The 134027-nt window shown below is 44.6% G+C and overlaps 1 protein-coding gene across 2 annotated transcripts; it reads right to left on the minus strand.

Moving 5' to 3' along the window:
* Positions 1 to 28595: 28595 nt before the first annotated feature.
* LOC115462830 (ubiquitin-associated protein 1-like) lies at positions 28596 to 112752 on the minus strand. 2 transcript variants are annotated; one of them, XM_030192859.1, is made up of 7 exons: positions 112613 to 112752; positions 86194 to 86234; positions 84597 to 84721; positions 64745 to 65683; positions 46755 to 46955; positions 33011 to 33112; positions 28596 to 29716 (listed from the first exon to the last, which is right to left on the minus strand). In XM_030192859.1, the coding sequence occupies exons 2-7, from the start codon at positions 86225 to 86227 to the stop codon at positions 29576 to 29578; spliced, it is 1542 nt and encodes a 513-aa protein (XP_030048719.1). In that variant the 5' UTR covers positions 86228 to 86234; positions 112613 to 112752; the 3' UTR covers positions 28596 to 29575. The 2 variants fall into 2 exon arrangements, with proteins under 2 accessions (XP_030048719.1, XP_030048720.1); XM_030192860.1 differs by lacking the exon at positions 28596 to 29716 and adding an exon at positions 29723 to 29841.
* Positions 112753 to 134027: the final 21275 nt, after the last annotated feature.

The following is a 134027-nucleotide window of genomic DNA, read 5'->3' on the forward strand; positions in this document are numbered from 1 at the left end:
TTTTTTTTTTGCCTCAGGTACAAAAAATACCTGTATAAGCCACAATGAGCCTGCCAAAAAGTAAAATGAAAAAAAAAAAGAGATTTATCCGAAGACCTGAAGAAAACACGAAGCCCTAACGAACTCGTGTCTCCTCAGAACGGAAAAGAAAAAACTGAGGGGCGTGTCGCTCGGCGAGCGGGAACAGGTGTGCGCACATGGCAGTACGATCGCTCGCGCGACGGAAAGCCATAAAGAGATTTTGAGATTTTGCTTTAAAATCCCCGGGGCCGACGTGGCGTCACCCACTTGTGAGAATATCAGCCTGCTGTCTTGGAGAACAACACAGTTACAACAGGCTTAAAAACCCATTGTTTTATCACAGTCGAATCTTATAAGATATAGGATTCTAGTTCAAAATTTGTCCATAACCAAATCTTAATTATTTAAGGTAGTTAGAGCTGCATTAGGATTAGATAATATTTTCTAAATTGGGGCATACATGATTCATAACAAAGGTAGTAGGAGTAGTGGGTATGATGGCACTTCCAACCATGAAACACAGGGGTAGGGGTAACATATGGCTCCAGAAAAAGGACACATTGATCCAGTCCGGATTTTGCTTCCATTGAAAGCAATGTAAGTAAAACCCGGACTAGCTCTATCTGTCCTCCTTTTTCTGGAGCATATGTAACCTACACAGGAGCTTGAATCCAAAATAAGGAGTTTTATTGTATCATTTGCACCACTAAGGCCAACATGGTGCTGTGTTTTGGCGTTCCACCTGCACCAGGAGTCCTGCATGAACATATACATGCTTATATTATACGAGTAAAAAAAGCCCCGTTTCTGATGCAAATGAACGGGGGCTAGCAAGGTTTTCTTCTGTGTGCATGTGGGAGTGTGTGTGTTCCTGCCCTCTCTCCCCTCCCCCCTCTGAGACTTCATTGTTACAGAGAGAGCGATTTGATTTCCTGCTTTGCTGTTTCCTTCACTGTTTGTGTTAGAGGAGAGCGAGGGTGGGGCAGACACTCATGGGGGAACCGGATATCTCTCCCCCTTCACACTTCCGGCTGGAGGCTTCATAGAACGTGGTGTTGCCTTTATATATAGAGATACATTACTGGTATTAAGTAGGGCTGCACATCGAGTTAAAAATTTTAATCGCACACAGGAGTAAATTCTCAAAGCTGACACATTTCAATTACTAAATTACAAATAAAATAATTATCCTCGCCTTTGTTGTCTGGTGATTTATATTTCTAATATCTTGTTCACCATCTCTGGTTTCTGCTTCCTTGTGCTCTGAATGCTTTCTTGAACCCCGTCCTATCTATTCCCTTTGTTTTTTTCTTCCTTGGCCTTCACTTCCTGCCCTATATCCATCTTTCACATTAATTTTTCTTCCTCCTCCTCAAATCTGTCTAGTTTTTTTTATCTCTCGCTTCTTCCATGGACACCATCCAGCTTATTTTCGAAAGAGATCGCCGGCCATCTTCCGACACAAATCAGAAGATGGCTGGCGATCTCCTGAAGCCAGCCAAATCAGTATAATTGAAAGCGGATTTTGGCCGGCTTCAACTGCTTTCCGTCGCGGAGGCGGCCAAACTATCAAGGGGGTGTGTGGTAGCGTAGCGAATGGCGGGACGGGGGCGGAACGGAGGGCATGCTTTGAGACTGGCCACTTCGCCCGATAATGGAAAAAAGACGGGCATCCCCTGGCGAGAATTGGTCCCGCTTTATTTGGTCCCTTTTTTCAGGTCCAAGTCCCAAAAAAGTGCCCCGAACTGACCAGATGACCACTGGAGGGAATCGGGATCACCTTCCCTGACTCCCCCAGTGGTCACTAATCCCCCTCCCACCCTCAAAAAAACAACTTTAAAAACTTTTTTTGCCAGCCTCAAATGTCATACTCAGGTCCATCGCAGCAGTATGCAGGTCCCTGGAGCAGTTTTAGTGGGTGCAGTGGACTTAAGGCAGGCGGACCCAGGCCCATTCCCCCCTTCCTGTTACACTTGTGGTGGTAAATGGGAGCCCTCCAAACCCCACTGTACCCACATGTAGGTGCCCCCCTTCACCCATAAGGACTTTGGTAATGGTGTAGAATTGTGGGGAGTGGGTTTTGGGGGGGGGGGAGTTGGGGGGCTGAGCACCCAAGGTAAGGGAGCTATGCACCTGGGAGCTTTTTTTTTTTTTTTTTTTTAATTTTAGAAGTGCCCCCTAGGGTGCCCGGTTGGTGTCCTGGCATGTGAGGGGGACCAGTGCACTACAAATGCTGGCCCCTCCCACGACCAAATGCCTTGGATTTGGCCGGGTTTGAGATCGCCAGCCTCGGTTTCCATTATGGGCAAAAACCGAGGCCGGCCATCTCTGACATTTGGGCGGCCCCAACCGTATTATCAAAAAAAAGATGGCTGGCCATCTTTTTCGAAAATACGGTTGGCCCTGCCCCTTCACGGCACCATCCTCAGAGATGGCTGCCCTTAGAGATGGGCGTCTCCGTTCAAAAATGCCCCTCCATATCTTCCTGTCTCGTTCTCTTCCCTTCTTCTTTTCTCCATGGGCACCATGTCTTCCCATCTTCCTCCCCTCCATAGGTACCATTGCCACCTCCTCCTCCCTACCCTCCCCTCCATAGGCACTACCTCTTTCTCTCCCTCAATCCCATGGGCACCATTTCTCTTCTCCTCCATTCCATGGGCACCATCTCCCTTCTTTGTTTTTTTCCATTCCCTATATCTACCATCCATCCCTCTCAAGCAAGCACACCCCCCTCCACACAGTCCGCATCTATCCCTCTCAAGCCCCCCCCCCCCAGGGGTCTGCATCTCTCTCAAACACATCCCCCGCTCCCATGGTCCGCATCTCTCTCTCTCTCTTCCTCCTGACACCTCTTCCCCACCCCCATATGGTCTGCATTCTCTCACTCTGCTTCTACCTGCTCCTCTTGGTCCACTGACCTTGCCTTTAACGCTGAAGGCATGTTACTTCTCTCATCTGCCCAAGCCTCTCTGTAGTGTCCTGCCCGAAAACAGGAAGTTCAGTCAGAAGAGGAGTGAGAGAACATGGGCCACCTCTTCTGGATCCCAGTGCTGCTATCCAGAGCCTCTCCTGTCTTGCGCTGGTCCAGAAGTACCATGGGCTCATGCCTCCGTGGTCACTTCGGGTCGCAGGTGCATGCCCCTTCTTCCTCCACACTTTCCTAGCAAGGTCGACCCAACAACCGGTCCCTGTAGTTCAGGTGAGCCCTAGTTTTGTTTGTTGTTTTTTTTTGTTTTGTTTTTTTATGCTGGATGGTTGCAGGTGGGGGAGAGAGACCTGCCGTTAACATACGTTAAAATTTTTAATGCACATTAAACATTTAACGCGGTAATCGCATTATTAACATGTTAATCACATTATTAACGCATTAAATGTGCAGCCCTAGTATAAAATTGACTTGTTTAGAATATTACATAAAATATATTGTGACAAGGCTACATCCCCGATGTATAGAGTGAAGCAGCAGAACCATGAACTACATATCCCAGAATGCATTTCCAGTCCTAGCAGTGAGATCCCAGGGGATAGGCAAGCTGGCCATATACCGTCTCTGACCACAAGAGGGAGGGTGAATGAAGGAGCCAGTTCCCGGGACCAGCAATCTGTATATCATGCTGCCCACCTGTAATAGGGAGGAGTGGGCTGAGAAGCAGGAGGAGGATTGGATGGAAGAGGGAATTAATCAGCCTGAGCAGGGGAAGGAAGAAAACGGAATGGGAGCTTGAGGGCTGAGGAAGGCAGCCTCTAAAGGTTTGGAACCTACATGGTTTTGGGAATTTATTTTGGTTTAAACCCTGCTTAAGTAGAGAAGCCTGGTTTTTTTTGGGAAAACCCTGAGTGGTGGGGGAATTACTTAACCTGTTTTGAAACCTGATTATTGTGAGCCTCTGAAGTTGGAAGGCTTGTTTCTGAAGGAGGGCTGCCTGGTGGGAAGAGGGGTTCAGTTCAGGAGGAGAGGAGCAGTGCAGGCTGAAAATCCTTGGGCAAGACAGGTCCCTAAAGAACTGAAGCAAGCTGAAATACCTTGGGTGGAAGGAAGTCCCAAAAGTATTGAACCTCCTGAAAGTAAAGGCTGCTTCGTGATTAACACTGTCTTGAGGGAAATCCTGCTTGTGGGACAAGTACTATTTGTTTGCTACTGACTGAGACCACAAAAGCAGGGATTTCCAAAGGACTAATGCATTCCCCTCCGGGAAGGGGGCAAAGTCTTTGTGTAATTGGTTGATGTACTAAGCAAGGCAGAACAGCCCTGCCTGAGAAGCAAGTCTCTACTCTGGAGTGAAGTTTTGTTTATGAATCTGGAAAAAAGGAATGTTTTTGAAGTATTTCCTGGTGGCAGTTTTGTGAAGTTCTGGCTATTCAGGGGAGGCAGCTTCCTCCCCCATACTGGAGCAGCGGGCCCGTTTACAATATATAAAATAATAAATGTTGAGTCTTAGTGGTGCAATTGATACAAAAACTCCTTATTTTTAGATCAAGCCTCCTGTGTTTCGTGGTTGGAAGTGGCATCATACAACCTACACCCTTTGTGTTTACCTGTGATTGTTCGTAGGGGAGTTCTTGTTCCTCCACCTTAGGGTGGCTCTTCCCCCTCATAAACAGAGGTACCATACTTATTGTCCTTTTACTAAGGTGCGCAAAATGATAAGACGCCAATTATGTTCCTATGGTCATCTTATCATTTAACGCATGCTAGTTGTCAGCGTGCACTAAATCTGTTAATGTGCCTTAGTAAAAGGACCCCCAAGTTTATAACATTATAAATGTTAAATGTACATTTTTGGTGGTAATCTTTCCAGTTGGTCAATACCAATATTTTCTATAACAATAAGTATCAAAAAAATTACATTGCTGTTTAGATAATATATTTTCCAATGTAGTGGATTTAAAAATTGTTTAGGGTTAATTACCATATTTAAAGGTAAGATTTTTGTAATATCACCCACATATCTTTACAAAATTTTTTCTACAAGAACAATAAAATAGCATATATAATAATGGATCTTGTTCTTTTTTACAAGACTGGCATATAAGTGTTGCAGAATTCAGACACTCTACCTCCAAAGAGAGCAGCAGACCTAAGCCAGCTAGTGGCCAAGCAGCAGGAGTGTAGAAAGCATATGATCCGGGCAACCTATGATGCTTTCAATACGGTCTCTACCACGGGTATTAGGATACACTACATGCCTTAGACCATTGTAGTGAAAGTAGCTCATACTCTACTTCTCCCAAGTCATTTTTTTTAAGTTATTAAGAATATGTTTACACAAATTAGAAGCACCATGACCAGTAATGGGTAGTAAATGTTTCATTTTAAGTAAAGAAGGATCAAGGGTTAATAGAAATGAAAGAAAAGATTATGAATCTACCCAGTGTGTTAACTGGAGCCAGTGAAAATACTAAGAAGATGGAAGTGAAAAGTGTGTTCATATATAGAAAGGCACAATTTTAGAATTTTCAAAAATCTTTAAATAACTTGGTATGAGAATATATAGTTTGCCTTAATATTTGTTTTGATAATTTGTATTTTATGAGCTGTACCTAGTTGTATTTTGCCATGGGACTTATCTAATACACACAAACAATTGTAAGCTGATAATATAATTGTTATCGTTTGATAATTTTGGTAAATTAACTGAACCAGCAGGATGATATCTCCACACTGATGGATTGCATCATCCAACAGAGCCCAGAGCAAGAACTGCTCTCTAGCAACTTTTCAAAGCTTTTGAGGGTGGCGCACCACTTATACATGTACCTTCCCACCTGCTGTCATCAGGCGGGCCAAACCAGTCACTTCTTTTCTACGGAGCTGTGCAGTCATGTTTGTTGGCATCTCCCTCAGCTCACGTGTCTCTTCAACTCAGCGATTTTGCCTTGATTTCTCAGTTCCTTTTTCTAACTCCTGTAAGTATTTATGTGGAGCCAGTGCCCCCCCCCCCCCCTTTAGTATCCCAGTCAGGGTTATGGCACTTAAGTTTCCTTTTCTTTCCCGGTTAGGCCTTGACCGTCCCACTCTGGATAACTTTCAAAATTGAGTCGTTTCCCTTAAGACTCCCGGTAGTTTTAAAAAGTGCACCCAGCAGGACTATATCCCTCACAGACACTTATAACTGGTGCCTGCAGAGTCTTGGGGCCCAACCTTTATCCTCCTTCTTGTAAACTTTGTCTATAAATGTCAAGAAGCAGCATTAAAGGTCAAGAAAGACAACACAAACATATTTTTGGCACAGAGAAGTCCAGTACATCAACTTTGGCATCGGAGGCATCAGGCCCAGTGGCTCCTAGAGCTACATCGGACACTAGGGATGCAATCGATATCAAGGTCTCCACCTGCCTCAACATCAAGCATCAGTAGCAGCCACCAGGATTGGGCATCATCTGATCTCACCTTGAGGACAAAGGAAGATCCAACTTCTTCCTCCTGAATGCTGAGGGATCCCAATATCAGGCAGAGGCCAAGAAGCATCAACATCAGTTCCCCTCAAGACACGGAGTCGAGAGCACTGGGGCATTGAAGTCATCTATACCCAATAAGTGCCAGTACAGTGACACCTGCTCACCCTCCAATAAATCAGAGCCTGGAATAACAGCTCCATCGAGCTGGGACCAAGCATCAGTTCAGCCCTGAGGACTGCAAAGAATATGGATCACACTGGCTGAGCCCCAGCCTTTACCAATGGCATTGAGAGCTTCAGTATCAACCCTGACAAAGCTCCAGCCCATTCTGGAAGCCTTTGCCCTGCCAGTTGCACAGTCATTGACACTGATGCCTCACATGGTATCAGTCAATGACCATCAGGTCAGTGTCGTTCAATGGGGGAGGAAGCTTCCTCAGGGTACTAGACAGCACCAGTTCTTCTGCACCCCTGTCCAAGACCTGACCAACCTATCAGAAGACCAAGGTAAGCACAGACTCAAACATCCCAGGAGAATTATTGCTATGATTCTGATTTGGACTTCTGGGGTCTCAATAAGCACACGATGTTCTCTCAGAGGAGGGGCCCCTTGGTCTGTCTTCAGATTCCTCACCTCCACATGAAAGGAGAAGATTACCACCTAAGCAGCTCTCCTTTACTGATTTTATTAAGGAAATGGCTAAGTCCATCCAATTTGATTTGGAAACCAAGGGTGAGCCCCGGGCCAAGTTGTTATACATCCTTGAGTTTGATGCCTCTCCAAAGGAAGCTTGACAATGCTCATACACAGAATCCATAAGAATGTACAGATGAAGTAGTGGGAAACCCTCTCTCTGTACAGTCTATACACAAGAAGGCCAAACATGTATTGAGTCCAGAAGGCTCCCAGATTTGAGAAGCTTCAGCTTCCTCACCATTCCATGGTGGTAAATCTGCTTTCAAATGAGCCAATCTTTGGTGCCCCTAGGGAGGGAGGCTCAGACTTTTAAATCTTTTGGGAGAAAATGTTTTCATAGTGCCGTGCTTGCCCCCACATACTTTACTAGCTCTTAATGAACAGAACTTAGTGAGCAGCGTTTCAGAATTCATAGACACTCTACCTCCAGAGAAAGCTGCAGACCTCTGCCAGCTAGTAGTCAATCAGCAGGGAGTGTAGAAATCATATGGTCTGGGCAAAGTATGTTTTCATTATAATGTCCAGGACTCTACTGGGTATTGGATGTGTAGACTTGCCTGGCTCAATGCTTTAGACCTATAACCACCAGTTCAGGAGAAGTTTGTGGATTGTTTTTGCCAGGTAATAATTTTTTTTGGGTGACAAGATGGAAGAGGTTGCTCACCTCAAGAAGTGTTCCAATACCACTGTCCCAGCTCTCTCCGAGCTCAGCCTCCTTATCCAGGAGGTACTCTAACAGAAGGTAATGAAAGACCTACTACTCTCAAAGGTGTAGGTTTCCTCCAACCTCCAATGCATCTCCATGCCCAGAGCTCTTGCTTCCACCCATGGCAGCAGAGGGCTCCCCAGTCAAAGCAAAAGACGTGGTTTTGACAAGTGTTTATAGTGGAGTCAGTGGTTATATGATCCCGTCTGGTAACCACCTAGTCTCAGAAGAGGCTATAATATGTGGAAATTCTTTCTCTGATCCTTCTACTTACCATAAGAAGAGTCAGACAAGTGGGGCAATAGGGTTTCTGCCTCACATCCACCCCAAGATATGATGGACCAGCCACCCCCCAAGATATGGGGTGACAGAGAAAACAGAGGCTATGTTTTCTTCCAAAGAGAAAGTTTTTATTCCTTACCAGTTTAGATAATAACAAAGCAATCAAGCAATAACAAATAGCAATTTGTTATGAGAGGGAGAGAGTGACCACCACTGTAAAGATGTACTCACTGACAATTATCTCAGCCTCTGTCTAAATACAATACGACAGTGACTTGTATATTTTCTGTACAATGGATTGGGCATTAATTCTTTCCCAAATCATACAGCCTTGCAACTTCAGCTAATTTCTGTCTTACTGCATTGTTTACATAGAATGGAACACACTAAGTGTTATGGAATACAGAACACAATATCTAAATGTTTATGGAACACAGCATCTTATAACAAGTCCAAGGTTTCTCTTACAGGAGATTGTAGCCGTCACTTTGTTATGGGAATTTCTCCAAGACCCAGTCTTATAGTTTTGTCTAGTAACCTCAACACATCTTCACTTTCAAACTGTGTACATTCTCAGTGTCCTTGTGATATCTGAGTCAGTCAACTCTGTCAGGGAGGGGAAGAGTGCTCCTTGCTGGATCAGCATGACCTCGAATTTACAGCTCTCAGCAGAAAGTAAAGATGCAGCTTTCAGGCATTTTAGAGCCTTTAGCTTATGCAGTTCATGGGTCATAACTGACCTGTCAGTGGTTTTCAGTATCATCTTTATGCTGATGACACCCAGCTATACCTCTCCACACCTGACATCACTGCGGAGACTCAGGCCAAGGTATCGGCCTGTTTATCCGACATTGCGGCATGGATGTCCAACCGCCACCTGAAGCTGAACATGTCCAAGACCGAGCTCCTTGTCTTTCCTCCTAAACCCACTTCTCCTCTTCCTCCACTCTCTATCTCTGTTGATAACACCCTCATCCTCCCCGTCCCATCTGCCCGCAACCTCAGAGTCACCTTCGACTCCTCCCTCTCCTTCTCTGCGCATATCCAACAGACTGCCAAGATCTGTCGCTTCTTCCTCCTCAATATCAGCAAAATTCGCCCTTTCCTCTCTGAGCATACCACCAGAACTCTCGTCCATGCTCTCATTACCTCTCGCCTCGATTACTGCAACTTACTCCTCACCGGCCTCCCACTCGGCCATCTATCCCCCCTTCAATCCGTTCAGAACGCTGCTGCACGTCTTATATTCCGCCAAAACCGATATACTCATATCACCCTCTCCTTAAATCACTTCATTGGCTTCTGATCAGATATCGCATACAATTCAAGCTCCTCCTCCTTACCTACAAATGCACTCAGTCTGCGGCTCCTCACTACCTCTCCACCCTCATCTCCCCCTATGTTCCCGCCCGCAACCTCCGCTCACAGGACAAAGCCCTTCTCTCAGTACCCTTCTCCACTACTGCCAACTCCAGGCTCCGCTCATTCTGCCTTGCCTCGCCCTATGCCTGGAATAATCTTCCTTTACCCATACGCCATGCCCCTCCCTACCCATCTTCAAATCTCTTCTTAAAACTCACCTCTTCAATGCTGCCTTCGGCGCCTAACCGCTCGAGAAATATAAAATACCCCAATCTATCCACCCTATCAGATTAACTGTTCACTCGTCCTCTAGATTGTTCACTTGTCTTTAGTTTGTTCTCTTGTCTTTTAGATTGTAAGCTCTTTGAGCAGGGACTGTCCTTCTATGTTTGAATTGTACAGCGCTGCGTAACCCTAGTAGCGCTTTAGAAATGGTTGTTGTTGTTGTTGGTCAGAAAAGTGCAAATCAATTCACAAGCTCCAGGAGAGTATTGCCGCAATAAAAATAACCATGCCAGACAACCTACTGGTAGACGTTAGGCAGAAAGTTTTCCAAGAAATATGGCCTCTTGTAACATCAGATAAGTTCAGACAGGCTACACCCTACAGTTGGAAGCAATTCCACAAGATTGCCCGCCAAGAACATCAAATTTAAGTTGTTTGACAAAATGGCTAGCATCCTGCATACAATTCTGTTACCAGATAATGTGAAACCTCATCTCAGACCCACTGCAACTACCAAGACTACTACTACTACTATTTAGCATTTCTATAGCGCTACAAGGCGTACGCAGCGCTGCACAAACATAGAAGAAAGACAGTCCCTGCTCAAAGAGCTTACAATCTAATAGACAAAAAATAAAGTAATCAAATCAATTAGTGTGTACAGGAAGGAGGAGAGGAGGGTAGGTGGAGGCGAGTGGTTACAAGTGGTTACGAGTCAAAAGCAATGTTAAAGAGGTGGGATTTCAGTCTAGATTTAAAGGTGGCCAAGGATGGGGCAAGACGTATGGGCTCAGGAAGTTTATTCCAGTCGTAGGGTGCAGCGAGACAGAAGGCACGAAGTCTGGAGTTGGCAGTAGTGGAGAAGGGAACAGATAAGAAGGATTTATCCATGGAGCGGAGTGCACGGGAAGGGGTGTAGGGAAGGACGAGTGTGGAGAGATACTGGGGAGCAGCAGAGTGAGTACACTTATAGGTTAGTAGAAGAAGTTTGAACAGGATGGGATAAGGGAGCCAGTTAAACGATTTGAGGAGAGGGGTAGTATGAGTAAAGTGACCCTGGCGGAAGACAAGACGGGCAGCAGAGTTTTGAACCGATTGGAGAGGGGAGAGGTGACTAAGTGGAAGGCCAGCAAGAAGCAGATTGCAGTAGTCTAAACGAGAGGTGACAAGAGTGTGGGTGAGGGTTTTGGTAGAGTGCTCGGAAAGAAAGGGGTGGATTTTACGGATGTTGTAAAGAAAGAAATGACAGGTCTTGGCGGTCTGCTGGATATGAGCAGAGAGAGGAGGGAAGAGTCAAAGATGACCCAAGGTTTCGAGCTGAGGAGACAGGGAGAACGAGAGAGCCATCAACAGAAATAGAAAATGGGGGGAGTGGGAGGTGGGTTTGGGGGGGGAAATGAGAAGCTCGGTTTTGGTCATATTTAATTTCAGGTGGCGTTGAGACATCCAGACAGCAATGTCAGACAAGCACGCTGAAACTTTGGTTTGGATGCAAGGTCAGATATCGGGGTAGAAAGGTAGATTTGGGAGTCATCAGCATAGAGATGGTAGGAAAAGCCATGGATGAGATTAATGAACCAAGGGAAGAAGTGTAGATAGAAAAGAACAGAACCCTGAGGTTCTGTCGACAGGCAGAGGGATAGAAGTAGAAGAGGATCCACCAGAGTGAACACTAAAGGTGCGGAGGAGAGGTAGGAAGAGAACCAGGAAAGGACAGAGCCCTGGAATCCAAGTGAGGACAGGGTATCGAGAAGTATGCTGTGATCAACAGTGTCAAAAGCAACGCAAAGATCAAGAAGAATGAGGATGGAATATTGACCTCTGGATTTAGCCAGTAATAGGTCATTGGAGACTTTAGTAAGCGCAGTTTCGGTTGGGTGGAGAGGGCGAAAACCAGATTGTAGTGGGTCAAGAATAGCATGTGAGGAGAGAAATCAAGGCAGCGGTGGTGAACAGCACGCTCAAGTAATTTGGAGAGAAAAGGGGAGGGAGATGGGTCGGTAATTAGAGGGACAAGTAGGGTTGAGTGAAGGCTTCTTAAGGAGAGGTATGACCACAGCATGTTTAAAGGCAGTAGGGACAGTTGCAGTGGAAAGTGAGAGGTTGAGAATGTGACAGATAAAAGGAATAGAGCAGGTGAGATGGCATTAAGAAGGTGTGTGGGAATGGGATCAGAGGAACAGGTGGTACATTTTGAGGAAGAAAGGAGAAGTGTAGTTTCCTCTATAGTAACTTCAGGAAAGGAGGAAAAGGAATGAGGGGAAGGAGAGAGAGGGGAATGGACTAGTGGAGGGAGAGGTGGCGAGGTAGAGAATTCAAGGTTTATCTTTTGAACCTTGTCGTGAAAGAATTCAGCAAGGGTCTGAGGAGATAATGAAGAGGGAGTTGTGGGAGGGGGCACCTTGAGGAGAGAGTTCAATGTGGTGAAGAGAAGTCGAGGGTTAGAGCCAAGAGAGTTGGTCAGTTGGATATAATAACCCTGTTTGGCGCGTAAAAGAGCAGATTGGAAGGAGGTCAGCATGAACTTAAAGTGTAAGGAATCAGCAAGGGCCCGAGATCTCCGCCAGAGGCGTTCGGCGGAGCGGGTACAGGAACATAGGTAGCAGATATTAGAAGTCAGCCAAGGTTGGGGTTTTGTACGCCTTATAGGGCGGGTCATCAAAGGTGCAAGTGTGTCTAAGGCAGAGGATAGAGTATTGTTGTAAGAAGAAACAGCCTCGTTGACAGACGTGGATGGTGCCACAGTAGAGAGGAGGTTTGAAACATGGGAGGATAGAGATGAAGGGTCAATACCGTGAAGATTCCTAGATAAATTAGATAAGGTAGGACGGGACTGGGAGGGAGGAGATTTAAGTGTGAAAGTTATAAGATGGTGATCAGAGAGGGGAAGATCAGAGGCAAGGAAACTAGAGGGTGAACAGTTGGAGGAGAAGATGAGATCAAGACAGTGACCATTTTGATGAGTAGGGGAGGTGGAGCATAGTTGGAGATTAAAGGACTGCCTTGAAATCTGCTTCACTGGAACCACATGCAAAGCAACATCTTGTCCTCTCTTACCTTCACTTTGCACTTTATTGACCAGTCCACAATCAGCTACTTTCTTTCTGACCAGGGTGCTCATGAACAATGGAAATTAACTTGGGAATTAACCACTTGTGTGCCTGACTCAATTCTGTTTGTCAACAGAAAAAGCATCATTTCTCACCTTATCAGATTTGTTTGTAGACAGTAGGATTGATTATGTACACAGTTCCTCCCATCTCCCTGAGAGATCACATCTTTTTGAGTTATGAAAGTAACTGAAGAGACCACTATGCAGAAAGGACTGTGTATGTTTAAAAACTTTACACTAGTTTTGAGCTCTGGGAGAGCTGTTCCATCTTGGCACCATTGGATGATATCACCCGCTTAGGTGCCTGATCAATCCTACTATCTACAGCAATCATCAGAGGTCAAAACAATGCTTTACAGAATATGATGGCCATTAAAGGAGCAGGGTAAGGGCTTAGCAGCTGTGATTAGATCCAGCCGTTAAATTTTAAATTTTGGTATTTTCTGTTGCGTATAAAGAAGGGGCAAGGGAGGGTGGGAGGGAGGGATGTGTTCTTGTTATCAATTTATGGATTATTTTTTTTATTTTTTAGATTGATTTACTGCCTTAAGTTCAGTAAAAACAAACCTGTATATGCACATGCTTTGTGGTATTGCCTGAAGTAGATAAAACTGACAAAAAGCTCTTTTTCTGTTTCGTTAAACTTTTGGGGGTTTTTCCCCCTTCTTGTATAGGATTTTAAGAAGTATGTCACCAAACTGGATGAAATCATGGCTCTGAAATCAAAATGTGTCCAAAGTATGCGAACTCAACTGCAACTGTACCTGGCGTATCCTGAGCCTGCAGCAGAGAGGACTTGAAATTCCTAAGGTTAATAAAGGTTAATAATGGAATAATGAATTGCAACAGATACATGAGCTGTGCTTACCCATTTCTGAAGGCAAGCAGGCTCAGCCAGCAGCTAGGAGAGAGGCTTTGGTTTCTCCTTTCTTCTTGAATCCCATACAATATTGGTTTAACTGGATTAGCACATTTTGGAGCAGAGATTCCCTTATCTAAAGACGACACACGTGGACTCAACACCAGAGAGAAAACCAGCTCAATACAGTTCAGTTACTTCCCCCAACATTGTTCCTAAATTCATCAAAGCAAGACTGTACACACCTAGAGTAAAGGCTCAGTGGCATGGCCTTTGCATCACTTCCTATCAGTACAGGCATATGGCACAGTACACAGTTTCTCATCCCTAGTCCAAAAGGTGTATTGCAAGGTGAGAAAAAAAATCACTTCTGGTATTGTTAAATTTCTATACTAAAGGTTATAGTCAACTATGAAGGTAAAATAATGCCATTAGTGTCCCTCTTAAAATACAAATACTCACTAGTACTGTGCAGAACATAGAGCTCTAACCATACCCTTTCTAATCCTATAGATTGATAAGGGCAGTGGAAAGCATTTTACTGTATTATGAGATCATTTCCTTTCTCAGGTTCAGTGCCAGACAAGACCAGCTTAAACCATCCACACCACTGTACTGCAAACAGACGCACCTATTACCTTCCCCCCACCCAGAGCATAAGGTCGGCTGGCATCATGGATGCTGCAGAGAAAATGAAGCAGGAGCAATCAGGGATTAGTTCTGCGCTAAAGACCAGGGGAACCCTGGGAGGACAGAGGTTTGGGATTTCTACCTAGGTGCAGGGCAGGAGTGCGTCAGGATGAGAGATCAGTACATTAAACCAATGATGATCCTAACGCCTGTTGTCATTAACTTGGACTTCCATGAATTTTAATTAATTAGATATAATCTGCTTCTTAAATTTTAATGCAAAAAAAAGTCAATGTGGGGGTGATATTCAATGTGGTTTAAAGCTGACAGGAGAGGCTCCTGCCCGCTTAAAACCACTCTGTCCTGGCCACCGATATTCAATGGCACTTAACAAGGCAATGCTGCTGAGTATCATCTATGACTACAGTTATCAGTCTGGGCAGAGTCAGCGAGAAGCCGTGGTAGCTAGATAAGCACCAGCCATATCAGTGTCAGTGCTTGCATAGCTAAGTGGACAGATAAGCCTGCCTTTTGTGCAGTCTAAATCTTTGCCTATTTAGTTATGTAGATGCTGGCTCTATCAGTCGGCACACACATTTTTTTTTTTGTTTACATTTGTACCCCGCGCTTTCCACACTCATGGCAGGCTCAATGCGGCGGGCAATGGAGGGTTAAGTGACTTGCCCAGAGTCACAAGGAGCTGCCTGTGCGGGAATCGAACTCAGTTTCCCCAGGACCAAAGTCCACCATCCTAACCACTAGGCCCACTCCTCCACTTCCAGTTCAGCAAGCAACCCCAGATATTTTAATGCCAGTGCCTGAGCGTGGCCTGGCATTGAATAATCTAAAGCTAAATTCTTCCTGCAGCTGTGGCTTTAAAATCACTGAGCGTTGTGGACTGAATGTTGAGAAGTATCCTTCTAAAACTATAAAGAAAAATAACCATGTTAACATCATTGTACATGCTAACTTAATGTACATAAGTTTTAGGGCTGTTCAGTGACTAGACCACCGTATTAACAAGGTGTCACTAAAGAAAAAGTGAATTCACACCCCAAACCGTACTTATGCTAGGGCCTTGATAGCAGCAAGCTCTGTCACTTGTATGAACTGTTTTTGTTTTGTTTTTTTGGTCAGTGATTTATAGAGCCTACAACAAATTTAAACAAGGGCTTACAAAGCTTATCTTGGTACTGCCAGAGCCACTTGGACTTTCAGCATGTCCACAATGAACATAACTGGAAAATTCACATGTGTCAAAGATCTATATAATGGAGCACAGTTTACTTGTAATGGTCAGAACTGAAGCCATTACAAATAAACTCCATAATGGATGTTTAATAGAACATATGAAGCAAACTAATTTTTGCATTGTAGGTTTTTCCAGATGAGTTTTACAGTTAATGGATCTTTCGATAATCTTGTTAATACAGAGGTGAGACTGCTGATGCTATGTTTATCCATATTAGAGGTGAAAAGAATTTTATAACTGCATCTTAGTATGTACTAGGACTGGTCCCAAAATGTATGAGTCTGCTCCCTACAGAGTCGATATATCTGGGTATAAACTAGATGTGCACCCCCAAAACAAATGCAATATTGTTCCTAAAGTGTTTTGTGTGTTTAATGTTTTTATCTCAAAAACCTGTACATGCATGTAGCCCAGTCTAAATGTTGGAGTTGTTAGCCCGCTGCATGCTCATCCTTATGTTCTACAAAATGTATTAGGGGTGGGGGAACAGGAGCTACACAATCAAAGAATTGGATTGATGGTTAGGTGTCGTTGTTCATTTCAAAAATGCTATCTAAATACTGCCCCTTAACTTATCTTTAATTATACAGCGTTCACACGATTCATCAATCACTATACACTATCACTGTATATATAAATTTAATGACTATTATATTAGACCTCAGAGGTGTTGTTAAAGTGAATTTCCACTTTGATGTTATTCACATCAGAAATCAATCTCATATGCCTCTCGTCATTGGTCAAATATCAATTTTTCTATGTTTTTCATTTTTTTCACTTAAAACATATAATGCTAAAAAGATTTACTTATCTTTTGATAACTTCAGTTCTTATCGCTCCAAAAGCTCTCATCAATATAGCGTTAGTTGGTGGTTCTGCTTGTTAAGATGTTTATAACTCCAACACCTTCCAACGGCTCATATCTCAAACTGCAAATGATCTTGCGCTCTCAAAGCTCACGTTCAATTTAACGTCTATGTTTGTTTCTATTTATGTGTTCTTTCTTATTCCTCCAAGCTTATTGAGGCGCGCATTCTGATTGTTGAGATATCTCTTACTCCAACGGCTCACACCAACTTTTTTTTACTGAAAATAATTCTTTCACTCTTAAGATTCACATCACATCGACACGTTTTCGCCTTACGGCTTTTTCAAGATTATGTGCTCTCTCTCAAGATTATGTATTCCTGAAAAAATCATCATAATGTTATTTAACCTTATTGTAATTTAACGGTTATTCTAACATTCAACAGCAGGTCTGATAACTTACTCTCTCGGTCCGAGTGGACTCTCCTTAGTCGCAGGTCAACAATATGACCGCGAGTTTTTTTAAACAAAATCAGGTGACTCAACCAACCAATCCCGTTTACCTGAAATGATGACGTCATTATAACAGCGTATTCCATTCAATTTCCTTATTTAATCCATAAGGTTCAACTGTTTTTAATTTATATATCCAATTCTGTTCTTTAAAATTTAAAATAGACTCGATATTACCACCTAATGCATTAGGAATAACAATGTCAATGATTCTCCATCTCAGATCTTCATATGTATGTTGTTTATCCATCCAGTGATGGACAATCGGAGCTTCAATCGACTGTGTATTAATTTTTGACTTATGCTCATTTAATCTGATCCTAATAGGACGACTACTTCTCCCAACATATACCTTATCACATGGGCACTGAATTATATAGACTATATTTTTCGTATTGCAATCAGTTTTATGGTATGATTTGATCTTATAATTATTGGTAGGAGATGTCCAGCAATTACCTATTATAGATAGAGAGCACCATTGACATGTGCCACAACTACCATGACCAATCTCTTATTTTCTTATTGTGTACAATTTGATGTTTGACAAGTTCCCCTACATTCTTCCCCCTTTGTAGGGCTGTAATTGGATGTTCCATAAATTTGTCATTAAGTTGCAAAACGTGCCAATGTCTATGTATAGCTGCTGTCAACGCACCTGAAACTTGAGAGTAGGGTAATACACATACAAGTTTATCGTTAGTATTAGAACGTTTATATTGTAGCAATAAAGCTCTATTAGCAAATTTAGCACGTAAATAAGCCTTTCTAATGATTTGGCTCGGATAGCCTCGAGCTTGAAATCGTCGAGTTAGGATAATAGCCTGTTGTTTAAATTCTGCATTAGTTGAACATATTCGCCGTAACCGGAGAAACTGGCTAATGGGCAGACTTGCTTTCAATTTATTAGGATGATAACTCTGAAAATTCAGATAATTATTACGATCTATCTTTTTCTTATAAAGAGTAGTACAAAAGCCAATTGTGGTCAAACTGATCTGTATATCCAAAAAATTCATGGTGTAGTTTGAAAAATGGAGTTCAAAAGTTAAATTTTGATCCAAATGGTTCATCCACTGGTAAAACGTCATCAATTCTTCTTCTGATCCATCCCATAAAAAGAAAATATCATCCAAAAATCTTTTCCATAGCTTAATTTTCTTGAACCAATCGCTAGTATCTAGAAATGTCTCCTCAAAATTTGCCATATATAACGTAGCTATTGTTGGTGCTGCTGTGGCTCCCATGGCCACTCCATGTATTTGTTCAAAAAAATTTTCTTTAAAGTAAAAATAATTTTTTTGTATTACCAATTCAGCTATCTCCATCAAAAACTGTGTCGGTATACGTGCTGGCATAGTTCTCCTTCTTAGTACAGATTCAATAAGCTTCAAAGCTGCTTCCTGGGGAATATTGGTGTATAACGCCGATGCATCTAAAGTGGCCATAATTATTCCCTCTGTAGGGGATTGATATTCTTGAAAAATATTTAGCATGTGAGTAGTATCCTGTACATGCGATTTAATGTCTTGAACGAATGGTTGTAAACATCGATCGAGCAGTATGGATAGCGGTTCTAAAACTGAATCTCTCGTTGATACAATCGGACGGACTGGGGGATGTTCGATATCTTTGTGTATTTTCGGCAAAAAATAGATATTCGGTATCCTTGGATATTTTGGTGTCAAGAATAATTTTTCTTTTACAGTGAGATACCCTATACGATGTGCTATATGTACCAGTTCTTTAATATGCATTTGAAGTTCCTCTGTAGGGTCCTTTAACAATCGACGGTAGTACTTAATATCTGATAAATGTTTATTTGCTTCATCATTATATCGATCAATGTGCTGAACCACAGTAGCTCCACCTTTGTCCGCTCGTGTCGATGTGATGTGAATCTTAAGAGTGAAAGAATTATTTTCAGTAAAAAAAAGTTGGTGTGAGCCGTTGGAGTAAGAGATATCTCAACAATCAGAATGCGCGCCTCAATAAGCTTGGAGGAATAAGAAAGAACACATAAATAGAAACAAACATAGACGTTAAATTGAACGTGAGCTTTGAGAGCGCAAGATCATTTGCAGTTTGAGATATGAGCCGTTGGAAGGTGTTGGAGTTATAAACATCTTAACAAGCAGAACCACCAACTAACGCTATATTGATGAGAGCTTTTGGAGCGATAAGAACTGAAGTTATCAAAAAGATAAGTAAATCTTTTTATCATTATATGTTTTAAGTGAAAAAAATGAAAAACATAGAAAAATTGATATTTGACCAATGACGAGAGGCATATGAGATTGATTTCTGATGTGAATAACATCAAAGTGGAAATTCACTTTAACAACACCTCTGAGGTCTAATATAATAGTCATTAAATTTATATATACAGTGATAGTGTATAGTGATTGTTGTTCATTTCAAGACATAACATTTTGGTTGATTGTGTTGAGATGCTGCTTGAATACAAGACTTCCCAATTGAAGGGACTGAACTGCAGGCAATTTTGGCTCTTTCCTGTGATTCTGGTTCCAGGCTAGCCAAATACCAGAAGGGAAGAGGCAGAGGCATTCCCTCAGTGTGTAAGGATTTAGAAATGTTCTGATCTGATGGCAGCAGCTACTAAGAACTCGGGGATCAGAGTTAACTCACAACAATGGTTTAGTGAAGCAAGTGTGTGCACTCGAAAATATTTAACTGAAAGTAATAATGTAATAATGTACTTTGAGAATTTTAACATTATTTAAAGCAAACTGTGTTATTTATTTTGATCAGATATTGATGTAGACTAATAAATAATTCAGCTGAATGTCAGTTTGTACATAGAACTTTATTAATTTCCTTATTTGAATCCTAATTTTACTCATCTCTTAAGTGTATCCATGATAAAATATTTATTAGCATCTGCAAATTATTTGTATATTGGATAGGTCCACATTTCATGTTGTGAGGAGGAAACTGAGAATGCAGTCACACACAAAAATAGTGAAAAAGAAGGAAAATTCTAGGTCAAGAATAGAATAATGATTTACCTTTCAATAAATCTACACTGAAGAGGAAATAAAGAAAAAAAAGTTAAGTAATGATCACCAGATCCAGAAAAAGGGCCAAATAAAGGACCCAATAACTTAGAACTTTAACCTGCAAAGAACATCTCTCATACTTTTGCACTTAATTATACATTTCCTAGAAAAGCTACTCTGCGTCTTGATGATGATTGTCCAAAGTGTTCGGGGGTAGGGGCCCATTTGGACCATGTGTTCTGGTCTTTTCCACTGATTTTAGACTTTTGGACCCAATTATGTGCCCCGGGTATGGAGACTCCAGTGGAGGCCCAATCCTGTTTTGCTGTTTGACTCATATCACCTGCAAGGACCAGCCTGAGTGGGACTGAAGGACTTCCTAAGACGGGCAGTGATAGTGGGCAAGAAGAGTATCCCAAGTATTTGGCTGAAACCTGACCACCCCAACTATACAACACTGGCAGTCTGGTAGGATCATGTTAAGTGCCTTAGAACGTAAAGATATTGAAGACTTGTCTTCAAAGCGGGGAATCCATTTTCTTCAATGTTGGTCCCCCTATTGGGATACCTTGACCCCAACTGCTCGCAAGAGAATTTTGAATGGTTAACAGTCCCATGGTAGGTGTAGACTTTGAATTGGAATAGAGGGGGTAAAGGGAGGGGGCGTGGGATAGGTGGGTGAGGAGGGGTGGGGGGATCCTCCACCATAACAGCCCAAACCATCCTGGGCCTCCTCTTTGCAGCCCCTGCGGATCCACCTGTAATGCTTCTCCTGTCCTCCAGGCCTGATAAAGGGACCAAACAAACTCAGGAGGGAAGATAAACCCCCTGTCCTTGTCGTCCCGTCCCCCCCCCCCCCCCCCCCCCCCCCCGCTGTCCCAGGTGATGCAGGGTCCACAAAAACTAGAACCGCCACTGAAGCCAGCAGGGGCCGAGCACGCTGTAACAGCTTCCACCAAAGCCCCCCGGTCTGGTGCCAAGGCCTGCTCTGTGCCCGACTTTGGAACCCTGCAAAATTTGCACTGTGCTCCAGGCGCCTCCAGATCACAATGCACACAGCCAAAGTAATGAAATAGCGTCCCGGTACTCATCCAGCAGAAGCGCTAGAGGCCTCAAAGAACCAGCCCTCTGCCCTCCAAAACTACTGCGCTATGTGAGCTCTGTAAAAGGCTTTTTTTTTTTTTTTTAACAAGAGTTGCTGCGAGCTATTCACCAGCAAAGGGGCACTCAAGGCTCTCAGAAGAGCTGTCAATCGAGGCATATAGGAGCCCACTCCAGAAAGGAGGGCAGAGGAGGGGGAGCCCTAAGGGGTAAACATGGCTCCCACAAACCAACACCCAGAAGCACTTTTTTTTTTAATTCTAACACCCAATTCTAGCACCCAAGTACAGCTGAGAAATAAACAACTCCCCAAAAGACTTCCCCAGGGCCTACCAGACCTGCAAGACTGCAAAGGCTGATCGTCCACCTCTGCTGGGAGACTAAGAAATACTGACTTGCTAGGGGTATGCACAGGAGAGATATACAGTTCTCAAAGTCAGACACACTCAGTCTCTCTCTGCTGGTAGGCATACATAACCCAAGCATCTAGACCGGTCTGGAGGGTTGCTACAGATGTGTGGTGTTACAAGCAGGTGTAAATCAATAGGAAGGCACCAAAGAGGAAATATACCTACAGGGGAATAAATATCAAGCTTTTCCCCAATAGCCAATTGGTTTTGATACAGCCTATAAAATAGGTAAAAGCATTCATAATACAAATCAGTCAACGGCAAAAGCCTTAACAGCAGGCTCACAACACAGCAATCTCTCTTTAGAGCAGTAGCATCTCCTCCTCATAGGAAGAAACAATAGATGGTTAAGAATGAACTTCTGTCCTCCTGTTCTGCTTTTATCAAAGCATCTTTTTTTTTTTTTTTTTTTTAAACAGCTCGTTTTAATTAAAACTTTTCTGCTATTTGACCCCTGTGGGCAGAAATAAAGCTGTTAGTCCTCCACAATGTGACTGTCTAATGATTTATATTTTTATCTCAGGTTCACAAAATCATTCACGGCGAGGCCCCGAGCTACATGACAGACCTCATAGACCTACCAACCAGAAATGCAAAAAGGTCATCACGCACATACCTAAATCTCCACTACCCAAGCTGTAAAGGACTAAAATATAAATCAACTTATGCATCCAGCTTCTCCTACATAAGCACTCAACTATGAAACGCTCTACCAAACATCATGAAAACAAAGCACGACCTAACAATCTTTTGAAAATTATTAAAAACCAATTTGTTCAAAAAGGCATACCATAATGACCCAACCTAAACACTGGAACCACACAACACAACGAAGCTCATACAAGAACTGGACAAAACCTTACCCTTCCTCCATGACTACCCAATGGACCCTATCACTTATTGATCCTTAATGCAAATAACACTCTGTATTTCATACCCAATGTATTCTACTACTTATTGATCCTTATTGCAATTACCTTCTCATACCGGAATTGGCGATCGCCAGCACGGTATCATGTAAGCCACATTGAGCCTACAAATAGGTGGGAAAATGTGGGATACAAATGCAACAAATAAATAAATAATATTGATTTTGGTCACCAGTTTTCACATATACACACATGCTTTTTATGGGTACTGTACAGCTGTTTTATGTCATGACCTTGCATGCATGAGTATGTGTGTTTTATGCAATCTTTTAAACTGCAAGAATCCATGTCCATTACTTAATTGTTTTTTAATGCATTATTATATTCATGATTTTATTATTTCACTTTGATGCTTAGTAGTAGTTTGTATGATTTTAATTTATTTACATTTTTGTATTATAGTTTTAACCCCGACATAGCCTTTGAGCAATATGTAGCCACATTGGATACTTGTTTTAATAAAACCACAGTGTGCTTCAGATTGCTGGTCTGCTCTTTGTTTTGCTCTGCTCTTGGTGTGCAGATTGCCTCCTCTTTTGATTTGCTTTAGAAGCGCTAGAGGCCTCAAAGAACCAGCCCTCTGACTGTGGAATAAAGTTTATAATCCAATATGCAAAAAGTTTGTCTGCCAAAGCCCAGGGAACACAATGAAATTACATGGAAATACTTTTAAAACAAATAGGAGGAAATATTGTTTCATTCAGTAGTTAAGCTCTGGAATTTGTTTGCTGGAGGATGTGGCAACAGCTGTTAGTGTATCTGGGTTTAAAAAAAGGTTTGGACAAGTTCCTGGAGGAAAAGTCCATAGTGTCTTGTTGAGATGGACAAGGGAGAAGCCACTGCTTGCCCCAGGATTGGTACCATTGAATGTTGCTAATAATTGGGTTTCTGCCAGGTACTTGTGACCTGTATTGGCCACTGTTAGAAGCAGGATACTGGGCTACATGGACGATTGATCTGACCCAGTATGGCTATTCTTATGAGTAACTTTCTAGTTTCTCTTCCAGGAGGAGCAGAAGCATGAGATCTTGCACTGCAAGTGCATTTTAGAGCAGATTCCATAATTATGGAATGAGGAGGTAATTGTGTTTTCTGAAATCTAGTGGATTTTTGTATCCTATACATTGCATAAATTTTCTTTGGGGATACCTGAACTGATAGTAGGAGACTCAGGTTTTTTTTTTAGTAGCGTGTTCTTCATAATTGAATGAAGAGGTACAGCAATGCCCTCTCTAGGAGGAGAATCAATCTATTACTTCAAGAAGTTCTGAACGAGGTTCTTCCTGTGTTTCCAATTTAAAAGGTATGGCTTGAGCCATCTCTCAGACAAAGCCAGTAAAAGACCTACGTCTCTCGGGTGGTGGAGATGGATCAGATGGCATGCATTGGACCATTGGACTCTCCTAGGAGATTAAAGGTCTCCTAGGAGAGGTCCGAATCAGACTCTTCAAAGTCAAAGTACTGCTCATGGGAAATACATGGAAGAATGAGGACTACAGCAACAGCTCTGCGTCGAGGTAGATGAGTGTCTGAAGTTGGAGAAAGCTCCTCTTGAGATGTCAACTCCAACTCAAACGTTGCTTGGGTTCGTGCCACACCAGTGTGCAGGACCTCTCCAGTGACTGTCTCTCTGATGCATCAATGGGCTGAAGCTGGCGCAGGCACCCTGTAAGCCTGTATAGAGGCTGTGAATGCAGTAGCCTTGAGAGCTCCTCCTTGAGCATTGCCTGGATTTCCAGTTGAAGAGTAGGCACAGGTACAAGTTAAGAAAGCAGCATGGACGCAGCCAAAGTTATAGCCTGTGCAGGTGTAGAACTCAAAGACCTCAAAGGCTCTCAAATGAGAGAAGCTGGAGAGGAGGAGAGCGGTCACTGTATGGACAGAGTGCTTGAAGGGAGAATGTTGGCAATGCTTATTAATTTTTTACACTGCAGGTCCCTTGATGCACACAGCACCGACAAGGTCATGACCACCAGATGTCGATGCAGATGCCCATGCAGGTTCCACATCAAGTATCAGATCTCTCCTGTCATGCTCAGAGAACCAAAAAGATTTTCTTGCTGAACTCTGCAGCAGAGACTACACTTTGTCTTGGTGCTCTGGACCTAAGCACTGAACACACCAGTTATGGGGCTCTGTGCCTGAAATAGTCCTATTGCATAGAGTCACACAACACGCTTGTTAACATGGAGGGAAAAATGGCCAACGCTAGGGCAAAAGGTCTATGGCCCTGGGAGTTGAGTCACATACCCAAAAAGTCAATGCTTCCTGGCCAAGAGAAGGGCTCAAAGGCCCCACAAGGCTGAAAACTGAAAATAATGAAAAAAATGTATAAACTAATCCTGAAAAGAAAAAATAAAATATGAAGGAAAAGATGTCCCAAAAGGGGGAAGGCACCCAAAAGGTAAAGGTAAAGGTTTGACAGGCTGAAGAGAGATTAAAAGGTCAACCACTGTGCTCGACAGACAAAAATAGACTACTGGTCCCATGCTCGAGCATGGGACAGGAAGGCACTGTCTCAGAGATTTAAAGTGATAGTGCACTTGACAGTGTCTGTAGTGGGCTCTGGATAACATCACCCACACATCAGAATATGATGTCTGCTTGTCCTCCGAAGATGATTCTACCTAGATTTTTATATTTGTCAGACCCTACCTGTAGCATAAACATTCAGTATTTTTTTTTTTGTACCCCGTGCTTTCCCACTTATGGCAGGCTCAATGCAGTTTACATGTACAGGTACTTATTTGTACCTGGGGCAATGGAGGGTTAAGTGACTTGCCCAGAGTCACAAGGAGCTGCCTGTGCCTGAAGTGGGAATCGAACTCAGTTCCCCAGGACCAGAGTCCACCACCCTAACCACTAGGCCACTCCTCCACTCCACTCCTATCTGGAAGAGGAGGCCCAGACACGTCTAAAGTGGGTATTGATGAGAAAGAGGCATTAGAATGGATTGGGGGTCCCAGACCATAAAAGGTATTTCTGGGCTGCTTAGGTTCAGCCCATCATGGGGTACAGGCTCTCCTGTGCCATGGATGAGAATAGAGGTGGTTTTACTGGGAAGGGTTATCTGCCAGCAGGCATTATGGATACCATTACACATGCCCAGAAGGTGGAAACCTCAGAACCCCATCCTAAAGTTTTCTGTGTTGCACTGGGCCAGGTAGTTTGGGAAACTGAAATATCTCGGTGCTTGCCCCAACTTGTGCTTGGGTGGACACCAAGTTTTTCAGAACTGGGAGGGTTGGGCACACATCAGCTATATATGGTTCCTTTTCAAATCTACAGACAAGATATCACATCTCAAAAATTTTTACACCTATCTACAACTTAGACATTTGGCTCAGGACAAACTATTCAGGAGTGGGTTCTTAGGGACCTTAAATCCCTCTGAGGAATTGTCACATGCAACGGCATAATCGAAAGAGAAGGACGCCCATCTTCTGACACAAATCGGGAGATGGGCGTCCTTCTCTCAGGGTCACCCAAAACGGCATAATCGAAAGCCGATTTTGGGCGTCCTCAACTGCTTTCCATTGCGGAGACGACCAAAGTTCACGGGGGCATGTCGGCAGTGTACCGAAGGCAGGACGGGGGCATGGTTAAGAGATGGGCGTCCTCAGCCAATAATGGAGCATTTGGCCAACTTTACTTGGTCCAATTTGTTTCACCACCAAGCCTCAAAAAGGTGCCTGAACTGACCAGATGACCACCGGAGGGAATGGGGGATGACCTCCCCTTACTCCCACAGTGGTCACCAACCCCTTCCCACCTAAAAAAAATTAAACTTTTTTCCAGCCTCTGTGCCAGCCTCAAATGTCATACCCAGCTCCATCACAGCAGTATGCAGGTCCGTGGAGCAATTTTTAGTGGGTGCAGTGCACTTCAGGCAGGCGGACCCAGGCCCATCCCCCCTGCCTGTTACACTTGTGGTGGTAAATGTGAGGCTCTCCAAAACCCACTATACCCATATGTAGGTGCCCCCCTTCACCCCTTAGGGCTATGGTAGTGGTGTACAGAAGTGGGGAGTGGGTTTGGGGGGTGGTTTGGGAGGCTCAGCACCAAAGGTAAGAGAATCACCTGGGAGCAATTTGTGAAGTCCACTGCAGTGCCCCCTAGGGTGCCCGGTTGGTGTCCTGGCATGTGAGGGGGACCAGTGCACTACAAACACTGGCTCCTCCTACAACCAAAGGGCTTGCATTTGGTCGTTTTTGAGATGGGCGTCAGTTTCCATTATCGCCAAAAACCGAGGTCGTCCATCTCTAAGGTCAACTATCAACATTATGGTCAACCTAAATGTTGAGATTTGGGCATCCCTGGCCGTATTATCGAAATGAAAGATGGACGCCCATCTTGTTTCGATAATACGGGATGCCCCGCCCCTTCACGGGGACGTCCTCAGAGATGGGTGTCCCTGTTCAAAAATGCCCCTCATGGGGTACTTCAAGCCAAAATAATAAACCTTTTATGATTTACTGGGATAGCAGGAATCCTTGATGGCTCCATCTTTCATTAAGCACTGGGAGGAACATTTGTGACACCCTTTTATAGCACAGGAATGGGCTAAGTCTTACTTGAACACTTTTCGCCTTTCTGTTTCCCTTGACCTAGTGGAGAATGGGGTGAAATCATTGTATAGGTGGTACCTCCCTCCCACACAAATAGCACATTTTGATCCTTCACAGAAGAGCATTTTCTGAAGATATGGTGAGGAGGGGACTTATCTACATATTTGTTAAGCAGTTTTGAAAGGGTTGTGCTAAGTTATTTTCACAGGTGTTTTCTATACCAATTAGAGCAGATCCAGCTCCCTTCTTGTGGAACAGTCATGTGGGATATGAAGTAAGAAGTGCTGAAGGTGCTATTACCTTGCATGGCATCCATTCAGCATGATGTAGCAAAATGTTGGAGATCTGCAGCTCTCCCCCAGTTGCCACAGCTAACAAGTGCTTTGTGGGATGTGTATTATTTGAGTAAACCGACAGCTCAGAGACATGTCAGAGTCGCAGCTTTTGACAGAATTTGGGAGCCTTTTCTTACATGGTACCAAAGCACTAAGAATTAGCTTCATCATGATGATGACTTTATTTATTTATTTTTATTTTTGTTACATTTGTACCCCGCGCTTTCCCACTCATGGCAGGCTCAATGCAGCTTACATGGGGCAATGGAGGGTTAAGTGACTTGCCCAGAGTCACAAGGAGCTGCCTGTGCCTGAAGTGGGAATTGAACTCAGTTCCTCAGTTGGACCAAAGTCCACCACCCTAACTACTAGGCCACTCCTCCACTGTTGCTACTATTTGAGATTCTGCATGGAATGTTGCTATTCCACTAGCAACATTCCATGTAGAAGTTGGCCCTTGCAGATCACCAATGTGGCCGCGCAGGCTTCTGCTTCTGTGAGTCTGACGTCCTGCACGTACGTGCAGGACGTCAGACTCACAGAAACAGAAGCCTGCGCAGCCTTCTACATGGAATGTTGCTAGTGGAATAGCAACATTCCATGTAGAATCTCCAATAGTAGCAACATTCCATGTAGAAGTCGGCCCTTGCAGATCACCAATGTGGCCGCGCAGGCTTCTGCTTCTGTGAGTCTGACGTCCTGCACGTACGTGCAGGACGTCAGACTCACAGAAACAGAAGCCTGCGCAGCCTTCTACATGGAATGTTGCTAGTGGAATAGCAACATTCCATGTAGAATCTCCAATAGTATCTATTTTATTTTTGTTACATTTGTACCCTGCGCTTTCCCACTCATGGCAGGCTCAATGCGGCTTACATGGGGCAATTGAGGGTTAAGTGACTTGCCCAGAGTCACAAGGAGCTGCCTGTGCCTGAAGTGGGAATCGAACTCAGTTCCTAGGACCAAAGTCCACCACCCTAACCACTAGGCCACTCCTCTTTATGGTGTTCTTTTGAGGTATTTCCACTAATCCAAGATGGACTGATATTGATGTTGTATTTTGCTCTTATGTTATCTGGTTGGTTCGGTATTTCTTTGATATAGAAAAGAATTGAAAAAAATAAAGTAAAACTAATTAAATAAGAGTTGTGGTATAAATGACTTTTCAACGTCTAAATCTCTGTGCTTATGTACCTTCCATGTTAAAGCAAAACCAGCCTTGCACCTAGAAGAATAGCTGAGTTCAATGATAGGAACACAAAACAAACATTTCAATTATTACAGAGCCAAAGGTCGATGTAGGAAAGGAAACAAGTCAGGAGAAATATTTTGGTATTTTATTAGTACCTCTTTAAGCAGAATCAAAATACTTAGCAAATTATTTAAAGATTTATCATGACTGCTTATATTTTTTTCTTCTTTAACAATATACAACATAATACTTTGTACTATCAAAAAAAAAATTTTTGATTTCTATCACTACATGTAATTGAGTATGCAAAGTAATCAAACCAGTGTGAAAATATAACAAATGCAGTAAAGATATTGTTTTGCTTCTTTGTAAAGAAAGTGCTTAAAAGATCAATCCTCCTCCCTCACACTCACTCATTTAAATAAATGACTGATTTCCTATAAGGAAGGGGGAGTCAGAGACTATGCTCTGGATAACACAGTTTAACAATCAGCCATACCTATCTTTCATACAGGATCCAGTCTAGTTCACAGCTTATCTGCCTCGACATACACCACTCCAGCACTGGGGAAGATACATCTGCAGACCCCAAACATAGTGGAATTCATAGGCCAGAAACAAGAAAATTCAACTGCATTATTTTCTATGCATAGGGAGTAATTTGAAAACCCTGTGTTTCATTACTTGTAAGTCTGATTTGAAAAGAAACAAATTAAATCCATTGCACTAAGAGTATTTCCTGTACAAGAATGAAAGCAGCTTCAACAGAACAATCCTCATGTTGCCAGCTTACGGTAGCCATCCATCATTCTCCGGAAGCACACCACTATGAAGAGCAGCAAATCACCTTTTTAAAGCAGGTGCAGTTCTCAACATCAATCAAGCTGTAAAACACAAGGAAAAGCCATCTCATTTCTTCAGCTGGCTTCCTCTTTCGTGGAAAGGCCTTAATATGGTAAAAGTTATTTGCACACGTGTGAATTAGTGTGGTCCAATTTTCTTAACCTTCGGAGTAAATCAGAATTGGTTTTCCTTCCTGGATTAAAATCATATATGCCCACGCTCTCTGAAGGTAAAGTGTGCAACTGCCCACCATTTCCATAGGTTGATCTTCTCCCAGGCAACATTCTGGGTATAGGACAGACGAGGTGAAAAATCAACTAGCTCCAGCACGAGCCATTAGGTCTTCCAATGCCTTGTCCTGGTTATTGTTATGCAATAATAAAACCTCTTTAATGTCTTTTTGCTCAAAACCCATTTCTTTAAATTTACTCATCAAGTGAAGAAATTCTGTGGTCTGATGGAAAGAAAGTAAAATGACGGTTAGATGTCCAACAAGAAAACTTCACTGCCACATCTCACTTAACACAAAGCCTGGTCAGAAGGGGGTACAGGACTTCCCACAAAGCCACTCATCACCATCTGTGAAAGGTTAAGGAAAAACTGGGTACACAGAGAACTAAAAGTCTTCATTTTAAGATATGATTCAAACATGCAAACTGCTCTGCTGACGTACAAGTTTAACCTCCAGAGACAGTAAATTATGCATTATCTGCAGAACCTCTTAGATAGCAATTTGGGGATTTTACTATTTGCACTCCCATAACATTGTTATGTTTAAGATATGGGCTTGATCTTTCCTTTATCATGATCAGCAGGTATTCCAGGACTGTTGCTGCCTGTTTTTTTAATTTCCTCATGCCTCTTTTCAGTGCATTTGTGGCAACTTTCTTTCGGTCAGCATTGAGGAAACCTTTCTGTACAACTGGTAATGCCCAGCTCCACCTCCCCCTTCTCAGTCAATTTCAGTTTAGTCTCCTTCTTTCTGCCCCCACCCCCTCAATGTATCATTTGTTCCTCTCCCCATTCATCTTACTCACTTTCTCTCCACCCTTAATAAAAACTCTCTCCTCTCATTCTACTGCTACACCAATTGTCTCCTAGTCCATAGTCTTTCAAAAAAAAAAAAAAAAAAACCAGTTTGTGCCCTTGAGCTGTCATAGATCTACAAACATTTAGGTGACCCACAACTCTCACCTACGTGATCAAACATCTTCATGAACCATTGCCCTTTATTAGAATCCACTTCACTTCTGTAACAGAGGCCCGTTTATAATATGGCTTCATAAGAAAAGGCTGGAAAAATACTTGGTTGAACATATTAAATGAAAGTGGCAGATAATCATCTTGTTTAAAGCAGTTTGAAAGTGCTTTGTGATAGCTTCATTGTTGGGGAATAAGAAGTTTGTGATACAGAACTGGAACTGGAGGATTGATACTGAAATTCTGACCAATCCTACGGAGGATCCAAAATCTGTGGTCATAGATGAATTTGTTGACAGATGTAATGAATTGTAATGGCAGTTTTACTAGGTAGTTGAAACTAGCTGGAGGGGGAGGGTTTCTTTTATGCATAGACTGTTGTGTTTTATTGCCAATTTTAAAAGTGGGGAAGGGGTGTGCAGAAATGTCGCTTTGGCTTGCCCTCCTGTTGCCTCCCCAAATATTTCTGTCTAGAGACACACCACTGCCTTGATTTGCAAAACAAGATCTGGGTTGAATCTGGCTATACTCACTTTGGAATTTATTGCAATAAAATTTTTTTTTTTTTTTTTTTTACATATTCTATCCTAATTGCTTTTTGAACCTATTGGTCCACCCCTACTCTTTCCCCTTCTTGTCCTGCCTCAAGCTATCCACTGAGACCAGTGTGTAATTTGAAAAATGCCCCCATTTAGCATGTCAATAATCAGCAATACTCAAAATACTACGTAGAAAGTTACATTACACTACCACACACAAACTTTAAATACAAGTACATAAAACAAAATAAAATCACAAATACAGTCCCATACAAAGGCTATATTCCCCATAAATCCTCAAGTACTAAAAACAGGGTTAAAAAAAAAAAACCAATGAAGTCTTCAAATGTTAATTGTGAATAATAAATGCACTTCAAGTTAGCTAGCAATATGCTCAAAACGTTTGGACTCTACTATAGACAGCGGCTCTCTCATCCTACAGTTTTTAAAGATTCTCAACTCCTGACTTTAAAGGGTCTCCCCATCCGGTGTGCTTTTTAAGTAACCAAAATATGCACTTAAACCCAACTCTTGCAACAAACGTATGCAAATCTAATAAATATTTCAGACATCCAGCAAACCAAGCTCATTTGTACTCCTTAAAGACAACGAATTTATTTGAATTTTTATTTCCAGTAATTAGATCTGCCTTTTACAAGCCTCCTAGTCCTTGAGAATGGCTCATTTACTCTTCCCAAAAGTACATCCACCTGTTCTACTCAACTCATTATTTTATAACCTCTTATACTTCCCTCGGTCATCTTCTCTAAGCTGAAGATCCCTAGCCACCTTAGCTTTCCCTCATTTGGGGGGGGGGGGGGGGGGGAGGATCCCATCCACTTTAGCATTTGTCACCCTTCCCTGTACCTTTTCTAATTGTGCTATATCTAAGAACTGCACACAATATTCAAGGTGTGTTCACATCAATACACAAAGCATTAATATTCTGTTTTATTTTCCATTCCTTTCCTCGTAATTCCTAATATTCTATTTCATTTAAGTATTTATATGCCTAAGCTGTTTACCACCCAGAACTTAAAGGATCTTGTTTTCTGGGATGCACACATTATTCATCCATATCTTGGGTCTGTAGCCACATATCTGTACACATGTAAAGTCCTTATGTCCTCCTTGGAAATTTGGTCTGGGTAGGAAATCAAAACAAAAAGCTATTTAATATGAGGAAGAGAGGACAGTCTACTTTCCGAAGGAAATGAAGGCTGATAAAACTGGCTCAAGTTAGCCAGTTTTGTACTATGAAGTAGAAGTAATATTCCATGGCTACTTCTAGATACATTACGGAGGATAACTGCCTTATACTGAGCTTAATGTACTTTCTCCCTACTCTCATTCTTGTTTAATATATATATATATATATTTTTTTTTAAGGGAATCTAAAATCGGAACTGGACTACTTCTCCTGAGACTTTTGGTTTTGTAAAAAGTTAGTGGGGGGGGGGGGGTGGATTCCACTAAGAATAAAAATACATTTTCCTTATATTTTTCTTTTTATAAGCTGTTTATTACTATTGTATTATGCTAATTTTTAAAGTTGGGATTGTATAAACCTTTTTTGTGACCTGCTTAGAGCAACTCTGGTTTGGCGGAACGTAAATGTTCAATTTAAATTCAAAGGCTGTCTTCTTTGATTCTGCCAGCATTTATCAATGAAGCTTAAGTTGACAGCGACATCTGCATAGAATCAATGCCTTTTGCATGAGCTCAGAGGTGCTTCAGAGCTATTCAAAACGCTTGTGCTCCACCTCAAGAAAGAAATGAAAGTCAGAGAGCAATTTCTTCTGTGTTAACAGTCTGAAAAATTATCATCATGAATGTGCAAGCACTTAAAGAGAACTAAGGACAGCTTCACACCCATAAATCACCAGTTTCTTTGAGCCACTAAAAAAAGGTACTTTAACCATGAACAGAAATGTAGAGACTAGTAACCAAGGCTAAAAGAAGCAGAAGACATTATGAGTACTTGTTTAATCTTTTGTAAATGGTCTCACCTTTTCCTCTGAACATTCATACAATTCCAGAGCTTCTTCTACAAGATGTGGATCAAATCCTCTCTCACATAACTGCCCATGTACAAACAGGTATTCAAGGACCTAAAAAGAAATAGAATTATATTCGATGCATACCGGAAAAATCATACTATGACAATTGGTGAGAGCAGTGAAGGATGGGTAGATACAGCAGGGGAGGGAAGATGAAACAGGACTAGTGACTCAGCAGGCCACAAAAGTGTGAACAGTGCGTATGGAAGCTTCATATACTCTAAGGAATACACCTTTCCAGTCTTGAGAGGCAATAACCTTGGTTTTTCTGCCTGATATTTGTGACCTGGATTGGACACTGCTGGGCTAGATGTATCATTGGTCTGACCTAGTATGGCTATTCTTATGTTAACCTGCTATGTATTAAGAAAAAATAAATCAAATCCTGTTTTTCCAGACAGGCATTTAAATTTCCTTCAAGCCTCCCTCCAACTTTGCATCATGACTTGCTGCGCTTGAATTTCTTTTCTACAGGAAATTGTTCTGCGATTTTAATGAAGCCTGGTATATACGTACATTATTTTTTTTTTAATTATATCTCCCCTTTCCCTTCTTTCCTCCTATGAGTACATTTTCACAGGAGCAGTGCTAGGGTTTCTGGTGTCTCCAAATTTGCACCCCTCTTCCTCTTTCTATCCCCCCCCCCTCCCGGGTATTGCATATCTTCCCTCCTCCTCCCCTCTGGTCCTGGATCTCAATTTTTTCTTCTGTCTTCCCATCCACTTGTTCAGCATTGCCTCTCTCACCCCCCCCCCCCCCCCGAAGTCCAGCATTACCCCTAATTTTCGCTTCCCCACCCAAGCATCACTCCCTCCCTGTTCCAGTATAGCGCCTCCATTCCCACTCGCCCAGCATCACCGCTCCCCCCCCCCCCAACCCAAGTCCAGCATTTCAAACCTACCTCCTTTACATCTGCTGCCACCACCATGCCTCTGGGCTTGTAGCAGCAAGTCAGGGAGCCTCAAAAGTACTTGTGCTCACCAAGCCCCTACTGCTCCCACCCCAGCAGCAACAACAGGGCCCCCCCTTCAACATCCAGTTTCTTCATGCTGCAAGCCCAGAGACAGCGGGGGGGGGGGGGGGAATCAGCCTGGGTCCTCTAATCCAATACCTCTTACTAATCCTTCAGGGCTGGCGCAAAAGGTAAGCGCAGTCATGGAAGCTTTTGGCATGTCAAACAGAGCTCCTCTGCTGTGCGGACCATGCTTACCAGGTTGTGCTGGCCCTGCATTTTCAGTATCTCAAGCTTGTGTGTGTAGGGTTTGTGTTGAAGGCTGTGTACATTTTGATAGCCCTCTCTGGACACCAATCTATATCCTTGAAAGTACACAGAACTAAACAATACTCAAGATGGAGTCTCACTTGTCATCCCAAAATATTTCTAGCCTTCCCTATAGCTCTAGGACAGACTGCAACCTTCCAATTATCTAAAATTATTCTTCCTAGCTCTCGTGCCCATCTCCCATTTGACATCTCACATTCTACTGAAAAAAAAAAAAAGAGAGACTTAGATTTTGTACCCTAGTTTTGAGTCTGGCCACCTCTGCCCAAGTCCTGTGTCATATGAAATTTAGTCATACCTGTTAATTTCCTTTCCTTAGTCCAGCCACATCTGGTCAAGTAGCATTTATGTTCCTTTTCCTACCAGCAGACGAAAGTAGAGAGCTGAAACTTCCAGTAACAAGATACAGGCTTGTACTCTGCTGGAACTTTCATGCCACTGCCAAAGCAGCATAAGGTTCTGCAAGCCACCCCAAAGCCCCATCTGCTACTGCAACACAAAAAGCTTCCACAATTAACCTCTAACCTTAACTATATACATAGTGAGAGGAAAGCAGAGTGCCCAGGGGATTCCCAGGCCAGAGTCTTCCAGGGCAAGTCTCAGACTGGTTTGGCTGGACTAAAAGAAAGGATTCAACAGGTATGACTTAAGCTTTACCTTCCTTAGCATCCCAGCCTCACTAGTCGGGACAAGTGGGATGTACTCAAGCAGAATGTCACTGAGAAGGGAAAGAAAGGGCCCCTATAACACCGCCCTGCCAAAAGCCAAGTGGTCTCTGGCTAAAACATGAAGTTGTATGTTTCACAAAGGAGTGAAGAGATGACCGAATTTGTCTTACAAATGTCTTCAGGTGAAACCACACAGGCCTCTATGTAGAATACAGGTAGAATGTACCCCTCAGCTTCAGTATATTCCAAATGTATGCACCTCAATAGCTACCTTGATCCAGCTTGCTATTATTGCCTTGGAAACCACTACACCCTTGCACAGCCCATTAAAAAAAAAAAAATACAAATCGTCCAAGAGAAACACAGTAATTTTGTTTCCTGCAAGTAGCAGAGCAACACTCTGCACATCTAGTTTATGACGTTTTCTGGACTAACTGCCCAATCTCCAGTCCTCAAAAGCAGGGAGCCAAACTTCCTGATTAACGTAGACCTGGGAAATCACCTTCAACAGGAAGACCAGGAAATGGACTCATCCAAAATGGGCAAGAGCGAGCCTGTAATTCTGAAACCCTACACACTAAGGAGATAACCAGCAAAGTCTTTTAGAAAGGCCACTTTCATTGGTTCAAAGGGCGGGCCCGCAAGAACATTCAGGTCTCAAGAAAGGAGAGAAAGATGGTTTACCGCAACTACAACACTTCCTTCAAGAACCACAAAGCATCCAACTGCACTGCCAGGAAAAAGCTGCCAATTTTCCCTCCAACAGGCAACAGCAGCCACCTAAACTTTCAGGACGCAGAGGGCCAGCCCTTGTTGAAACTCCTCTGGCAGAAATCTAACAAAGCAAGGACCTGCGCTCAAAGAGAATGAACACTTCCAAGACCTTCCAGACCCAAACACAGGCTAGGGAGATGGTGGACTTCTGGGCTCTTAGAAGGGTAGAAATCATTGTGGCCAAAAGCCCTCACCTTTTTTAGGCAACATTCTCAAGAGCAAACCATAAGCCAGAAAGGAGGTGAATCCTCATCTCCACCAGCCCCTGCAGGAGACCACTAGAAGGTGATTGGGGGGGGGGGCAGCCTGCAAGCATACACACTGTCCACATATCAAGGCCACTCTGGGGCTAACAGAAGAATCAGAAATGGGCACCGAGTCACTCTGCGCAGCACCTTGACTATAAGGGACCAAGGAGGAAATATGGAGAGTGGCTCCTACCAGTGTCACTAGCACCACATGTCTCTCTTCTAAGACTGAAGAAGTTAACCACCTTGATATTGATTCGAGGTCATCAGATCGAACACTGGTCTCCCCTACCTGTTATCTCTCAGAGCTCAACTCCCACTTCCCTAAGATCTATAAAAAATATAAGAATAGTCATACTGGGTCAGACCGATGGTCCATCTAGCCCAGTATCCTATTTTCAACAGTGATCAAATCCAGGTCACAAGTACCTGGCAGAAACCCAAATAGTAGCAATCCCGGGGCAAGCAGTGGCTTCCCATGTCTATCTCAATATCAGACTATGGACTTTTCCTCCAAGAACTTGTCCAAACCTTTTTTTTTTTTTTTTTTTTTTTAAACTCAGATACGCTAACCGCTGATATCACATCCTCTGGCAACGAGTTCCAGAGCTTTACTATTTGTTGAGTGAAAAAATATTTCCTCTTATTTGCTTTAAAAGTACTTCCATGTAGCTTCATTAAAAAAATAAAAGAAATTCAATTCACTTTTACCCGTTCTACACTAGCTGGCGCTAGTATGGCGCTAACAGCCTCTAGCGCCGGCGTTTGCTTTTGATCATCTGCCTGCTGGTCTTGTAGGCAGGCTTTGTTGAATAACAGAGGTGTAGTGAGGTGTTTAATTCAGCACTGGAGATTGGTCTCACAGCTAGCACAATCCACAGATCTTTTTTTTAAGGCCCTCCCTCCCTGCCCCTCAGCCTACCCACCCCAAGTGTGACACTTCCTAATCCACTTCCTATCCCCTTCAAATAAATCTATATCTAAATTGTAGCCAAGTTTGAGAATGTCTGACAGCTGTTACTTTGAGCTGCCTTCTTTTTATCAGGTGCTGTTAATGATTTTAGATAAACAGGAATTTTCTTTCTATATCTATGTATCTCGATAGATAGATAGATAGATAGATAGATAATCCCTGTTTATCTAAAATCATTAACAGCACCTGATAAAAAGAAGGCAGCTCAAATTAACAGCAGTCAGACATTCTCAAACTTGGCTACAATTTAGATATAGATTTATTTGAAGGGGATAGGAAGTGGATTAGGAAGTGTCACACTTGGGGTGGGTAGGCTGAGGGGCAGGGAGGGAGGGCCTTAAAAAAAAGATCTGTGGATTGTGCTAGCTGTGAGACCAGTCTCCAGTGCTGAATTAAACACCTCACTACACCTCTGTTATTCAACAAAGCCTGCCTACAAGACCAGCAGGCAGATGATCAAAAGCAAACGCCGGCGCTAGAGGCTGTTAGCGCCAGCGTTCGCTACCGCCCCATGATCAGAGCCCTCGATATATATACATATATCCAGGTTTACTGTTCCTTTCTTTATATATATCTAAAAGAAGGATATTAGTTTACTCTCTCTTTTTCCTTTAAAAAAAAAAAACCCTTGTTAATCAGCTTACTCTAGGCTTCTCTTTTTACCCAAGTTTATTTATTTAATTTATTTATTTTAGATTTTGCTCACACCTTTTTCAGTAGTAGCTCAAGGTGAGTTACATTCAGGTACTCCGGATATTTCTCACAATCTAAGTTTGTACCTGAGGCAATGGAGGGTTAAGTGACTTGCCCAAGATCACAAGGAGCAGCAGTGGGATTTATACTCTTTTCATATATACTCTGTAAAAAGAACTAGCCCTACAGAAGCTCTTAGCAGCATTACTATTGCATGGAAGGATAAGCAAAGAAATCACTAAGTCAGATATTTGTTAACTATTAATAGTCATCAGATTTTATTTCTGGGTCTCAAATTAGCAAGATTAATCCCTTAAATTAAGCCTACAAAGCAAACACACTACACTACACATCAGATACATATATAATTCTAAAGCCTGAAACACTAGGCAAATCATCGTATGTCCCGATAATAGGTAAGGAAGTACACAGAACTACACCCACAGAAGGAATCTGAACAGGTGCTTAAATCTAATGGAACAGCAGAGAAGCAGTGGGGAAGGTAGGCTCTTTCCAAAAGCAGAGACGGACGTGCGATTAAAAATACTTTATTGGTAACATCAAACAAATATATGACAACACAGCTGTGTTTCGGCGCCGTAGCACCTTCCTCTGGAGTCTTATGAAGGACTATGATGTTAAAATCCAGCTTAATATATACTGCAAGTGGGACCACAGTCCACAATCCGGATTGAGTCACTTCTGCTTGTGGACTGTGGTCCCACTTGCAGTATATATTAAGCTGGATTTTAACATCATAGTCCTTCATAAGACTCCAGAGGAAGGTGCTACGGCGCCAAAACACAGCTGTGTTGAGTCATATATTTGTTTGATGTTACCAATAAACTATTTCTAATCGCACGTCCGTCTCTGCATTTGGAAACAGCCTTCCTTCCCCACTCCTTCTCTGCTGTTCCATTGGACTTCTTTCGTGGGGGATCTAGTGCACCTCCACACCTCGTGTGGTCTCAGGTGCTTAAATCTCACATTAATATAGCTAACTACTTCTTGTAACTTTCAGAACAGATGAAGGATAAAATAGGATCAGGAATTTTCCTTTCTGGTACAAAAAGCATCTACAGGTAAAGTATGGCTAAAGAAACATCGGGCCCCTAAAGCTACTGCTCTTACAGCTTCTGCTTCTGTCCAGACTGAATGCTAGATCCAAGGCGAGGGACTGGTTTCATTTGCTAAACATATGTACATTGAATCCCTCATGAAAGAAGTACAACAACTAAGAGAGGAGGTGGCAAGACTAAGAAGCATCTGTGGCAACCAGAAATCCATCCTGGAAATGCATCTCAAGGTGTTGGGGATCTCCAACAAAGGGATTGGAGATTTTGTACAGAAAGAGGGACAACAGGACACAGACCACCAGGATCCTGCAAAATCAACCCCCCCAACTCCAAAGCTATTCTGGACCTGGTGATTACAAACGGGGAGAGTGTTTCTCATATTACAGTGGCTGATCTTTGGCATCTAGCAATCACTGAATGGTGTGGTTCAATATTAAGACACATGCGACTGAAGGGTCTAGACTTCAAAATTACTAACATTGTCAAGATGGGGGAATATCTCAAGGAACAGTTAGTTGGATGGGAATGCTAAAGTAGAGCAGCAGTGTGAAAAACTGAAAGAAGCTCTTTTAAAGGCGACAAACCTTCATGTTAGAAAAGTATGTAAAAGTAAGAGGAAAAGATGGCCATTTGGTTCTCAAATGAAGTAGCAGAAAAGGTAAGAAATTAAAAAGGGCTAGCCTTCATAAGTTACAAGACAATGCAGAAAAAGGAAGCCAGGCAAAAATATCTAGAAAAGCTAACAGAAGCTGGAAAAGCTGTCAAGAAAGCAAAGATACAAATGGAAGAAAAGATAGCCAATACAGTAAAACTAGGGGACAAGACATATTTTAGATATGTGATAGAAGGAAGTGCCAAAATGGCATTGTGAGGCTTAAGTGTGAAGGGGAGGATTATGTAGAAGCTGATAAGGTTAAAGATGAACTGTTTAACAATTATTTCTGTTCCGTGTTCACAGATGAAAGGCAGAAAACAAATGCTAAAGGGAATGGATGTTCGGTAGACCAGGACCGACTCTCAGAAGACACGGTTCGGGAGGAGATAGCTAAACTCAAAATAGACAAAGTGATGGGGCCTGATGTGGTACATCCAAGGGTTCTCAAAGAACTCTGGGAAGCTCTGGCGGCTCTGTTGCCTGACTTCTTCAATGCTTCCTTAAGAGTCTGGAGTGGTCCCGGAGGATTGGAGAAGGGTGCATGTGGACCCTCTGCACAAGAGTGGAAGTAAGGAGGAATTTGGCAATTAAAATAAACTAATAAAAATGCTCCTAAAGTGGAGGATTATGAGGCTTCTAGAATCGAATGGACTGCAGGGCCTGAGACAGCATGGTTTCACTAGAAGCAGGTCTTGTCAGACAAATCTGATCGACTTCTTTAACTGGGTGATCAAATAGTAACAGAGTAGATGACGGCAGAAAAAGACCTGCATGGTCCATCCAGTCTGCCCAACAAGATAAACTCATATGTGTATACCTTACCTTGATTTGTACCTGCCTTTTTCAGGGCACAAACCGTACAAGTCTGCCCAGCAGTATTTCCCGCCTCCCAACCACCAGTCCCACCTCCCATCACCAGCTCTGGCACAGACCGTATAAGTCTGCCCCTCCACTATCCTCGCCTCCCAACCACCAACCTCTCTTCCCCCACCTGGATACAGGAAAGACACTAGATGTGATATACCTGGATTTTAGCAAAGCCTTTGACATGATTCCACACAGGTGACTGATAAACAGTGCCCTTCGTATGGGCGCTAAAATGACTGACTGGGTTAAAATCTGGTTAAGTGGAAGGAGACAGAGGGTAGTGGTAAATGGAGTTTGCTCCAAGGAAAAGGATCAGTCCTTGGACCAGCTCTTTTTAACATCTTTGTGAGCGATATTGTGGAAGGTCTGGTAAGGATTGTCTCTCTGCAGATGATACCAAACTTTGTAATAGGGTAGACACCCCGGAGGGCGTGGATGGCATGGAAGAATCTGGCAAAGCTTGAAGATGGTCCAGCAACTGGCAACTCAGATTTAATGCTTAAAAAAAAAAAAAAATGCAGGGTCATACACTTAGATTGCAAAAATCCAAAGGAAAGGTATAGTATAGGGGGTGAAGTGCTTCTATGTACGAAAGAAGTGCGAGACTTGGGGGTGATGTGCCTGATGATCTCAAGGTGGCCAAACAGGTAGAAAAGGTGACTATCAAAGCCAGAAGGATGCTCGGTTACATAGGGAGAAGAATGGCCAGCAGGAAAAATAAGAGGTGATAGTGCCTTTATATTCGGTGAGGCCCCATTTAGAATACTGTGTGCAATTCTGGAGACCGCAACTACGAAACGATATAAACAGGATGGAATCAGAGGGCAGCTACAAAATTGATCAGTGGTCTCTTTCATAAAGCACAGGGGGCCAGACTTAAGACTCTCAATATGTATACTTTGGAAGAAAGGTGGGAAGACAGGATATACTAGACCAATCTGGGATTTGTGAGAAAGTCTTGTCCTGGTCTCAGGGCTTCCTGAAGACTAGGTCTTACAGTAAAAGTGTTGGGTGCGTTATTATCGCCTTGGTCTTCAAGCTGTGGTATGCCGCAAGGCTCGCTCTTATCTCCAATATTATTTAATGTCATGATGGCTCCACTGGAGGGTGGGGAGGGGACGAGTCAATGGGATTCCATCCTTTTATCAATGCGGATGATGTCACTATTTACATCCCTTTTCGAGGTTACATCCAGGATTAAAAATGGCTTTGAATGAATGGAATCTTGAGCCTCTGAATTCAGGCTAAAATTAATGAAGAGAAGACTAAATTTTTGGTAGTAACTAATCTGTTTGACCATGATCCCTACAGCAACTTTAGCATTGACTATTTCCCTATCCTTCTCAGTCCACTCTAAAAACTTTAGGGGTTGTGGTTGATTGGCACTTAACCTTTGAATCTCAGGTGTCCTCGGTGGTTACGAAGCACATTAGGACCTTTTTTCCCCCTCCAAATTGATATTTTCAGATTACTTGTCCAATCTCTTGTTTTGACCCAATTTGATTTTAATTCTATCTGTTCAGAGTGTAAAGACTGCAAACAGCCCAAAATATCGTGGCTAGACTATGCAAGTAAGACGCTTTCAGAGAGCTATTCCTTTGCTGATAAATTTACATTGGCTTCCCATTAGGGCCAGGATTGTATTCAAACTTTGTGCTCTCATATTTCAGATTTTGTATGATATTGCCCCAGACTATATATTGTCCGTTACTTTGCCTTCTCACAATTCAATCTTTGGTGCAAGAGACTACCTGTGTCTTCATTTTCCTACCTGTAAAAAAAGTAGTTTATAAATCTATACATTCAGCTAGTTTTTCATACCCAAGTACTAAATGATGGAATTCCTTGCTGAAATATGTAAGATCCCAACATGATAAGCTTTTGAAATCTTTCCTTTTCAAAACATTTCTGTCAATTGATTCTGGTGTCTACCCATCTTCAAATCATTGCTCAAAGCCCACCTCTTCAATGTCGCCTTCGGCACCTAATCACTACACCTTTTCTCAGGAAATCTAAACTACCCCAACTTGACATTTCGTCCTTTAGATTGTAAGCTCTTCTGAGCAGGGACTGTCCTTATTTGTTAATTTGTACAGCGCTGCGTAACCCTAGTAGCGCTCTAGAAATGTTAAGTAGTAGTAGTAGTGTCTAAACTCCCCCTTATGCTTTATTATTGAATTCTTTATATATTTACAACTCTTTCCTTATTGATTTGTGTGGATTGATGTATTTTGTTTCATATTTTGAAATGACTTTTTTTTTTTAGCTTGTTAGCCACACTGAACTCAAAATTATTCGGGAAAATGTGGTGTATAAATGCCAAACATAAATATGATAGAGACATTTAAATACCTCTGTGGCATTAATGTACAGGAGGTGAACCTCTTTCAAATGAAGAAAAACTCTGCAATGAGAGGGCATAGAATGAAGTTAAGAGGTTATAGGCTCAAGAAAGGGATCTAGGTGTAGTCGTCGTCAATACATTGAAACCCTCTGCTCAGTGTGCAGCTGCAGGCTAAGAAAGCAAACAGATAGTTATGGTATTATTAAGAAAGGAATGGAAAACAAAAATGAGGACATTATAAAGCCTTTGTATCGCTCCATGGTGTGACCACATCTCGAATATTGTGTTCAATTCAAAAAACGATATAGTGGAATTAGAAAAGGTACAGAGAAGGGCAACGAAAATTATAAAGGGGATGGGACGACTTCCCTATGAGGAAAAGCTAAAGCGGCTGGGGCTCTTCAGCTTGGAGAAAAGACAGCTGAGGGGAGAAAAGACAGCTGAGGGGAGATATGATATAGAGGTCTATAAAATGTGGAGTGGAACGGGTAGATGTGAATCGCTTGTCTACTCTTTCCAAAAATACTAGGACCAGGGGCATAGCTAGGTGGGAACATGGGGGCATAAGCCCCCACAGATTAAGCCCTGGCCCACTCTACTCTGGACCACCCTCCCGCCGCTCCACCCCCCCCTCCCAGGTACCTTTGCTGGTGGGGGTTCACAACCCCCACCAGCCGAAATCTTCTTCAGCGCTGGTCAACTCTGGTGCCTTTGCTGATGATCTGTTTCTGACTCCTGCGTGCAAGTCCTGCAGGAAAGGTATGCGGCGGTGATGGGGGAGGGGCAGCGGCAGTGGCGGGGAGGTCCAAAGTGGTGGGCAGGTGGGCTAAACTGTGCCCCCCCCCCTCGGGCTCTGGACCCCCCTCCTGCCGAGGTCTGGCTACGCCCCTGACTAGGACTATGGGGCATGAAATGAAGCTACAAAGTATTAAATTAAAAACGAATCAGAGAAAAGTTTTCACTCAACGTGTAATTAAGCTCTGGAATTCGTTGACAGAGAATGTAGTAAAAGCAGTTAGCTTAGCAGGATTTAAAAAAAGGTTTGGATGGCTTCCTAATGGAAAAGTCTATAGACCATTATTAAAATGGACTTGGGGAAAATCCATTGCTTATTTCTAGGTTAAGCAGCATAAAATGTACTGTACTTTTATCTTGCCAGGTACTTGTGATCTGGATTGGCCACTGTTGGAAACAGGATGCTGGATTTGATGGACCTTTGGTCTGTTCCAATATGGCAATACTTATGTACTTATGACTAATCTAAGGAAAGAGTAGTGGCCGCGTGGAATCACCTCTCGGTGTGTCTGAATTAAAGAAAGTGTGGGACAGGCACTTCGGATCTCTTAGGAAAAGGAGGAGACAGTGGTTGCTGTGGATGGGCAGACTGGATAAGCCATTTGGCTCTTATCTGCTGTCATGTTTCTATGTTTCTAAATACATGCTCATGAAAATGGCATGGACAAATCAAGATGAAGGACATATGTAGTATCACATCATACCTTATGAGTTTATCTTGTTGGGCAGACTGGATGGACCATGTGGGTCTGCCGTTATCTAGTATCTAGGGGTGGAGGAGTGGTCTAGTGGTTAGAGCACGGGTCTTGCAATCCCAAGGTGGTTTTGAAATCCAGAAGTGGCTGGTTCAAATCCCACTGCTGCTCCTTGTGATCTTGGGCAAGTCACTTAACCCTCCATTGCCTCAGGTACAAACTTAGATTGTGAGTCCTCCTGGGACAGAGAAATATCCAGTGTACCTGAATGTAACTCACCTTGAGCTACTACTGAAGGTGTGAACAAAATCTAAATAAATAAATAGTATGTTACTACATATGAAGAGCTGATAAAAAGCTCTGTGGAAGTCAGTCTAACATTCTAAATAAACTAAACCTAAAAGATTCCAGCATCTAAAGATTTCTCCCATGAGCGTGTTTTGAAACAAGGTCTTTTTCAGTGTAGATTCAACCACCATGGCATAAGAAAACTATTGTTTCAATAATCTGGGAGCCTTTGGGACTCTTTAGAGTCAACCTTCTTATTTAAACGTACTACAGAGAAGGTCTCCCTCACATCTCTGAGGATTCTGTGAACACACACTGTCAATTCTGGTTGGGAGCAGGGGTGGCTAGGCTATCAAGGAAGCAGAGGATGTCCAAGTTTCTGCTCTGGGTTCCTCCTCTGTTTAACTTAAATGAACAGCCTCAGCAATTTCTTATACAAATTCAAAGTTCCTCAAAAGCATTTTCTTATCTCACATGGTACAGACTGTTCTGATGGTAATGCCAGTTGAACTCTTTAGAAAATATCCGCAGGGTTGGTCTGAGTATTTCTGGGATTCTGATTATGAGCCAGAGGATAAATCTGGATCTCTGCCTGTTTCAATCTGACTTTGGTGTCGAACCTTGGATGAGGATGTCGAGATACAGAAGACCTCTGATGTTTTGGCAAAGGCTTCCTTCCCCCCCTCCCCCAACACCTCCTACCCCCCACAGCACACTGGAGATCAACAACGGTGCAACAGACGTTAGACCCAGAGGCCTTCAAGGTCTCAGTATCAATGCTTCCCCAGCAGGCAGTGCATATCAAGAAGCAGCTGTCGTCTACATCAGATCGTCAAAGCTGTAGGATTGTGTTGTGCAAAGAAGCATTCCAAATGCTCATCAAATCACCTCATGAACTGCTCCTCAAAAGCTGCCACTGTCAAAAGATGTGGGGAATATAACGGGATTGGTCATGGCCTCCTAAGGCACTTGAGGAGTACCAGAAGCCAGGTCTTTGGTCCTTGGAGGTTATTCAGCCCCAGTGATACCAAACAGGATGATTAGTTCACACATCAAGCAGTGGAGGAGAGGGAGATTAGACAATACCAGAGGTGATCATGATGCTGCACTCTGATGAGATGTGATGTTAATGTGCCCAATCCTTGGCCTTGTGTTTGGCATCATGAGCCCTCAGTGTTGAGGATAAATTCTAACCTCTTCTTCAGGCAGGACTCAGATGAGCATCAACAGAGGCAATCTGGATTAGTAATCAACATCAAAGGTGAACACTGCACTCTCAATACAGACGCATCCCAGCACACACGGAGGCCGATGCTTCCAATGCTCAAACAAACATCAATGGACCTGAATTCTCAGCACCATGAAGTCACTCACACTGCTTTTCAGGACCATGAAGACCTCTCTTACATCTGAACAAATTTACAAGAGGGATCATGGTCAAGCCTCAGACCATGAAAACACCAATTACAGATATCTGTAATGGGTATGGTCATGTTCCACTGAGTGCACTTAAAGCAGCTTTTTTTTATTTTGCTTTGGCTATTTTTCCAAATGACTCAATTTTGACAAGTGATACCCCACCCACGAGTCCGAGGTCCTCAGAAGCCTATCCTGGGCTGGATGCAAAAAAAATAAATAAAATAAAGGAAAAACTTGAAAGCAGCCAAAAACCTAAAGATGTTACTGTGAAAAAGTACTGCATAAGAGTGACTGGATTAAGCAAAAAAGTCACTTTAAAAAACAAAATTACATCTTTATGTACACTCCGGTGACATGTGACCAACTGGCTCTGTGGAAAGACAAAGGCGGTTCGACTTGACAATGGCAGGTGGGAATTTAGATTCATGCACAGTGAAGTAATCCAAAAGCTTCTAGTAATACTAAGCTGAAGCTTCTTTACCCATAGTTCCATCTAACATCACCTATATTACGTGGGCCTGATATTCTATTTATCATCAGAGAACCAAATCAACATTTTAATTTGATGATAGGTAGTCTTGATTATCGGAAACAAGCCAAAGCCAAGCCAGAGCAGAATAAGATTAGCTAGGTCTAACAGTGGGGACCAGACAGCTGCAGAAACAGCTGTGAAGGAAAAATATTGCTCTTAAGTCCCTTGTGATGAACCAGAGCAGTCCCAGGAGAAGCCTAAGCAAGGATTTTGTTCAAGAGGATGGGGTGACTGGTTTCTTTTCAAAAGAGAATTGTGAAAATGCAAAGCCCATGACAGAGGGAAAAGGAAAGGAGCACAGTGAGAGGCCTTATAAAGATTCTGACTCCCAGTGGCTTCAATGCACAAATAAAGTGAACTGCAATCTATGGGAAGCCACCATACCTGTTCTATATTCTGTCCTTGCTTCTGCATGGCTTTTATGACGTTCTCATACGAGTAGCCCATGCTAACGATTGTCTCCACACACTGCCTTTCACTGCTAGACAGGGCCTGCAGCAAGTCCAAGTACACTGCTCCAGTGGACCACTTTGTGCAGCTGGTGTTACCAGACACTTTAGACTGTGGGATCTTCAGGGTTGTTGTCTGCCAAAGAAACAAAAACTCCTGAAAAAATGACCACCTACCATTAATATTTCATGCAAGATTTTTTTTTTTTAAGTTCAGTAAAATCTTTGCAATCCCAGAAAGATAATGCACTGCCTCAACAAGTAACTCAGTACAAACATCTTCAGAACGTTAGCCGCACACAACAGCATATGATGACAAAGAAAACATTTTAATCTGATCCTTATTTGACAAACCAGTTCATCTCAAGTAGCTACTCCCTCCCCCCTCCCCTTACTACCACCAATACTGAGCTTCACTGGGCTATCTAAGCTACATTTCTTACATCTTATTTCTTGCCCTGTTGGTTCTGAATGCCCCTGCATTTATAATCCATTCTACATTATGTAGAGAACAATGCTCAGGGTGCAGTAAGCACCTTGAAAATGATATACAGGCATTACAATAATCTGTTTTAAATTTCATTCATGATATAGTAGAGAGGTGTGGTAGCAGTGTTAGTCCACTCTTAAGGTTATCAATAGAAATCAAACAAAATAAAACATGGAAAAGAAAATAAGATGATACCTTTTTGATTGGACATAACTTAATACATTTCTTGATTAGCTTTCGAAGGTTGCCCTTCTTCCTCAGATCGGAAATAAGCAAATGTGCTAGCTGACAGTGTATATAAGTGAAAACATTCAAGCATTACTATGACAGTCTGGCAGGGTGGGAGTAGGGGGGTGGGTAGGAGGTATGCATGGGGACATCAAAGCATATCATTGATATTCTAACAGGATGGGTGTGGATAGGTGAGGGGAGGGTGATCAACAGAGACATACAGCTTTATGGTTTATAATGGGCTAGGAACCCCAGATCCTTGTTAAAGCTGTATTTCTCTGTTGATCACCCTCTCCTCACCTATCCACACCTATCCTGTTAGAATATCAATGATATGCTTTGATGTCCTCATGCATACCTCCTACCCACCCCCATCCCCCCACTCTGTCAGACTGTCATAGTAATGCTTGAATGTTTTCACTTATATACACTGTCAGCTAGCACATTTGCTTATTTCCGATCTGAGGAAGAAGGGCAACCTTCGAAAGCTAATCAAGAAATGTATTAAGTTATGTCCAATAAAAAAGGTATCATCTTATTTTCTTTTCCATGTTTTATTTTGTTTGATTTCTATTGATAACATTCATGATACATAAATAGAGTTCTAATTGCTTTTTTCGCTGCTGTGGATCCCAACATATCCACAAGGCCATCTAGATCCTTTTCTTGGGAGGCAACCCTTAATATAGAATCCAGCAATATATATTTGTAGTTTGGATTTTTTTTTCTTATGTGCATCAATTGTTCACATTAAATTTCATTTGTCATTTCGATGTGCACTCCCAGAACCTCATATGGTTCTCATGCAATTCCTCATAACGCGCAGATGATTTAACAACTTTGAATTGTAACGTCGTCTTTTTTTAAATTTGTTTCCAACTCTAAATATTCTAGAGCAGGGAATTTGCGTCTATTTCCCATCTTTCTCAGGAGTTTAATACAAGTGTTGGAAAGTTCAATTTTTTCATCAGGCTGTCCAAATGTGGCATTCTTTGTCAGAGGATCTGAGAACTATGAGCTCTTATTCTTTTTGTAAAAACAGGCTTTTTGTTTAGAATAAAAATTAATCAAATTTTCACTGTTTATATTTTCTTTTTGTTATCCACTTTGAACCTTTTTGGGGGAGATGGTGGAATATAAAAGTCATATTACATTACATCACATCTACAAATCTGATCACCTCATTTGCTTCCTTTTTCAGATCATTTATAAATATCAAAAGGCACATGTCCCAGTACAGATACCTAGGGAACTCCATTATTAACCTTTCTCCAATGGGGAAATTGACCATTCAGTCTTATTCTGTTTAGATCTGAACATAGGTAGTCAATAACTCAGCTATTTGGAGAGACTAAAGTGGATGGGGCTAAAGTGAGCTATGGGGCGGGGCTAAGGTGAGCTATGGGGCGGGGCTAAGGTGAGGCTATGGGGCAGAGAAAGGGTGAGGTATGTGGTGGAGTGCAACAAAACACTGCAAGTTAAAACCTTTGGAGCGTGGGGTAACACCTATGTCAGCACTAAAAACGGTGGGACACTTTTGAACACTGTAAGGAAGGAGTCCTTCACTTTGTGACTCTGTTGCACCTGTATCAGCTGTCTTCCCAGTACCTCTGTTACTGATGCTAATATGCACACTGAACACACTCCAGGAATTATGTGCCCCAAAAATTTCAAAGGAATGCACCAACATAATACAACATATTAAACAGAACTAGTAAAAGAGGCCCGTTTCTGAAAGAAATGAAACGGGCGCTAGCAAGGTTCCACGCCCCCCTCCCTATCTCCCTCTCGCTCCTCCGAGTTCCAGCCCCCCTCCCCTCCGAGTTCCATGCCCCCCTACCTCCCTCTCCTCCAAGTTCCAGGACACCCTGCCCCAGGACCCCCCCTCCCCTCCGAGTTCCAGACCCCCGCGCCTCCCTCCTTCTCTCTCTGTCCTCTCCGAGTGCAAGCACGACCTGTCCTCCGGCAGCTCCTCGCCTTCCTGCCTGTCGGCTGTAATTTAAAAATTCTTACCTCAGGGTCCGGCGTCTGCAGTGAAGGCGAGCGGCGCTTCAGACTGCTTTCCCATGTGTCTCAGCTCTGCCTCTGGTCCCGCCCTTCCGGAAACAGGAAATGAGGGTGGGACCAGAGGCAGAGCTAAGACACATGGGAAGGTAGTCTGAAGCGCTGCTCGCTTTCACTGCAGACGCCGGACCCAGAGGTAAGAATTTTTAAATTACAGCCGGCACGCAGGGAGGCGAGGGGCTGCCGGAGGACAGGTCGTGCTTGCACTCGGAGGGGAGAGAGAAGAGAGGGAGGGAGGCGTGGGGCCGTGGAACTCGGAGGGGAGGGAGGGACGTCCTGCAACTCAAAGGGGAGGGGAGGGAGGGACGTCCTGCAACTCAAAGGGGAGGGAGGGAGGGACATCCTGCAACTCAAAGGGGAGGGAGGAAGGGAAGTAGGGGGGCATGGAACTCGGAAAGGAGGGGGCTGGAACTCGGAGGAGAGGGGGGCCTGCAACTCGGAGGGAGGGAGGCGATTCTCTACTCACCTCCGCTGGCTGATGCTGGGTTCCCTTCCCTCTCACTGATCCACCCTCTGACGTCATCGCCAGGGCGGACCAATGGGAAGTGTGTTATGAACCCAGGCATCCAGACGGAGGTGCAAATTATTATATAGGATAATCTTTGCACTATTCTAGAAATATATGGAAGTACTTAACACTTGATTTCCAGTCTGCCCTAGCTTCTAGTCCAGCATCTGCCTGTTGGTGATGTGAACAAATATGTTCAGCAACACTAACAAATCTTGAGTTAATAGCAACTATATAATGATTTGCCTATCAAGAGGGGTTTTTCTTTTTGTTTTGGGTAGGTTGCTAAGTTGCCACTAGGATACAGATATGCTAGCTTTTAGTTTATTGTTGAGTTACCAAACATGTTTGGAATGTTTTATATGTAATAGCTATACCCAGTGGTGTGCTGGTAATTTTTAACAAGCTATCTTCCCCAGTCCACCTCTGAGCCCCCCCCCCCCCCCCCCCCCAAATTGAAGAGCTGGCTATACCCAGAGAGAGAGCCTGGGGGAGGGGGGGGCAAATGCAATACTCTCTCCAAGACAAAAAAAAAATTAAATGCTCCCAGGTTCCAATCTAATTCATGTTTAATGTGGGATAAAATGCCATAAGTAAATAAATAAAACTGAACTGTGAGCACCTGACACTCCTAACATGATGTCTGTTTTAAAAGCCCTTTACCAGGAGAAAAAAAAATCTCTGCACCAATATAAGAGGGTTAGGGTGTCCCTATAACCAGCACCTCTAAATCGCACACTGATTACAATTTATAACAAATTACTACTCTACCTATGAAGTTATTCCCTTATTATACTTCCTCTGTGTACATCTGTATGCACAAGCCGGCATGTTTGAAAATACAACTTTTTTTTTTTTTTTTTTTTAACAGAATCCTCTACGGTCCCCACCCCACCTACGCCAGGGCCTCCTTAACGCTCCCTTGAGCCGCAGGGTCTCAAGCACATACCTCAAGGCAGCCACCCTGCTGGTCTAGTGGATTCTTTGGGGAAGGAAGGATTCTGCAGTCTTTCCTGCCCGCTGCCAGCGCTGACCCTCCCGCTGCCGCATCGTCTTTAAAATGGCTGCCGAGACTTACAAGGGCAGCCTCACAAGACTCCAATGGAAGTCTCGCGAGGCCACCACTGGAAGTCTCGGCAGCTATTTTTAAAGAGCAATGCGGCAGCGGGAGGGTCAGCGCTGGCAGCGGGTAGGAAAACTGGGGATCTTTCCTGCCCCAAAGAATCCACTAGATCACCAGGGCGGCTGCCTTCAGGTATGTGCCGGGAGGGACCCTGTGGCTGGGGGAGAGGAGAGGCGAACCGGCTCGTCCTGCCTCAACAACCGGCTCACAAAATGTCAGGAAAATTAACAACCAGCTCTTACGAGCTGGTGAGAGCTAGCTCCAACACACCACTGGCTGTACCTAATCTGAGAGCCAGGGTTCAAATCCCACTAATGCTCCTTAAGATCTTGGATAAGTCACTTAGGGCCCTGTTTACTAAGCAGTGTTATAGGTGCGTTAACGTTTTTAACGCGCGTTAACCATGTACGTGCCTACAATATCTTTATAGGCACCTACATGGCTAATATGCATGCTAAGTGTAGGCGCGCTAAAAACACTAACGCACCTTAGTAAAGAAGGCCCTTAATCTTCCATTGCCTCAGGTACAAACAGAATGTAAGCCCTTCAAAGATGTGCCTGAATGTAACACATATTCAGCTACAACTGAAAGAAGCATGAACTAAGTCCAAATCCAAAATCCAGTACCATGCATACTGTGCAGTAATACAAAACTCTACAGCATCACTCAGGACCTATAAAGCAGTTCTACCATAACATAACAGTATTAGCTTCCAGTGGCCTCACAAGGGCCTTCCTCAGAAAAGGAGAAAACTAAACAAGATGGTTTAAAACAGATCCTGCACATTCAGTGCTATCAGAAAACCCATTCTTTTTCATCAAGTATAGAATAACCACAAGTTAAAAACAGAAATATGTAGACAAAAATTAAACTCAACCCCCTAAAGCCCGACTCTGCATACAATGACACATATCTCTCTGAACTATGCAAAATATAAAGATAGCATATGTAAATTTTAAAAACTGACATATTCCAATTGTTACATTTAAAATTAACAAATAAAACGAAAACGGAAAATACGGTGACAGCTTTTTATTGGACTAACTTATTACACTTTTGACTAGCTTTGAAGGCTGAAACCTCCTTCAGTAAGTCAGGACAAACATCCTAAAACAGCAGTATACTGTCCTGACCTGAAGGTGGTGATTTTGGCCTCCAAAACCTAGTTTTTAAAAGGTATCTCCTTATTTTCTGGGGTTTTCTTCTTTATATTTATTAACTTTTAAAGTGGAAAACATGGCTACCAAATCCTAAATCAAAAATAAAACATTTTTCTACCTTTGCTGTCTCACCATTTAATTTTTGTGTGTTGGTTCCAGTCTCTGGTTACTGCTTTTATGTATTCTTGTAACTCTTTCCAAGGGTCTCCTGTTCGTTTGTCATTTTTTTCTACTTGTCTTGTTAGCATATCTGACTTTTAAAATGGTTTGGACAAATTCCTGGAGGAAAAGTCCATAGTCTGCTATTGAGACACACAGGAAGCAACTGCTTGCCCTCAGATTTGTAGTATGGAGTGCTGCCACGATTTGGGTTTCTGCCAGGTACTTGTGACCTGGCTTGGCCACTGTTTGGAAAACAGGATACTGGGCTAGATGGACCATTGGTCTGACCCAGTATGACTACTCTTATGTGAGAAATTGCCATTTAATCCTACCCTCTGTTTTCTGTCCAATAACAATTCCTAATCCACACCAGAACCTTGCCTCCTAATGTAATTTTATTCTTTATAATAGTTTCCACTATTTTGACTGGCACTGACATCAGGCTTACCAGTCTGTAATTTCCCAGATCATCCCAGATCCCTTTTTATGTTTAAATCATTTTTTATTATCAAATACAGTTATGCTTGTAACATATCTCTCGTCTCATTAACGTAATAACACATATTCTTTTACAATAGTAGCCATTTTCAGGTTTCATTTTTCCCCCCCCCTCCCTCTATCGCTCCCCCTTTCCCCCCCCCTTTCCCCCCCCCCTTTTTTTTCTCTTCTAACTTATCATGGTCTTAGTAGTGTCCAGAACAGTCTATTTTGTCTGAAATCCATATTTCTCCAGCTTTCTTAGTCTGATGTGTAGCCGCTGATAAATCCTCTTTTGGGTGCTTGGATGCAAAGTACACAAAAATCTTCTCCATATCTTTTTAAAAAGGTTGATCTCTTGTGCTGTAGCCTCCATCAGCCCACCTATTTCAGTGTGCATGAGTTCTATCATCTTAGACCTCCATAAGTCTTTAGTTGGAGAATTCGCCTCTCTCCATAGTAGTAATATTACTTTCTTCCCAGTCATGGAGGCTCTCTGTAAAAACCCAGATAAGCCCGCTGGGGCAGGTTGTTGTATACTAAATGTATCAAATAGAATTAGGGGTTCTGCCACTATCTGTCTACTCCAGTGTCGCGTAATTTCTTTTAGAATTAAAGTCCAAAAGTGACAAATGTGAGGACATGTCCAGAACATATGGCCTAGAGTAGCTTTGGCAGCACCACATTTCATACATTCTCCCGTACCAAATCCAGCTTTCTTTGCCCGGGCTGGCGCAATGTAAAATCGCACCGCAAACTTATATTGTTGTTCCCAGTCTCTAACATATTTTGATCTATGTAAGATTGAATTAAGATAGCCCTGTATTGTGTCTGCTGTAATCTCTCCTCCAATCTCATTCTGCCATTTACTGGCTAGGCCACCATAGTCTATATCCTCCGTGGAGTCAAGTAGGTACCTGTGATGGTAGCGTAGGGGTACCACATTCTGTGACCCTAGCGTTAATGCCGTGGCTAAAACCTCCTGGACATCCTCACATAAGTTTACTGCTCCTAGAGACGCCGCATAGTGCCGTACCTGTAAATAGGCATAGAAGTCTTTTTGTGTCCACTTGAATTCTTGTTGTAATTCCATAAACGTCTTTATTTGTCCTTCCTCATTTAAAAGTTGCGAAAGATAATGTATCTCCTGCTGTCTCCACCGTACAAAGGTCTTTTGCAGTGTTCCTGCTGGAAAGTCTGGGTTCAAGTTTAAAGACAAATAGGGAGTGGCTCTCGCCAAGAATCCGTGCCTACGGCACAACCATCTCCACATTGCCCGAAGCGAGTTTACAAACAGGTTGTTTCTTGGGCGTTTATCAGGTTTTGTTCCGGTTGTGTGCAGCAACCAGCTGGGGTGTACATTAGGATGCATGGAGTTCTCAAGCTGTACATTTGTAAATTGTTGGCTTCCTACCAACCAGTCCCTCGCATGGCGCATGGCACATGCCACAGTCAGATATCTTAAACTAAGCAGTCCCATTCCTCCATGTGTTTTTGGTTTATACATAATGTTTAAAGCTAGTCGGGGGCGTCTATTGTTCCAAAAAAATTTCCTTAGCACAGCCTGTAGCTTCCTCTCTTCCCGTTTTCCCAAGTAGATAGGCAACATTTGAAATTTGTATAGCCACTTGGGCACCACCACCATATTATAAAGTGCTATTCTCCCTGTTAGGGACAACGGGCTGGATTCCCACAAACCCAATATCCTCGCCGTTTCTGCCAACAGGGGAGTCACATTTTCTTCATATATTTTATTTAACTGAGTCGTTATTGTGACTCCTAGATATTTTATTTTCCCTGCGGCCCACTCAAATGGAAACAATCCTTTCCATTGTGTCTTTGTGTTGTCCGATATTGGGAGTGCCAGAGACTTGTTATAATTTAGTTTAAACCCCGATATTCCACCATATCTTTTTATTTCATTTAGCAAATGTCTTACCGATACCTGTGGCTTATCTACTAATAGTAACAGATCATCTGCATAGGCCAATATTTTCAGTATCTCTTTTCCCGTCCCTATGCCCTGGATACCCGGGTGTTCTCTTATTATGTTTATTAAGGGTTCTAGTGTTATCACAAACAGCAAAGGGGACAGTGGGCACCCCTGTCTCGTGCCTCTTTCTATTTTAAAGCCTTGTGTTTTTATCCCATTTACCAACAGGCATGCTATCGGGTCTGAATAAAGTATCTGCACTGCATTTAAATACCATCCCTTCAAGCCGATCCAGTTTAGTGTTTCCCACATGAAAGACCATAGCACCCTGTCAAATGCGCGCTCCGCATCCAAGCTTACCACCATACCCCCGGGCGCTCTATAGGGAGCTTCTGTTAAGGCCGCCACTAATCTTCTCACATTCATCACGGATTGTCTACCACGGACAAATCCCACTTGTTCCGCCCCCACTATAGACGGCAGTATCTGCGCCAAGCGTTCCGCCAAAATCCGTGATAGTATCTTGACATCTGTGTTTATGAGCGATATGGGCCTGTACGAGGCTGGGTCTAATATATCCCTCCCTGGTTTTGGTATCAAGCTAATCATTGCTTCATTGGTATATCTAGGGAATCTGCCTTCTTCCACCGCCCCTTCATAGAGATTTACCAAGGGTCCCACTATTTTATCTTTTAGGATCTTATAAAACTCACTAGAAAACCCATCTGGGCCGGGCGCCGAGTGTAGTTTTAAATTCTGTATTGCCACCCCCACCTCTTTCGCCTTTAAAGGTAGATTAATTTCTTGCAGTTGTGCCTCTGTGAACTTTGGCATTTTGGATTTTGATAAGTACCTCCTAATTTCTTCTGTCAAATCTCTTTCAGATTCTCCCTTGTATAACTCCTCAAAATGTTTCCTAAACACTTCTGCTATGTCTGCTGGGCGGGTGACCTTCGTTCCCGCCCTCTCCCGAATTTGTGTTATGTAATGTGTTTTCCGGGCTCCTTTCACCATGCGTGCCAGCATTCCCCCAGGCCTATCTCCGTATCGCTTTAGGGCATATTTCCTCATTATTGTGGATCTCATAGTTCGTTCATGCAGTAAACTATTTAACTCAGTTCTTGCACTCATTAGATTTTCAAATGACCCCTGTTGGGAATCCCTACTATATTGTCTTCTCAGGAACCTAACCCGTCTTTCTAATACTATAATTTTTTGCGCCATTTTCCTATTCCTGAAACTAGTGTAGGCTATCACGTCCCCTCTAATCACTGCCTTTGCCGTCGACCAAAATAGGCCAGGCTCTTCCTCATGTTGTATATTGTTTACTGCAAAATCCTCCCACTTGTCTTTTAAAAAGGATTTAAATTCAGGCTCGGTAAACAAGTATGCCGGGAAGCGCCATCCCCTCCGCTCCTGGTAATATGGCTGCATCTCCAAGTCTACCCATATTAGCGCATGGTCTGACACTCCCTCTACCCCGATTTCTGTGTTATGGATCTGGGGGATCATGTCTTGTGTTACCAAAATGTAATCTATTCTCGATTGGGTTCGGTGGGCCCGTGACGTGTGCGTGTAATCACGCTCCTCCTCATGAAAGAGTCTCCACGGGTCCACCAAGCCCAGCGAATCACAGAACCCTGCCAGCAACGTGGTTTCTTCTGTCACTCTTCCTTCTCTTATTTTTGACCTAACTGGATGTCCATTACTTGGTTCATGTCTCCCGCCATTATTATAGGGTCTTTTCCATGTCTCTGGCACTCCGCCATTATTTGGCCAAAAAATTTTTTCTCCCCTGTTTGTGGGGCATAAACCGCCACCAATGTACGTGTCTTCCCTTGCAGATTCAGGCTTATCCCCACATAGTGGCCTTCTGTGTCTGCAAATAACAGTTTAGCTTTAGCCGCAAGACTTTTATGTAGCAAAGTTACTACTCCACCTCTTCTACCTCTGGAAGGGGAGCCAAAGATTTCTCCTACCCAATGTCTTTTTAGTTTATCTTGTTCCCCTGTTGGCAAGCGTGTCTCTTGTATACAAGCTATATCTACTCCCTGTCTCTTCAGAGTATCTAAAATCTTTGCTCTTTTTATCGGGGATGTGATTCCCCCTACATTCCAGGAGGCTATTCTTATCACGGGGTTTGTCCCCTTACCCATATTCATGTTTTATGTCTATTTTTATAGTTAAATCTATTTCAACATCCCTCCGGGAGCCCAGCCTCCCCCTTCGGGTTACTATCCCCTCCAAGCATTCCCTCATATGATTTTTAGCGGCATGTTCTCCCATTCCTTGCCCCTGTTTAAATATTTTCCCTATATCCTGGATCTCAGACTTTCCTCTGCTTTCCATTCCTCTCCCCTCTCCGCTGTTCTTAACCCCCCTCCCTCTACCCTTCCCTTCTACCCTTCCCTGTGTCTTCCCTTGTACTTCGCCCATCATACAAGGATAGGCTCTGGGGGCTTTCAGTGTCTCCGGGCCCCTGCTCTCACATTAACATTTTTATCTTCAGTTTTACATTATACATTCCAACAACATCTTACCATAACTTTTTAACCTTCAGTTTTTAGTTTCCATAAAGGTATCAGACGCCCCCTTCTTCTTGCTCCATGTTTGATCTGTTCTCCATTATCTTTTGTGCACATTGCTGTGCGTCGGCAGGATTTCCAAACTGCTGCCATGTTCCTTCTATTTTGATCTTTAGTAATGCTGGGTATAATAACATAAATGGGACATGTTGTTCATATAATTTCTGACAGGTGTAAATTTTTTCCTCTTTTCCTGTAGCGCTGCAGAGTAGTCTTGAAATATTCTAATTTGATGCCCATCATAAAGCACTTCATTGCGCTTCAAACGATATCCTCTCAGGATCTCAGTTTTGTGTACATAATTGTGTACCTTGATGATTACTGTGCGGGGCGTCCGCCGGCCATCTTGGATTCGTCCAATTCGATGTGCCCTTTCTAAACAAATTTTCCCAGCGTGGTCCGATAGTGCAAATTCCGCTGCCAGCCATGCTTCTAATACAGAAGCAAGTACACGATCACTCACAGATTCCGGCAATCCCACTAGTCTTAAATTTCCTCGCCGCGATCTATTTTCAATATCGTCAAGTTTTGCTGTTAGCGCTTGCACTGTGTCTTCCAGCCCGCGCATTTTCCTCGTGGCGGGGCCTATCTCCTCTTCTACTGCAGATACTCGCGTCTCGAGTTCCGTTGTTCTTCTGACTGTGTCCGTAAGCAGCGCTTCAAATTCCGCACTACGCTCACTTAATTTCTCCAATTTCGGCATTAACGCTATGCCCACCGCCTCTGTTAGTTGTCTCAGTTGTTCTTCTGTGAACTGCACACTGCCATTTTGCGTCGGGCCTTCTCCTCCAGTGCTCACAGCTTTCGTTTTGTCTTTTTCTTTTTTTGTATTTCTGCTTGCCATATTTGTCACTGGCGTGCCCAGATATTTTTCCATGTACTTTCTTCTATCAGGTGAGATGTTTTAAAAGCGTCTTCTTTCAGCTTTGCAGGTAAGTAGTTGTTTTATTCGAGCAGGGGCCTCAGAGAACACAGAATCACGTCTTCTCCGTTCAGAGCATCACGTGACCCCCCCCAGATCCCTTTTTAAAAATTGGCGTCACGTTGGCCACCCTGAAATCCTCAGATACTACAGACAATTTTAAAGACAGGAAGAAGCACCCTAATGAAGGAAGATGGGATTGGGCACATCACCACCGTAGCAGGACAAGAACCGGAGCTCCAAAACCCTGCTTGGACCGAGATTGTGATCTCAGAAACCAACAAAGCTGCTGGATATCATCACGTGGCATCCCAAAGCAACGGCACAAACCCAAATAAAAAGAACAGCGAGACGAGAGGAAGACACCCCATCCATGAGCCACCTAGATCTACCACCCACAGACTGGTAAGCCTGTACCCAACAACCTGCCCATAAAGGGAGGATAGGCAACCAGCATGTAATGCTGCAAACTGCCGGCCAATGGCTCAACCAAAGACATCTTGCTCAGTAGATATCCAAACCAAACAAGGAACTGACACCAGCCCTGATTTCCCACCTGGGAACTCAGAGATTGACCGTCGGATTCCTGGAAGAACTCGAAATCCAGGCAGGCAGCTAAGATACACCCTAGCAACCAAAAAGCTGCATATAGGCACCTGCTGAGAAAGAACAAACTTCCAAAAACTGTCCGAGAAAGGAAGCACTAGAACCGCTAGCAGAGTTTGAGTTTGGCTTGAAGGGACAAATAGAAAGAAGAACGAACAGTGGAGAAGGTACCTGAATTGGAATTTGGTCCATGGAAGAACGTCAAAGATAGAGGCCCTTGCCCTCAGACTTTGTACTTAACCCAAAGCTGAAGAAGAGCTGGTAGGAGGGGGAAGTAGACTCTGACCTGGGTGAGAATCTGCTGCTGAGAAGCAACAGAAAGAAATGTGGACCTCAAGCTCATGACTATCATGCCCAGTACTCAAATGCTGCTGGAAAGAACCAACCCATAGAGAAACTGAAGTCAAATCCACGGACTGAAAGAGAACTACCCAAGAAACCTGTAGACTCTCAAGAGAGTATCACAAATAAACCAGGTGCAAGGCACAGAACATCCCACAACCTATCCAAGCAAAGGAAGACTGCCCATACCTCCATGGCTCTGAAAAAGGACCCTGGAGAAGTGGAAATGGAGAAAGATCTAGCATAACTAGAAAAAGTGTGACCAAATACTACTATAATATCTGTAGTTTCTCCAATTCAATAAGGACTATCAGAGGTGGACTTCCTTAACAGAATCGTCTTTTATATCTGTAGGAAGTAGGTGATACACCTGGTTCTTCGTCGGTCCGTAATATTTTTGTGATTTTTTGTTCTTTTTCAGATATAATTTTTAACTTTTTCAAATATAACTTTTTGAATCTTTTTCAAACAATTATTTTAAATAAATTTGTATCTGTACTTATCTTTTGTATTTTACTGCAGAAGCTGTGTAATCTTATATTGGCTGTTAGATGGGGAATTAAACTACGGCTGAGGGGAGACATGATAGAGGTATATAAAATAATGAGTGGAGTGGAACAGGTGGATGTGAAGCGTCTGTTCACGCTTTCCAAAAATACTAGGACTAGGGGGCATGCAATTAAACTACAGTGTAGTAAATTTAAAACAAATCTGAGAAAATTTTTCTTCACCCAACATGTAATTAAACTCTGGAATTCATTGCCGGAAAATGTGGTGAAGGCGGTTAGCTTAGCAGAGTTTAAAAAGGGGTTGGACGGTTTCCTAAAGGACAAGTCCATAAACCGCTACTAAACGGACTTGGAAAAATCCAAAATCCCAGGAATAACATGTATAGAATGTTTGTACGTTTGGGAAGCTTGCCAGAAAATGGCCTTGAAAGATTGCAGAGCCCCAGAATCCCCTGTAAGAAGGTACAAGGGGATCAGAAAACACTGTTCCGAGAGATACAGGGAAGATAACAGGACCCTAAAGTGGCAGCTTAACCCACAACAGTCAGTTCAACAGTATGCACTCTACCACTAGGCCAGGGCCCTACTGCTGGAGAGAAACTATTACAGATAGCTACACTGACATTGTGAAATGAAGAACTGTAAACCCCCTGTGTAAACTCCTGAAAGGCATTACCAGGAGGAAGGAAAATAGTTCCCATGCCCCAGATGCAACTAGGACCAGTCGCAAATGTGTCCAAAAATGAAGTGAACAGAGGGTGGCCATCACAGGCTGATATGAGACCTGGAGCCTGCACGAAGGTTCCAAGAGAAATCCACAGAGTAATAAGAGAACTTCAGAGTGGAACCCTACTTAAGTGTGGTGAAGACACATCAGGCAGATACAGAAGTGTACAATTCTACATGGAACCCGGAAAAAAAAAAAATTGTCTTGCTACTAGGAAAGTACATAAGTACATAAGCACCGCCATACTGGGAAAAGACCAAGGGTCCATCAAGCCCAGCATCCTGTCTCCGACGGCGGCCAATCCAGGCTTCAAGAACCCGGCAACCCCCCCCCCCCCCCCAAAAAAAAAAAAAAAAAAATAATAATAATGTTCAATGGACTTTTCCTTCAGGAATCTGTCCAAACCCCCTTTAAATTCCGTAAGGCCAGCTGCTGTCACTACTTTCTCCGGCAACGAGTTCCAGAGTCCAACTACACGCTGAGTAAAGAAAAACTCTCCTATTTGTTTTAAATCTACCATATTCTAGCTTCATCTTGTGTCCCCTGGTTTTGTTGTTGTTTGAAAGTGTAAACAAACGCTTCACATCTGTCTGCTCTACTCCGCTCATTATCTTGTAGACTTCTATCATATCACCCCTCACCCGCCTTTTCTCCAAGCTGAAGAGCCCTAACCTTCTCAGCCTCTCTTCATAGGGAAGTTGTTCCATTCCCTTTATCATTTTCATCACCCTTCTCTGCACCTTTTCTAATTCCTTTATATCTTTTTTGAGATGCGGCGACCAGAATTGGACACAATATTCGAGGTGCGGCCGCACCATGGAGCGACACAACGGCATTATAGCATCCTCATGTTTGTTTTCCATCCCTTTCCTAATAATACTCAACATTCTGTGTGCTTTCTTAGCCGCGGCAGCACACTGGGCAGATGTTTTTAACGTCTTATCCACGATGACTTGTCCTCAGGAATTGAACCCAGTTCCCCAGGATCAAAGTCTGCTGCATAGATATGCAGGGGAGGGGGGTTGGAGGGAAAGGGGAGATGTGCTGGATATGCAGAGGGGCTGAAGAAAAAGGAGAGAGATGTGGACCTGCAAGGAGGGCTACAGCGAAGGGAGAAAGGTGCTGGACCTATGGGCATTAGAGGGAAGGGAGAGATATGCTGGACAAGGGAATAAAGGAAGAGGGGGTCAAATGCTGAACCCACAGTGGGAGAAAGAGCCAGATGCATAAGGGGAAAGGAAGATAGGAAGCTAAACTGGTTGGGGTGGGGTCAGAGAGGAGAGGGCCACACTGGTGTGGAGGAGGGAGAAAGGGGACATAGGGAGGTGTACAGATACAGAAAGGAGATAACAGGCATTAGGTGGTGACAGGGACACAAATGTGAGATGCTGTATGGGGATGGCATATGGGCACAGAGGGGCAATGCATAACAAGTAGGGGGGATGGGGAATATGGAATAGAGATACAGTGCTGCACACTGGAGAGGGGGGTATATGGACACAGAGGGGAGATGCCAGACAAGGAACACAGAGGGGAGATGCTGTGTATGGGGTGCATAGGTGCACAGAAGAATGATGATGGATGAGGGGTATGAACACAGGGGAAATACTGGACAAGGAAATATAGGAAAACAGATGGGAGATGGATGATGGACATGGAGAAAGAAGAAATGTCAAATAGACAGGAAACCCTGGCAAGAGACGACAGAAGGAAGCAGAAACCAGAGACTGGGACCAATAAGATTTGAAAAATAAAATGCAGTAGGAATGGATCCTCAGAAGCTTAGCCAAAATTGGGTGGCAGAGCAGGTGGGGGAAGAGGGGTTGGTGGTTGGGAGGCGAGGATAGTGGAGGGCAGACTTATACGGTCTGTGCCAGAGCCAGTGATGGGAGGCGGGACTGGTGGTTGGGAGGCGGGAAATACTGCTGGGCAGACTTCTACGGTCTGTGCCCTGAAAAAGGCAGGTACAAATCAAGGTAAGGTATACACACGAGTTTATCTTGTTGGGCAGACTGGATGGACCATGCAGGTCTTTTTCTGCCGTCATCTATTATGTTACTATGTTACTATGACCAGACAACAAAAAGGTACATAAAATTATTTTCTATGTTGTGAATATAATATGTCAGATTTGGAATGGCCATCTTGCCAGAGCTGGTGTTAGGCTGGGGTCCAGGGCAGAAATCTAGAAGCAGACCCCAAAGTCCATTACCAGGCTACACCTTCAGCTTCCAGCAGGCGTAGGGCTTTCTCTGGCCAGGGAATCAAGCACGATTGCCCTAGTTGCAACCCCTAACACCATCCCTGGCATGTGCCATCTTTATATTTTGCAAGGGAGGAAATGCCTTTCTTTCTTGTTTCTCTGATGTTGTACTACATGCAAGGTCTTTTTTCTTGGTGTTTCTGTTTAATTTCTTTCTAGAGTTTGTGGTCACTTATTCTTTATTTGGCATTTGTGTTGTGTGTGTGTGACGGAGGTACTCTGTTAGCATGAAGTTTCTATGTAGCATTCTGTAGTAATTTAGCTTGTTCAGCTTTCCTGATAAATGTATTGGTATTTTAGGACCCCACTTTTCATAGGTAGGATCCTTGTTTTGGAAGTTAGTGCTGACATGGTAGATTTGCTCTAGGTTCTGAGTGACTTTTGTTTTATAGATTTTTTTTTAATTACTTTATAATATGTCTGTTATTGAGATTACACTAGAGACCAAAATTTCTTTGTATGGTGAGTTTTATGTGGAAATGCCCTTGCTCTGCTCTGTATCCATTATTGGTGGAGGGCAAGGAGGTTCTCTGGATGTGGAATGGGTTTGGCTTCAATACCATGTGTGTGTTGAAGGACCATGGCTCAATGGGCCTCAAGAGTGCAGTCTATTGTACTTCCCTTAGCACTCAATTGGCCTGCAGCCACTGAAGCCTGAACTGCTATCCTCATAAGTTACTGGGAGTGAGGTAGAGGTCGAGCATGGAGTGGGGTAGGGACAGAGCATGGGTGCATCAGCTTGCTGTTTTTTCTCTTTCAAAAAAGTTGGCAACTCTAGTGCCCACCCAAAAATTGCCTTCTGGCTACGCCACTGCGGTATAAACTAACTTTTGGAAAAATATGTACTTAACAGGTTTTGGAACTCACCTCTTCATTTGTTAAACCTGCTACTGTCTTTTTTTTATGCTAAAGACTAACTGCAACAAAATCAAGAGACTCAGTTTTGAAAAAAACAGGCCTGGCCAGACCACCAAGCACCAAAAAGGTGCAATTGAAGACAAACACAGAAAAAGAGGGGGGAGGAGAGGGAAAGGAAAGGGAAAAAAAGAGACATACAAAGAGCCTAAGGATGCTAGGAAGGAAAAAGGATATCCTCACATGAAAAACTAGAAGACAAAAAAGAAAAATTACATTTTGTGTAACCAGCATTACTGAGGAGATACCACACAACACAAAATCATGCACATGAGCAGTAGTGCCTCTCTTAAGTATTAGAAAAAGTTGTATTAACCTAGAGCACTATTTCTCATATGAACTCCTTTGAATGCCAGTTGTGAGGACTTGTGATCCTGTTGATTTCTGAAGGGCCTAGTTCGCTCCATGACTAACAGAGGCACTGGAATGCCAATGTAACATGAAATTAAACTACAGCAGTCTCAATTATCCGATGTAAAACAGGACTGATAGGTTATTGGATAATCAATAAAAGTGGATGAGGGATAAAATAGTAGCAGTGTATTGAACAAATGTTTCAAAGAAGCAGAAAAAAAAAAAAAAAGTTTAAAACAATGTCCCCAAGAATCTTACCTTAACTAAAAGCGATGCCAGGAAACAGGGGGAAAAAAAACCTGCATGCAGCTCTATGACAATACTGGAACGTCACCAGAGTATGTCAGATAATCCAGAGCATCAGCTAAGAAAGACTTACTGTAGTTCAAATTAGGTATGTGGAGGTAAGGTTCTAAGCCACTTCAGATACTAAGTGCCACAAATGGGATAGAGGTTCACATTGTACTTATTTGAACAGATGGTGCTAAAACACAAAGTCACACTTCGTGTCCCTTAGCTCCCAAAACACTGACCTACAGCTCTAATGCCTTACCATTGTTGCTGTATTTTGAGGACATGACAATTCTTCTGTAGAAGGTGTTTTTGACATAATAGGCATGCTACAAGAGGATAGCGTTGAAACTCCCATTACATTATCCAAATGTAAAGCAGACAAACCTAGCAGTTGATGTCCATTGAGTTCACTAGCATTGTTCTGGGTGCAGGTCTTTAAGGGTTTAAGAAAAGTGCCATTCGAGAGGCAGGTAGTGCTGTGGAAAGTGCTTACATGCTTGGCTGATTTTAACTCACTGTCATCTGAATCCAGTTTTGGAAAGGAGAGAGATTTGATATTGCTGACAGTCGTAATAGGGGATAGAGACACTTTGGAAGACAGAGGCAGCTTTTCACAGTTTTCCAATTGCGGTAAAGTGATAAAGCCATTAGGTTTATGATGGGGCTTAAAGTCTATGGTAGCTCCTTCCATGGAGGCCAAAACATCCTCATCCTTTAATGAAGACTCTGGCACCACTTTGGGCCCTACCTTGGGTAATTTTTTGTCCAACACTGGCTTTGCAATAGGCTGAACATGAATGTCAAGAATATTCTTTAACTCTTCCTTTTCATCAATTGTTTTTAATTCCAGTTTATCAAATGGGTCTTCCTCACATTCAAAATCTGCTGGGTTGAAGTCAGCCTTGATCTGAATTGGGCTCACGGTCTTCTGCTTTATGGCACCGGCATTGGCTGGGGTTGGGGTCAAAATATTGTTATGCTGTAAGCTGGCAAGTACAGGGTTAATTGGGGGTGGCATAGTTGCTGGGTCACAGCCATTGGAAAACCCCATTTTATCACCCTCAGGGTTGCCTTGCGAGCTGTCCTTAGCATCTGCTAGAGCCGCTTCAGCTTTCAACTCTGCCTCTCTCTGGGCCTCTTGAATCTGCTGAATCTCTTCAGCCCATTTTAATGTTTTCTTTTCCAAAGAGAAGTCATACTGCAAAACAAACAAGAGGTGAGACAACTTTTCAATAAAACGACAAGACAAAGATCATTTCCAAAGCACTTTTCACCTACTGTGGTGTACAGTCCTAGTACTTCAGATACATGCATGCAGAAGTGTCTGGGGTAAAAACCAAAGTTAGGGGAGGGGGGGTTGGTTTGTTTTGTGTTTTAAGTTGTCACTACATGACAGCTTCTGAAACTGAACAAAAAAAAACTTCACTGCAGTTGGCTTGTCAAGGAAAAAAAAAAAAGTAGCTATGTAACTGTCCAAATGTTGCAGAGCCTCAAAACAAATGCACACTTCAAAGCAGCAGATTACATCTTTTTGGTGACTGGTCATTTATTAGGACAGGAAATTGTGATTTTAATTGTTCCAGAAACAAAGTGAACCACATCAAGAAGAACAGAAGAACCCAATAACAGTACTTAACAACAGATGAAGCACCAATTGGCCCATACTATCTTCCCTTCGATTCCTGTTAACAATATATTCCAGCTACCAAAGCTTAACTTCTTGTAGCATTATTGATCTCTCAATTTTTGTAGCTTTCATCTTACTCTGGCTTTATATCATCTTGGATAAATAAGTATACAAGCTCCCCTGTTTAACCCACACAGCCCACGTCTTAATACCAGGCTTTGTAACAATCTAAACAGCTGTCAAAAACATCTGGCTACCTAGATCCCATGAGCTTACTGAATGGTACTTAGCCACCAACAGCCTGCCAGTATCCACTTACTTTCTGGGAGTTATAGTTTGTTGGTTTCAAACCAGCTATCCTATTCTCTGTAGTGTCTAATGACTTGTAAGGAAAGGGGGCATTAATAGATCACTTAGAAAACAGGAGCGCAACAAATTAAAGCAGGAATTGGATGCAATTAAAACAGCTTCTATCACTGCACAGAATCATACCAATTTCTTACCACTGCCTCAAAGAATAAAACCACCTGAGAATAGAGATCACAGTAGGCTCAGGTAGACTACGACATGTGGTACAGAAGCATCCGCCCTCACAATTGCTGCCCCTACAGAATTCTTTTGCTCCATTTCAGCACTGTGATGCTCCAGAAAATAGAACCGAAGTAGAACAAAAACCAATGAAGGTGTCAAGTGAAGAGACACCCCCAAAACACTAAGAAAGAATCTTTTAACAGAAAACTGTTGCTGCTACGGGATTCCATTATCAAGAGGCATTAAAACTTTGGAACACAGCTCAAGGGGCCCAGCAAAGTAAAATGTCTTCCATGCTCCTCAGCTACCAGGAGTACCAAGCAAATACTGACTATAATCAAAGAAGAAACTAAGGAGTAACACTGATGTTGTTATCCACTTGGGAACAAATGATCTGGCCAATACCCCCCCACTTGCAGCACAGAGAACTTTTCAGGAGCTGGGGGAGGAGTTACAATCTTTGGTGGAAACAGTAGCTTTTTCTGAAGTACTACCTACTTTTGGAAAGGGAGGGGAAAATTAGGTTCTTACCTTGATAATTTTCTTTCCTTTAGTCACAGCAGATGAATCCATTAACTGATGGGTTGTATCCACCTACCAGCAGGTGGCGATAGAGAACACTGAAAGCACATGGTGTTCCTGGACACCTAGCCCCCCCTGCCTTCAGTATATGAAATTTCCAAAGCAGAGTGAATAAGAAAGGCAAAATAACAAACTTTCCTCACAGAGAACAAACCCCGCTAAACCGGAGCAATAAACAAACAAAGGAGGGACATTATCAACCTCCTGTAATAAAAACAACATGTAGTAACTCTGATAGCTTGTCTTCAAGTACTCCTGATGAGGCACAATGTCTGTATGCAACATCTGTACAAAAACTAAAGTCAGACAGGGAGGGATCATGGATTTATCCACTGTGACTAAAGGAAAGAAAATTATCAAGGTAAGAACCTAATTTTCCCTTCCTTGTCATCAACAGCAGATGAATCCATTAACTGATGGGATGTACGAAAGCCATCCCTAAGTAGGGTGGGAACAGGCAACTCCACGAGCAAGCACTTGCGCTCCAAAATGCGCATCCTGCCGCGCTGCCACATCCAGCCTGTAATGCCGCACAAAAGAGAGCTGAGAAGCCCAGGTAGCCACACGACAGATCTCTTGAAGAGAAAAGACACCCATTTCAGTCCACGAAGAGGACATTACCCTTGTAGAGTGCACTTTAAACGCTTCAGGCGGCGACCGCCCTGAAAGCAGATAAGCAGAAAAAAAATGAGTTCCTTAAGCCAGCGGGCTATAGTGGCCTTAGACGCCAGAAACCCCCATCGGGGACCTGCCAACAGAACAAATAAATGATCAGAATTCCTAAACTCATTTGACATCTGCAGATACTGCCACAGAGCCCTGCGGACCTCCAAAAGGCGCAACTGCCCAAACGAGTCTGGAAACTCCTCCTTACAAAAGGAAGGAATAAAAAATGGGCTGGTTCAGGTGAAAAGCTGAAGCCACTTTAGGCAGAAAGAAAGGCACCGTACGAACAGTTACCCTGGATTCCGTGAACTGTAGAAAAGGATCCCGACAGGAAAGAACCTGAAACCAGACAGTCTTCTTGCCGACGTCATTGCCACTAAAAAAAACTGTCGAGACACATCTTTCTCAAAAGCCCATTAAAAGGCTCAAACGGAGATCGCTGGAGCGCCTTCAACAGGAGCCCCAGGTTCCAAGCCGGACAGAGCGACCGCAAAGGAGGACGAAGACGAAGCGCCTCTCTGAGAAATCAGACAATATCCGGAAGAGCAGCAAGGGACAAGCTGGAGACTTTCCCCCGGAAGCAGGCCAACGCTGCCACTTGACCTCGAAGGAAATTGTAGGCCAGGCCTTTTTGTAGCCCGTCCTGCAACAAGTCCAGCAAAAGCGAGACTGTAGCCAGAGTCGGCGAGATAGACTTTGGAGTACACCACGCCACAAAAGTGCGCCAGATCTGAGCATAAGTCGCAGAGGTAGACCGCGTGCGAGCCTGCAAGAACGTGGCAATAACCTTATTAGAATAGCCCTTGTCCCTCAATTGCGCCCTCTCAAAAGCCAGGCCGTAAGACCAAAGCAGCAAGGATCTTCCACAGTCACCGGTGTCAGGTTCTCAAGGATAAGTCTGGAATCGTGAGCCCTTGGGCTGCTGATGGGGAGCGGCAGCAGCAGGCAAAAACCCACCAACTAGGACTGGATAGGATACAGGATTCTCAAGCAGAAAAGAAACAACACAAGCTTGGCTAGAACAGGGTGCAAGGTACAGGGTCTCAAACAGGCAGGAAACAAACACAAGGTTCACAACCAGAAGGGAAAGGAAGCCAAAAGGAGTGGAGGAGTGGCCTAGTGGTTAGGGTGGTGGACTTTGGTCCTGGGGAGCTGAGGAACTGCGTTCGATTCCCACTTCAGGCACAGGCAGCTCCTTGTGACTCTGGGCAAGTCACTTAACCCTCCATTGCCCCATGTAAGCCGCATTGAGCCTGCCATGAGTGGGAAAGCGCAGGGTACAAATGTAACAAAAAAAAAAAAAGCAGACAGGGAAGGACTAGATTCAAGACAGGATTCAGGAGACTCAAACAGGCAAGAAATACAGACTAGGGACACTAAGAAACAAGGCTAAGCAAGACAAGGCAGAAGTGCACTAAGCACAAACAACAACCTGGACCTTGGCATTGCCAAAGGCAAAGCAGAAAGTTTCCAGGTGGCTAATAAGCCCATCAGCAGCTGAGGCTCAAGCTGCAGCAATCTCAAGGCAGCTAAGGGTGAAGCTAGCTGCCAAACATCCAAGCAAGACTGGAGGGATACAATATCTGGACCGGACCGAAAAGAGTCTGGAAAGTCTATGGCAGCCACCGGTTCTGGCAACCAGAGGGCAAGAGGAGCACAAACCAAGAAAATAGTCACAATCATGACAACCGGACCCTGAACTAAAGTTCAGAACCCGAGGCAAAGGAAGAGGCGCGTCCACCAGATCCGCATCCACGTACCACGGACGCCTTGGCCAATCCGGGGCGATGAGTATCACCAATCCTCGGTGCAGGCGAATCCAAAGTAGTATTCACCCTATCAAGAGCCAAAAAGGGAACACATACAGGAGAACCAAGAGCAAAGGTTGAGCCAGAGCATCCAACCCCGCCGAGTGACGATCTCTCCTTCTGCTGAAAAAGCGAGGGACTTTGGCGTTTACGCTTGACGCCATGAGGTCCAAGCCTGAAGTCCCCCCATTTGGCACAAATATGAAGAAAAACTTCTTCTGACAGTTCCCATTCTGCTGGGTCGATTTGATGTTTGCTGAGGAAATCGGCTAGTACGTTGCTCTGACCGGCTATGTGAGCCGCAGACAGCAGCTCTAGGTGGCGCTTGGCCCAGTCGCAGATCAGACGCCTCTGCAGCCAAGGCCCTGCACAGAGTGCCGCCCTGACGATTGACGTGGGCCACTGCTGTCCTGTTGTCCAACAGAACTCAGACAGGAAGACCCTTCAGCGTCCTATGGAAGGCCAGAAAAGCCTGGAATATCGCTCTCAGTTCCAAGCGATTGATGGCCCATCCCGCTCCCGCGGTGGACCACAGACCCTGAGCAAAGCGTCCCCGGCAACGAGCTCCCCAGCCCGAAAGGCTGGCATCCATTATCACCAGACACCAAAACGGAAGAGCCAGCGGCATCCCCTGCCGTATCATGCTGTTGGAAAGCCACCTTGGTATTCCTGGGAAATCGGAGACCATTGCTGAAGCAGAGCAAGCTGCAGCGGTCTCATGTGAGCTCTCGCCCAGGGAACCACCTCTATGGTGGCCGTTATCGATCCCAGAGCTGAACAAAGTCCCAAGCTTGGGGGCGAGGCATCCGAAGGAGCATGCGGCCCTGATTCTGAAGCTTGAGACGCCTGTTGTCGGGAAGAAAAACGAACCCCGAAGCCGTGTCGAACTGGACCCCCAAATACTCGAGAGACAAAGGTGGTCAGGTGACTTTGGGCATACTGACTACCCAACCCAGAGTCTGAAGAACTGTAACAACTCTGGCTGTGACAAGTCGGCTTTCGTCTGCCGAATCCGCTCTGATTAGCCAGTCCTCGAGATAAGGGTGAACTCTGATACCCTCTCGCCTGAGAAAGGCAGCCACCACTACCATCACCTTGGAAAAAATCCGAGGGGCAGTTGCCAGGCCGAAAGGCAAGGCGCGAAACTGGAAATGTTGGCTCAATACCGCAAACCGGAGAAACCGCTGATGTAGCTGCCAGATGAGAATATGCAAATACGCTTCCTTGAGGTCCAGAGATGTGAGAAACTCTCCTGGCTGTACCGCCACAATGACGGAGCGCAGGGTTTCCAAACGGAAGTATTGCACTCCTAAGGCCTCACTGACTCTGCGTAAGTCGAGGATAGGTCTTAACAACCCGCCTATTCGAGGCACCACAAAATAGATGGAGTAGCGACCGCAGCCGTGTTCGGTGGGAGGAACTGGAACCACCGCTCCGAGCTACAGCAACACCTGCAAGGTCTTGTTTACCGCTGCCCGCTTGACGGCAATGCCGCATTGGGATTCCAAAAAATACGCTTCTCTCACCAGGGCAGCGAATTCTAGTCGGTAACCTTCTCTGATCAGGTCCAGAACCCACTGATCCGAAGTACCCTTGGTCCACTCCTCGAGAAAAAGGGAGAGGACGACCCCCTACTGCGGGAACCAACGAGTGGACCGGCGCCCCATCATTGTGGAGGACGCCCCTGAACTCCTGGGCATTGCCCGGATGCCGCAGCGCGTTTGTCCGAACAAAAGGAGTTCCTGTACTGGAAACGGGTACGTTGACCAAACTCCACAGAGCGCCCCAGGCGATATCTGCGAGGTTCGCGAAAACGTGGCCTGGAAGAGGAGGGAAAAGAAGGACTTTTGGAAGAAGGCCTCAGCCTATCCTCAGGCAACCGTTGGGACTTAGAGTCCCCTAGGTCCTTACCAATCTTCTCCAAATCCTCCCTAAATAAAAGAAGGCCCCAAAAGGGTAACCTCACCAGCCTTTGTTTAGAGGCCATGTCAGCTGCCCAATGCCGGAGCCAAAGAAGGCGGCAGGCAGCAACTGCCACAGACATCAGCCGAAGCTCTGACCAGATCATAAAGGGCATCAGCCAAAAAAGACAGGGCAGACTCCATACGCGGGCCGACCTCATCGAGGGAACCCGCTCCATCGGCGAGCTGCTCAACCGCCTGCTGCAACCAGAAAAGGCAGGCCCAGGCTGCATAGGAACTGCAAATAGCCGCCCATAAGGACAGGCCCGAGATTTCAAAGGACCGCTTCAGCGCAGATTCCAGCCGCTGGTCCTGCATATCTTTCAAAGCGACCCCTCCCTCCACCAGGAGAGTAGTCTTTTTAGTCACAGCCATGACTAAAGAATCCACTTTAGGCATCCCAAAGAGGGCCAACTGACTTTCACTCAGAGGATAAAGGTGCACATAGCCCTGGCCACCTTCAAGGGACCATCAGGGTCAGACCATTGAGCTGAAATAAGCTCTTGGATGGAAGCATGCACGGGAAAAGCCCGAGAAGGCTTCTTAGTAAAGCCATTCTAGGATTAATAGAAGAGGCAGCGCCCTCGTCAGGATCTTCAATACAAAGGGCCTGTAAGGCATCAGAAATGAGAGCTGGCAGCTCGTTGCAGTGGAAAATCCGAACCGCTTTAGGGTCATCCAACTCCTGTGGCAAGCAGCCACCCTCGTCTGGATCATCAGTCCGTGAGGGCCTGCCAGACCCCTAAGACTCCCCGAAACTAGTCCACAGGGGGGAACAGAGTGAAGAGTCCCCCTCAGTCGGGGTATTCAATCGTCTACGCTTAGCGTCAGCCAAAAGCTCGGGGGAAGAAATAAAGTCTCCAGCAGACGCTGGGCTGTCAAGAACTGGAGGCAACCCAGTCCGAAAGGAATTGTCAGGAGCCTCAGGCAGTACTCTTTATATAACATAAAAGCCTTTGGCATCAGCAGCACAAATTTAGGGGAGAAAAACTCACCCTGCGCATCCACCCCCACATTGGGGGAAGCGGAGACAATAGCTCCTCTAGAAACCTCTAAACGAGGCGTCCCCCTGAACTCAGACCCCTCCGCAACCGCGAGGGTCGAGTCACGTGGCGCCTCCAAGATGGTGCCCGCTGCCAACTCCGTCGGGCGGGAAGAATCACCGCCCACCATGCTCGTGCCAGCATTAGCATCAAGGCAGCATGTGCTGCAAAGCTCCGCTGCTGATCTGCATTTCCCCACAGTGGGAGCAGCGCTTAACCCCTTCAGCAGCCATCCAATACAGAAAACAAAATGGCGCATTTGCGCCAAAACTTACCCCACACAGAGCGCTGTCAGCGGGAACCTCCCCGGAGGAGCTGGGCACTACCTCTCACCTCAGGAGACAGTCAAACGAGCTTCAGTCAAGCTATACCGAACCGAGAGCTCTGGAGAAAGCCTCTTTTTATTTTTTTTTTTAAACTGTGAAGAAAGTTAGGGCAGGCAGCCACAGAGGAACTCCGGGAGGAGGGGGAATGGGGTAAGGCAGGGACAGGGAAAACCAAGTATGCCTTTAAAGTGGGCACCACCAGCCACAACAACCCCCGCTCTACTGGCAAAGCACAGGAGCCACCCCAGGCAGAAATCCAGGAGCTGAGAAAGCGACGGCCACACCTGCTGGGAGATAGAGATATACTGAAGGCAGAAGGGGCTGGGCGTCCAGGAACACCATGTGCTTTCAGTGTTCTCTATCTCCACCTGCTGGTAGGCAGATACAACCCATCAGTTAATGGATTCATCTGCTGTTGATGACAAGGAAAGAAAAATTTATAAAATACCAAGAATTTCAATAGGTGGCTTAAAGCCTGGTGTCATCAAGAAGATTTTAAGTACATAGGAGGATAGGGCAATACATGGAAAAACAAAATACTATATTGTAACGATGGGCTGCATTTCACTGTGGCAGGAAAAAAAATCCTTGGTGAGAAATTCAGACAATATGTTTCTAGGAGTTTAAACTAGAAGGTGGAGGTGGCATATGGAGGCAGGTCATTTACAGTGGTCACCCCAGCTAAAGACAAGATGTGACAGTAGTAAAGAAAACAATGGAAAAACAACAATCTTAGCAAATTACTTCTTATCAACACAGCAGAAAGTGAGACTGCCACTGAAATGTAGCTAGAAAACGATGACGACAAATGCTCAAAGTCTAAGAAACAAAGTTCATGATCTGCAAGCCCCGATGTTAGAGGCAGACTTAGACATTGTTGCTATCACAGAGACATGGTTCAATGATTCTCACAAATGGGATGCAAACATACCCGGCTACAATCTATTTAGGAAGGATAGAGGTGGTCGTAAGGGTGGAGGAATAGCTGTATGTGAGAGACTGAAATGCCAGGGGCCTGGGGAAAGAAAGAAGTGATATGGATCATCTTTAAAAGAGATGATGGAACCTCTGTCCACATGAGTGTTGTCTACAGAGCTCTGACATAAATCGGAGGAACCAGATGATCTAGTTACAGATATCCAAAAGTTGGGAAAGAAAAGAGGTGCTGTTGCTGGGAGATTTCATCATGCCAAATACAAATTGGAAAGTTCCATCTACAGAATCAGAAAGAAGTAGAAATAATGTGGATGCCTTTCAAAGTGCTCTTACTCAGACGAATAGTGAGAACCCACCAGGGAGGGAGCGACGCTGGATCTGGTGCTCACAAATGAGGAAAGTGCGTCTAATGTCTGAGTGGGTGCCCACCTGGGCGGCAGTGATCAACGAACAGTTTGGTTTGATATAACAGCTAAAGGGGAGGGCAGCCACTCTAAACTCAAAGTCCTGGATTTCAAGCGTTCTGACTTTAGTAAAATGGGGAAACAACTGAAGAAAAAACTGATGGGCTGGGAGGACAAACTGTGATCCAGGCTGAAAGGAGCTGTAAGTATGGCTACTAACCTTTATGAAAGGAGAGTAAATAAAAGCAAGTGAAAAAAAAGGAAACTGATAAGGTTCTCCAAACAAGTGGCTGAGAAAATAAAGGCTAAAAGAGTTGGCATTCATGAAATACAGAAAAACTCAATAGGACCACAGAGAGGAATACCGGATGAAACTGAAAAAAAGCCAAGAGAGATATACGTCTGGCGAAAGCTCAAGAATAAATGGATAGAAATGAAAGGAGGGGCAACAAGAATTTTTTCAGGAATATTAGTGAAAGGAGGAAGATTAAAAATGGAATTGTGAGATTGAAAGATGCTATGAATCGCTATGTGGATAAAGATGAGAATGGAGCAGATATCCACAATGAATGGGAAAATTAGGTTCTTACCTTGGTAATTTTCTTTCCTTTAGTCATAGCAGATGAAGCTATTACGTATGGGTTATGTCCATCAACCAGCAGGGGAGATAGAGAGCACTCAAACTTTCACAGTGCCCTCTTGGCCAGCTAGCTCCACTGCCTCTTCAGTATTTGAAGCTTCCAAACCAGTATGGCAAAGCGCAATGGGAATCACAAGAGCTTTCCTCACAGCGAACGATGGCCCATCACAAGGGCATGAACTCATAAAGGAGGGAATGCACATCCTCCTGGAGGGAATAAACTCATCCTCCTTACTGTATAAGTGGAGGTGAACACACACGCCTCCTGGAGGGAATCACACATCCTCCCAACACACTGGAGGGAATGAACTCATCCTCCTATTTATAGAACTGGAGGGGAACACACGCGCCTCCTGGAGAGAATCAACACATCCTCCAAAAAAAACATGCTGGAGGGAATGAACACATCCTCCTAAATTTAAACTGAACATGAATACTGAAGATTGTTTTCCAACTTTCTCCCAAGGAAGGAACTTCAGGAAATTAGAACAGAACCTGAAAAACAGATTCACAGCATACAGACAATCATACAGGGAGGGCTCATGGCTTCATCTGCTATGACTAAAGGAAAGAAAATTACCACGGTAAGAACCTAATTTTCCCTTCCTTGTCATCAAGCAGATGAAGCCATTACGTATGGGATGTAACAAAGCAATCCCTAGATAGGGTGGGAACAAGCCACACAACGCGCTAGCACTTGTGCACCAAAACGCGCATCCCTCCTGGCAGCCACATCCAGCCTGTAATGTCGGGCAAAGGAGAGCTTAGAAGCCCATGTTGCTGCACTGCATATCTCTTGAAGAGAGAGTGCTCCAGTTTCAGCCCAAGAGGAAGAAATCGCTCTAGTAGAATGTGCCTTATATTTAAACGGTTTTTATTGATGATCATATATTAATAAACAATGTTGTAGAAAACAAACATATGAAAGTCATAACAATACAGCATATTTACTTATACACTTCGTACTTGTTCCATCAGTGACCATCAATTTTATTTAACGATAACTCCCCTGCCATCATGTCCCTCCCCCTCCCTCCCTCCCTCCCCCTTCATCGCCTCTACTCTTAGCTCCTTACTTCATGGAGTCCTCTTTCAACATCCATCGTGAATCTGCTCTTAATTATGCAAGTAGTGTATTTCGACCACGTGTTTCTCAAATTAGGGTTTACCCAATTTATTTAGCACTGCACTTCTTGCTTTATGAGAAATATTTTGTAAGTATGGGTTCCATATTGTTATAAAATGCTTCCTTCTCTTTGGACTGTTTAATGCCGATCTGGCCTCCCAAAGCATTAGCTCATGTAATCTATTCCTCCAGAGCCACACTGAGGGTGGCTCCGCCTGAGTCCAGTGCTTAAGTATACATTTCTTCCCCACTGCGTATGCCTTACAGAAGAGTGACTCCAAATTTTTATCTGAAATTCCATATGCATTATTTTTATTCAAAAGTACCCCTCTCCAGGAGGGGAACATCCTTTGTAGTAGAATGTGCCTTAAAGGCTACAGGCGGAACCCTGCCGGCCAGCAGATAAGCTGAAAAGATAGTTTCTTTGAGCCAGCGGGCAATAGTGGCTTTAGATGCTGGAGACCCTCTGCGAGAACCGGATAGCAAAACAAACAGATGATCAGAAGTCCTGAAAGAGTTAGTAACTCGCAGATACTGCAGCAGAGTCCTGCGCACATCCAAAAGGTACAGCTGCCCAAAAGATTCTGGAAACTCTTCCTCTGAAAAAGAGGGCAAGAAAATAGGCTGGTTTAAGTGAAAAGCTGAAACCACCTTAGGCATAAAGGAAGGCACGGTCCGAACCGTGACTCCGGACTCTGAAAATTGCAGAAATGGGTCTCTACAGGACAGCGCCTGGAGCTCTGACACCCATCTCGCCGAGGTAATGCCCACCAGAAAAACGGCCTTCAGTGACAAGTCTTTCTCCGATGCTCGCCGAAGCGGCTCAAAAGGAGATGCCTGCAGGGTTTTCAAAACTAGCCCCAGGTTCCAAGCTGGACAGGGTGCTCGCACTGGAGGTCGGAGCCAAAGCACCCCTCTAAGAAACCGTGCCACATCTGGGTGAGCAGCCAAAGACACGCCTTCCACCTTACCACGAAGGGAGGCCAACGCTGCCACCTGCACCCGCAGGGAATTATAGGCCAAGCCTTTTTGTACACCTTCCTGCAAAAAGTCCAGAATCGGCGAGACAGGAGCCCGCATTGGAACAATGGCTCTGGAAGCACACCAAGACTCAAACAGGCACCAAATCCTGGCATAAGCCACGGAAGTGGACCGCTTGCAGGAGAGTGGAAATAACTTTATTGGAATAACCTTTATCCCTCAATTGCGCCCTCTCAATAGCCATGCCCTAAGACCAAAGCGGCCGGCGTCCTCCACGGCTACCGGTCCCTGAGTCAACAGGTTCGGTACCAGAGGTAACGGCAGAAGAGCCTCCAGGAGCATCTGTCGGAGGTCTGCATACCAAGGTCTCCTTGGCCAATCCGGGGCGATGAGGACCACTTCTCCTGGGTGCAGCCGAATCCGCAAGAGCAGGCGCCCTATCAAGGGCCATGGGGGAAACACATAAAGTAGACCCGGAGGCCAGGGTTGAGCCAAGGCATCCAACCCCGCCGAGCGAGGATCTCTCCGTCTGCTGAAGCACGGGACTTTGGTATTGGCACTTGTCGCCATTAGATCCATCACGGGCTTGCCCCATTTGGCACAGATCTGCAGGAATACTTCGTCTGCCAGATTCCATTCTGCTGGATCGATCTGATGCCTGCTCAGATAATCGGCCTGCACATTGCTCTGACCTGCAATATGAGCTGCCGACATACACTGAAGATGCAGCTCGGCCCAGTGGCAAATCAGTTCGGCCTGCGCGGCTAGTGCTCTGCACCTTGTTCCGCCTTGTCGATTTATATAGGCCACCGTTGTCGTGTTGTCCGACATCACTCTGACAACCAATCCTTCCAGGGTCACTTGAAAGGCCAGAAGCGCCTGAAACACCGCTTTCAACTCTAGGCGGTTGATGGACCACTCCGACTCCTCGGGTGTCCATAGACCCTGGGCATGCTTCCCCTTGCAGTGTGCGCCCCAGCCCTTCAGGCTGGCATCTGTTACCACTAGGCACCAAACGGGGAGCGTCAGCGGCATTCCTCGCCGCAGCATGCTGTCCGAGAGCCACCACTCCATGCTGAGACGGGCCGCAGGGAGCCAAGGAAGTCTGCATTGGTAATCCTGAGAAATAGGAGACCATCTCCGGAGTAGGGAATACTGTAGAGGTCTCAGGTGCGCTCTCGCCCAGGGTACCACTTCCATCGTGGCTGTCATCGATCCCAGCAGCTGGACAATGTCCCAAGCTCGTGGGCGGGGCATCCTCAGGAGCAGACGGACCTGATTCTGAAGCTTGCACCGCCTTAGCTCGGGTAGGAACACATAGCCCGAGACTGTGTCAAACCTGGCCCCCAAAAACTCTAGAGATTGTGAAGGGGACAGGTGACTTTTGGCCATATTGACGACCCAGCCTAGAGATTGCAGTACTGAGACCACTCTGGCTGTAGCTTGTAAGCTCTCTGTTGCAGAGTCTGCTCTGATGAGCCAGTCGTCTAGGTACGGGTGAACCCTGATACCTTCTCGCCTGAGAAAAGCAGCTACTACCAACATTACCTTCGAAAAGGTTCGGGGAGCTGTGGCGAGGCCAAAAGGCAAGGCCCTGAACTGGAAATGTTTTCCCAACACCGCAAACCTCAGAAACTTCTGATGCGGGGGGCCAAATCGATATGTGCAAGTAAGCTTCTTTCAGGTCGAGAGACGAGAGAAACTCTCCTGGCTGAACCGCCGCAATGACGGAGCGCAGGGATTCCATGTGGAAATGCCGCACTCTCAGGGACTTGTTCACTTCTTTTAAGTCTAGAATAGGGCGAAAGGACCCACCTTTTCGCGGCACCACAAAGTAGATGGAGTATCGGCCGCAGCCTTGCTCGGCGGGAGGCACCGGGGTCACTGCCCCTAACTGAATCAGACCTTGTAAAGTCTCCTCCACCGCCGCCCGTTTGACGGCAGAACCGCATCGGGACTCCACAAACACGTCTCTTACTGGAGCATTGAATTCTATTCTGTATCCATCTCTGATCAGGTCCAGAACCCACTGATCTTAGGAAATCTTGGCCCACTCCTCGAAAAAGAGGGAAAGCCGTCCTCCGATGACAGGCATCGAGGAGAGGGCCGGCGCACCATCATTGAGATGGTCGCCCCTGAACTCCTGGTCTTGAGCCACCGGCTACGGAACGCTTGTCCGAGCGAAAGGAGTTCCTCTGCTGACCACGGGCACGTGAAGTGAACCCAGCAGAACGCCCCGGGCGGTACCTTCTAGCTTCACGGAAGCGAGGTCTGTACGAGGAGTGGACCGCCTGGCCCTTAGAGGAAGGCCTCTGCCTATCATCGGGCAAGCGCTGGGGTTTTGGATCACCCAGGCCTTTCACAATTTTCTCTAACTCCTCACCAAATAGGAGAAGTCCTTAAAAAGGCAACTTCACCAACCTTTGCTTAGAGGCCATGTCCGCTGCCCAGTGTCGTAGCCACAGACGACAGCGAGCCGCCACTGCTACTGCCATTTGTTTAGCCGAAGCTCTGACAAGGTCATAAAGGGCATCAGCCAGAAAGGACAAGGCCACCTCCATCCACGGAGCCACATCCAAGAAGGGCTCCGCTCCATCTCCGGGCTGAGCCACTGCCTGTTGCAGCCAAGCTAGGCAGGCTCTCACAGCTTAACAGCTGCATGCAGATGCCCGAACAGTGAGACCTGCAATTTCAAAGGACCGTTTCGATGCTGTTTCCAGCCTACGGTCTTGAATATCCTTCAGGGCAACACCTCCTTCAACAGGGAGGGTAGTTCTCTTTGTCACCGCAGTGACTAGGGCATCCACTGTAGGCATTTGAAAACGAGCCATATGTCCCTCACGCAGAGGGTATAACTGCCCCATAGCCCTGGAAACTCTCAAAGGTCCCTCGGGGTCAGCCCACTGAGCCGAAACAAGCTCTAGGATGGAGTCATGCAAAGGGAAGGCCCGAGCAGCTTTCTTGGTACTAGCCATCCTGGGATTACCCGAGGAGGCCATGCCACTGTCAGGATCTTCAATCGAGAGGGCCTGCAGGGTATCTGAAATAAGCGCTGGCAGCTCATCACGGTGGAAAATCCTCACCGTGGAGGGATCATCCAGATCCTGTGGTAAATCCGCACCTGACTCTGGTTCCTCAGACCAAGAACGTCTGTCAGAGTTCTCCGAATCCTCACACCCCGACCACGGGGGGGGGAAAAGGTGCACCACAATCTGAAGGGGAATTAACCCTTCTGCGCTTACCTTTAGGCCAAGCATCCGGGAAAAAAGCCTCACTGGGCAGTCCCAGGCCAGAATCCATCGGGGGGGCAATCAGAGGAGCCTCAGGCGACCCTTGAGGAAGGGCTCTTTTCATCATGTATGCTTTATGCAGCAAAAGCACAAAATCCGGGGAGAAAATCTCACCCTGGGCACCCAAATCCTGTCCGGTGCTAGCCACTCCTGAAATAACCTCATCTCGAGGTGCCCCACCCGGCTCAGGTCTCTCCGTGTCCACGGAGGCCGCGCCATGCGGTGTAAGCAAAATGGCACCCGCTGCCAGCTCAGAGCAGGAAGAAACATCGCTCGCCATGCTCGGGCCGGCTCCTACGCCAATACAGCACGATTTACAGAGCCCTGCTGCTGATTTGCGCTTGCCACAAGTGGAACAGCGCTTTACATTGTCCGCAGCCATCGCCGAAAAACGGTGGTAAAATCCAAAATGGCGGTTTCGCGCCAAAATCGCCCCGATCGCAGGCCCACCCCGGAGGAGTTGGAAAACACTCTTACCTCAAAGGATCTAGTGTACAACTACGATCCTGCTGAAAATCAGGTCAAAAACCTCTGTTCCAGCGTCTCTGCGTTTAAAAACGCGACGCGACTTTTTTTTTTTTTTTTATTAAGCTGTGAGGAAAGCAGAGGTATTGAAGACTCCGGAGGCTCAGATGAGTGGGAAAGGCAGGGAAAGGGCGAACCTATATGCCTGCATCCACTGTTGGTGGGTAAGGACAGGGAAAGCAAGGCAATATGTCCACATCCACAGAGGTATGGGTAAGGCAGGGAAAGGGCTAACCTATGTGCCTTTAAAGTGAAGCTGCTATAGCCTCCAACACCCCGGTTAACAACTGGCAAGCCAGGAACCACCTCCCGGCAGATTTTTCTGGAGCTCAAACAAGCTGCAGCCACCCTGCTAAGGGAGATAGAGAATACTGAAGAGGCAGTGGAGCTAGCTGGCCAAGAAGGCACTGTGAAAGTTTGAGTGCTCTCTATCTCCCCTGCTGGTTGATGGACATAACCCATACGTAATGGCTTCATCTGCTTGATGACAAGGAAATGCATGATCTTGAGTTGCATACACTGCCTCTATTATATGCAGATCTTTCATGCATACTCCATTTTGGATATCCTGAAATCCTGAGTGGCAAGAGATACCAGCACCATAACATAACCAAAGACCGTAACTGGACATATCTTCTTCCTCTCCCTCTCTAAGTTCCCCCCCCCCCCCCACAATGGTCTTTACCATACATGTACCTCAATATCACCTTGTTCATACCGGAATCGGCTAACGCTGTTTATGGTACTATTTAAGCCACATTGAGCCTGCAAAAAGGTGGGAAAATGTGGGATACAAATGTAACAAATAAATAAATATAAATATAGCACTGTTCACAGAAGAAAGTGTTTATGAACAACTAGAAAATCTGAAGCTGGACAAAGCCACAGAATCGGACGGGATCATCCTAGGATATTGACAGAGCTCAGAGAGGTTCTGGCAGGTACTCTTAAAGATTTGTTTAATAAATCCTTAAAGATGAGGGTGGTTCCATGGGACTGGAGAAAAGCGGATGTGGTCCTTCTTCACAAAAGCAATGACAGAGAAGCTGGAAACTACAGGCTGGTAAGCCCTACCAAACCAGACTGGCTCTCGCTTTGGCCAAGAGAAGGGCTGCTCAAAATCCTGTGAATTTGGGGCCCATCTGGACAAGAGAGTCAACTGCAGTAGCCACATATGTGCTCAGCTCCAGCACCTCTAGTGTTGCTGCCATGCAGCTCAAGAGTGGCAGGTAGTTCCAAATCTTGGGAATCAGCAGCTCACAGCGCCTGCAGCTTTGCTGCCCAATCCTCCAGGAGGAAAACCATCCCCAGAACGGTGTTGAAGCCAATTCCCAGATAATCCACAACCTGGGAAAGGTGCAAACAACTCTTCAAACAATTCACCACCCAACCAAGTTCCCCCAGGAGGGATATAACCTGAGAAGTTGCTCCCCTGGCCTCTAACTCAGAGTCAGCCCGAATCAGCTAATTGTCTAGAGGATGCACCCAAATGCCCAGACACCGGAGATGGGCTGCCACCACCACTGTGGAAAAGGTGCAAGGGGTGGGGGCTGTGGCAAGCCCAAAGAGCAAAGCTCGAAACTGGAAACTGCACCCAAAAACACAGAAGTGGAAATACTTGTGATGATGCACAATGAGAACGTGCAGCTAGTCTTTCCTAAGGACCAAGGTGGTCAGGAACTTGCCTGACTGAAATGAGATCATCGACCAAAGGGTTCCCATGTGGAAGTGTTGTACCTGAAAAAAAGCATTCACTTCCTCGAAATCCAGGATGAGCTGAAAGGAGCCTTCCTTCTTGGGGACTATTAAATGAATGGAATAACGGCCCAGGCCTTGCTCCTCTAAAGGAATGGGTTCCACAACTGGAGGCGCCAGTCATTAGCTCTTTTGGACCCACAAAGAGCTCAACCTAAAGGACCTACCTGAGCCTGAGGTCGGTGGCGCAGGGCACCTAGCTGGCTAAAACTGGCTGCACTCCCCCCCCCCCTCGCAGTCTCTCTGTAAAAGACCTCAGAGCTCTTGCCGCAGCTCAGGCAGATGGAGAGGCCGCACCTCTTTGGTGAGAGTCCACCGAGGCAGAGGAACACCAAGATCCCAGGGGAAAACAGCAGCAAAAACAAAAGTGGGGAACTGACCAGGCTAACCAGAGACAAATGAGACTTCAGTCGATTGTAGACAATTTATTGGTGAAGACTCGACACAGTACCATGTTGTTTCGGCTGGTAGCCTGCATCAGGAGTCTAAACAACAATAAAATATGACAAGGTGCTACAACAAGTATAAATAATACAATGAATAAAACAAAATATGTTTTAAAAAATATTTTTCCAAAGTAACAAAATAAAATATTGAAGAGCCTTCTAGACATGGCAGCACATCCAAAATGGCTGCAGCGGACCAGCACGACAAGTGCATGTCAGCAGAGCCCACCAAAATCAACCCCAACCAGGCTGCGATGGGGACGATGGCGCATCCAACAATGCCTGAACCAGGGAAGAGCGAGCATATGCGCCACAGACTCATGACGCTGCTCGCCATCAGATTACTCACAGTCCAGAGGATCCTAGAGAAACAGCTCAAAACACAATCAGGTGCTGTAACCCTGCCGACTCCCACAGAAACAAGCTGTGCCTGTAAGGGGAAACCGCTATTAACCGCGGGTTTTATTTTGGTATTTTTCAATGCAAGGAGGCAAGAGATCCAAAACCCCAGCAGGCAGCTCAGCACAAAGAGCAGCAGGGGAGGTAGGGAGGGAAATAGCCCACCAGGCACCCTCAAACTCCACTCACCGACCCAGGGAAGGGCAGGAGCTAGCACAGGAAATGTCCTTCCACCAGCTACAGAGAATACTGAAATGGAAGCTGCTGCACAGGGTCCTACATAGCAGAGCTCTGGTGTTCTCTTTATCTGCACCTGCTGGTAGGCAGACATAACCCATTTGTCTCTGGATTGATCTGGGGGATGCTATGGAAGAAACATTATATAAGTCTTGTAATCTGGTAGTCTCTCCATCTCCATGGGAATGGGAAATGTTGTAATACACAGAAAGAGTGTAATTATTCACTCACTAATTTCCAGTACTAGAAGAAGTTAGAGACCAAGATGGTGAAGCATTTGTCATTAGAGATTTTTAACTGCAGAGTAGACAACCATCAGTCAGTCAGAGATACATTTAGGCTTACTAGATCCTTTCTGCAATCAGGAAAACTGATTAGTTCCTTTGAGATCTAGGTTCAATTCCCAAGCCCAGCTTTCAATTCTCAGGATGCTGCAGAAGATTCCCAGCTATCGCCAGAGTGTACACCCATACCAGGTTTTGCAAAAAGCTATCGTATACAGCCCCAGTCAAAAGATTTCTACTGTGATGACTGGGTTACACAGGATAAGCATTAAAAACTAGAATAAAACTCCATGTAGTTGTGAATAATGACTCAATGACAACTGCAACAGAAGCCCAAAAAGCAGGAAACTGCCAGAGCCAAAATAAAATTTCATTTATATCAAAACACCATGAAGATAAGCCACGTGGACCAGAAAAAGTATTAGTACAATGTTTTGGGGAAGGAGTTAGGAACAGAAGATAAAAATACATATTCTTAGAACATAGAAATTCCATATTTAGTGTCCATATCAATCATTACCATAAAGAAAAAAGTAACATTTACCTGCACTTCTCTGACAAGCTGGGAAAGATCGGGCACACAGAATCCAATAGGTAAACCAACTTTGGTTGGGGTCTTGAATTTGTCTCCTATTTTGAAAGGGACATCGTCTAGGTAACTGAAAGGCCCTAAAATCAATAACAAGAATGCATAATGAAAACTGAAGGGCTCTGCAACATACCTGGATCACACATCATAGTACGTACTCAAAGCATGCACTAGCAATTCTGTTTGTCTGCCAAGAGGAATAATTTGAACCTATGAGTGAATAGCATCAGTCCAGCTTTACAATTTATGCTGTAGCACTATGCACACTAGGTACAGGAGATTCATGCTCAGATCCTCCATCTTACAGGTTTAGTCAGAGCTTGAGAGGGGGAGGGGGGATGGCTGCAGCTATTGTGACAGGTCCTGCAAACAAATGGTGCCAAGGGCTTTGCAAGATACCCCTCTTGTCTTTGGGCTAAACAACTTCCCAGTACTGGATGAGCAGTCCTTCTAAAGGATAGCAGATCAAAGTTGGAAGACTTAACATAACATAGCATAGTAGATGACGGCAGAAAAAGACCTGCAGGGTCCATCCAGTCTGCCCAACAAGATAAACTCATATGCGCTACTTTTTGTGTAAAAGGCAGGAAAGGGGGCAGGATATAAATTCTCACAGACACTGGTACCCAAATCTAAATGCATGACTTAGGGCAGCAAACAGAAATCAACAACATAATCTGATGGCAGATAAGGACTCTAAGACCCATCTAGTCAGCCCATTGTTTCCTAGTATAAGGCCAAAGACCACAACCAATTTGTCAATTTCTTTGCACTAAGGAACCTGTGCTTACTCCAGGATTTCTTAGAGGCCTCAATTATATCACCGTTATAGGTGCAGAGTCCCCACCCCTTTTATGGATTCTATCCCAGAATATCACATTTCATACAGCACCCCAGTTATTTTCTGTTCAACAACCCATGAGTTGAATTCCTTTGTAACCTGAAGCTGTCTAGGTAATCTCACTATATCACTGTATCTCAAACTATTATTTGGATTTGCTCACACCTTTTCAGTAGTAGCTCATTACTTCTCATCACTAGCCATCTTGTATTGCTGCTTTAAGGTCTTCCAGAAGTACTATAGCTGAAACTGAAAATACTAGGGGCTATGTAAATCCAAAATTTATTATTTAAAATGATGTTCCTCGGGGGGCTGGCCCAATAGCTTCCTGTTCCAGGGACCACCAGAGATGGGGATGCTAAAGAAGCAATGTTCATAGACTCCAGAGAAGCACAGAAAAAGCCATCAATCAACATTGACAGGTTGCCCGATTCAGGGTGTACATGACAGTCCTCAACTAGAGGAGGTACATTATGAAAGCTGGTTTCCATAAGGAGACAGTATTTAAAAAAAATGGAGAAGGACAAGGTGCCCCAAAGCAGGAGTAAGTAAGGCTTATGTCAAACCAAAAGAGACTGGCTCTGACTCAGCTAAAAACCCAATCAGGAAGAAAACATCATTCCAAAAAGAAACGGATATTACGACAAGAATATGGGGAGGCTGGTACATTTCCACCCATTGAGTCATTGTTTAACATCCCATCTCACCTACCATGAAAATCTGATGCCAACTTCCTAGTCGCCATTTAGAACCTGAAAAAGATTTAAAGAGAAATATTCAAAAAAATCTTTCAAAACCTAAAAAAAAACCACACATACAGAACATTATACATGCACTGTCTTAATGAGTGAAAACACTCGAGTTCATCTCTCCAATGGTGGCTGGTTTACTACAGCACATACTTTATTATATTTTATTTTTCCTTTACAAAATAGTAACAAGTAACCATTTGTTCCAGCAACACGGATTAAACAATTATAGGTATAGATACTCCTTAGAGAACATTCTAAAGCAAAAGAAACAAATACTCTTGGGAGTACAAAGAAAAAATAAAGTTGGGGAAAAACCCTTTAAATCCTTCTTAGACCTCAAAAGGCTGAGGGGGAGTGAGAAAATATTTAGGAGAATCCATAAGAAGTTAAAAAAAAAAAAAAATTAAAAGTAACGCTAAACATGAGTCTAATTCACCCCTATAACACCATTATCCAACTTGCACTTGAATCTTCACCGCTTGAGATCATTTCATATCCAAAAAGGACTGCAACTGTACTGGACTAAAAAAAAAAAAAAAATGTAGTCCCTCCATACTTAACTGAACATTTTCAGCCTTTCTGGTGTGTAGTACCACCTCGTGAGTACCTTATATGCATTTTCCTGTATTAATACACAAACCGAGGCATTCTGTACTTCCCCACATATACGTTCCCATTCCTGTGCTGTAAAATGGCATTGCAGATCCCTTTCCCATGCTCCCTTAAATGAGTATGCCCTTTCTTCATCCCCTTGAAAGAACCGGTATAACACCGAAATGGATTTTGAAACTTTCCCCAATAATATCCACAGATTTTCTAAGCTTTCCCTTTCTCGGGGCATTCCTCCCCTCCAGCCCTGCTTCCCCATAAAATGTGTTACTTGTATGTATGCAAATCGGTCTCCCTCAGGGAACCCATACCTGGCCTTCAACTCCTCAAAAGTCCACATCCCTCTCCCATGCAGCACATTCCTGAATCTCCCCACTCCCTTCTTTTCCCATCTGATAAATGTAGCGTTTTCTCTGCCCGCTCTAAACTTTGGTTCCCATCTGAGGGGGGCCAATGATGACACTCCTTCCAACAGCCCCCAACGTCTCCTCATCTCTCCCCATACTTCCAATAAATGCCAAAGATATGGACTACAATCCCCTCTTAGCCCTCTCCCTAAGCTCTCTGAAGTCCACAACAAGGACTTCAAGCTCCTTTGTGGCCAATATGATTGCTCCACTTGGACTGAGGGTTTCTCTGTTCCCCGTTCCCAATCTAAAATCATCTTCACCTGAGATCCCCAATAGTACCACCTCAAATTTGGAACCGCTCTCCCCCCCCCCCCCCCCCCACAATACGCTCTGTGCCAACTGCGGCTTCTTATTTCCCCATATAAAATTATATAACTCTAATCTTTTAATGAACTGCTTCGGCACTGCCATCGGGAGTGTCTAAAAGAGAAATATGCGCGGCAGCACATTCATTTTGATCACTGCCATCCTCCCACACCAGGACAACCACTTGCTTTTCTATCTCAACATATCATTTCTTATCTGTTCTTGTAGATGGCCATAATTTAGTTGAAATACCTTATCTAGATCCCCCGGTAGCTGTATCCCTAGGTATCGAATTTTTGGGGGTGCCCATTTAAATTCACATCTATCTCTCACGTCTGCCTCCTCTTCCTCGCTTAAGGATATTCCCATTATCTCACTTTTGTCCATATTTATCTTGAACCCTAAATATTTCTTGTACTCCTCAAATATCCCCTGAATTACTGATAGTGTTTCGCCAGGATCTTTTACATAAAGCAGCATGTCATCTGCAAATAGAGCTATACGGTGTTCTCTATCCCCCTACCCCAGGATGTTCTCGAATCCTCGCTGCTAACGGTTCCATATAGAGTGCAAAGAGGAGTGGGGACAGCAGGCAACCCTGTCTGGTTCCTCTATCGGGAAGAATGGAGAGTATCCCCCATTGATGTTTAAGCATGCTCTCGGGTTCCTATACAATGCCTCCACCCATAGACTAAAATTCCCTCCTAATCCCATTCTATGGGACACCACCCATAGGAACCCCCAATTAACCCTATCGAATGCCTTTTCCGCATCCATCGATAGTATGTCTATTCCCGAATTTGTTTTTGGGGGCCTCCCATAGCAGGTGTAATGTTCTCCTAATGTTGTCCCCCACTTGTCTCCCTGGTATAAAACCTGATTGGTCTGTGTTTATTAATTTAGGCAACAGCCTTCCCAATCTGTTAGCCAACACTTTCGCAATGATTTTCACGCCCACATTCAATAAGCAAATGGGTCTATAGGACCCACACACCATCAGGTCTTTCCCAGGTTTGGGTAAGACCGTCACCCCTGCTTCCATCATGGAACCCGGGAGCTCTCCTCCTGCCAAGACCCCATTACCCACCCTCAACAACATCGGACTAACCAGACTCTCTAAATGTTTATAAAATCGTGCCGTGAAACTAGGGGAGGTAGATTATAAATTGGCGACTTAGTGGAACAATGAATTATCCCTGGGCCTTCGAGGAGAACAGTTAAAGATTTATACACTGAACATTCCCAGGGTGACAGAGAACGTGTTGCTGAGAGAAACCTTGTATAAGTTTGTCATGAGAATGTACTTTTACCCGCACAGGGCGATGAGGGCAGCAATGCGAGAGGATGATGCCTGTGCCAAGTGTGCGCACATCCCCAGCGGATCTGGGGCACATGTTTGGACATGCCCGAGAGTTCTGGAATTCTGGAGACGGGTTGTCTAGGCATGTGTCGGAGCTGTGGGGAGTGCGCTGGACCCCACACCGCGTCCCAACTATTTGATCAGTTTAAGCTGTCGGTACCAGGGGTGGTGGGGTTGAAACCTTTTTGAAGCGTGTGGTTCTCATGGGTAAAAAGGTTATCCTCCACCAATGGATAGTGGCAGAGCCCCCAACCTATCAGCATTGGAGATCCGGATGATTGCTTTGTGCGCACTGGAACGCGGAGGGGTGGGTGACCTGGCCTCGTCCAAGGGAGATGCTTATTGCCAGAGGTGATCACCTTTCTGGGATTCATTAACCCCAGCAGCGCGTAGCAGAGTTCTGAATGCTTGAGTGGTTGGCCATGGAAAACCCGGGGGGTGGGGAGGGGAGGGGTGGGGGGGAGGAGCCTGGGCATGGTTCGTAGTAAATGGATAGGTACTAGAGCAAGTATTAAGCAGTAGTTGCTTGTTCGTCTAACAGTTTATGATATGTTATACTGGCTCAAAGGGAATGAGAGGCTGCCTGGGTGGGGTGTGGAAAAGCTACATATACAGCTTCTGGGGTCTGTCATTTGGGCCTCTAATAGACGTAGAGGCTGGGGAGACGGTGTTGTAGCATTTATCGAATGAATGGTACCTAGATTGGCAAGCAGGATGGGGCTTAACCCACTTGAGGGGGGGTCTGATACTCCTGGATAGTCTGAATGGATGTTCTTCGCAAGTGTATTACTGCCCTACAGGAGTAAGGTGGTGAATTGCGTAGTGGCCTGGATGTGATAGAAACATTTACAGGCCCGCTGGGGGTCATAAGAACACAGACACCCGGTGGGCTGTTCAAGTACGGGCGCACTGCTGCAGGAGATAGTGTGCCTTAGGGTGGGAGAGCTCTATACAGTTGGTAGAACCAAGCTAGGAATTGCCTCAGTATCATGGCTGGGGGGGGGAGAAATCTGGGGAAAATACTGTTATGATGGTTTTGGCGAAATTGAATCTGCTAATTGTTTCTTGGAGCTCATTGTGGTACTATGTAGTGTATTGGCTGTTATTTATACTTTCCATTTGTATTAAGCCATCAATAAAAACGATTGATATAGAAAAAAAACTGTGCCGTGAACCCATCCATCCCGGGGGCCTTGCCATTGGGAAGTTTTTTAATGACCCCCTGTATTTCCCCCAGTCCTATTGGTTCACCCATCCTTTGGCTCTCCTCTGCACTCAGTGTCTGCAGGGGTATCTGATCCAAATATCGATCTATACTATCTGGCTTAAAAATCCCTTCTCTATGTCAGAGTCTATGTACACCCAACCCCCTTTACTATCTCTAATTTTCTGTATCCTTGACTTTACCCTTTTCGCCCTCAGGCATCTTGCTAACATGGTGCTGGATTTATTTGCATATTCATAAAATTGCTGCTGTAATCGCGTTCTCATATATTCCACCTCTACCATCTGCACCTTTTCCAGTTCCCCCCTGATCTTTTTGAGTTCTGACCATACTCGTGGAGATGGGTTTCTCTGATGGGTACTTTCCAATTGTTTAATCTGCCGCAAAGTTATCAATCGCCTGTCCCCTCTCTTTTTTTTTCCTAGCTCCCCATTTAATCAATATTCCCCTTACCACTGCCTTCATTGCATCCTATAATATCCCATCCCCAACTTCCCCAGTATCATTAATTCTCCAGTATTCCTGTATGCTAGCCTGAACCTCCTCCCTCACCTGCTCCTCCCCCAAGAGAGACTCATTAAGTTTCCAAGTGGTGATCCTCTTCCTACCGTTCCATCCCTATAATCTAATCCACACCAGTGCGTGGTCCAAAATTTGAACTGGTTCTATTTCCATCTCCATTATCATCGGTGCCCAGTTGCGATGTACCCACAGCCCATCTATCCTAGTATATGAGTTCGCTGCATGGGAGTAGAAGGTGTATCCCCTTTGTGTACCCTGTACCATCCTCCAACTGTCCACCAGCTCCATATGGTTCAAAAATTTACGAAGTGCCTTTCTCCCTAGACCCGACTGGTAGCCCCCTCCTCCCGAGTGGTCTAATCTTGCATCTGGGGCTATGTTGAGATCTCCTCCCACAATCACCTGTCCTCCTACAAACCCTTGAAGCTCTTCCCATAGTGTCTGAAAAAACCCGCCCTGCCCTGTATTAGGGGCATATATGTTGATCAGTGTTACCTCCTTTCCCTGTATCACCCCCCATAGGGCCACACACTCTCTCTGTTGTATCCTTGAAATTATTTTGATAATCATACCACATGTCTGCCTAAGCAGTAAGCAACTCCCCCCACTTTCTTCCCTCCTGCCCTTGGTGTGTCACCACCTCCTTGTAAGCCCTACTACGTAACAAATGTCCATCTCTGTGCGTCTCATGCAGGCATATCACTTCCCACCGCAGCCTAGTTCTTTCATCACCCTCATTCTTTTCCCCGGGTTATTGAGTCCATTCACATTCCAGGAGCCCACCTTGAATCCTTCTCCCCCCCCCCTCCCTGAGTTATCCCCTTCCTTCCCTGTACTAGTTCCCTCCCCATCTCTATCCCTTCCTCCCCCCCCCTCATACCCGACTTTACTGCTTCCGTTGGTCTGAAAGGAGGCTCCGTTCTGACCCCCCCCCCCAGGCCCCCAATCACCCCGAGCTTCCACCCCCCTGTATTACTCTACACCCTCCTCCCCATTATTCTGTTAATGGCGTTACCCACTCCCCCTCTTGTCCCTTGAGAGCACCCCTCTCCCTAGTTCTACGTCCCTCCCCACTTCAACCTTAATCATTGTTCATGACAAACTGAGCAATGCTCCAACTCGTTTAGATCATCAGGAGGCGCTCCTATCTTTCCTCTGGTTGCCACCATCTGCCATGCCGAGTCTGCTCTTGGCTCTGTCTCTTCCGGTGGTTGTTGCTCCCGGGCTGGGAGTCCCTCACAGCCCAACGACCTCAGCGCCTCCCATGCTTCCGTAGGTGTCTTCACTTTCCGGGACTTTCCCAGCCACTGTTAGCCATATTGCAAAAGGAAAGAGCCACCAATATCGAATCCCTTTAGCTCTCATGTAGCTCGTCACTGCTCCCATTGCTCTTCTTTTCTGTAGAGTTGCTCCCGCCAAGTCTTGGTATACTCCAATTTTGTAATTTTTCCAATGGATCACTTCTGTTGTTTTGCTTTTCCTAGTATCCGCTCTTTGGTGGGAAAATCCCAAAAACAGGCTATGACATCCCTCTGCATCAATTCCCATTGGGGGCCAGCGCTTCTATGCACTCGTTGCAAGCAGATCTCTCGCTGCCCTTCTTCCCCCTCCGAATTCAAGATGTATTGACACAGTTCTTTAATCACCACCTCACAATTATAGAAAATGTCCAGCTCTGGGATCCCTTTGAATCTTAAGTTGTTGCGTCTGGATCTGTTTTCCAGGTCTTCCAACTGCTGAATTTCTGTTGGCACTACATGGGCCTCCGCTTTTCTTTTTCGTTCCGCAGCCTGGACTGTTTCCATCTTCTCTTCCACTCCCGCTACTCGTGTGCCCAGGTCTCCTACCTCCGTCCGGATCTCTCGAAGCGAGCTCTGGATCTCCTTTCGAACCCCTTCCAGTTCTGATTTCAATTCTTTAAACCAGCCTACAACATCTGCTTTAGTGATCTCGTCGTTGCTCTCATTCACGTCTCTGACGGGCTCTTCCTCTGAGTCTAAGGGGATCACACTCATCTTCTCCATGTCCTGGTTGGCTCCCGCCACCTCCTGTTTCATCTTTCCCGCCTGATCTGCCACATACCGAAATTTTTCCAAGCTCTTCTTCGGCGGCATCTTCTGTCCCCCACCTTTCTTCTGCGTTGTTTCCTCAAACGTCTCTTGAAGTTAATTAAAGTCAGCCGTTGTCCTTCTCACTCCTTAGAGAGATACTTTTGGGCTATATCCCATCCAGGAGTTCCCTTGTACTCAAACAATGGGTTTTCCCAACTCTCTTCTGTGAAGGAACCATGACACTCTCACTCCCTGAATCCAGCATTCAACTCCACTCTGCTGTGTCCTCCAAGTTGTGCTTCCTCAGCTCTTTTCCAGCACCTTATTCTGGCTCCCTCCAGCCTCTCCCCGTTGTGCTGGTGCTGCTCATTTAGTTTCTGGCCCCTCAGACTGCTGCACTCTTCCGTGGGGGGTGTCCTTGCCCTCTCACCTCCACCTTTCCCCAATCTAGTGCTCCAGCTCTCTTTCTGATGTCCTCTGCTGGCTTCCTCCGTTTTCTCCACTACCGACTTCGTTCCATGTGGGGGGGGGGGGGGGGGAGAACAACGCCCGTCTGTCTCGCCGTCTGCTGGTCTCTGCTACTCTTCCCACACAGCTTGCTCGACTCCCCGTCTTTCAGGTATGCCACCAACTCTAACCACTCTCAGCACGTCCCGTTTCAGGTCTCTCTTCGCCCCGCTCCACGGTCTCCTGCTCTAGCCGCCATTTTGGATCGCGGGCTGCTGCTCTCCGGTCCCGCCGCTTTCTCCTCTCCCGCTGGGCGTGCGATGTTCGTTCCGCCCGCGTCACCGGCTATCTGATCGTCCAGGACGTGGTTTGGCGCCCGTGGGTTCGGGGGCCTCGCTCGGGGTCAGACGAATCTCACTCCGCAGTGGCAATTTTCTTCCCCGGCTCCACCAGAAGGTCACAGCTTGTCATATTATATATATATATACACTAGTAAAAAAAGGCCTGTTTCTGGAGCCAATGAAATGGGCGCTAGCAAGGCTTTCCTCTGGCCCCTCCACCCAACGCACCTTCGTTGTTAGTGACGCCATTGCGCCGCCCTGGCCGCCGTCGATGTGAGTGAATTGCTCCGCCCTGAACGTCATAACGTTTGACGCGAGGGCGGGGCCCCGAGACTGTTTTTCGTGGCTTCAGAGCTTCGAACTTACGAACCTTGGCTTCAGTGTCGCCAGACAATAGAACGTTGAGGGTAAGTTTTATATATATAGATATATATATAGTGAAGGACGTCCATAAAGGACATCCATAGGCACAGCTCGTCTTTTTTTCTATATAGTAAAGGACGTCCATAAGCACAGCTCGTCTTTTTTTCTAGGACGTCCTTGGCATGCGCAGAGCAGCCAGCATAATGCTTGGCTGCTCTGCGCATGCTCGACCGGCCGACTGGCCGACTGTTTAACGATGGAATAGAGAATGCAAGTGAGCTACAACGAGCAGCTAATTTGCATTCCTATTCCTTGATGCATGCCCGTTCCTTACCGATTCGCTAAGGGAATCGGTAAGGGAAGGGCTTTAACGTTTTTTTTAGTGCATCTTGGCCTGAGAGAACTACTAGCTTTAAAAAAGGAAGGAAGCTGTAATAAATATGGAAGAGTGGCCTAGTGGTTAGGGTGGTGGACTTTGGTCCTGGGGAACTGAGTTCGATTCCCACTTCAGGCACAGGCCAAGTCACTTAATACGCCATTGCCCCATGTAAGCCGCATTGAGCCTGCCATGAGTGGGAAAGCGCGGGTACAAATGTAACAAAAAAAAATGGACTGTCTAGGGAAAAAATGGGAAAAATAAAAAGTGAAAGAAACATGAAGATATGAAAGAAATAATTATATTAAATTAATAAAAGGGCTGGCTTTTTTAAAGGAAAAAACCTATGCATTTTTATTAATGCAAACTTAAGTATGCTAATCTGTCACAATCTATTCAACTGCAATAGCAAAACAGGGTTCTGCATAATGACTCACAGCTTCACACCATATCTGCCTAAGCTCTGATTGCAGAGTCCCACCCAGGACTAAGAAACAGAGCCTATCACTGAAACCCTATGTGCACTCACTCCCTTATCCAGGATACAGCCAGAGCAGGTGGTGCCAGCTTTTAAATACATTTTAAAACATATAAAAACATAATACAAGAATTCAGAGGATATGAATTGCCAGGAATGATAATTTAAAGAGTAGACTGAGATGGTATGGAGGTTATTATTATCATTTATTGGGATTTATTAACCACCTTTATGAAGAGATTCATCCAACAGGTTTACTCCTGCTTTGTCCACTGTTGTAACATAACTCTGATAGAGTCCCCTGGGACTGCGTTAACACTTCATATTCACCAGCAGTCTCGGTGAAAAGACACAGAACCACCCTAAGCATGTAACACAAAATCCTAAATTCAACAGTACATTTAATCCTATAGAATTTTACTTCGTTTACTGGCTTTGCTACATTTGAAACAGCAAGTACGCAATAAACAGAAGACACCACCAGGCTACAATTTCTGAAGTCAAAAGAAATAAAACAGTGTGGTGGCATCTCATCTGGGATTAAAAAAGACCATTTCTTTAAAGTATTCTCTAAACAGATAACCTCTTCCAAAACAAGCATAATGGCTTACAAAGTAAGTAAAAATCCAACAACCTCCAACATTTCTTACTTCCTCCACTTTGCATTTGTAGCCTAGTGGTTAGTGCAGTGGACTTTGATCCTGGGGAACTGAGTTTGATTCCCACTGCAGCTCCTTGTGACTCTGGGCAAGTCACTTAACCCTCCTCCATTGCCCCTGGTACAAAATAAAGTACCTGAATATATGTAAAACCGCTTTGAATGTAGTTGCAAAAACCTCAGAAAGGCGGCATATCAAGTCCCCTTTCCCATATCTACAGCTTCTTCCACCTCTGTTAACGGAAAAGTGGCAATCTAGCAGAAGCCACATGGACACATACTTTATCCAGTGGCACCCTATCAGCATCTCCTCTCAAACCCAACTTCAACAAGGCTCTCATTACAGCACCACATTCTCCCCAGTGTGCTGGATAGGAGATGTCAAGCAGCTGGCAGCAATAAATTTTCGTTATCCAAAAATGACCAGGACACTTCTACCCCTGCATTACAGGGGTCAGTTACTAAGGGTTTCTTCTACCTTTGGAAATATGACTTTAAAGATACATTTCTAGTAAACAAATTTTTAAAAGGCCATCATAAACATGCACATCGTTTCGATGTTGTACACTAGACAGTAAAGCTGGGAAAGCAATCAAATTTATTAAATAAAATATTTAGAAACAGGAAAAGTTCAACTAGGTCCTGAAAATCAGGTCAGGGTTTTAAATTGAAAAATACAAGCAAATTAACTTAATTCATATCCAAACCACACTCAAATATATGTCATTCTGACTAAGCCTCCTGACATCGTCCTAGTCACATCAAGTACTCAAGGAATATTAGAAGGATGTTAATACCATATACGCACATCTCTTGGAAAAAGGCTCATTTAGATCTAGATGACACTTGTTGTTTCAGTACTAAAAAGGACAAACTCTAACCGGTCAATACTGTGTATCTGAATTTTCAAAAGGCATTTGATAAAGGACCTCATGAAAGATTCCAGAGGAAATTGGAGAGACATGGGATAGGAGGTAGTGTTCTACTGTAGATGGTTAACAGACAGAATACAGAGAGTTGAGTTAAATGGTCAGTATTCTCAATGGAGAAGGGTAGATACTGGGGGTTCTTCCGGGGGTCTATGCTGGAACCGCTGCTTTTTAACATATTTATAAATGATCTAGAGATAGAACTAGTGAAGTAATTACATTTGCTGACAACACAAAGTTATTCAAAGTTGTTAAATCGTAAGAAGATAGTGAAAAAATAGAAGAGGACCTTACGAGACTGGAAGGCTGCGCATCCAAATGGTAGATGACGTTCAATGTGAACAAGTGAAAAGTGATGCATGGGGGAAAGAGGAACCCAAACAGACCCAAAACAAAAAAAATGGGTAGGCTCTGTGCCCTTTATATAGCAACCTTCATTTTCAACGGAGATTAGCACAGAGGATTCTCAGTTACAGTATGTTTTTCCTCTGTTTTGCAACAGGAAGGAAACTAAGGTAATCAGATGAACTTTCAGATTCTGATCTAACATTACATTCTCTTAATCTATAAGCATGCAAACCAAGTAGCAGTCAGTTCAATCTTGCAAGCTAACAAAAATAAGAAATAATTTTTTACTGTCCAATTATAAACATAAAAGGGCACTAACCCACAAAACTGCAAAAAAAAGTTAGCTAATATATGCAAATGAGCTCCTGACATTTATATCCTTACCTAAACTTCACACATTTTATGTACACTGCTCAGGTCTGCTAGTTAGTTCTAGCAATTTATTAAATTCTAATAAATACATTTCTCATATGCTACCACTGCCAGGAACTTCATTTAGGGCAAGATGCACTAAAGACTCATTAAAGCCCTTTCCTTACCGATTCCCTTAGCGAATCGGTAAGGAACGGGCATGCAACAAGGAATAGGAATGCAAATCGTTGTAGCTCACTTGCATTCTCTATTCCGTTGTTAAACAGTCGGCCAGTTGAGCGTGCAAGCATTATGCTGGCTGCTCTGCGCATGCCAAGGACATCCGAGATCGCTGCCGCTTCCCCATCCACCCGCACTGAAATTACAGCTTCCTGCAGCCCCAACCTCCCCGCCGCCCCCCATCCAAAAAAACCATCCATTTTGGCCGTCATTCCCCCCGCAATAATAAAAACGTCTTTTTTGGCAGTGCTTCACTCAGCTGAGAGACCTGGAAGTCCCTGAGCCAATCACAATGCGTTTAGCTGAGCTAAAAACGCTGTGATTGGCTCAGAGACTTCCAGGTCTTTTTCTACAGTCATTTACTATGTTACTATGTTTAGGAAACCGTCTAACCCCCTTTTAAACTCTGCCAAGCTAACCGCCTTCACCACGTTCTCCGGCAACGAATTCGAGTTCAATTACGCGTTGGGTGAAGAAAACTTTTCTCCGATTTGTTTTAAATTTACTACACTGTAGTTTCATCGCATGTCCCCTTGTCCTAGTATTTTTGGAAAGCGTGAACAGACGCTTCACATCCACCTGTTCCACTCCACTCATTATTTTATATACCGTCTCTTCTCCAAGCTGAAAAGCCCTAGCCTCCTTAGTCTTTCTTCATAGGGAAGTCGTCCCGACATCCCCGCTATCATTTTCGTCGCCCTTCGCTACACCTTTTCCAATTTCACTATATCTTTCTTGAGATGCGGCGACCAGAATTGAACACAATACTCAAGGTGCGGTCGCACTATGGAGCGATATAACGGCATTATAACAGCCTCGCACCTGTTTTCCATACCTTCCTAATACCCAACATGCGACTTGTTTGTTGCGCCGACATGGGCTACGTTGCATACCTTCATAAGACACTATTGGGTGGATGTGTTGGTGTGGAGACACACTGCCTTTGGTGCTGTGGTTCTGTGAGTAGCAGGACCAAATTCCCACCCGGAGTAGGGGTTGCTTGGGGACATCCCACTCGTCCTGGAATAATGGGAAGATACGTAATGAAAGGAGAAATTAGGTCTTACCTGGTAATGATTTTCTTTCCATTAGTTCTTCGCACTATTTCAGGATGAGTGGGATAGTCATGTTCATAGACCAGTAGGTGAAGATAGAGAATACAGTTGAACTGCAGCCTATACACCCAGACCCTTAGCTCAGTCCTAGTAGGACGATGCTCTGATCAGACCATTGTCTAGATACAGGTGAAACCGAACCCCCTGCCGACGCAGAACCACCACCACCACCAAGAATAGGACCTTGGAAAAGGTGTGTGGTGCTGTGGTCAAGCCAAACAGCATGGCCTTGAATTGACCAAGATTGCAAAGCGCAGGAACTGCTGATGAGTCCAGATGGAAATATGTAGATATGCCTCCTTGAGATCGAGCACGGTCAGATACTCCCCCAAGTGAATGGGCACGATGATCGATCATAGGGTCTACACCTGAAAATGAAGGACTGAGGCATCGATTCACCCCCTTTGAAGTCCAATACCGGACACACCGAGCCCTCTTTTTTTGGCATCACGAAGTAAACAGAATACTGACACTGACTCCAACCCTGCTCTGGAGGTAGTACAGGGACAATGGCCGTTAGAGCCAACAACTTTGAGAGTGCTCTAAACCAGGGCTGCTCTGACACCCCCCCCCCCCACACACACACACACCCCCGACAAGGGGAGTATAAGAAGACAGGAGCAACCGGGAAGGATAATTCCAACTTGTAGCCATTCTTGGATAATGTTGAGGACCCACTGATCCAATGTAATCTTGGCCCACTCTCCTCGAAACGTCACGAGCCATCCCCCAATAGGAACAGGAGAGGGAGCCGGCCTGGCAACACTGACTGCTTAGCAAAAGGATACAGAGCATCCTGCCTATTCGCCCAATCTCATCACCCCAAAAGGACAAATGCCTGGACGAAAAGTGCAACCTCCCAGACCTGTACTTCCTGCTGTCCCAGAGTTCTGCCGTGCCAAACCATGCACATGACCTCCAGAGCAAGTCTCATCTTTCACAAACTCCATGGCTTCATTTCTCAGAACTCCTCACCAAACAGCCACTTGTCCCGAAAGGGAAGCTTAACTACACTTTAGAAGCCATGTCTCCCAACCAGTTTCACAGCCGATGACGAGCGGCCACCATCAACGACATGCCCTTAGCGAACGCAGACACCAAGTCACAGACCCCATCTGCTAGGTAAGTCAACTCTGCTTCCACCTGGGTAATACGAGCTGACCAGGCTGTACCAGTCCGCTGCTGCCATTGTAAAGACAGGCCCGCGTCACAAAGGAGCAGTAGATCGAAGCCTGGAGACCCAGCGCCATCACCTCAGAGGCTTGCTTCAAGGCTTGCTCAAGTTGCCTTTCCTGGAAGTCCTTAAAGGCAATACCTTCCTCTACAGGAAGGGTTGTCTTCTTGCTCTGCCTTCCAAAATGGATTCCTTGATTATGTCAGTGACTGTGTCTTTCTCCTCCGCCACCAGTGGGTACAAACAGGCCATGGCCCTCCCCACCAGAAGGCTCGTGTCGGGGATACTCCATTCAGCCGAGATAAGGTCCTGAATATTTACATGTATCAGGAAGGACTCGGAGGAGGCCCAAAGGCTATGGCTATGCATGACTTCCGAAGAGTGCCCAGCAGCCGGCACCACCACCGACTCAGAAATGAGTGAACCCAACTCATCCCTGTGAAACAAGCGGAGGACCCGTGGGTCATCTTCCTCTTCCAAAGGTTCTCTCAGAAACACGCTTTCTGAAACTTTTCGGCCTCCAGGCCAATCCGTCCAGGTCCGCTTAATTGCAGCAGGCTCCGGCACATCCAGCTCGCTGCTTCAACAGGTAGGCCTGACGTAGGAGCAAGACATACTCCAGGTAAAAGGTTATTCCCTGAACCTGTCCATTCCTGGAGGCCCCCCCATGAGAATTGCTGCCGGAAGGGCTCATCTCACACTCACCCCCAACAATGAACACTGTTCCTGCCAAAATGGCCACCGCTCCCACATCTCCCTGTGATGATGCAACATGGCTTGCGCCTGGAGAAACAGCAACTAATACAAAGGTCCCCGCAGAGCTGCCTCCACCACAGAAGAATCCCCTGCTGCCACCTCCACAGTATAAGCAGTATCCGGCCTGTGCTCTGTGTAGCAGCCCAACACAGCGTGCTGAGCAGCTCTTCACTCCTTCTTCTGGCGCAGACATCAAGGATCTGTCCGAAACCAGCAGCGCTAAGCCCGCAAGCCCCTTCCACCCTCTCCCGTCACTTCCTTCGACACTCCCTACTGCTGAAGTGTAGATCGCAGACCCAAAGGGAAAGTGGACTTACCCACTGGTCTGCCCCGAGCGCTCCAGATTCTGGCCCCACCAGAGGCCAGTGCTCACCATCTCACACATGCAGGGTTAAAAGCACACCGTGTCCTGTCTCTCCACAAGGCCCAGCAGCCGACTGCCTCGCTTGCACAATGTTTACAGATTTATTTTTTGGGCGCTGTTTAAATAGACTTCTAGGATAGAAGAGGACAGCCAGAGAAAACCTCAACCAAGGCAGCGGAATGACAGGGACCCGGCACCATAAGATACGACACCCGCACTCAGGCGCTGCTGGAACCCTCCAGGTAACTTACCGCCAGCCAGACCCCTGGACAAGGACTCAAAACAGAAAGTCATGTCTATCCACCTTCTGGAGACAGAAAATACTGAGCAGCTACTTAATTGTGGCATTGCAAAACAAAAACAGTGTTGTAGAGCACAATTTTCTCTTTCAGATGATACTGTTCACAAGCTGATTCAGGCAGACTCTTTAATAATTGGCTTTGAATTTTGGTACATTTTACCATTTGCGCTGACAGTGACAACTTTGAAGAGATCCTGCAGGGCGGTTATAGATGCTGGTTAGTTGCAAATCTGGCAGTTTTATGTCCAGCACAAGCATAATGCTTGTTCAAAACTTCAAGTCCATATCTTTGTTTGCATGGAAGTTGTTGCGGTCTGAATATTGGTCCAAATATGTTCCGATGAGTCGCAACCAATTTTGATGCACACTTTGAGTCAACTTGTTTGACTGGATTTTGCATCCATAATGTTAAAATGTATTTCATCGGAATTAGCATCAAAAACTGTACAGGATTTGAATTTTTTAGCCATTCTTATGTGTTTGGATTTTATTAGACCCCAAAAATGGCATTTTGGTAAATGTTGCGCGCTCATGGACTGACAACCTTTCAGAAAAGGGGGTCTAGATCTGCAACTATTGAGTCCCTTGGCCCTTTAGCTGAGCTGTGTGCTGTAATCCACTGCTAAAGAGCACACGGCAATCCACAATGTCAGATCATTATACTTTATTGTAATCCCTTTGTGTCAACTGCTCCTCCAAAAGGTAGTTCCCACCACAGCATTTCTCAAGAAGCATAGCAGTTCAACAGCATAGTATTCAAAACAAAACAAAAGGTTCCAAAATCTCAGCAGTTCATATAAAGCAGTTATGCAAAGCAATTCTTCAAATAAAGAAGCTCAAAAAGGGCTCAAACTCCCAGAAGTTCATGTATAGCAGGTATGCAAAGTAATTCTCCAAACACGGTAGCTCCAAAAAGGGTTCAAACCCTCCCCAGCAGTTCATATCAGCAGTTTGGCAAAACAATTCCCCAAACACGGTAGCTCCAAAAAGGGTTCAAACCCTCCCCAGCAGTTCATATCAGCAGTTTGGCAAAACAATTCCCCAAACACAGCAGTTCAGAAAGGGTTCAAACTCCCAGCAGTTCATATCAGCAGTTTGGCAAAACAATTCCCCAAACACAGCAGTTCAGAAAGGGTTCAAACTCCCAGCAGTTCATATCAGCAGTTTGGCAAAACAATTCCCCAAACACAGCAGTTCAGAAAGGGTTCAAACTCCCAGCAGTTCATATCAGCAGTTTGGCAAAACAATTCCCCAAACACAGCAGTTCAAAAAGGGTTCAAACTCCCAGCAGTTCAAAAAGGGTTCAAACTCCCAGCAGTTCATGTATAGCAGTTATACAACGTAATTCTCCAAACACGGTAGATCAAAAAGGGAAATGAGACTTAATATACCGCCTTTCTGTGGTATTTTGCGACTACATTCAAAGCGGTTTACATATATACAGGTACTTATTTTGTACCTGGGGAAATGGAGGTTTAAGTGACTTGCCCACAGTCACAAGGAGCTGCAGTGAGAATCGAACCCAGATCCCCAGGATCAAAGTCCGCTGCACTAACCACTAGGCTACTTCTAAGGGTTCAAAGTCCCCAGCAGTTCATGTAAGCAGTTATGCAATAATTCCCCAAACACAGCAGTTCAGAAAAGGTTCAAACTCCCAGCAGTTCATGTATAGCAGTTATGCCCAAAACCACCACTCCTCTCTCCATTTCAAAAGAAATCAACCTAGGGAGAGTGGCAAGGGTCCCTCCCCAACCAGGACAGCATAATACCCTGACCACCACCCGCATGACCCTTCCGTGGTAAACCGGTTCTCTCAGCTCCCCTCGTGGGACAGCCACCTTTTCCCCTCTTCTACTAGGCTCTCCTCTCAAGCAGCCCTCTGCTGTTTCACCTCCTTTCCTTCCAGTTTAGTCAGAGCAGCAATCTCCATCGGCTCCTCTTGCTCTAGTTCTTCCTCCTTTTCTTCCCCTTGCCAGTCCATAGGTTCTTCCCCACACCCATTGCTCAGCTGCTCTCCATTAGCTTGATTGGGCAGGTTCAGAACGCCTTCCTTCATCCTGGCTGTCTGGGACAGGTTTTTCCAACTCCCTTCTCTTGACCTCCTCTGGGGGCTGTTGGGGATTGAAGTCCCTGTTTCTACCATGGGACCTACTCGAGGGCTGCTGGGAATTGTAGTCTTTTCCTTTTCTCCAATCCCCCAGAGGAAAAGATTCCTTTCTCTACCCAGTCTCCCTCCCTCTCGAGCCTCCTCATTCCTCCATGTGCCTTCATTCTCCCTCTCACCCTCATTTATTTCTTTATTTTATTTATTGCATTTATATCCCACATTTTCCCACCTCTTTGCAGGCTCAATGTGGCTTACAATAATCATGAACAGTGGAAATATATTAGAAAATATACATTTAGTGTTACAGAAGGATCTTGGGCATATTCCTCACACTCCCCAACACGACTTACTGGCATCCGTTATCACCACTTCCATTGTGTTATCAGAAAGGGAGCTCTGACTGTCAAATTCCTGGCCAATACCCACTACTGCATACTCTGCCTTGAAACCAGCATCCAAGGAAGATAAAAGTCGTACTTCTGTGACACTGGAGACCAGCTGCTGAGAAGAGAGCTATTATCCTGTAATAGCCATATACAAGCTTTTGCCCGTGGCACCACTTGCATCACAGCCGTCACTGAGCCAGAACCTGGACAGAGTCCCAGACCCTGGGCCTGCCTTGGCTGAGATGACGAAATCTATTGAACCAGCTTTGATATCCTGCACTTCTATGAGGAAGATCCTCTCCTCTGTTGTCTCAAATAGAATGTCCAGATACTCCAGCATCTGTGATGGAGTTAGTCTGCTCTTCTCAAAATCGGTCACCCAACCTGACTGCAGAAAATAGAAAAAAAAACTTTGTCCACTGCAACCATGCTATCTGAAAAGGACAACGCACTAATAAGACAGTCATAGAGATAAGGGTGAACTCTGCTTCCCTGGCGCTGAAGTCAACCTTGGTAAATGTTCTTGGAGCCATGGCGAGACTGAACAGCAAGGCCCTGAACTGGAAGTGATGGCCCAGAATCGCAAAACAGAAAAACCCAAGATGAAGCGGCCATGTGTGTATATGTAAGTACACCTCCTTGAGATAAAGGATGGTGAGAAATTCTCCTGCTTGAGCAGAGGCTATGACTGCTCTTAGTGTCTCCATGCAAAAGAAAGACACACAAAGGCAGCAGTTTAGACCTTTGATATCTAAGACAGGATGAAAGCTACCTTCCTTCTTTGGGACAATGAAGTAGATGGAGTATCTGCTTTGTCCTGCCTGGGGAACTGGAACAATGGACCAGAGTGCCAATAAGGAACTTACAGTGGCCTCAACATTGACTGCCTTGGTTCCCTTTCAACAAAAGTCTGCAAGAAGAGACGAGCAACCAGGTAGAACTTCAACTTGTAACCTTCTGTAAGAACATCCAGAATCCACTGGTCTGACATTCAATCTCTCCAACAAGGCCATAAAAGAGACTGAATGAATTCTTTGCTTCGGTCTTTAGCCAAGTCGTAAGAGATTTACCTGTACTGGAAATGGTTTTCAAGGGTGATGATGCGGAGGAACTGCAATAAATCTCTGTGAACTCAGAAGATGTAACGAGCCAAATCAATAAGTTAGAGTGAAAATCACCTAGACCAGATGGTAAACACCCCAGGGTACTGAAAGAACTCAAACATGAAATTACCAATCTGCTATTAATGATTTATAACATGGTTTAATGGGACGGAATCAGCATGGGTTCAGCCAAGAGAAGTCTTGAATCACCAATTTGCTTCACTTCTTTGAAGGCTTGAATAGATCTGTGGATAAAGGTGAGCCGGTTGATGTAGTGTACCTAGATTTTCAGAAAGCTTTTGACAATTCCTCATGAGAAACTCCTGAGAAAATTAAAGAGTCATGGGATAGGAGGCAAGGTTCTGGTGTGGATTAGGAATTGGTTATTGGACAGAAAACAGAGGGTAGGGTTAAATGGACATTTCTCTCAATGGAGGAGGATGAACAGGAGTGCCGCAGGAATCTGTATTGGGACCAGTGCTAGGAAATCAGAACAAGTGAGATGATTAAATTTGCAGATGACACAAAACTATTCAAGGTTGTTAAAACATGTGGATTGTGAAAAAACTACAGGAAGACCTTAGAAAACTGGGCATCCAAGTGACAGATGAAATCTAATGTGCACAAATGCAAAGTGATGCACATTCGGAAGGTGAGGTCACACCATAGAGCAATACAGAGGCATTATAATTTCTGGTCTCATTTTGCATACCTCTCAATAATTCCTAGCATCCTGTTTGCTTTTTCAGACACCGCTGCACACTGGATGTCTAGAAATTGTACTGGGGCACTCAGGATATCATGCACCATGAGTTCTCTCACTCTTGTAATTGCCTCCACAGCTCAAGAAGAGCCTCCTCTCCAGTCTGCACCATTTAATTACATTCAATTCTGTGCTGTTCTTGTGGTATCAAGTTAAGGAGTTCATGCACCACACATCATGTTTGAGAAAAGATTTAAAACCAGGTTTGGGGAAGGGGGGAGGAGACTGCTAAGGACAGGATGAGGAAAGGAATTGAGATGGAAAACTGGGGAAGAGGGTGAGAGGATGAGGACAGTGGAGACAACTTATCACAGCTGATGAGCGAACCAAAAAGAGGCAACCACCTGTGGAGCAGCTATCTAGGCTGACATGCTGGTAAAGTAGATGGAAAAATTAGCCCAGGTGTGCTCCTAAGGGCTTGTTTTACAAAACTGCACTATCAATTCCTGCTGAGCAAATGAGAGGAAGACCATTCAATTCCTATAGGCTTCCTCTCATTTGCCATATGTGAACCGCTAGCTCAGCTTTTTAAAAAGAAGCCCTAAATCTTTGTGAGTCAAAGAATATCAGGTAAGAAACAGCACAAGACTGGGAGAAGGAAGCATCAGCCTTGATTCAAAGGGTAGTATCGGAAATAAAGGAAAACAGTTACGGATGGAGAATCTATACAAGTTTACACAGAACCAGCTAAAATTACTTTGGAAATACCATAGTAATTAATCTTTAAAATTGTCTGCCAGAAGTTCTGACTTTAAAACAAAAGGCTGGGAAACTGGAGGTCAAAGGAAGACACAGGAGCAGATGCAGAAACCTGAAGGTTAGTGTCATGTGACCATGCCTGAGCACATGGCTTCTGATGCGAACCTAATGCAAAGGTTTGTTCTCTGATCCAGTAAACACATGGCATTAAAGCTACAGCCATGTTAAAAACTGTGTATTGTCAGCAAAAAAAAAAAAAAAAAAAAAACACCACACCATGCCAGTAGTATGCAGTTGTGCATGAATAGTGATTGGCTCATGCACTGACAGAAGGGTGACAAAAAAAGATGAAGGTCCACTGTCACCTTCACCCCCCCCCCCCCCAAAAAAAAAAAAAAAACCCTAGTCCCTACTCCCTAGTGGACCACTGATCTCCAAAACCCCAGGATGGCCACCAATTCTCTGATCCACCCCAAAAATAGTGCCTAGTGGATCCCTAAGGTCTCATAAAAATGTCCTTAGTGTCTAATGTCTATGTTTGTTAAGATATCCTGCTAAATGTAAAAGTGTGTGTGTGTGTGTATTTCTTTTTTTAACATTGCTTTCCTTTTCGGAAGATCCCTCCCTGAGTGGTATCAGTTCTGTTTCTTTTGAGGAGACCTATACTGCTGAGAGCTTTATGTTTTCTCCCCTTTGGATGTATTTTCTTTTTGCTGTGGGCTGTTGAGCAAGCAAAAGTTTCTCATCCATTGGGTCTCTTTCTATTTGTATTTAACATTTTGTGCCTCTTTTTCATAGATCTCCTTTTTTTTTTAAGCTAATGGCTCTTTCTAAATTTATTTTTGGTTTTATTAGGCTGTGGTCATATTTGATGTTTGTAACTATGTAATACAAAAATAAATTATATCCCATGTGAAATGACAGAACTAAGAAAAAAAAACACCACCAAGAACAAAATGAAAAAAAAAGCCAAACAAAACTAGGCAAAAGAAACAATGCACGCAAAAGTTAGAAACGTAACAAAAATTACTCCTGGTTCTTAAATGTTTGACCTGCTTCTAAGTTTTATAAAACTTACATCCTGCCCTCTTTATCTAGAGGAATTTCATTTGGGGGGAGGGGGGGAAGATCTTAAAAATTAAAAAAAAAAACCACCCAAACATCTAAGTCAGGGTTTCTCAAATCTGCCTGGTGACTTCACAGCCCATTCAATTTTCAGGACATCCAAAATAAATTTGAATGGCCTAGAATGCATACAATTTACCTGAAAACCTGTTTGGGTGACTCACTGCTAGTCTGATCTGAAAAGCTCTACTCAAAAGCAAAAGAAACAGATTTAACTAGACTGCTCAAAGACACCTGCTGATTTTGAAGCAAAACTACAGAGTATAAACTGGTAGCTTTCTGAACCTTAAATGTCCTCAAGATGGAGGGATTGCAGTACAGAAAAGTGGTAAAGAAACTTTCTGGTTCTGATGATTCACCAGGAAAAGGACAGATAAGTAATTCATTCTGGGTTTGTTCATCCATCCTATGATCTCATCCTTTTATTAAATCTTTGTTCCAACTCATCACAAGTATATTTCCAATATGCTTACAAGTGTTACAGCTCTTCCCAAACTACATGGAAAGGATGGCCTAGATTCCAGTTCCTTTCTCATTTTTCTTAACAGCTGTGACTCATAATTCTCCGTCCTGCAGGAGTCACCCACTTTTCAGTAGTTCACCTCTGCAAGTCATTTGCTTTACAATAACAGATTAAGTAAAACTAGCAAGGGATTAGTTCCACCTATAATGATTAATACAAGAAAGTTCTTACAACCTGATGAAGGTATACTGAGCTACACAGGATCAGCTCTACAAAACATCCTTGCACTTTCCTGATGTGACTAGATAATTATTAAACGGAGGAAAAAAAAAGTCTCATATTTTAAGGGAACACTCAGTCATTGGTAAACCAATATTAGGGAGGTCTCCTAAATCATCATGGGCAAAAACCTCCTTATTATTTTAATATTGTATGTGAAAATGTGGTTACTGCTCAAAATATTTCTGCAAATAAAGCCGTCTATATATTTAATCGACGGATCAAGCACTCCATTTAATAATTATCTAGTCACATCAGGAAAGTGCAAGGATATTTTGTAAAGTTTATACGAGTTTATCATTATATAAATATCCTTTTAAGCTCTTTTTTTGAGATTTAGATTGGTCTACACAGGATCAGGTCACTCCAAGAAGATTCTTGTGTCCCCCTCATGATCAAACAGTCCAGCTGAGCTTTGTATCAAAAAAAAAAATTCTTTACTCCCTTCACAAGAGCTCAAGATGACACACAGCATGACTAATCTACAGAAAAGAATTATGCTATAGCTGGTGCTTGTCTGACCATTTTTAGAATACAGGCAATATAACTTTCCCGCCCTTCCATTTAAAAGGGCACATGGCAAAGCAGACATGGGCAATCTCAGTCCGAGGGCCACGGCTTTCAGCATTTCTCCAATGAATATGCATGAAATCTATTTGCATGCGCTGTTTCCATTGTATGCAAATAGATCTGGTATGTGGCACTTGAAGACAGAGACCGCCCACCTTTGCACTGGAGAAATTCTGCTTGCTCACTCTCTTTACCTGGAGCTCGTGCTATTAGTGACTCATTAGCTTGCGGAGTATAAATCCTGTTTTTCCAGGAAGCCAAAGTAATCATGCCATCAGTTGAGAGCAAATAAGTTAGAGTAACAAACAAGAAAGTAAAAAGAAAATTAGACTGAAAGAGACACGAAAAGAAAACAGTAGCAAATAGATAACCACCAGTAGACTAAGTGGCAGGTAAGAGGAGATCACTTCTCAGAAAACATAACAGCTTGAAGAGGAAGCCTAGGTTAAAAATCCACTGGAAGCATTTGAACAGTTGATTCCTTGAATGGACAAGTCTAAAGAGCCTCTTTTTAATATACAATTAAATAGTCGAAGTAGAAATGCATCTGCCCTACCAAACAAGAAGGCTCCCTATTTTGAGATCAAGGCAGACATGATCCTACATTTTAAACTACAAACAGATCAGATACCTGGGTTGTAGCACCTCTTAGAATATTTGTGCTCCTGGGAAACAGCAGATAAAAGTCCAAAATAAAGTGAAAGTGAACATTAAACAGACTGGGTCTATCAAACCAGATGCAAAACACATTTGAATTAGGCAACAAGAGATAGTAGTGGTGTAGAGCAGGCCACTGATTAATAAAGGAAATCAGGTCATTATGAAGATTTGACTAGACACTGATTATACATATTGTTTTTGAATTCTTCCCTTGATTTGCTGTTGGATTCCCTTATTCTTGAGGGCTTAATAGGAAATTCTTACTTTTTCTTATTACCCTACTTAACTCATTTTCTATACAAGGTTGTAATCGTCTTGTATTTGTACAGGTTTAGAAATATTTTTTTTTTTAATATACATTTTGACCTTGTTTTTATTTCATGAAATACATGGCTTTTTTATATTGTTTCTGCAGGGAGATACTAACCTCTATTTCTACCCAGTCTTGAGAAAAGATACATGGATTTAACAAGACCTGCGACAACTCCACAATACTAGGCAAGTTTACAAATCAAAGCCAGTCCAACCCAAGTAGTATTTTCTTTTTTTTTTTCATTACAATATCTATCCAAAAACTGTACATTAAACATTGTCCTAATATGTTTGAACAACATAAACTGCCTCCTGATGATTTGTCCTAAATCAGACATTTTAGCAATGAGTAATCTCAAAGTGGCAAGCTCAAACCTTTATCTTTCTCAGAACATGAAACATGGGAACAGTATGAAGCAGAGAAGGCCCACCTAGACTGCATAAAATTGCTTCCACTTGTAAAGCCACAGACCACTGTGGATTTTTTACTTTCCCTCAACTTTAAAGTTAAGGACAGGGAAAACTAAATATTAGGGATGTACATTTAACACGTTAACACGATTAACATGTTAAATGACTTGCGTTAAAATTTTTAACTGAAGTTAATGCCTCTCTCCCCCACCTGTAAACATCCAGCTTTGCTCTGCCTACACGTCTTTCTTCTCAAGCACACTCCTCTCCAGCCGCTTCTCCCTGCTTCTCATGGCCGCTGCACTCAAAGAACGCTGCATGTCACCCGGCTCCAAACCTGTCTCTGAAACAGGAAGTTCTGTTAGAAGAGGCAGAACTTCCTGTTACAGATAGGCTTTGGCACCGGCGACTAAATAGTATGATTTCACTGCAGTGGCTGTGAGGAGCAAGGAAGAGTAGCAGAGGAGTGAGGGCTGCTGGAGACGTTAAGTTCACACTGCCAGAAAACAAAAAGGGATAAAGATATGGACCGCGCTGGGCAGGCAAAGACAGCAGAAAAAGAAAAGCCAGAGATGCAGGGGAGAGGGTGGCAGCAGCAGAAAGAGAAGAGCCAAAGATGCGGGGGAGGAGAGGGCAACAGTGGGAGAAAGAGGTGAAGAGCGAGTGATGTGGGGGAGGGGTGGCGGCAGAAAAGAGAAGAGCAAGAGAACTGGGGAAGGAAGAGCCAGAGATATAAGGCAGAGAGGCAGCTGCAGTGGGAGAAATAGGAGTAGAGCCAGAGATGCAGGGGAGCAGAGAGCCAAGGCAGGAGAAAGAGAACAGCGAGAGATGCAGGGTAAGGTGGTGCTAGAGAGAGATGTGCCAGAGAAGTAAGAAGAGGTGCCAGAAGGAAAAAAAAAAAGGATGAAAGAAAGATGGGGACCTCGGGGGAGGGGGGGGAGATAGATGCTAGAAATAAGGGATGAAGAATCAAGATGTTGCCCATAGAACAGAGGGGAGAGGAGGAGGAAAAAAAAAAGAGAGAGAAGGAAAAAATGGTAATCATGGATAGAGGGAATGGAGAAGATAGTGCCAGGGCAGGGAAGGCAAAGGAGGAGATGGAACCAAAATCATTGGTTGAATGTTTAGAATCAATTACAAAAAAAAAAAAAGGTAAACTATGGAGTTCATTTTCAAAGCATTTAGACCTTACAAAGTTCCATAGGCTTCAAGTCTGCTTTATTTTATTTTATTTTTGTTTTGTTACATTTGTACCCCGCACTTTCCCACTCATGGCAGGCTCAATGCAGCTTACATGGAGCAATGGAGGGTTAAGTGACTTGCCCAGAGTCACAAGGAGCTGCCTGTGCCAGGAATCGAACTCAGTTCCTCAGTTCCCCAGGACCAAAGTCCACCACCCTGACCACTAGGCCACTCCTCCTCCTTTGAAAATACGCCTCCACATTTATATGCTAAATTTATTTCAACTCCTTTACATCTGGATCACACAATTAATCATTTGATTACAAACTGTAATCATACGATTAAAAATGTTTGACCATGGGCAGCCCTACTAAATATATAGCAAGGTTATACCAGCCGTTTTAGCATCAGGATTTTTATTACTACATTGCATGGTTTTAAACCGTTCTGCGATTTCAAAACTACTTTAAGTTTTATGAAAACAAAAAGGCCAGATCCTGTGGAAAGATAGTGAGTATATTAACAAACAGCTTACTGTTTTTTAAGTAACATGAAAGAGTAAACTGATATAACACATCTCTCATTAATGAAAATATTAACATCCAGTTATTAGATAATCATCTAAAGGTACCAGAGTAAAATGTTTCTATAACCAACATTCAAGCATTAGGTAACCTTTTTAGACCACTTTGATTATGTCTCAAAACTATTTTAGAAGCACAGAAAAGATATGCTGCCACATAATATTTTCAAGGCACACATAGACTGTCCTTGTCGAAATGGCTGTGGGCACAAAAATATTTTTGTATTCTAAAAGGGTACAAGTAAAAATATTACAGTTAAAAATGTATCAAGGACCCTTAATGGCTATAAAGAGAAAACAAACTAAGATGAGATAGTTGACAGTAAGACATGAGTTTGAAGCTCATACCTACCAATTCCTATACCTGTGCACAATGAATTAGCTACATAGCTCAGAGGTATTTGGTAGAAGAACAGTGGCAGGAAATATAAATGTCAACTTACATGTCCAGCAAACAGAGGAAATTCGAGCCTCAATTTTTTTTAAGGGAATTATGGTGTATTCCCATGAGTTTTAGCTCTTTAATTTACAGTTAAAAAACTAAATTGTTTCTGTTGTACATGATCGCCACATCTGTACGTGTTGTAACCGCTCTGGTCCTCCGGTACAGGCCCACCCCATTCAGCACCAGAGAGGCGTGTCGTGTCCTGGGAGGTATTTTAAAGGCCCTGCACCATTTCTTACCCCCCGCAGGGGTTACGACCGCCCAGCTCACTGCCTCCTCTTCACTTCAAGACACCTTCTTTTTTACTCAATTCGGCGGGTATTTTCTAATTATTCCGCCTTCTACTGCGCAACGGACAGACAATAAGGACGAAAGGGTCGCTCCTTGTCCGCTGGCGAGGTCAGCTCCGCGAAGTACTAGAAAAGGGGAACAGCTAACAAGGCCGAACGACGACACCAGAATAATAATCACTATTATTACTGTAGGAAGACATGCCAAGACCGGGATCCGGCCTGACCAAGGCACATCTGCAGCAAAATCTCTAGAAGGCCGCTTCCAACACTTACCTGATGCCTACAGACTCCCCACACGGCAGAGCAGGCCGAAACGCTAATACCCTCGTCCCCGTTCTCTCTACGGTAGCCGAATAACAATTCCAACCTCAACACACGACGCCATCTTGCGATATTTTGTATCTCCACCTCTTTTTTTTCCCCTCTCTCCCACCTACCCGGCGCGACGCTAAACGTCACCGCGTAGGTCAGCTGACGGCGGGCCACCAATGGGAGGTGAGCGGGGTGACGTCATGAGGATGCCGGCGGCATTGGGGAGACGCGGTGACGGTTGCCAAGTTGTGGGTGGAGCTTCTTGCCTCTAGCAGCCAGACACAAGGAAGTCTTTTAGAGCCGGATGTGGAGGGAGGGTGTGTTTTATTTATAGCGTTATTCTACCTTTTTAATTCATCGTTTCTTGAGATTGAGGTTATTAATAGAAATCAAACAAAATAAAACGTGGAAAAGAAAATAAGATGATACCTTTTTTATTGGACATAACTTAATACATTTCTTGATTAGCTTTCGAAGGTTGCCCCTCTTCCTCAGATCGGAAATAAGCAAATGTGGTAGCAGATAGTATATATGAGAGAAACATCAAAGCATTACTTTGACAGTCTGACAGGGTGGGGGTGGGTAGGAGGTATGCATGGGATAGTATATATAAGTGAAACATCCAAGCATTACTTTGACAATCTGACAAAGTGGGAGGGTGGGGGTATGCATGGGGACATCAAAGCATTTCATTGATATTCTAACAGGATGGGTGTGGGCAGGGGTGTGCTGGTAAATTTTTTAACAACAGGCTCCTTCTCCGGACTCAGCCAGCTCTGCAGTTGGAAGGGCCAGGGGTGGCCGGGGGGGGGGGGGGGGTGGAGCAACACTTGCCTCTATCTCCTCCCTTCGTGCGGGCACGCTAGGCATACCTCTGCTGGCAGCCACCACTCCCAACGTCTTGCTCTGAGCAGCATGCTGGAACTTCTCTCACATGCTCGAGAAGTCCCAGCCTGCTGCCCAGAACTGGAAACAAGGAGCGGGGAGCAGCAGTAGTCTATTTACTTGGCTGGCAGGGCTCAGCATCCCCACCAGCAAAGTAAAAGATAATTCAGCAGGGGGCCCAAGCCCACGTTTTGGGAGCCAGTTGTTAAAGTAGCTATGGAGGGCCTTACTTTAACACCCGGCTACCAAAATTCTTAAAAACTTAACAACCGGCTCTTGCGAGCCTGTGAGAGCCTGCTCCAGCACACCACTGGGTGTGGGTAGGTGAGAGGAGGGTGATAAACAGAAAAATACAATTTTATGGTTTATAATGGGCTAGAAAACCCAGATCCTTGTTAAGTCCTGTCTGTTGGGTGTCAAAATATTCAATCATTCTGACTTCAAAGGTATTTTATGTTCCTGTATTGTTTTAAAGTTACCTTTCAGGATTCTAACTATGAAATCACTGGTGCAGTGTCCTGGTCTTGTAAAATGCTGGCCCACCGGGGTGGGAACCTGATTGAGGAAATGTTAAAAACTGACTTTTCAAAACTGTCGTGGATGCCAGAACTATTAAGTAATCCGTAAAGGTCATCGCTGTTCTTTCTAGAACATCGTACTATTTAGACCCTTCTTGAAAAATAGAGACCTGTATATCCAATACAAATAATTGCCTTCATGTGTGTCGCAAGACACATGCAGGCACTTTAGCCCACATGATTGCAGATATTCAAAAATTGGGAAACGAGAGAGGTGCTGTTGCTGGGAGATTTCAATCTGCCGGATGTAGATTGGAAGGTTCCATCTGCGGAATCGGAAAGAAGTAGATCGTAGATGCTTTTCAAAGTGCTGTGCTCAGACAAATGGTGACGGAACCCACGAGGGAAGGAGCGACGCTGGATCTGGTGCTCACACGTGGGGATAGTGTGTCAAATGTCCGAGTGGGTGCCCACCTGGGAAGCAGTGACAATCAAACAATTTGGTTTGATATGACAGCTGAAGTGGAGGGCGGCCACTCAAAACTCAAACTCCTGGATTTCAAGCATGCTGACTTTCGTAAAATGGGGGAATACCTGAGGAAGGAGCTGATGGGCTGGGAGGACATACGAGAAGTGGAAGGACAGTTGTCCAGGCTGAAAGAAGCTATAAATATGGCCACAAACCTTTATGTAAGGAGAGTAAATAAAAGCAAGAGAAAAAGGAAACCGATATGGTTCTCCAAGCAAGTGGCTGAGAAAATAAAGGCTAAAGAAGTTGGCATTCCTGAAATACAGAAAAACTCAAGAAGAGGAACACAGAGAGGAATACCGGATGAAACTGAAAGAAGCCAAGAGAGAGATACGTCTGGCGAAAGCGCAAGCGGAAGAACAAATGGCTAGAAATGTAAGGAGGGGTGACAAAACGTTCTTTAGGTATATTAGTGAAAGGAGGAAGACTAAAAAGGGAATTGTGAGACTGAAAGATGCTGCGAACCGCTATGTAGATAATGATGAAGAAAAAGCAACTTTGCTAAATAGATACTTTTGTTCTGTTTTCACTGAAGAAAATCCTGGAGAAGGACCGTGATTGACTGGCAAAAGTACTAACGAGAATGGAGTGGATGGAATGGATATAGTACCATTCAAAGAAGAGTGTGTGTATGAACAACTTGAAAATGTAAAGGTGGACAAAGCCGTAGGACCAGACGGGATCCACCCCAGGATATTGAGGGAGCTCAGAGAGGTTCTGGTGGGTCCTCTTAAAGATTTATTTAATAAATCCTTGGAGATGGGAGAGGTTCCATGGGATTGGAGAACAGCGGATGTGGTCCCTCTTCACAAAAGTGGTAATAGGGAAGAAGCTGGAAACTACAGGCCGGCAAGCCTCACTTCGGTTATTGGAAAAGTAATGGAAGCGATGCTGAAGAAAAGGATAGTGAATTTCCTGGAAGCCAATAAGTTGCAAGATCCAAGACAATATGGTTTTACCAAATGTAAATTGTGCCAAACGAATCTCATTGAATTCTTTGGGTGACTGGAGAATTGAATCATGGACATGCTATAGACGTAATCTACTTAGATTTCAGCAAAGCTTTTGACACGGTTCCCCACAGGAGGCTCTTGAATAAACTTGACAGGCTGAAGATAGGACCCGACGTAGTGAAATGGATTAGGAACTGGTTGACGGACAGACGCCAGAGGGTGGTGGTTAATGGAATTCACTCGGATAAGGGAAAGGTGAGTAGTGGAGTTCCTCAGGGATCGGTGCTGGGGCCAATTCTGTTCAAAATATTTGTGAGTGACATTGCCAAAGAGTTAGAAGGTAAAGTTTGCCTTTTTGCGGATGATACTAAGATTTGTAACAGAGTGGACACCCCAGAGGGAGTGGAAAACATGAAAAAGGATCTGCAGAAGCTAGAAGAATGGTCTAAGTTTTGACAATTAAAATTCAGTGCAAAGAAATGCAAAGTGATGCACTTAGGGAGTATAAATCCACAGGAGACATATGTGTTAGGTGGTGAGAGTCTGATATGTACAGACGGGGAGAGGGATCTTGGGGTGATAGTATCTGAGGATCTGAAGGCGACGAAACAGTATGACAAGGCGGTGGCCAAAGCTAGAAGGTTGCTAGGCTGTATAGACAGAGGTGTGACCAGCAGAAGAAAAGAGGTTTTAATGACCCTGTATAAGTCGTTGGTGAGGCCCCACCTGGAGTATTGTGTTCAGTTTTGGAGGCCATATCTTGCTAAGAATGTAAAAAGAATTGAAGCGGTGCAAAGAAACGCTACAAAATGGTATGGGATTTGCGTTACAAGACGTATGAGGAGAGACTTGCTGGCCTGAACATGTATACCCTGGAGAAAAGGAGAAACAGGGGTGATATGATACAGACGTTCAAATATTTGAACGGTATTAATCCGCAAACGAACCTTTTCCGTAGCTAGGAAGGCGGTAGAACTAGAGGACATGAAATGAGATTGAAGGTTGGCAGACTCAAGAAATATGTCAGGAAGTATTTTTTCACAGAGAGAGTAGTGGATACTTGGAATGCCCTTCCACGGGATGTGGTGGAGATGAAAACGGTAACGGAATTCAAAAATGCGTGGGATAAACATAAAGGAATCCTGTTCAGAAGGAATGTATCCTCAGAAGCTTAGCGGAGATTGGGTGGCAGAGCCGGTGGAGGGAGGTGGGGCTAGTGAGTGGGAGGCGGGGCTAGTGCTGGGCAGACGTCTATGGTCTGTGACCTGAAAATGGCAGATACAAATCAAGGTCAGGTATACACAAAAAGTAGCACATATGAGTTTATCTTGTTGGGCAGACTGGATAGACCGTGCAGGTCATTCTCTGCTGTCATCTGCTATGATACTATGACCTACAATTGTCAAGTGATACTACATTTTTGGTTGTATATTTCGAAACATATACCAGGAATATTAGAAATCGAATGCCATAAATCCATAGCTATTATTCTTACATCTTCTAACTCTAGACAAAGGAATTTCAACAAAAACTATTCACTCTCTTTTTTTTTTATTATTTTAAGCAACTGTAAAAGTGCCACTAATCTGAATGCAACTTTCTAGTGGCCTACATTTTGCTCAGCAGTACTCAGAGATTATTGAAAAACAAAAAGCTAACACTGCAAAACCTGTGCAGATTTGAAAAACAGTTGAAAGATACTTATCCCAAGGAATCAACCATTGACACTACTATCATTATTGTTATCGGTCTAGTATTTTCAAAACCTCTGATAAAACTTATTTTTTTCGTTCAACTCTTTTTTTTTTAAGTAACAAAAACATGTCTACAAAATTATGTTTTATCAGAGAAATACATTACGTGCTAACTGTCCCCCCATTTACTAAGCTGCATGGCAATACCGACACAGCCCATTCAAAGTGAATGGACTGTTGGCATTAGCACATGGCAACCGCTAGCGCAGCTTTGTAAACAGGGGGATTTGTTTCCAATTAATTGGATTTAGTACCTTTAATGTTGGAATTTTCATGAATCACCATAAGAAGGTGTTCCAACGCTAAGTTAATAATGGGGATAAGGGACTTCCTTGTCTAGTACCACAGCTGAAGTAAATTGGATCTGTCAAAATATTGTTAATTGAAATTCTGGATGTCGGTTGGTAATAAAGAATTTTAATCCATGGTTTAAACTCGGAACCCATGTTAAACCAATCTATAGTTTCAAACAGCTATGACCATTCAGTATAGTCAAACACTTTTTCTGCATCGAGTGAGAGGGCAACCATAGGAGATTTTTGTTTTATGGCTATATGTTTTAAATCATAAAAGTCTTACATTATCACCAATAAATCTACCTTGCATAAAACTTACTTGATTTTCTGCTATTAAGTTTTCAAGGCAGAAACTAGGTCCGTGGAACAGCAGTGGCAGGCAAACCCACCCCCCACCAGAGACAAGGCAGAACTCTGACAGAAACAGCTAGACTTCACCTGCGCTTGACCACCATTCCCCAGGAGTTGAGCCCCTGGGTGCAGGCGGCCGGCAGGACTTACAGGGCAGGCACTGGATACCAACTAGGCTGAACAGGGACTGAGGGTCAGAGGGGAAAGGAATATACATGGGCAGCAAGGCAGGAAACTGGGCTAGGACTCACAGACAGACAATACTACACAAAGCAGGAAATGGGCACGCTAAAGGACAGGAACTGAAAGCTGCCACGCAGCCACTGAAACGGTACAAATACTGACAGACAAGAGACAGGACTGAAAGCTGCAGAGCAGCCACCAAGCAAGAGACACAGACAAACAGAAACCAGACAAGGAACACACACCAGAAACAAGACCAGGGAAACAAGCAAATAAACCCAAGCCAAACCACACACAGACCAACCAGAACCAGACAAGGAACTATACAAGAAACCAGACTAGGCAGAAGTGCAACAAAGCACCACCAAACCAGGGACCCCAGACGATGCAAAGGCAAACACAGAAGTCTCCAGGTGATCAACAAAGCCCATCAGCTGCTGAAACCCAGCTGCAGGAACTGCAAGGCAGCCACGGGCGCTGCCCAGGCACAAACAAGAGAAGTAAGTCCGGCAGCCCAGAAGATCCGGACCGGGCCGAAGTCTGGACCGGGCGACAGTCCACAGCAGCCACCGGCCCTGTCCACCAGAGAGCGAGGCGAATACAGACAAGGAAACATTCACATACGTGACATTTTGTTTTAGTCTTAAGTAATTTAATAAGAATTTTATAATCAATGTTAAGTAAAGAAATTGGTCTGTAGTTACCTATTTTTGTGGGATCTCTGCAGATTTAGGAATGAGTATAACATCTGCTTCTGTGAAATGTTGTTTTTTTTCTGGATATTAATATAATAACTTATAAAATTTAACTAATAATGGGGTGAGGAGTACTTTGAAATGTTTATAATATTCATAAGTGAGGAGGACTTCCGGTTTGGGGGTGGAACGATGAGAACGGAGGTTTGAAGGCTGCTGCTTTCCCCACATGTATCTGCAGATAAATCAGCTATAACTGCCCTAATTTTGCTCACGAAAAAGAGCTTTAGTTTACCTGATAGCCTTTTATATTGCATCTTGCCGGATGGCGACCGCTGCACCCAAAAAACTCAGTGAGAAGAACCGTGCACCCGATGCTAAGATGGCAGACAAAAACCCACTGGTATCTCCTTCAGCCGGTTCTGAGCGGGTGGCGGAAATTCTCTCTGAGGTGAGTGCGGCAGTGGAGGCTTCAATGGGCAGGCAGTTTCAACGGGTTATGGACAAATTGGATATGATGGAACAGAATTATATTACTCTTACTAAGGAGTTTCAGTTAATGCAGCAGAGGGTCAGTGATGTGGAGAATGTAGTGCTGGCTTTGGAGCAGGATAAACCACAGCTGACTGCTAAAGTGTGGGAGTTGGAGGAAAAGCTGGATGACCTTGAGAACCGGTCCTGAAGAAATAACCTTTGGTTGATCCGTCTTCTGGAAAGTTTGGTGGATCGGGACCTGAGAGTATTTTGGAAAAATTTATCACCGTCTTGTTACAGCTGCTACAGACCAATGGTCACCTTCAGATTGAGAGGGCTCATCGTTTGGGTCAGAAATGAGAGAAGGCTGCAAAGCGGTACTGGAGTATGAAGGTGCTACTATTTTGTGTTTTCAGGACTATTCTGCAGTGGTGTCAGTGCAGTGGAAGGCTTTCTATCCTGTCTGCACTAAATTATTTCAACAGCAGATCTGCTTCATGTTGGCCTGTCCCGCAAAACTGCATGTTTTTTTTTTGTTACATTTGTACCCCGCGCTTTCCCACTCATGGCAGGTTCAATGCGGCTTACATGGGGCAATGGAGGGTTAAGTGACTTGCCAAGAGTCACAAGGAGCTGCCTGTGCCTGAAGTGGGAATTGAACTCAGTTCCTCAGTTCCTCAGGACCAAAGTCCACCACCCTAACCACTAGGCCACTCCTCCACTGTTGCTACTATTTGAGATTCTACATGGAATGTTGCTATTCCACTAGCAACATTCCATGTAGAAGTTGGCCCTTGCAGATCACCAATGTGGCCGCGCAGGCTTCTGCTTCTGTGAGTCTGACATCCTGCACGTACGTGCAGGACGTCAGACTCACAAAAAACAGAAGCCTGTGCAGCCTTCCACATGGAATGTTGCTAGTGGAATAGCAACATTCCATGTAGAATCTCCAATAGTATCTATTTTATTTTTGTTACATTTGTAACTTGCGCTTTCCTACTCATGGCAGGCTCAATGTGGCTTACATGGGGCAATGGAGGGTTAAGTGACTTGCCCAGAGTCACAAGGAACTGCCTGTACCTGAAGTGGGAATCGAACTCAGTTCCTCAGTTCCCCAGGAGCAAAGTCCACCACCCTAACCACTAGGCCACTCTACACAAAGGTGCCACAAATATCTTTGACTCTGCAGCGGACACAGCAGCTTTTGTGAATAAGCTGGAAACCTCACATTCTAATTGAGTGGTTGCCCTTTGGGACATAGACATGGTTTTGTTATCATTCATCTTGGACTGGCAGTTGGATTGCCAAGTCACAATGGCAGCGGGAGTGGCTTCTGGAACAGAAGTGGACACTTCTACCTCTCCTGACTGCCGTGGTAGTTGAAAGACTTTGGCAGCACTAGTACATTGCATTCAACGCCTTAATAGTGCCTTTTCAACATTTTTTTTTCTTGCTAGTAAATATAGGGGTGAGAGTCTACCACGTGTCATGGATAGGCTGTTTACTGCTGTTATTTGTTAATTGAGATAGAGGGTATATGGGTATGTGGGTTCAGAATGGGGGGGGGGGGTTGGACTCAGGAAGAAGGGCCTTTTAAAACTGGGAACCCATATAGATGTTTATAGGGATATTTGTGGGGGGCAGTGGGGGGAGGACTTGTGGGGTTGAGGAGGGGTAGGGGGGAGGTTGGGGTTTGGGGTGGGAATGTTTGGAGGTCTTTCCCTGTGGAGCCTAGGACTGTTAGTGAATATTTGTTATATCACTGGCACTGTGGATTTATACCTTTTTGTTTTGGGAGGCCACAAAGGCCGTTTTGAGGGGGTGAAATCCTAGCCTACTCAAGCTATCAGAAGCAAACTCAGCAGAGAGAGGTGCTGAGGCTGGAGCAGAGAGTCATCCACTTGCAGCATCAATACAGTGTAAGGGGTTGCTGAGAGGACGACCTCAGAGAAAGCGAGAGCAGCCCAGGAAGGAGCTAAAGAGGCAGGCACACATTTCTTATAGTCAGGAAGCTCGCCCCCTGGTGGGTAAGAGATTGATTAGAATGAGCAGTATGTCTAGGGACTACCATCCCCACAATGCATCTGACCCACTACAGGACTCACAGGAAGTGGAGGGGGAGGGGCAGGATTGGGAGATGGTTTCCAATCAGGGGGATGAGGAGCAGCTGAGAGAGCCCTGGATGGAGGAGGAAGAGATGTAATGGGATAAAATGGAGGAGGCAGAAGGGAGTAAGGAGGAGAGTATGGAGGTGTCTGCATTCGCCCAGGCTGCCGGTGCTAAGGTGAGGGGTTTACTGGCTGCTGTATTTCCTCAACTGATTCAAATTGGAAGGAGAGAATTGAGGCAGCTGGGAAAGAATCTGTGGCAGCGAGTAACCCAGAGCATTAAGGGAGCAGGAAAGGAAAACTGTATGTTGGAATGAACTTTTGATCAGCAGGACAACTGATAGCTACCTGAAGAGGGATAAGCTGGCATTAGAGTGTGATGAACTATATTCAGCAAGGTTTGAGAGAAACCTCAATTGGGCATTGTGAATGTGAACAAATGTCAATGACTTGAGATGAGGCAGTATCAAGTGCTGTGGAAATGGTGATCACTGAGCTGTGGAAAATAAAAATCCTTTTTATAAATGATGGGAGTTTCTGGTCATTTGTTGGAATGCCGCTTAAGTGCAACCTCAGGGAGTGCATAAACTGAGGGAGACATGGATGTCTGAGGCAGGAGCTGAGAGGCGGCACGTGCCAGAGGAAACAAGAGCCCGCATTGAAGCATTCCCGCTAAGCAGGGTCAACCCAGGCCAAGGAGTGGAAGGGAGACCTGCTGACAACAGCCAACTTTGCTCTTTACATTATAAAACAATTCATATGGAGGCCCAGGAGGCTCTCAACTCGCATCTCCAGCAGATAGCCCAATGATCTGATTCTTATTATAAATATAACTTGTTGTCAGACTTGTGAGTTCTTGTACCAAGTAGAGCACTGCTGAGCCTGGTACTCGGACCAGGCTCTGCTTGGCGTCCGGACAACCCCGGGTTTCACCTGCGCTGACCGCTGTTTCCCAGAGGTTGAGCCCCTACTGGCTCTCTTCCTACTGACATGGGCAAAATTGTTCTTGCTCCACTACTGAAGGGATCTGGGCTAAACTTAACATCACCTGCAAACTACTGTCCAGTGGCAAGCGTACCCATTTTTACTAGAAAGCTATATTAGTAAACATCTCTCTCTGTATCTGGAAAAAAAACATTATTTTACACTGGTCGCAATTTGGCTTCAGATATATCCAGTTCAATATATCGGTGGCATTTGATGCGGTTGACCACACATTGCTACTCAAACGCCTGGATCAGATAGGAATAACAGGGACTGTGTTCAAATGGTTCAACAAATTCTTTTCAAATCAAAAGTTATTATGTCAAGCAAAACTATTAGGGCTAAAAGAAACGCCTTCAGAAAATGGAAGAAGGAACCGTCTGAAAATAACAAGAAACAGCATAAGGAGTGTCAAAGCAAATGCAAGGCGCAGATTAAGAAGGCCAAGAGGGAGTATGAAAAAAAGATAGCATTAGAGGCAAAAAAACATAGTAAAAAATTTTTTCGGTATATTAAAAGCAGGAAGCCGGCAAAAGAATCGGTTGGGCCGTTGGATGACCGAGGGGTAAAAGGGGCGATCAAGGAAGACAAAGACGTAGCGGAGAGACTGAATGAATTCTTTGCTTCAGTCTTCACCGAGGAAGATTTGGGTGGGATACCGGTGTCGGAAATGGTATTTCAAGCGGACGAGTCGGAGAAACTTACTGACTTCAAGGTAAACCTGGAGGACGTAATGGGGCAGTTCGGCAAACTGAAGAGTAGCAAATCTCCTGGACCGGATGGTATTCATCCTAGAGTACTGATAGAACTGAAAAACGAGCTTGCGGAGCTACTGCTAGTGATATGCAACTTATCCTTAAAATCGAGCGTGGTACCGGAAGATTGGAGGGTGGCCAATGTAACGCCCATTTTTTAAAAAGGCTCCAGGAGAGATCCGGGAAATTATAGACCGGTGAGTCTGACGTCGGTGCCTGGGAAAATGGTAGAGGCTATTATTAAAAACAAAATTACAGAGCACATCCGAGGACATGGATTACTGAGACCAAGTCAGCATGGCTTTTGTGTGGGGAAATCTTGCCTGACCAATTTACTTCAATTCTTTGAAGGAGTGAACAAACATGTGGACAAAGGGGAGTCGGTTGATATTGTGTATCTGGATTTTCAAAAGGCGTTTGACAAGGTACCTCATGAAAGGCTACAGAGGAAATTGGAGGGTCATGGGATAGGAGGAAATGTCCTATTGTGGATTAAAAACTGGTTGAAGGATAGGAAACAGAGAGTGGGGTTAAATGGGCAGTATTCACAATGGAGAAGGGTAGTTAGTGGGGTTCCTCAGGGGTCCGTGCTAGGACCGCTGCTTTTTAATATATTTATAAATGATTTAGAGATGGGAGTAACTAGCGAGGTAATTAAATTTGCTGATGACACAAAGTTATTCAAAGTCGTTAAATCACGACAGGATTGTGAAAAATTACTAGAGGACCTTACGAGACTGGGAGACTGGGCGGCTAAATGGCAGATGATGTTTAATGTGAGCAAGTGCAAGGTGATGCATGTGGGAAAAAAGAACCCGAATTATAGCTACGTCATGCAAGGTTCCACGTTAGGAGTTACGGACCAAGAAAGGGATCTGGGTGTCGTCGTCGATAACACACTGAAACCTTCTGCTCAGTGTGCTGCTGCGGCTAAGAAAGCAAATAGAATGCTGGGTATTATTAGGAAAGGTATGGAAAACAGGTGTGAGGATGTTATAATGCCGTTGTATCGCTCCATGGTGCGACCGCACCTTGAGTATTGTGTTCAATTCTGGTCGCCGCATCTCAAGAAAGATATACAGTGGGGGAAATAAGTATTTGATCCCTTGCTGATTTTGTAAGTTTGCCCACTGACAAAGACATGAGCAGCCCATAATTGAAGGGTAGGTTATTGGTAACAGTGAGAGATAGCACATCACAAATTAAATCCGGAAAATCACATTGTGGAAAGTATATGAATTTATTTGCATTCTGCAGCGGGAAATAAGTATTTGATCCCCCACCAACCAGTAAGAGATCTGGCCCCTACAGACCAGGTAGATGCTCCAAATCAACTCGTTACCTGCATGACAGACAGCTGTCGGCAATGGTCACCTGTATGAAAGACACCTGTCCACAGACTCAGTGAATCAGTCAGACTCTAACCTCTACAAAATGGCCAAGAGCAAGGAGCTGTCTAAGGATGTCAGGGACAAGATCATACACCTGCACAAGGCTGGAATGGGCTACAAAACCATCAGTAAGACGCTGGGCGAGAAGGAGACAACTGTTGGTGCCATAGTAAGAAAATGGAAGAAGTACAAAATGACTGTCAATCGACAAAGATCTGGGGCTCCACGCAAAATCTCACCTCGTGGGGTATCCTTGATCATGAGGAAGGTTAGAAATCAGCCTACAACTACAAGGGGGGAACTTGTCAATGATCTCAAGGCAGCTGGGACCACTGTCACCACGAAAACCATTGGTAACACATTACGACATAACGGATTGCAATCCTGCAGTGCCCGCAAGGTCCCCCTGCTCCGGAAGGCACATGTGACGGCCCGTCTGAAGTTTGCCAGTGAACACCTGGATGATGCCGAGAGTGATTGGGAGAAGGTGCTGTGGTCAGATGAGACAAAAATTGAGCTCTTTGGCATGAACTCAACTCGCCGTGTTTGGAGGAAGAGAAATGCTGCCTATGACCCAAAGAACACCGTCCCCACTGTCAAGCATGGAGGTGGAAATGTTATGTTTTGGGGGTGTTTCTCTGCTAAGGGCACAGGACTACTTCACCGCATCAATGGGAGAATGGATGGGGCCATGTACCGTACAATTCTGAGTGACAACCTCCTTCCCTCCGCCAGGGCCTTAAAAATGGGTCGTGGCTGGGTCTTCCAGCACGACAATGACCCAAAACATACAGCCAAGGCAACAAAGGAGTGGCTCAGGAAGAAGCACATTAGGGTCATGGAGTGGCCTAGCCAGTCACCAGACCTTAATCCCATTGAAAACTTATGGAGGGAGCTGAAGCTGCGAGTTGCCAAGCGACAGCCCAGAACTCTTAATGATTTAGAGATGATCTGCAAAGAGGAGTGGACCAAAATTCCTCCTGACATGTGTGCAAACCTCATCATCAACTACAGAAGACGTCTGACCGCTGTGCTTGCCAACAAGGGTTTTGCCACCAAGTATTAGGTCTTGTTTGCCAGAGGGATCAAATACTTATTTCCCTCTGCAGAATGCAAATAAATTCATATACTTTCCACAATGTGATTTTCCGGATTTAATTTGTGATGTGCTATCTCTCACTGTTACCAATAACCTACCCTTCAATTATGGGCTGCTCATGTCTTTGTCAGTGGGCAAACTTACAAAATCAGCAAGGGATCAAATACTTATTTCCCCCACTGTAGTAGAATTGGAAAAGGTGCAGCGAAGGGCGACTAAAATGATAGTGGGGATGGGACGACTTCCCTATGAAGAAAGACTAAGGAGGCTAGGGCTATACAGCTTGGAGAAGAGACGGCTGAGGGGAGACATGATAGAGGTATATAAAATAATGAGTGGAGTGGAACAGGTGGATGTGAAGCTTCTGTTCACGCTTTCCAAAAATACTAGGACTAGGGGGCATGCGATGAAACTACAGTGTAGTAAATTTAAAACAAATCGGAGAAAATTTTTCTTCACCCAACGTGTAATTAAACTCTGGAATTCGTTGCCGGAGAAAGTGGTGAAGGCAGTTAGCTTAGCAGAGTTTAAAAAGGGGTTGGACGGTTTCCTAAAGGACAAGTCCATAAACCGCTACTAAATGGACTTGGAAAAATCCAAAATTCCAGGAATAACATGTATAGAATGTTTGTACGTTTGGGAAGCTTGCCAGGTGCCCTTGGCCTGGATTGGCCGCTGTCGTGGACAGGATGCTGGGCTCGATGGACCCTTGGTCTTTTCCCAGTATGGCATTACTTATGTACTTATGTAAAACAACCAACTTTCCAACTTCTGGTCTCTGAATTTCGAGGTCCTGCAAGGATCTCCTCTCTCACCTATCCTGTTCAATCTCTTTATGTCATCCCTTGCCTCAATACACCTGGGTCTTAACTACTGTTATCTTATGCAGATTGCATCCTGCTTCTCTTACCAGTGACAGCATCAAACATAGATCCAACTCAGTCTATAGCGAACAGTATGACTGCTGTCAGCACCTGGGCCTTGACCAATAAACTGAAGTTGAATATGCAAAAAAACAAGGTCCTGTGGCTCCAACATCAGTGAGTTGAGATCCCATCATCAATATCCTTGACCAATGGTCAAATCTTTACAGTTGAATCTGAAACCAGAGTACTAGGGGGATTTGCTTGACTCTTCACTCACCTTCGCTTCCCATGTTAACCAGCTACGGAAGAAAACACTATTCAAAATGAGACAGCTATGTCTAGTCAGAGCATTCTTCAACCAAAAAGCCTTCGCACTACTAGTCCAAATGTTAGTCCTGCATCACTTGGATTACTGTAATGTTCTATTTCTTGGTATTAAATGTCAATATATAAAAAAAACTGCAAATCATATAGAACACAGCTGCTAGACAAATATACAGATTGAATAGATATACTAGTGTTTCAACTCATCTAAACAAACTACACTGGCTTCTCATTGCAGAAAGACTCAGGTTCAAAGCTGCTTGTTTTAGTTTTTCGTATCCTACAGGGCTTCACCACTGAACTGCTGACTAAGACCGCTTCGCTATGTCTGGTCCAGTCTAACAGACTGAAACAACAACTGATGCTAGCATCACCATTCCAAAAGACAATTAGAAATCAGAAGATTTTCAGCTATCACACCTTAGTAAACAGGGCCCCTAGTATAATAAAAAGAATTGCCAATAATAGACAAACTAAGACATGGTGTAAATTTCAAAACATGAGAGCATTATGGAATTCAGTCCCATTATAAACAGAAATAGTGCCCCATAATATATATTACTTTCATGTATATTATTTAATGAAAAGTTGTCAGGGCTGAACAAAATAAGAACATAAGAATAGCCATACTGGATCAGACCAATGATCCATCTATCGTTGTATCCTGCTTCCATCCAGGGTACAAGTACCTGGAAGAAACCCAATGAATAGCAACATTCCATGCTGCCAATCCTGGGGCAAGCAGTAGCTTGCCCCATGCCCATCTCAATAACAGACTGTGGACTTTTCCTCCAGGAACTTGTCCAAACCTTTTTGAAACCGAGATACACTAACCGCCATTACCATATCCTCTGGCAACTGGGGAGGGTTGGCAGCGGGAGGGAGGGAGGGAGGGTCGTCGGCAGGGGTCATCAAATTTGGCGGGGGAGTCGATAATGGCTGGGGGGTCAGCAGCACCGGGGGGGCTAAAATGTACCCCCTCACCTCGGGCTCTGGACCCCCCTCCCGCCAAAGTCTGGCTACGCCCCTGGTCCAGATGGCATGGAATATCTGGGAATGAAGCCAGCAGTGCTCATCAAAACACTGACCGCTGCCAGCTGAATATCAGCCCCATAGAGTTTAGGAACTACAGTGAAGGTAGCATTCCCAGCTTCGGCAACAAGACAATGAGCCACTGTTCAACGGTGATAGCAACAGGCAGAGTGCATGAGTACCAGGTTCAGGTGGAAGCTGAGATCCGTAATTCCTTCCCGAAAATGGCCGAGCTAGTTGGAAAAGGAGGGAGTTAGAAGCTGCAGTATAGGGAGGAATTTCTCCGGGGGGGGGGGGGGGGGGTGCAAAGTAAATTTTGTGCACTATCCAACAGAATGCTTGAGTGAAGGAGAATAGAAGCAGTAGCAGGCATAAGTGAGTGGCTAGGAAATCCGGTGGGGGGGGGGAATGCCCCCTCTTGCCTCCCCCCTCCCTACACCCATGGTTAGAGGACCTCAGAGGAAAGGTGTAAAAGGGAGTGGATTCTGAGCAGCTGTGGAAATGGCTCCTGCTATAATAGTCGAATAGAGGCCATTCCAATTGAGCTAGAAGTCCGAAGAAACAGAAGGAAGTTATTGAACAAAAACAAAGATTATGAGCTGATGAAATCGGTTCTCCTCACACAAAGACGTCTTTTGGAGACTCCGGATCATACAGGGATGACTCATATGTTGTCTGAGTCATTCTTTACTCTCTTTTCCCTTTAATTTCACTTCCCCTTACATATACCACACCCTTGTAAGATGAGTATATATCTGAAGCTTACAGAACTGAGCAATGGTTTGTTGTACGTCAATGCTCAGTAACAGCTTTGTTGCAAAAATATCCTGGGACAAGATAGTGCAAGCGGGGCTTGATTTCTAAACAGGAAATGCAACTGTGCAGTGATTTTTTTTTTTTTGGGGGGGAGAGGGTGGCAACAGGGCATGAACTGCCCTCTCCAGAGAAACACACACTTTTTGCATGCTTCCTCCTCCTCCTTATCCTCATGGAAGACTGGGGGTAGAGGATGACTGCCAGGGGCAGCAGAATGCCTTTCTGGTTTGGAGGAAGCCCAAGTGTCATTCCGACTCCTCTACCTAGGTCCCACAATTTGTCAGTTTATTTTACACTTAGTTCTTGTAGGTAAATCAAAGACAGGTCAATATTTAAACTTAGCAGTAGATGTGGGGGGGTTAAACACCGGCCACGGCATTTAAACATATTCCTAGATATTTATTTTATTATTTTATTTGTAGCATTTGTATCCCACATTTTCCCACCAATTTGCAGGCTCAATGTGGCTTACATTTGCCGTAATGGCGGTTGCCATTTCCGGGTAACAGAATTACGAATGGTAAAATTGCGATAAGGTGCATACATACATGGTAACTTAATTGGAACGTACATGGAATATAACATATATGGGACAGATCTTGGTATATATATATATATATACCTTGTGCATACATACATGGTAGAGAAGAATACATTATGATATTGCATGAAGATTCCTGAGTACAAATTGGATTGTACATATTCAGCACCAGCCATTATCTGGATACCAGTGCTAAATATCCAAGTATACCACAGACCACTGGAGTTATCCAGATAACAGGAATATTCAGTGCTGTGATCCAGATAAGTATCTGAATAACTCAGGACAGTCATTTATCCATCCTAAGTTATTAAGATTGTTATCTTGATAATTTCCTGCTTCACCCGGGTCCCCCTGTAATGATTTTCTGTGGGCATTATCTGGATAATGTTGCTGAAAATTGATGGATGGCCCTGGTCAGCAGCACTCATCTGGGTAGCAGTGCTTTGAAATACAGGAAGTGCCTGCTGTGGCATTTCAACATCTATGCAGTGCCAGTAGTCATAGCTGGATAGGTCAGTGTTTCCCAATCTTTTTGTGGCTGTGACCCCCATGATTGCAACCAGATAAAATTGTGTGACAACCCCCCCCCCCCCCGGGATGCAGAATAATGATGCATCTGTGGAGATCCCACCTAGGTCATGACCCCAAACGTAAATTTTACAACCCCACTTGGAGTCCCAATCCACAGTTTGGGACGCTATGGGATAGGGACAGGTAGAACGATGGGCATGAAGGAACAAGCTCCTGCTGCTCCCCAGGGGATTGTAAGGCTGGGCAAGTGGGATATTGGGCTGATGCTGGCAACAGATGACAGAATGTCACCAGGCCAGGACCCATGTGGTCCACCCATTCCAACACCTATGATCTTTTGTGCAGGCAGATGTAGCCCATGGGATTTTTCTACACCATTCTCCTTGGTGCCAGAAAATAATCCTCACAGACACTGCCAATCGGAGAACAAATTTTATATGCAGCGGCATCACCTGTCGCTGGCAGAATCACAGCTCTGATTATCTCTTTGCCCTTGTCTTTTCTTATTAGGAGGGAAGGATTAGGGAGTCAGTTATTATAAGTAAAGGAGGAGTTTTATTTAGGAAGGAATTTTATTTCGGTATAAAAGCAAGAACAAAATTCAAACGTTTTGTCTCTTCTTTTTTTTTCCTCCCACTAGGACCGTTAGGGAGGCCTTCGGCCTAATGACTTAATAGCAGCACAACAATTGTTAGCTGGAGTTTACTTCACAGTGACTCTTAAAAACAAAATAGCTAACAAGGATGGAGTCAGTCCGGAGGGCAGCTACAAAACTGGTCAGTAGTCTCTGTCATAAAGTGACTGGAAACAGACTTATAGGTCTCAATATTTATACTCTGGAAGAAAGGCGGGAGAGGGGGGATATGATAGAGACATTGAAATATCTATATGGCATTAATGTACAGGAGGAAAGCCTTTTTCAAATGAAGGAAAACTGCAGAATGAGAAGGCATAGGATGAAGTTAAGAGGTTATAGGCTTAGGAGTAATCTAAGGAAATACTTTTTTTTTACAGAAAGGATGGTGGATGCTTGGAATAGCCTCCTGGTGGAAGTAATGGAGACAAAGACTGTGTATGAATTAAAAAAAAGCGTGGGTGAGGCCAGTGCCGTAGCGAGGGCTAATGACACCCGGGGCGGGTCGCCGCTGCGCACCTCCCCCTGGGTGCAGCTCGGGGGGGCCCCCCTCACTGCGGCGCACCCCCCCTCCGGAGCGGACCCCCCCCCCCCGGACCGCATTCTTACCTGCGGGAGGGCTGATCCGCCCCGAGTGCACGTCACTCGGAGCTGCGTCGGCCCCGCTGGTTCCCTGCTCTCTCTGCCCCGGAACAAGAAGTAACCTGTTCCGGGGCAGAGGGCGCAGGGAACCAGCGGGGCCGGCACCCCCCGAGCATGTGCACCCGGGGCGGACCGCCCCTCCCGCCCCCCCCCCCTTCCTACGCCACTGGGAGAGGCACATGGGATCTCTTAGGGAGAGGGGGAGATAATGGACGCTGTGGATGGGCAGACTGGATGGGCCATTTGGCCTTTATCTGCTGTAATTTTTCTATAGAAGGAAGGGGGAATGCTGCACATTAAGGGAAAGGAAGGGGGAAATTCTGCACTTGGATCGGGGGGAAGGGAGAGAGAAATGCTGCGCATGGATGGAAGAGAAGCGTGAGGAGAGAGGGGAAGCTACGCATGGGAGAGAAGGGTATGAAAAGGGAAGAAATGCTGCACACAGATGGAAGGGAGAGGAGGAAATGCAGCAGTTGGATAGGAGGGAAGAGAAGAGAAGAGAGGGGGAAATACTGTACATGGATGGATAGTAAAGGTAGAGAGAGGGGAAAATGTACATGGGTAGATGGGAAAGGTAGATAGAGGGGGAAATACACATGGATGGAATAGAATAGAAAAGGAATTGCCTCAGATGGAAGGAAGAGAAGAAAGAGGGAGGGAGGGAATGCACATGAATGGAAGGGAAAGTAAGAAAAGAGAGGGGGAATGCTGCACACACCGAAGGGAAGACAAGGGGGAATGCTGCACATGGTTAGAAGAGAAGGGAAGAGGTAGAAAACTAGATAGATTTGAGAAGGAGCCAGAAAAATGGAAGAAAGCTAAATGCGAAAGATCAGTGCTAAAGACAGATGTAGGGCAGGAAGTGAAAAAGAAAGGAGGTGAGTGTCATGTCCCCTACCTCAACGTAAGTGGCGTCCTCGGGCTGTGTGGGGTCTCGTTGACACGCACACTTGACTGGCACTGCCTGAGCCATGTGTGTATAGTCCTCTCTGGGTTTGTTCAGAGAGCAGTGGCTGCAGGTTCTTTAATTGCTTTGCTTCCATGTACCTGCTTCTGCTCTCTCTCTCTCTGCCTGGCTTCCAGGCTCCTTGATTGCTTTGCTTGTATGCACCTGGCTCTGCTCTCTCTCTGCCTGGCTTCCAGGCTCTGATTGCTTTGCTTCCACCCACCTGGGTCTGCTCTTCATCTGCCTGGCTTCCCTTGCTTCTCTCCTATTGGTCTTCCAGTTCCTCCTTCCCATGCTCTTGTCCTATGGCTGTGTCCCTTCTCCCTGCTGATGTCAGACGCCAGCACTTTATCAGCTGAGCTCTCCCTGGACTCCTTGCTTCGGCTTCCACTTTGGTAGGTGTTTCTAACTCTGTAGTCAGCTCAGTGGCGTAACAAGGTGGGGGCGGTCTGCCCCAGGTGCACGCCGCTGGGGGGGGTGCCGCGTGCCAGGAAGTAACCTGTTCCGGAGCAGAGGGAGCATGGAAATGAACAAAGCGGACCAGCGCGCGGCACCCCCCCCAGCGGTGTGCACCCGGGAGGGTGTCCTTTCGCCAGGGGGGGGGGGTCGCGCTGCACCGGGGGGGGGCTGCACCCGGGGGGGGGGGCGAGGTGCATCGGCGATCTGCCCTGGGTGTCAGCCCCCCTAGGAACGACACTGAGTCTGCTTCTTATCTACTGGTCCCTCGTTACTGACTTTCGCCTGCATCTGGATTACTCGCTTGACCTGCCACCTGCCTGGCCGATACATTAATCACCCTGCTTCCAGCTCCGTCCCGTAAGTCCTGCAGGCCGCCCGCACCTAGGGGCTCAACCTCTGGGGAATGGCGGTCAGCGCAGGTGAAACCCGGGGTTGTCCAGCCGCCTAGCAGAACTTGGCCTGTGTACCGGGCTCAGCAGTGCTCTACTTGGTACAAGAACGCACAAGTTTGACAGTGAGAAAATAAGTAGCAAATAGACAGGAGGCCAAGAGCACAGACAGAGGGGAAGCAGAACCAGAGACTGGAAACAAAGGTAGGAAAATTATTTTAGTTCCAGTTTAGTGATTGAATTATGTCTGTTTTTAGAATCTACATCTGCTGACATTATTTTGCACTGTATAGGAGGAAATGCATTTCTTTCTCTGCAAGCAGCATTTGGCATTTCAGGCTTCAGTTTATTTATTTATTGTTTATTTATACATTTTTATTAATCAAACAGGTTTACAACATTCTGAAACCACAGGTTCCCACAACATTTCAACTTACAAATATGTAAACATTTTCCACAAACCACTTTGTCTCCCCCTTCCCCCCTTCTCTTATTTCTTTGGTTTATCCCACCCTCTTCAGTTTATTTTGTTGTCTACATTAGTACTTTTAGGTTGTGGTTGCTTATCCTGTATTTGAAGAGAAGCTGACTGTGTTTTGGATGTGTGACTGATGGGGTGCTGTGAAAGAGAATGGGGGGGGGGGGGGGTTGAGTGAGGATGGAAATGGAGTTAATGTGGTCACAGAGAGGTAACAGGAAATGAGCTAGAAGGCAAGAGACAAAACAACATGGAGACCAGGAAAGAAGGAGAGACAAGCATGGACCTAGGGCTGGTGAGGGGATGAGAGGCAATGGAGGATAGATGAGGGCTGAGAGAGTAAGTACAGAAGAAGTGACGACCTCACTAATTATCGTCCAATAGCATCCATCCCACTTTTTGTTAAATGAATGGAGAGTATGGTGACAAAGCAGCTTAATGACTACCTGGACAAATTCTCCATAATGCACGAATCACAATCAGGATTCTGCCCCCTTCATAGCACCGAAACTGTGCTAATTACTCTCATGTCCAATTTCAAAAAAAGAAACATACTCCTTCTCCAATTACTTCGGAATAGGGGGAAATGTATTTAGATGGATAAAGGGTTTTCTTACCTCTAGGACCTACCAAGTGAAATCAAATTCAACCCTATCACCACCGTGGAAGCTGATTGTGGAGTTCCTCAAGGCTCACTTCTATCCCCTACACTCTTCAATATAATGTTGATCCCTTTGGCT

This window comes from Microcaecilia unicolor, chromosome 2 (assembly GCF_901765095.1).
Source record: "Microcaecilia unicolor chromosome 2, aMicUni1.1, whole genome shotgun sequence".
Classification (NCBI taxonomy): Eukaryota; Metazoa; Chordata; class Amphibia; order Gymnophiona; family Siphonopidae; genus Microcaecilia; species Microcaecilia unicolor.

Coding starts and splice junctions, on each gene's coding strand:
- LOC115462830 (XM_030192859.1), bottom strand. CDS start 86,227: ATGGCGACTAGGAAGTTGGCATCAGATTTTCATG. Junction 33,113..46,754: donor AAGGACAGAATATAGAACAG/GTATGGTGGCTT, acceptor ATTTCTTTTTAG/GTCCTTGAATACCTGTTTGT. Junction 29,717..33,010: donor ATGAATGTTCAGAGGAAAAG/GTGAGACCATTT, acceptor TCTTTCCATCAG/ACCACAGAATTTCTTCACTT.